Source organism: Delphinus delphis, chromosome 17, assembly GCF_949987515.2.
Source record: "Delphinus delphis chromosome 17, mDelDel1.2, whole genome shotgun sequence".
Lineage (NCBI taxonomy): Eukaryota > Metazoa > Chordata > Mammalia > Artiodactyla > Delphinidae > Delphinus > Delphinus delphis.
This window is the reverse complement of record NC_082699.1, coordinates 38,801,444-38,945,622: the sequence shown is the minus strand read 5'-3', so window position 1 is coordinate 38,945,622 and position 144,179 is coordinate 38,801,444. Positions and strand designations below refer to the sequence as shown.

The 144,179-nt window shown below is 42.0% G+C and overlaps 1 protein-coding gene and 1 pseudogene across 1 annotated transcript; one reads left to right on the top strand and one right to left on the bottom strand.

Annotated features, from left to right (window-relative positions):
- Nucleotides 1-25,223: 25,223 nt before the first annotated feature.
- Nucleotides 25,224-26,402, bottom strand: LOC132440334 (uncharacterized; annotated as a pseudogene).
- An 11,282-nt stretch (nt 26,403-37,684) lies between these two features.
- On the top strand, nt 37,685-92,341 carry CDH17 (cadherin 17). The gene is given in 12 exon segments (XM_060035214.1): nt 37,685-37,741; nt 42,040-42,171; nt 42,486-42,636; nt 47,832-48,047; nt 51,708-51,784; nt 53,906-54,097; nt 76,629-76,873; nt 80,162-80,292; nt 82,451-82,690; nt 88,875-88,991; nt 89,126-89,239; nt 92,241-92,341. Coding segments are annotated over 12 exon segments (1,773 nt in total).
- The last annotated feature ends 51,838 nt before the right edge of the window (nt 92,342-144,179 follow it).

Sequence of the window (144,179 nt, the reverse complement as noted above, 5' to 3'; positions counted from 1 at the left end):
AAGCAATAGAAATTTATTGTGTCATATTTCTGGAGGCTCAAAGTCCAAAATGAAGGTGTCTGCAGGGCTGGTTCCTTCTGAGGACCATAAGAATTGGTCTGAGGCCTTTCTCCTGGGCTCTCAGACGGCTGTCTTCCCCATGTGTCTTCATGTTGTCTTTCCTCTATGTGTGTCTCCACATCCAAGTTTTCCCTTTTGATGAGGACACCAGTTATATGGGATTAGGGCCCACCCTAATGACTTAGTTCTAACTTCATTACCTCTGTAAAGACCCTGTCTCCAAATAAAATCACATTCCGAGGTACTTGGGGGTTAGGCTCCAACATGAATTTTGAGGCAGGGGACACCATTCGACCCATAACACTTGGCTTGGTTGAAAAATGAGAGACTGCTGAGGTGAAGGTCAGAAGGAAATGAGGAGAGAGGGTACAAATCAGAAATAGATGTGCTGTAGGAGCCAAATCTCCTAGACCGACGGCCCTCTGAGAAGGCAGACTCATGTCAGCGTCTGAAGAAGAAGGGCAGCTATGGAGTGAAAAAAAACCTTTTTGAATTTTTGGAAAGATGTGTAATAGGTTCAGTGCCGCTAGATGTCTTCTTTATCAGGATGCTTGTGCTTTCATAGAGAGAATAATATAGGAATAGAGTACAGGTGTGAAATTAGCCAGGCAGTGTGATCTTGGACAAGTCTGGTAACTGTTTTGACCCTCACCTCTTGATTTTTGATCTTTGAGAGAGAAATTTTAACAGTACCTGCTTCATAGGGTTCTTATGAAAAATCAGTAAGGTAATTCATATAAATCTCTCCGCATGTGCTGAGACAAAGGGCTTCTAGTAGATGTTAGCTGCCTTTGTGTTGTTATCCTGGCTGGACACAGATTCAGGATGTGGAGGGTTTCAGTGTTTTCTGGGCTACGGTGAATTAAACGAAGGCTTCAGCCCTAATCTGCAAGTCCAGCAGCCCTGATTCTGCATTTGTGAGTGGTCCAAGATTAAAGCAAGTGGTGGTGGCTTTTTAAAACTCCCCCTAAACCTTTGACCTCTGTTGCTAAGGATGTACTTGCCATCTCAGATAGTTGCCATAGAAACTGTCTGAATTTAGTCTTTGTACCTGAGGAAACCCTGACGAATAGCAAAAATTCCCAACAGATGGTTGGATCAACTATTTCAGGTAGTTCAGAAGAAATGTCACTGAATTATCTGGAAATCTACTCCAATCCTTTGCCGGGTAGGGTTTGTGAAATAATCTATCAAGTGTGTATGGCTTGGTGATCTTAGGCCATTTGAGTTATAAACCATGGTTTCCCTCCAGCATCATTATGATCCAGGACGTGGTATTCATTAGTGAAATGATGTCTGTAAAAAGAGGAAATATAGGCAAGACTTGTTTGAGAGGCTGAAGTCCTCTTCTGGAATCATCCTAGCAGTGGTGTAGTTTGCCTTGGATCGCTCAGACGAAGGCTTTGCCTGGCCACTTCATTTGGCTGTGAGAGTGTTGCTGTGAAGGATGCTTCTTGAGTATCCTTATGGCCAGGGCCGTTGAAAGCTGGGAATTGTGATAGGAGCTGTCCTGTGGGACAATATTTAATTTCTGACTAAGCAAACTTGGGTGGCAGAAGGAATTTTTATTTGACAAACACTGTTCAAAATATTAACTTATTGAGTCCCATAACTCTCAAAAGTAGATACTATTATTATCCTTGCTTTACAGTTGAGTAGACATTAGTCAGTGAAGGAGCCAGGATCCAAACCAGACAAACTAACAACCACATGGTATGATAGATTTGTCCACAAAGAAATCACGAGACCCTAGGCGTGGGAGCAGAAAGCAATTACTTCTGTTTCCCACCAGAAACCCTTCCGTGAAGGATGAAACTGAATGTAAATGACAAAAGAAAGGATGAGTGTAATGCTATGTTTACTTTTTAGGTTCCATTAAAACACCCCGGACGGTGGCCTGTTTGAGCATCTGACTAAAATAAGGCATTTAATTTATTTTTATTTGCTTTTTATCATTCAACTTACATGTCTTTGGGAGATTGAAAGTGCTAAAAAAATCATTTCAAGTGGAGATGGTATATATATCAACCAGCTCTTAACCTATTTACTGAACAGAAATCTGTTCATGTATTTAAAAGAGAAATAATCCTCTTTGTTAACAATAAAAATGTATTACTTTGCATCAAAATAAATCTTTAGATTTCAAATTCGTTTCCTTTAACATTTTCTGTTTATTCTGAAAGCTCTTATAGATTGGACAAATTCATAGAATACCAATGTTAGACAATCACAAGTGTTTTAGAAGTTAAGAAACATCTGTTGAGAGCTTAGTATGTGCAAGCCATACTATGAAGAGCCATGAGAGGTTAAAAAATATAATTTTAAAATGAGGCCCCTGTCTTGAAGGACTTTGTATTCTAGTAGTGGCAGCAACACAGACATGTAAATACGTGATAAAAAATAAAATGCAGGCAGGAGGGGCCTTGAGAGGAAGATGCTTCTGGCTGGAAATCAGGGAGATTTCATGAAGGATGTAGGTTCCAGCTCCATGAAGCAGACCTTGTACCCCTTAGTTTGTCATCCCCGTTCTTAGCACAGTATCTGGCACATAATAGAATGATGAAATTCAGTGATTTTAAAATAAATGAATAAGTTGGTCTTAGATGGTAGGGTATGAGAAGTAAAAGTAGAAGTGAGAAAGGATAATCTCAATCCAGCTTGATTCAGAAAATATCAATTGTCATTTACTCCAGGTGGGGCCCTGTGCCGGGTGGGGAGAACAGCCAGTGGCAAATTGTGGAGACAGGGAAGCTCGGTGCAAAGTCCGTGGGGTGCTCAGCATTACTGGGTGTGGTGGGTGTGGGAGATAAGGCCAGACGAGTAAAGTGGAAGCAGCATTTAAAGGATCTTGAGGGACTTCCCTGGTGGCTCAGTGGTTGGGAACCTACCTGCCAATGTAGGGGACACGGGTTTGAGCCCTGGTCCGGGAGGATCCCGTGTGCCGCGGAGCAACTAAGCCCTTGCGCCACCACTGCTGAGTCTGCGCTCGAGAGCCCGCGAGCCACAACTGCGGAGGCCTGTGCGCCCGGAGCCCGTGCTCCGCAACGGGGGTGGGGGGGCCACAGCAGTGAGAAGCCTGCGCGCCGCAATGAAGAGTAGCCCCCGCTCACCGCAACTAGAGAAGACCCACGTGCCAGTGAAGACCCAACGCAGCCAAAAAAATAAAAATAAAAGTAAATAAAAGTTCTTGAACGCTGAGGGGTTTGAGGAGAAAGATCCTCCAATGTGTCATTATTGTCTGAATTTTTACTTCTCTTAAGCAAATATTGGTTGATCGCTGATCATGTTTATTTGGCTAATATAAAAAAAGACCAATTAGACTTAAGAATACCAATTTATTCATTTAGATACATTTCATATTGCAATATGCTAGAACCTGCGATTCTTATTGGTTTCTGTGTGTTTCCAAACCCCGTGAGCAGTCTAAAGCAGCAGAAAAATGTCTTGTTTGTGTTTGACAAGGAGCCAATTCTAAAGTGATGTTTGGACACAGCGGCCAGACTAATTCTGTTGCAAAAGCTCATTTCTAAACATTCACAAAATTTACAGCTCTAATTGCACTGAAGGGTTGTAGTCCTAGCTCTTCCTTAACATAGCTGTAGATCCTTGGGACAAGTTGCTTCATTTATATAGCATATACAAGCAATATGTACATTTTATACGTCTCTACATCTCTACACCTACAGCTACGTCTGTCCAGCTATCACACTGTGTAGGGTGTAGCAGAAAGACTCGAAAGGCTCTTTGGACTTTGGCATCTGACAGATCTGGTTGGAAGCATGGCAATGTCACTTCCTAGCTATGTGTCTTTAGGTGAATGGCTTAACTTTGAACCTCAATTTCCTCATGTACAAAATAAGAGTAACATTTCCTAACTCATGTCTGTGAGAAACTCATAAGAGCACTCATTTATTACTGAGCAATTGCTATGTATTTTCCATTTGAGGAAACTGAGGCACAGAGAGATTAAGTAATACACCCACGGCCACACAGCTAATGAAAGGCCAAGCTGGGTTTCTGGTCCAGGCTGACGCAGAGTTTACCTTCTGTACCTCTGACATCCTGTTTGTAAAGGTCCCTCCACTAATCTACCCTATAGAATGATGCTTAATAAATGCTCATTTCTATCTTTATCTCCCAGGGCATTTATGAAGCTAAAACGTGATAGTACTTTGACCTCTATAAAGTTCAAATATAAGCTATCCAAGAGTAAGGAATTAAACAATTTCAGGGTCTAAATTTTTAGAGTAGTTAGAATTTTATAACCATTTTCCCATGCTGATTATATTGATGATATAAGTTCAATGCAGAAAACTTTAAAAAATAAAGAAAAAATAAAGAAATAAACCAAGATCATCCACAATCCCTAGAGGCAATAAAATAATTGGAATTTTAGTGCAGTGAGTGCATTCTTCACTTCCCTGGTTTTTTGTTTTGTTTTGTTTTAGCAGTCCAATATTATGATAGGCAGCAACCCTGCTTTACAGGACATGTGGAAAATTTATCTCAGATCTTAAAATCAGTTAGTCATGATGTGTCTTAGGGTGAAAATTATAATTTCTGTGAAATGCAAAGGCACGAGGAAAAAGGAAAAATAACATTGAACAGAATAGAAGAGGGGCAGAGTTTGGATTTTTACTGGGTTGCTTTTGAAGTAATAAGAAGTACATTTTTTCCTTAGATGTATGGCATAGTTAACAGGAAGGTTTAGAAGAGCAAAGAGGCAGCTGGTGTGGTCTTTGAATGAAGGGTTGTGAACATTCTTGGGTTCTTCCTGCTTGAAGAAGCTCATCTATTTGCAGGTTTGAGTCAGCACCACTAACATTTTAGTATCTACTTATTGTGGCATTTGCCAAAACATATATCCCCCACGCATATAATGAGTGAAAATTATACTTATTGCCTATCATTTAAGACTCTTAAATGAAGAAGACTAATAAAGTGAAGCGGTTAGTAAAGATGGAATTAGCACACGCTTGTTTCCGGATGTTGACTTGTAGTTGCTGTGGAGGACAAGCTATCAGGAAGCTTCTGGAAGGCCAGGCTGTTCCACAGAGCAGAGGCTGAACTTCAGGGATGCCTTCTACTAGGTTTATAAATGAATATGATCCAATGATCCTTTATGCTTGGAGAAACATGGTTTTAACAGGATTGGCAACTAATCAACTTATCTCCGGTTTATTCACAGGAGCTTGAATAAAGAAAACCATGACGATGCAAGCCCAACTGCACTGCTTGTGTCTCTTTACACTTTACTTGGTAAGAGAAGAGAATGTTCTTTATTTATTTAGTAGAATATCCCCAGTCATCCTTCTACCCCGTACCAGGGAAGCAACGGCTATCATGATGTAAAAACTAGTCTATCAAAATTAACTCATTGTGAGCAAAGGGCACTTTGCCCCGATGGACTATTTTTGTTGAAATAGCTACAAGTCATATGTCCAACCTTTAACCAGAGGTGTGCTTTCTCCTCAGCTCTTAAAAGCCAATGCCACTTCACGGGCAAGGTTTAAGCAAATCCGTCTACTTAGCTTTAGACCATTGCATACAGCTCAGGGAATCTGTAAAGAAAAGTATACTGATACCTGTGTTAGTCTATGTCCCTTAATCTTGACTTTTTTTTTTTTTTTAACTTTGACCATGAGAAATTACCACCGAAATTAAGAAAAGCATTTTCTCCATTTTGACCCTGCTCTGCTCTGTACTTTTCTTCCCGTATATGGCTTGGAGTTTTCTGACCAAATTTGTGCTTAGTCACTTGTTGAGCTAACCCTATCGACTCGGGCTTCTAGAAGCTGGAGCTGGATGGAACCTGGGGAGACCAGACCTTAACCTCGGGTAGAGACAGGGGTGCTGTCTTCACTTTCCTTATGAAGCTCATAAAGGTTATACACTTGCCAAATCTGTTGTATTATGAAGCAAGATTATGGGGAAGCTTTTGCTTTCTCCTTAGAAGGAAGCTACTAGATCCTCATACCTCTAATCTTGGTTCCTTTCTTCTAAAACCCAAATATACCATATTGAATTTCAAGTTCCAGAGAGCCCCTGAGAGCCCACACAGTTCAAAATATTTAGAGTGAAATACAGCCAAACTTGTAAACCTACCAGAGCTCTCCCCTTGGGGAGAAAATCTGCAGTTCAAACCTTACGAGCAAGGTGCATCCTCACAGACCAGGGCTTGAAGCGTGTAGCTAAGACTGCCTAAGGACTGGGTCTAACATCCCCACTTGACTTCTCTCCTCTTCCTACCCTCTCAGGTGTCCTTTGCTATCTGTATTATCTCAGAATGGTGGTGAAGTCAGTGCCTAGTTCAAACTCGGCACTGCTATTGATTGGTGATGAGAACTTGGGTGAGTTACGAAGCTCTGAACCTCAGTTTTCTGCCCTGTGAAATGGGTCTAATAATAGTACTTGCCTTATGTGGCAATTAAATGAGATAATGCATTTATCAAGCCCTTGAATCAATGACTCGCACGGTCTAAGGACTTGATAAATATTAGCTATTATTATTACTACCATGTTTTAAATATCCAGCGTGTACACTCAGATGGACTCTGACCTCCATGAGGAGAACTGTGTTTTAGTCATCTTTGCAGCCTCAGCACATAGCACAGCGCCCGGAACAAGTTAGAACTTAAATACATAACTACGGATTTATATTAGGAAACGTTAGGAAACAACAGTGAGACCTAAGGGAGAGAGAAGATTCTGTCGTGATAATTTGACATTAGCAGGCTCATCAGCTTCTTGTCTGAGAAGGGGACATGCATTTTTCTTCCTAGATAAAGGATGAAAGTAAGTTTTCCTTTTTCCCTACTCTCACCCCAGTGGGATTTTTACCTGGAGTAAGAAGTACTGCCCAAACTACTGCTGGCAGCAAGAGCCTTGCCCAGGAGACAGCCACGTGCACAGCTGTCTCTGGGTGAAGGAGGGAGGCTGAGGCCTGTGTGCTGGGATTTCAGGGGCATTGGGATGGAGCCATTTCTCTTCTGCCTTCACCGACCCCTATGCCCAGACCCTCTCCTGTGAAGGCTGGAAGTTCAGTTGGAGCGTCTTTCCTTCAGCATAAGGCTTTATTCAGCAGAGGTAGCCATTTAAAGTGATTGCCAGTCATTTATTCTATACTATGAGTGGCTCTCCTGTTCTTTCCTGAGAACTGGTTCTCATAGGGAGTTAGAAACACTGCACGAATATATTGTAAGGGCACTGATGAGAGGGTTTGGGAAAGAGTGCTGAGTAGGGAGGCAGGGAAATCAAGGAGAAGCCAACTGTTTTGGAGTTTTGCCTGGGACTATGCTTCTTCTGGAAGGAAGAAGAGCTGACATACATACTATATAAACAGAGAACTCTTGCTGGAAAGTACAATGACGGTGGCTACTAGGCAGGTAGATCTGATAACAGCATGCGTCCTTTGCTGGCCCGGAAGGCAGTGGAGCAATGTGGTGCAGAGTTGGGGCTTGGTGGTCCAACAGAGCTGGTACCATCCCACAGCAGCACCAGTTATATGTGCCTCTGCTGTGGGACTCCTCCAGAGCTTTCCTGATATTGTTGAGGATCAGAAGAAATGACATGTGTGGAGGTTCTAGTTCCATAGCTGTCACACAGGAAACACTCAATAATATCAGTTCCATTCTCTTCCTACGTTTCACCTCTTTATGCAAGATGGTGGGTTTTATTCTTCCAACTCTTTTCACAAATTTCCACCACAGCATTCTTCCCAGTTATGGATGTATGGCTTGATGACTCATGACGTGCCCATGCATTTTGAAATCTTTATAGCTCAGATAGCCAGGTTAATGGGCAGGAAGAGAGATTTGTTGCCCTGATACGAGAACCCAACCCAACTTTGAACATTGCAACTGAGACTTATCCTTTATTTCTCATAGGTGAGCCAGCTCGTCTACCTGGGAAAAATGCAGGCTTATTTGTGAGGTTTGCCTGACTAATGTAGTTTTCCTATAGATGCCGTCACTGGTGTGATCAGCTGAAAGATGGGCTGCTTGCTGATGCGAGCAGAAAGTTGATGAAGACATTTGCTGTTAAGCAGTAGCCCCTCAAAAAGCACTGCCCTCGTCCTGTACCAACCATGGCACCTACTTCTTGTGTCCTGCCTTGCAGAGGAACTGCTGGAGCTGGAGAAGATGTGGAAAGGAGTGGAAGGGAGGAAGAGCCCCCAGAGGAAAATACACTTTGAGAGGAACTGATGAGCTAGAAGTCTGTATAGTTATTGTGTCAGTTAAGAATGCTTTTAGCTACAAGCAACTTTAGAGTGTTTCCAGTCAATAGGGATTTATTTTTCTCAGACAACGAGAAGGCTGTCGTGGGCAGTCCCGGGCAGGTTTAGCAGTTCTGTGATGTTATCAGAGATTTGGGCTTCTTTCTCTTTGCTCCACCGTTGTTTGAGCTGATTTATCCCCTTGTGGTTTCATGATGGCTGCCACAGCTACAGACATGAAGTCCATTGCTTGAGCAAGACGAACAAGGCAGAGGCCAGCCACATGTGTCTTTCTTAATCAGGAATACAAAATCTTGACCAGAACCATTCCCTCACCTCCACCCAGGCACAGCAGACTCCACCTTTTGTTTAACAAACCAGAACTAGGTCACTTGGTCACCCTCCTAGCTGCAAGGGAGTCTGAGAAAGAGACCACTTGTATTCCCAAGGGAGAGAGGCTGGCAATGGCTGGGGACAGCTAACCCAAGGGCCTGACACAACTCTGAGGGAGAGGAGACCAAATTCCAAAGTCCTCAGTGTTCTTTTTGTTTGTTTGTTTGTTTTTTACATCTTTATTGGAGTATAATTGCTTTACAATGGTGTGTTAGTTTCTGCTTTATAACAAAGTGAATCAGTTATACATATACATATGTTCCCATATCTCTTCCCTCTTGCGTCTCCCTCCCTCCCACCCTCCCTATCCCAACCCTCTAGGTGGTCACAAAGCACCGAGCTGATCTCCCTGTGCTATGCGGCTGCTTCCCACTAGCTATCTATTTTACGTTTGGTAGTGTATATATGTCCATGCCACTCTCTCACTTTGTCACAGCTTATCCTTCCCCCTCCCCATATCCTCAAGTCCATTCTCTAGTAGGTCTGTGTCTTTATTCCTGTCTTACCCCTAGGTTCTTCATGACACTTTTTTTCTTAAATTCCATATATATATGTTAGCATATGTTATATGTCTTTCTCTTTCTGACTTACTTCACTCTGTATGACAGAATCTAGGTCCATCCACCTCATTACAAATAGCTCAATTTCATTTCTTTTTATGGCTGAGTAATATTCCATTGTATATATGTGCCACATCTTCTTTATCCATTCAACTGATGATGAACACTTAGGTTGTTTCCATCTCCAGGCTATTGTAAATAGAGCTGCAATGAACATTTTGGTACATGACTCTTTTTGCATTATGGTTTTCTCAGGGTATATGCCCAGTAGTGGGATTGCTGGGTCATATGGCAATTCTATTTGTAGTTTTTTAAGGAACCTCCATACTGTTCTCCATAGTGGCTGTGCCAGTTCACATTCCCACCAGCAGTGCAAGAGTGTTCCCTTTTATCCATACCCTCTCCAGCATTTATTGTTTCTAGATTTTTTGATAATGGCCATTCTGACTGGTGTGAGATGATATCTCATTGTAGTTTTGATTTGCATTTCTCTAATGATTTGTTATGTTGAGCATTCTTTCATGCGTTTGTTGGCAATCTGTATATCTTCTTTGGAGAAATGTCTATTTAGCTCTTCTGCCCATTTTTGGATTGAGTTTTTTGCTTTTTTGTTATTGAGCCGCATGAGCTGCTTATAAATTTTGGAGATTAATCCTTTGTCATTTGCTTCATTTGCAAATATTTTCTCCCATTCTGAGGGCTGTCTTCTGGTCTTGTTTATGATTTCCTTTGCTGTGCAAAAGCTTTGAAGTTTCATTAGGTCCCATTTGTTTATTTTTATTTTTATTTCCATTTCTCTAGGAGGTGGGTCAAAAAGGACCTTGCTGTGATTTATGTCATAGAGTGTTCTGCCTATGTTTTCCTCTAAGAGTTTCATAGTTTCTGCCCTTACATTTAGGTCTTTAATCCATTTTGAGCTTATTTTTGTGTATGGTGTTAGGGAGTGATCTAATCTCATACTTTCACATGTACCTGTCCAGTTTTCCCAGCAGCACTTATTGAAGAGGCTTTCCTTTTTCCACTGTACATTCCTGCCTCTTTTATCAAAGATAAGGTGACCATGTGTGTGGGGGTTTATCTCTGGGCTTTCTACACTTTTCCATTGATCTATCTTTCTGTTTTTGTGCCAGTACCATACTGTCTAGATTACTGTAGCTTTGTAGTATAGTATGAAGTCAGGGAGCCTGATTCCTCCAGCTCCATTTTTCGTTCTCAAGATTGCTTTGGCTATTTGGGGTCTTTTGTGTTTCAATACAAATTGTGAATTTTTTCATTCTAGTTCTGTGAAAAAGGTCAGTGGTAGTTTGATAGGGATTGCATTGAATCTGTAGATTGCTTTGGGTAGTAGAGTCATTTTCACAATGTTGATTCTTCCAATCCAAGAACATGGTATATCTCTCCATCTATTTGTATCATCTTTAATTTCTTTCATCAATGTCTTATAATTTTCTGCACACAGGCCTTTTGTCTCCTTAGGTAGGTTTATTCCTAGATATTTTATTCTTTTTGTTGCAGTGGTAAATGGGAGTGTTTTCTTGATTTCACTTTCAGATTTTTCATCATTAGTGTGTAGGAATGCCACAGATTTCTGTGCATTAATTTTGTATCCTGCTACTTTACCAGATTCATTGATTAGCTCTAGTAGTTTTCTGGTAGCATCTTTAGGATTCTCTACGTATAGTTTCATGTCATCTGCAAAGAGTGACAGCTTTACTTCTTCTTTTCCAATTTGGATTCCTTTTATTTCCTTTTCTTCTCTGATTTCTGTGGCATAAAACTTCCAAAACTATGTTGAATAAGAGTGGTGAGAGTGGGCAACCTCGTCTTTTTCCTGATCTTAGTGGAAATGCTTTCAGTTTTTCACCATTGAGGACGATGTTTGCTGTGGGTTTGTCATATATGGCCTTTATTATGTTGAGGGAGTTCCCTCTATGCCTACTTTCTGCAGGGTTTTTATTATAAATGGGTGTTGAATTTTGTCAAAAGCTTTCTCTGCATCTATTGAGATAATCATATGGTTTTTCTCCTTCAGTTGGGTAATATGGTTTATCACATTGATTGATTTGCGTATATTGAAGAATCCTTGCATTCCTGGGATAAACCCCAGTGATCATGGTGTATGATCCTTTTAATGTGCTGTTGGATTCTGTTTGCTAGTATTTTGTTGAGGATATTTGCATCTATGATCATCAGTGATATTGGCCTGTAGTTTTCTTTCTTTGTGACATCCTTGTCTGGTTTTGGAATCAAGGTGATGGTGGCCTCGTAGAATGAGTTTGGGAGTGTTCCTACCTCTGCTATATTTTGGAAGAGTTTGAGAAGGACAGGTGTTATCTCTTCTCTAAATGTTTGATAGAATTCGCCTGTGAAGCCATCTGGTCCTGGGCTTTTGTTTGTTGGAAGATTTTTAATCACAGTTTCAATTTCAGTGCTTGTGATTGGTCTGTTCATATTTTCTATTTCTTCCTGATTCAGTCTTGGCTGGTTGTGCATTTCTAAGAATTTGTCCGTTTCTTCCAGGTTGACCATTTTATTGTCATAGAATTGTTTGTAGTAATCTCTCATGACCTTTTGTATTTCTGCAGTGTCAGTTGTTACTTCTCCTTTTTCATTTCTAATTCTATGGATTTGAGTCTTCTCCCTTTTTTTTTGATGAGCCTGGCTAGTGGTTTATCAATTTTGTTTATCTTCTCAAAGAACCAGCTTTTAGTTTTATTGATCTTTGCTATCGTTTCCTTCATTTCTTTTTCATTTATTTCTGATCTGATTTTTATGATTTCTTTCCTTCTGCTAACTTTGAGTTTTTTGTTCTTCTTTCTCTAATTGCTTTAGGTGCAAGGTTAGGTTGTTTATTCGAGATGTTTCCTGTTTCTTTAGGTAAGATTGTATTGCTATAAACTTCCCTCTTAGAACTGCTTTTGCTGCATCCCATAGGTTTTGGGTCGTTGTGTCTCCATTGTAATTTGTTTCTAGGTATTTTTTGATTTCCTCTTTGATTTCTTCAGTGATCACTTCGTTATTAAGTAGTGTAGTGTTTAGCCTCCATGAGTTTGTATTTTTTACAGATCTTTTCCTGTAATTGATATCTGGTCTCATAGCGTTGTGGTTGGAAAAGATACTTGATACAATTTCAATTTTCTTAAATTTACCAAGGCTTGATTTGTGACCCAGGATATGATCTATCCTGGAGAATGTTCCATGAGCACTTGAGAAAAATGTGTATTCTGTTGTTTTTGGATGGAATGTCCTATAAATATCAATTAAGTCCATCTTGTTTAATGTATCATTTAAAGCTTGTATTTCCTTATTAATTTTCATTTTGGATGATCTGTCCATTGGTGAAAGCGGGGTGTTAAAGTCTCCTACTATGAATATGTTACTGTTGATTTCCCCTTTTATGGCTGTTAGTATTTGCCTTTTGTATTGAGGTGCTCCTATGTTGGGTGCATAAATATTTACAATTATTATATCTTCTTCTTGGATTGATCCCCTGATCATTATGCAGTGTCCTTCTTTGTCTCTTGTAATAGTCTTTATTTTAAAGTCTATTTTGTCTGATATGAGAATTGCTACTCCAGCTTTCTTTTGGTTTCCATTGCATGGAATATCTTTTTCCATCCCCTTACTTTCAGTCTGTATGTGTCTCTATGTCTGAAGTGGGTCTTTTGTAGACAGCATATATATGGGTCTTGTTTTTGTATCCATTCGGCCAATCTGTGTCTTTTGGTGGGAGCATTTAGTCCATTTACTTTTAAGGTAATTATCGCTATGTATGTTCCTATTCCCATTTTCTTAATTGTTTTGTGTTTGTTATTGTAGGTCTTTTCCTTCTCTTGTGTTTCTTGCCTAGAGAAGTTCCTTTAGTATTTGTTGTAAAGCTGGTTTGGTGGTGCTGAACTCTCCCAGCTTTTGCTTCTCTGTAAAGGTTTTAATTTCTCCATCAAATCTGAATGAGATCCTTGCTGGGTAGAGTAATCTTGGTTGCAGGTTTTTCTCCTTCATCACTTTCAGTATGTCCTGCCAGTCCCTTCTGGCTTGCAGAGTTTCTGCTTAAAGATCAGCTGTTAACCTTATGGTGATTCCCTTGTGTGTTATTTGTTGTTTTTCCCTTGCTGCTTTTAATATGTTTTCTTTGTATTTAATTTTTAACAGTTTGATTAATATGTGTCCTGGTGTGTTTCTCCTTGGATTTATCCTGTATGGGATTCTCTGTGCTTCCTGGACTTGATTAACTATGTCCTTTCCCATATTAGGGAAGTTTTCAACTCTAACCTCTTCAAATATTTTCTCAGTCCCTTTCTTTTTCTCTTCTTCTTCTGGAACCCCTATAATTCGAATGTTGGTGCATTTCATGTTGTCCCAGAGGTCTCTGAGACTGTCCTCAGTTCTTTTCATTCTTTTATCTTTATTCTGCTCTGCAGTAGTTATTTCCACTATTTTATCTTCCAGGTCACTTATCCGTTCTTCTGCCTCAGTTATTCTGCTATTGATCTCATCTAGAGTATTTTTAATTTCATTTTTTGTGTTGTTCATCACTGCTTGTTTCATCTTTAGTTCTTCTAGGTCCTTGTTAAATGTTTCTTGCATTTTGTCTATTCTATTTCCAAGATTTTGGATCATCTTTACTATCATTATTCTGAATTCTTTTTCAGGTAGACTGCCCATTTCCTCTTCATTTGTTAGGTCTGGTGGGTTTTTACCTTGCTCCTTCATCTGCTGTGTGTTTTTCTGTCTTCTCATTTTGCTTATCTTACTGTGTTTGGGGTCTCCTTTTTTGCAGGCTGCAGGTTCATAGTTCCTGTTGTTTTTGGTGTCTGTCCCCAGTGGCTAAGGTTGGTTCAGTGGGTTGTGTAGGCTTCCTGGTGGAGGGGACTGTTGCCCGTGTTCTGGCGGATGAGGCTGGATCTTGTCTTTCTGGTAGGCAGGTCCACGTCTGGTGGTGTGTTTTGGAGAGTCTGTGGATTTATTATGATTTCAGGCAGCCTCTCTGCTAGTGTGTGGGGTTGTGTTCCTGTCTTGCTAGTTGTTTGGCATAGGGTGTCCAGCACTGTAGCTTGCTGGTCATTGAGTGAAGCTGTGTGCTGGTGTTGAGATGGAGATCTCTGGGAGATTTTCGCCATCTGATAATATGTGGAGCTGGGAGGTCTCTTGTGGACCAGTGTCCTGAAGTTGACTCTCCACCTCAGAGGCACAGCACTGACTCCTGGCTGCAGCACCAAGAGCCTTTCATCCACATGGATTCGAATAAAAGCAAGAAAAAGTAGAAAGAAAGAAAGAAAGAAAGAAAGAAAGAAAGAAAGAAAGAATGAAAGAAAGAAAGGAAGAAAGAAGGAAAGAAAGAAAGAAAGAAAGGAGGGAGGAAGGGAGGGAGGGAAGGAGGGAGGGAGGAAGGAAGGAAGGAGGGAAAGAAGGAAAGGAAGAAAGAAAGAAGATAAAATAAAATAAAGTTATTAAAATAATTATTATGAAAAAAAATTTTTTTAAAGAAAAAAAAGACCAAAAACAAAAAACAAGCAAAACCAAAACCAAACCAAAACAAAACAAAAGGACAGACAGAACCCTAGGACAAATGGTGGAAGCAAAGCTATACAGACAAAATCTCACATAGAAGCATACACATACATACTCACAAAAGGAGGAAAAGGGGAAAAAATAATAAATCTTGCTCTCAAAGACCACCTCCTCAAATTGGGATGATTCATTGTCTATTCATGTATTCCACAGATGCAGGTACGTGAAGTTGATTGTGGAGCTTTAATCCGGTGCTTCTGAGGCTGCTGGGAGAGATTTCCCTTTCTCTTCTTTGTTCTCACAGCTCCCAGGGCTCAGCTTTGGATTTGGCCCCGCCTCTGTGTGTAGGTCGCCAGTGGGCGTCTGTTCTCCGCTCAGACAGGACGGGGTTAAAGGAGCAGCTGATTCAGGGGCTTTGGCTCACTCAGGCCGGGGGGAGGGAGGGGCACGGAGTGCGGGGTGAGGCTGTGGTGGCAGAGGCCGGTGTGACTTTGCACCAGCCTGAGGCTCGCCGTGCGTTCTCCCGGGGAAGTTGTCCCTGGATCCCGGGACCCTGGCAGTGGTGGGTTACACAGGCTCCCCGGGAGGTGGGTGTGGATAGTGGCCTGTGCTCGCACACGGGCTTCTTGGTGGCTGCAGCAGCAGCCTTAGCGTCTCATGCCCCTCTCTGGGGTCCGCGCTTTTAGCCACGGCTCGCGCCCATCTCTGGAGTTCCTTTAAGCAGTGCTGTTAATCCCCTCTCCTCGCGCACCAGGAAACAAAGAGGCAAGAAAAAGTCTCTTGCCTCTTCGGGAGGTCCAGAATTTTCCCCGGACTCCCTCCCGGCTAGCCGTGGTGCACTAACCCCTTCAGGCTATGTTCACGCCGCCAACCCCAGTCCTCTCCCTGCGCTCAGACCAAAGCCCGAGCCTCAGCTCGCAGCCCCCGCCCGCCCCGGCGGGTGAGCAGACAAGCCTCTCGGGCTGGTGAGTGCCGGTCGGCACCAATCCTCTGTGCGGGAATCTCTCTGCTTTGCCCTCTGCACCCCTGTGGCTGTGCTCTCCTCCGCGGCTCCGAAGCTCCCCCCTCCGCCACCCACAGTCTCCGCCCGCGAAGGGGCTTCCTAGTGTGTGGAAACGTTTCCTCCTTCACAGCTCTCTCCCACTGGCGCAGGTCCCGTCCCTATCCTTTTGTCTCTGTTTATTCTTTTTTTTCTTTTGCCCTACCCAGGTGCATGGGGAGTTTCTTGCCTTTTGGGAGGTCTGAGGTCTTCTGCCAGCGTTCAGTAGGTGTTCTGTACGAGTTGTTCCACGTGTAGATCGTCCTCTGTGTTCTTGTTTGTTACTATTTTTTTGTTGGACAACCCAGATCAACTTAATCAAGATTCAATTAACCAAGGGATATAGTACAAGACCTTTTCCCCCATGATTTCATCCTAATTGTTTTTGGGTTATTCCCAGTGTTTCTATACGATAAGAGCACACTAGCTCCTCATAAAGAAATGGAAAATAAATTCTCTTCTCACTAGTTCTTCTTTCTTTTTTGGTTTTACCTGTCCAGTTCCCCAAACCATTAACTTTCCATATCGTACTTCTAATTCTAACCTATCCCAGCCCTGATTCCCATAACAAGTAGGAGACCTGAAGAACCACTTGGGAAGGAGGGGGCACTGGCATCAGTGTGGGTGTCAGATCCTTCGTTCCAGAGGGTGCTCTCTGTGGTGGGTTTATGGCTGGCTGCCCCTTCCTGCGTTCCGCCTGCTCCGCTCTGCCTCACGACTCCCGTTAGTGACCATTCCTGGTGGGAGACGAAGGGATGGCAGGAACTACTGCTGAATACACCCTCCTGCGCATCCCCATGCTGCCAGCTTCCCACCCCTCCCCCCCCCACCCCAGGCTGTCTCGGCTGCTTCTGCTGTTGTGTAGTGGGGGTAGTGGCTAAGAGGGCCGGGTCTGGAGTTGCAGGTTCGAATCCTGCTTCCTGCACTACCTGGGCAAATTATTTAACCTCTCTGCGTCTCAGCCTAATCACCAGTGAAACAGAGCTGGCAATAATAATCCACCCTGTAGGGTTGTTGTCGGGATTCAATGTGTTTAGGACAAAGCTCAGCATATACTAATTTAGCAAGTGTGAGCTCTTCTTGTTGGGTGCCAGGCAAGCATTGTACTCAACACGTCTACATATTTTTTCCCCTTAAAAATTCAATTGTCTTTGAGGTGCCTGAACTCTAACGTGCTGGGAATCTGCCATGGATTTCCTTATAAACTAAAAGGATTGGAATAGAGGGGTTTTAAGAAGCTGGTGTAGGGGTTTCCCTGGTGGTGCAGTGGTTAAGAATCCACCAGCCAATGCAGGGGATAGGGGTTCGAGCCCTGGTCCGGGAAGATCCCACATGTTGCGGAGCAGCTAAGCCCGTGTGCCACAACTACTGAGCCTGCTCTCTAGAGCCCGCGAGCCACAACTACTGAGCCCATGTGCTGCAACTACTGAAGCCCATGTGCCTAGAGCCTGTGCTCCGCAACAAGAGAGCCACTGCAGTGAGAAGCCCTGGCACCACAACAAAGAATAGCCACTGCTCACTGCAACTAGAGAAAGCCTGTGTGCAGCAACGAAGACTCAATGCAGCCAAAAATAAAAAAAGTTAAAAAAAAAAGAAGCTTATGTAAAACCATGTAGAATTTAACAGCATAGTGGCATTGTGGGAAGATCATGAACTTTCCTTCAGCTAGAACCCAGTGTGTGTGCCATGTCCACTGCTTATGGGTTTTACTCTGGGCAAGTAGCTAACCTGTGTGAGCCTCATGTATAAAACGGGAGTGTTAATTTCTCCCCACAGGGTGATTGCTTGAATGGTTAAATGAGAAAAGCCGTGTTAGGCTCTAAGCAAACCATTTTGACATAGTAGAGCCTCAACAACTATTAGACCCCTTCCTGCCTGTTTTGACTAGATTTCACATTGTTTTGAGCCAGGTTAGAATCTTAGGTTTCATATATCAGTCCTGGAACCATAAGAAAATCAGCAAGTGACGCGTATACATTCATAGTAGATGGTGATGCTAATTTTTTTTTTTTTGCTAATTTTCTTTTTCTTTCTTTTTTTAACAGACAACTGGATATAGCCAAGAGGGAAAGTTTAGTGGACCCCTGGAGCCCATGACCTTTTCTATTTTTGAAGGCCAAGGACCGAGTCAAATCATATTCCAGGTAACGGCTACTCTTGATCACTGTCATCTTGATTTTGCAGGCTCTCTCTTTTACTCCTTTATCTACTGTACACCCAGAAATAAAATATAGGCATAGTAGATCTCATTATCAAGAATGATTTCAGAAGCTAAGTTAAACACAGAGATGAGTGGCTTCAGTGCTATAAGACGTTGTACCTAACTTCCTCATTCGGACTTCCTCAGTGGTGTCTGGGGCAAGTACTCCCATCTCTGGGGCGGGGATCTTGGTGCCTGTAGACTCTGCCTCTTCCCCCAGGGTGGGAAGGGAACCTGTCTCTGGAGTGACAGGGCCATCTGAGGATCTGTCTGTTCAATGAGCTGGCTGCTTGAAGCATTTGAAGATGCGGGTTCTCTGGATTACTGCTGGAATGGCCTGCTTTCCTCACCGCCTCCTCTGAGCCCATCCCTGGGCCCTCACCCATGGGTTAGACAAGGCACAGTGGGAAGCAGTCATCTCATTTAGTTAGTTAACTGAGAAAGCATCGGGTTGAGGAGTGGACTGCAAGAGACTTCAGCTTTAAGGGCCCTGAGATAATCCCGGAAATGTAATGGAGAGAGGGAGAAAAACATACTACTGCATTGACCAGAAATCCCCTGGCGAAGCCTGCTTGGCCTTGGAGTGGCTGAGGGTGCTTTGATGAGCCTCTGGGTGGGCCCATGATCTCCCGTCCCATGCACTGGGGGAGCGACAGAGGGTTGCTAAACTACCATCTAAGGTGGATGCCTTCTGTTAACTGTCCAAGCATTTGTTTCGGCAGTTCCCGTCCACAGAGGAGAGACTGAAAGCTGCCTCATGCCACTTTCTGCCATTTGGTACCAAATTAGAGCAAAGGGGCTCCATAGTATGAGCTGTTGGGGGTGCATGTGTATCTCTGTGCCCTGCTGTGGGTATTTTAGAGGCTTTGACCTCTCCAGTCAGGGAAGCCGGCACTGAGCGACGAGCAAATGCTTTGAGAGCTGGAGGCTAATAAGAGAAGAGTGTTCCAGCAAAGGCACAGCTTGGACACCTGCCCTGTGCTGGGAGAGGACAGGGCATGCCCCGAGTTTCAGCAGAAGGCCAGCAGAGAGCCTAAAGAAGAAGGTAGGAGAGGAGGCTGCAGAGACAGGAGGGCCCTGACTTCTAAGGCTCTTAGATTTTCTCCTCAAAGCAGCGGGCCTGAAGCAAGTTTCCATTCAGGGCTACAAACTGGAGGGGGGCGGGAAACGGAAGAGGTTGCAAAGGAACTGGTTGGGAGTCTATGGCAGGGCTCACACAAGAGGTGATCTCGTTAACTAACTTTCCCTCCCTTGCCAGGGAGCACTTAGTTATGGATATCTTGTTTACATTTAAAAAATTCTGTTCAAGATGTAGAGAACAAACATATGGGCACCAAGGGGGGAAAGGGGGGGTGGGATGAATTGAGAGATTGGGATTGACATATATACACAGATATGTATAAAATAGATAACTGATGAGAACCTACTGTATAGCATAGGGAACTCCACTTCGCTGTACAGTAGAAACTAACACAACATTGTAGAACAACTATACTCCAATAAAAAAACATTCTGTTCATTTGTGTATTTTTATGCTTCATAAGCTGGTAAGAATGCTGTGGGATAGGCACACGTTCATCTCTTTTTTGGAATTTGATATATTTGTATTTATTTATTTATTTTTATTGGGGTATATTTGCTTTACAATATTGCATTAGTTTCTGCTGTACAACAGAGTGAATCAGCTATACGTATACATATATCCCCTCCCTCTTGGACCTCCCCCTCCCATCCCACCCATCTAGGTCACAACAGAGCACCGAGCTGAGCTCCCTGCGCTATATAGCAGGTTCCCACTAGCTATCTGTTTTACACATGGTAGTGTATATTCCCAATCTCCCAATTCATCCCATCCCCTACGCCCCCACCCCGTGTCCACACGTCAGTTCTCTATGTCTGTGTCTCTATTCCTGTGTTGCGAATAGGTTCATCTGTACCGTTTTTCTAAGTTCCACATATATGCGTTAAGATACAATCTTTATTTTTCTCCTTCCGATTTACTTCACTCTGTATGACAGACTCTAGGTCCATCCACGTCTCTACAAATGACCCAATTTCGTTCCTGATGGTGCCTATTGTTATAAGGCACTATGCTGGGTACTGAGGATACAAGATGACCCCAACACCGTCCCTGCCCCCGCTGAGCTCATAGGGTAGTAGAAGGAGGCTAACAAGTAAGCAAACAATGTAGTGAAGGGTTCTGATTGGAGTCTGGTGGGCTGCAGAGGGAACCAAGCGCAGATGGAGAAAGAGTGCTTGATTTTAAGTGTGGGCGGTAGTGGTTGAACAGAAAAGGTTTCACTGACCCCTCAGCTGAGTATTTAAAGTTGAACAGGCACTCACACACAGAAAGCAGGCCCTGGATACAGTATGGGAAAAAGCACGGGGGTGTGCAAATCAGCAAGAGAATGAAAGATAACAGGTGGTTTAGGGTATGCAAAGGCGAGGCTGCCGAGGTCGGGTGGCGGGGATGGGTGTCCAGACCGGCCCTTTAACCTGTGGTAGGCTGCAGGGCCCCTGTGGAGGGTTAAAGAAGGTGTGACAGAATTAGACTGTGCTTGCACAGACCTACTCTGTGATCACTGTAAGTGTGGGATGAAGGGGGTGAACCTAGAGGTGGGAAGGCTCTTGGGACAGTTTGCCATAGACCAGTGGCAAGCGGTGGAGGCCTGGTTTAAGTAAGTAAAAGGGGGAGTGGAGGGAAGGAGAGGGGTGGGAGCAATGCAAGGAAGTCACACCTTCTGGGGTTGGTGACTGAATGAGTGCAGTGGGAGAGACGAGGTGTTTAGGGTAACTCCGAGGCCTCTGGCTTGCTTCACTGGCTGGTTAGTGGTGTCATTCAGAGAGAGAGAGAGAGAGAGAGGAAAGGAGAGAGAGAAGGAGGGGAGGGGAGGGAAGATTTATGGGAAAGTCAGTAAATAAGTGTTAGGCCTACTGAATTTAAGGTAATATGTGGGGTTAGCTAGGTGGAGATGTTGAGGAGACAGTGGCCATGTGGGTCTGGAGATACAGACTGGGGAGCCTTCCTCACACAGGTGCTAACCCAGTGCTTGGGTGTGAAAGTCCATCTGTAGTAAGTATCTCAACAGTCCACAAGGGCCAGGTAAGTGATGAATGATGCTATCTTGGGATAAGACAGGCAGTGGCAAAAAAACAGATGTAGAAAAACCTCCAACTGTGCAAACGTGAAATTAACAGTCTTCTGATACTTGGCTCCAGCATGTGGGACACAGGGAATAGTGGGGACTGTGACAAACTGAGGGTACCTCAAAAAGTATAGCCTTAATTCAATTCCAAACGATTTCACAAGTCAGAATTTGTGTACAGTATTACTGGATTCTATAGTTTTTCCACAAAAGTCAGAAATTTTTATATTTATGTAAAATTTCCTGATCTAAGGATATTGGCACAGTAAAAAAAGTCATCTTATAATCTAAGCAAAATGTACTTGTGGGCCAGAGAGTCTGTGGTTACTTCTGCAACCTCTGTTTGAGGAGACTCTTCAGCAGAAGGGAGTAGATGTTCTGTGAGTACAGGTTCACGTGCCACTGAACAGAATCAGAACTGTACCTCGTGGCAATGTCCAGCTAACAAACGTCACACACCTGGAAACTGCTTCATAGGATCCTTCTGCAGTCTCTCAGGAGCCCAGCCAGTAAAATCATTCCTTGGGTTACTCCACTTCTTTTTCTGTTCTTTTTCCATTAGCCACACTACAAAGCTTGTCTCTTCTTAACAGAAAATGATAGCCCAACTGCCATGGCTGAATGCTTCTTGTTTATGGGTGTGTGTGTTGGAGTGGAGGAGTGGAGGCAATGAAGGGGATTTCCTTCTAGAATCTCAGAGTCTTTGTTCTAGAAAAGACCTTAGAGGCTTTTTGTACCAACTGCTTGTTTTACAGACAGGGAAACTGAGGCTTAAATAAGTTAATGGCATAACTGATATTAGAACACTGATATTCTCATTTTCTAGTCAAGCATATCATGCTACTTAACACCATATACAAAAATTAACTCAAGGGCTTCCCTGGTGGCACAGTGGTTGAGAGTCTGCCTGCTGATGCAGGGGACACGGGTTCGTGCCCCTGTCCGGGAAGATCCCACATGCCGTGGAGCGGCTGGGCCCGTGAGCCATGGCCACTGAGCCTGCGCGTCCGGAGACTGTGCTCTGCAATGGGAGAGGCCACAACAGTGAGAGGCCCACGTATGGCAAAAACAAACAAACAAACAAACAAAAAAAAAAACTCAAAATGGATTAAAGACCCAAATGTAAGACCGAAACCATAAAACTCCTAGAAGAACACATAAAGAGAACACTCTTTGATATAAATCGTAGGAATATTTTTTGGATCTGTCTCCTAAAGCAAAGGAAATAAAAGGAAAAATAAACAAATGGAAACTAATTAAACTCAAAAGCTTTTGCACAGCAAAGGAAACCATTGACAGAATGATAAGAAAAACTACTGAATGGGGGAAAATGTTTGCAAATGATATGACTGATAAGAGGTTAATATCAAAAATATAGAAACAGCTCATACAACTCAACATCAAGAAGCGAACAACCCAATTAAAAAATGGGTAGAGGGCTTCCCTGGTGGCGCAGTGGTTGAGAGTCCACCTGCCGATGCAGGGGACACGGGTTTGTGCCCCGGTCTGGGAAGATCCCACATGCCGCGGAGCGGCTGGGCCCGTGTGCCATGGCCGCTGAGCCTGCGCGTCCGGAGCCTGTGCTCCGCAACGGGAGAGACCACAACAGTGAGAGGCCCGTGTACCGCAAAAAAAAAAAAAAAAAAAAAAAGGTAGAAGACCTGAATAGACATTTTTCCAAAGAGGACATGTAAAAGGCCAACGGGCACATGAAAAGATGTTCAACATTGTTAATCATCAGAGAAATGCAAGTTAAAACCACAATGAGATATCACCTCACACCTGTCAAATGGCTATCACTAAAAAGAGCACAAATAATAAATGTTGGTGAGGAGAAAAGGGAACCTTCATGCACTGTTGGTGGGAGTGTAAATTGGTGTAGCCAAGGAAAACAGTGTGGAGCTTTCTCAAAAAACTAGAAATAGAACTACCATATGACCCAGCAATTCCACTCCTGGGGTATATATCTGAAAAAAATGAAAATACTAATTTGAAAAGATACATTCACCCCAATATTCATAGTAGTATTATTTACAGTTGCCAAGATATGGAAGCAACCTAAGTGTCCATTGGATAAAGAAGATGTAATCTGTCTATCTATCATCTATCTATCTATCTATCTATGTGCACACACACACACAATGAAATACTACTCAGCATAAAAAAGAGTGAAATTTTGCCATTTGCAACAACATAGATAGACTTGGAGGGTATTATGCTTAGTGAAATAAGTCAGACAGAGAAAGATAAATACTGTATGATATCACTTACATGTGGAATCTAAAAAATAAAACAAACTAGTGAATATAACAAAAAAGAAAAGACAGATACAGAAAACAAACTGGTTGTTACCAGTGGGGGGAGTGCAGGCGAGAGGGGCAAGTTAGGAGTAGGGGATTAAGAGGTAGAAACCATTATGTATAAAATAAATAAGCTACAAGGATGTCTTGTACAACACAGGGAATACAGCCAGTATTTTGTAGTAACTATTAATGGAATATAACCTTTAAACATTGTGAATCACTATGTTGTACACCTATAATTTATGTAGTATTGTACATCAACTATACTTCAATTTAAAAAAAGGCCAAAATAAAAAGTAGGTTACATAGCAAAAAAATAAAGTAAAACCTGGCATATACAAAAAAAAAAAAAAAATAGAATACTGTGCTCTCTCCATCTTCTTATGTGGAAATGATGTGGAAAACCCAGCCTTGGTAAGATGTACTTTGAGTTCTTTATTACAGTGGTGGGAAGGAGTTGTCCCAGTTCCCTCATCTGTATCACTTGAAATATTCTTACCTGAAGTCAGGGAGGAACAAAGCAAGCTTTCTGCCCCATGAGGTTGATCCTTGGGTTATTAACATGTCCTCCAAAAAACAAAAAAAAAAGAAAGAAAGAAAAAAGAACTAAACACCTATAGACTTGTCTCACTGAGGATTTTCAACTATCCCCAGCTCTGTACTCTCAGGGGCTTCTAGATCTAAGGATAGTATGATACGTATCTCAGATAGGTAATTACTTTTCTTCTTCTTTTTTTTTTTTTTTTTGCTTCAAAGGAGTAATGTTATTTTATAATTCTCCCCATTTATTAGTTGCTTAGTACTTGATTTTTAAAAGTGCACATTAAAAAAATGAGAGTTGAATGACTTTGGAATAAAGAGGTCAGGAATACCAAATAAATGGAGTCCGTTTTTAGTTTTGTTCATGATAATTAAAGATGATTCAGCAACGATGGCCATTTTACGCAGCTCATTCAGGAGGGCTTCTAGTACATGCAAGTGCATGCACTTGATACAGAGGAGGATTTCATGAAGTTTCAGTGACGACTAGAAATATCATAAGGTGACTATGGACAATCTATAAACACCTGTTGTTGTCACTGGACAGAGAAGGCGTCCAGTTTTCCAATTCACAGCTGGAACCAAGCTCTTGGATCTTCCACTCGTCTTCACTGGCCAAAAGAAAACTTTGTAATGGCTGATATTTTTTCCTTACAATTTCAATGAAGCCTTAGATTGGATCACATGAAAATGCCTCTGCGTATCTTCCAGAACTCCCCAATACCTTCCTTAATAGCATATTCAGCACAGTTCTTGCACTCTTGGGGTGTAAATCCAATTAATGCTCTCCTTGTAGTACCAATTCCCCGATCACTTGTCAATTTTTTAATTTGAGCTTCTATGTAATAAGGAGATACATAATAAAAATGGTCCCCAAGGACACTGTAAGCCATGTATTGAGAGCCTTCTGAGGTTTCTGTAACTTCTTGATCTTCAAAACTCTCTACATTGCAAGCTATCTCCATTTTCCCTTCGTGAGGAAAAGCCATCGTTTGGACGCCCTTCAGTCCATTCACATTTGAGCCCCGAATGGCACTAGCGATCTCTTTTCCCAGAGCCAAGTCTTGAGATCATCTTTGGTAACATTGCAGTTCATCACATACGGGCTAGCTACGACGCCTGATGTGAAAGTTTGCTTCTCAGTTTGCGGTTTCGCTCAGCTCCTGCCTCCCGCAGATTGGCTCTCGTCTGCTCTAGCGGCAGCATGAATCTCCTCACTGCAAAGCTGAAATTCCAATTTTGTTCCAACGCAACTGTCACAACACCCTGAAGCAAGCTGTTAAACCACATCTTCGGGCAGGTGCAGCTCCCAGGTTAGGTTTAAGAACACTGAAATCCCTCCTTGTGAACCAGCCCAGTTGCTTCCTTCTCTGGACAAGAGTGTGCTTCTCAGGCAGGTCAGCCTCACCAAAGAGAAACACAGTGCAGCCAGGAACACGTTGGACCAGATTCTCAGCAAGGCTTCTAGCCACAGCTCCACACTCTTCCACTCCAACACCAGAGAGAGGGTAAATGGGAATCGGGTCCACTGCTCCCAGGCAAGGATGGATCCCCTCCTGCACCTCCATATCAATTGACTGGAAGGCCTCCAGGCAGGCAGCCAGAATGGAATTGCGTAACTCAGCAAGAGAAGCTGCTATTGTAATGTCTTATGTGTTGCACCTTTTTTTTTTTTTTTTTTTTTTGCAGTACGCGGGCCTCTCACTGTTGTGGCCTCTCCCATTGCGGAGCACAGGCTCCGGTCGCGCAGGCTCAGCGGCCATGGCTCACGGGCCCAGCCGCTCCGCGGCATGTGGGATCCTCCCGGACTGGGGCACGAACCCGTGTCCCCTGCATCGGCATGCGGACTCTCAACCACTGCGCCACCAGGGAAGCTCTGTTGCACTCTTGATCAGAAAATATATTGAGCACTGATACCTCAGGATGTTTCTGTCCATTTTTTTTTCAAGAAAAGCTGCTTTCGCTGCGTTCTCAACAATGTATTTTCTTCTGGCTTCTGAAATGTTTCATAAACAGGCAGCCAAACGGAGCCCCAGTCTGTGTCCTGCGCACACACCACCGTTAGCACTTTTAGGGCGGCAGAGGCTCTCCGGGGAGGTCGTAGTGCGAGGTCTGGGCAGACACCGGCGCTGGGACCCCCTGTGCGGTCCCGCCCAGGTTCTGGTGTGGAGTGGCCCAGACCCACGTGGGCCGAAGGGTAACCAGAGGGACTCGCTGAGGGCCCCGGGAGACTCCAGCAGGGGGATCAGCGTCCGCGGGCGGCGGGGCCCGGAGCGAGGGGCGGCCGGCGGCGGCGCTGCCCCGGGCCCGCCTCCAGCCTGCGACCACGCCGGCCGCTCCGCGGTTTGGGGGGACGCACCTGCGGGGGCGGAGGACGTCGCTGTAAGATAGCCTCTTTTTTCTATGTAATGTGTGAGATATAGCTTATATATCATAAGATCTACCCTTTTGTTTTTTTGTTTGTTTGTTTTTGTTTTTGCGTACGCGGGCCTCTCACTGTTGTGGCCTCTCCCGTTGTGGAGCACAGGCTCCGGACGCGCAGGCTCAGTGGCCATGGCTCACGGGCCCAGCCGCTCCGCGGCATGTGGGATCTTCCCGGACCAGGGCACGAACCCGTGTCCCCTGCATCGGCAGGTGGACTCTCAACCACTGCGCCACCAAGGAAGCCCTACCGTTTTAAAATGTCCAATTCAGTGGTTTTTAATATGTCACAAAAATGTACAACCACCACCACTATCTGATCCCAGAACACTTTCACCAGCCTCAAAGAAACCCTGTACCAACTAGCGGTCACCCCCTATTCTCCTCTCCTCCCAGCCCCTGGCAAGCACTAATCGACTTGCAGTCTCTAGAGATTTCCTTTACAGACATTTCCTATAAATGGAATCATGTAACATGTGACCTTTTGTGTATAATTTCTTTTACTTAGCATAATGTTTTCAAGGTTCATCCATATTGTAGCAGGTATTAGTACTTTTTTCCTTTTTTATGGCTGATTAATAACCCATTGTATGAATATAATACATTTTGAATATCCAGTTATCATTTAACGGACATTTATGGCTATTATAATGCTATTATGGACATTCATGTACAATTTTTGTGAGGATATGTGTTTTCCATTCTCTTGGATATATACCTAGGAGTAAAATTTCTGGGACATAGTTAATTCACTTTTTAACTTTTTAAATAACTGCAAATCTGTTCTGCAAAACAATTGAACCATTTTACATTCCCACCAGCATTGTATAAGTGTTCTGATTTCTCCACATCCTTGCCAACACTTGTTACTTATCTGTTTCTTTATTGTATTGATAGCTATCCTAGTGGAGTAAAGTGATATTTCTCTGTGGTTTGGGTTTGCATTTCCCTAATGACTAATGTTAATATCTTTTAATGTGCCTATTGGCTATTTGTATATCTTCTTTGGAGAACTGTCTGTTCAAATCCTTTACCTCTTTTTAAATTGAATTATTTGTCTTTTTATTGTTGTAAGAGCTCTTTATATATTCTGCATAAAGTTCCTTATCATACACATGATTTGCAAATATTTTCTCACGTTCTATAGGTTACTTTTCACTTTCTTGATAGTTCATTTGAAGCACAAAACTTTTAATTTTGATGAAGTTCAATTTATTTTCTTTTTTGTTTGTGCTTTTGCTATAACATCTAAAAAACTCTTGCCTCAGCCAGAGTCACAAAGATTTATCTTCTCAGTTTTATAGTATTAACTCTTAACATTTATGCCTTTGGTCTATTTTTAGTTAATTTTTGTGCATGATACGAGAGGTAGGGATCTAACTTCATTCTTTTGCATGTGGATATCCAGTTGTTCCAGCACCATTTGTTGAAAACACTATTTTTCCCCATTGAATTATCTTAGCACCTTTGTCAGAAATTAATTTGACCATAAATACAAAAGTTTATTTCTGTACTCCTGATTTTGAATCCATTGATCTATATGTCTGTCCTTATGCCAGTGCCACACTCTCTAGAATACTGTAGCTTTGTAGAAAATTTTGAAATCAGGCAGTGTTAAGTCTCCCAACTTTGTTCTTCTTTTTCAAGATTGTTTTGGTTATTCTGGGCCTTATACATTTTTATATAAACTTTAGGATCATCGTGTCAATTCTACAAACAAGACAAAATAATTTTGATAGGGATTGTGTTGAATTAGTATCTCAACTTGGAGAATAGTACTATCTTAACAATATTAAGTTTTTCAAGTTTTGAGCACGGGATGTTTTTTCCATTTATTTAGATCTTCTTTAATTTCTTTCAACAATGTTTCATAGTTTTCAGTTTACAAATCTTGTATTTCTTTGGTTAAATTTATTCTGAAGTATGTTATTCCTTTTAATCCTATTGTAAATGGAATTATTTTCTTAACATCATTTTCAGATTTCTTTTTGCTAGTGTATAGAAATACAGTTGATTTTTTTTTTTTTTTTTGGTATATTGATCTTTTATCTTGCAACCTTACTGGACTTGTTTATTTGCTGTAAAACTTTTTTATATTCCTTAGGATTTTCCATATGTAAGATCATGTCATCTGTGAATAGAGATACTTTTACTCATTTCTTTCCAATCTGTATGACTTTTATTTCTTTCTCTTGCCTAGGATTTCAAGTACAATGTTATATAGAAGTGACAAGATTGGGCATCATTATCTTGTTCCTGATCACATAGGGAAAGCTTTCAGTCTTTCACCATTATGTATAATATTAGCTGTGGGTTTTTCTTAGATGCCCTTTATTAGGTTGAGGAAGTTACCTTCTATTCCTACTTCGTTGTGTATTTTTTTATCATGAAAGGATGCTGGATTTTGTCAAATGATTATCTGCCTCTCTAGAGATACTCATCTGGTTTCGTCCTTTATTCTATTAATATGGGGTATTAAATTAATTGATTTTCATATGTTGAACCAGCCTTGTATTCTAAGATAAATTCCACTTGGTCATGATATATAATTCTTTTTATATGTTGCTGGATTCAGTTTGCTAGTATTCTATTGAAAACTTTTGCATCTATATTTATGAGATATTGCTCTGTAGTTTTATTTTGTTATTTTTTTTTTCTGTTTTGCATATAAGGATGACGCTAGCCTCATAGAATAAGTTGGGAAGTATTCCATACTCTTCTACTTTTTGGAAGCATTTGTGAAGGTTTGATGTTAATTCTCCCATACTTGTTAGGTAGAATTCACCAGTGAAGTTACCTGGTCCTGGGCTTTACTTTGTGGGAATTTTTTTGATTACTAACTCAAGCTCTTTAGTTGTTATAGTTCTATTCAGACTTTCTACTTATTCTTTGGTCAGTTTTGGTAGTTTTTAATCTAAGAATTCATCCATTTCACTTAGGTTGTCTGATTTGTGGGAAAACAATTGCTTATAGTATTCTATTTCATCCTTTTTATCTCTGTAAGTTTGGTAGTACTGTCCCCTCTTACATTCCTGATTTTAGTTGTTTGATTCTTGTGTTTTTTAAAAAAAATATTTATTTGTTTATTTTGGCTGTGCTGGGTCTTAGTTTTGGCATTCGGGATCTTTTTTTTTAGTTGCGGTGCGCGGGCTTCTTAGTTGCGGCATGTGGACTTCTTAGTAGTGGTATGCATGCGAGATCTAGTTCTCTGACCAGGGATCAAATCCAGACCCTCTGCATTGGGAGCAGGGAGTCTTACCCACTGGACCACCAGGGAAGTCCCTCTTGTGTCTATTTTTTTCTTGGTAAATCCAATTGAAGATTTGTCCATTTTGTTGATCTTTTCAAAAGACCAACTTTTGGTTTTGCTGATTTTCTCCTTTGCTTTTGTATTCTCCATTTTATTAATTTCCACTCTAATTTTTATTTCCTTCTGCTTGCTTTGGGTTAGTTTATTCATCTTCTTCTAGTCTCTTAAGGTAGAAGATTACTGATTTGACATTTTCTTCTTTTATAGGCATTTACAGCTATAGACTTGCCTCCATGTACTGCTTAATCTGTATCCCATAAAGTTTGGTATGCTGTGTTTTCATTTTCATTCATCTAAAAGTGTGTTCTAATTTCCCTTTTAATTTCCTCTTTGACCTATTGGTTATTAGAGTGTATTGTTATTTCCATATATTTGTGATTTTCCCACATTTCCTGTTATTTGGTTTTAGTTTCTCCATTGTGGTTAGAGAACATATTTTGTATGACTTCAATGATTTAAATTTATTGAAACTTGTTTTGTGATCTATCATATGATCTAGCCTGGAGAATGTTTAATGTATATTTAAGAAGAATGTGTGTTAGGATTTTGTTGGATGGAGTGTTCCATAGATGTCTGTTAGCTTCTGGTTGGTTTACAGTGTTGTTCAAGTCTTCTATTTTCTTGTTGATCGTCTGTCTGTTTGTTATATTCATTATTGAAAGTGAAGTTTTCAAGTCACCAACTATTATTGTTGAATTGTATATTTTATCTTCAATTCTGTCAGTTTTTGCTTCATGTATTTTGGGGTCTGTTGGTAGGTGCATATATGTTTATAATTGTTATAGAATCTTGAGGGATTGACCCTTGTATCAGTATAGAATATCCTTCTTTTCTCTAGTAATAATTTTTATCTTAAAGTTTGTTTGTTTGAATAGTAGTATAGCTTAATTTCACCCTCATTTTGAAGGATAGTTTTGTTGCATATACAATTCTTAGTTGGCAGTCTTTTTCTTTCAGCACTTTGAGTATGTCATTTCACTGTCTTCTGGCCTCCATGAGAAATCAGCTGTTCAGTTTATTGAGGATCCTTTGTATGTGATGAGTCTCTGCACTTCCAAATTCTCTTTTTTTTTTTTGTGGTACACGAGCCTCTCACTGTTGTGGCCTCTCCCATTGCAGAGCACAGGCTCAGGTCTTGCAGGTTCAGTGGCCATGGCTCACAGGCCTAGCCGCTCCACGGCATGGGGGATCTTCCCGGACCGGGACATGAACCTGTGTCCCCTGCATCGGCAGGTGGACTCTCAACCACTGCACCACCAGGGAAGCCCTTTTTGTTTTTTTTTAAATAAATTTATATATTTTTATTTATTTATTTTTGGTTGCATTGGGTCTCCATTGCTGCATGCAGGCTTCTTCTGGTTGCGGCGAGTGGGGGCTACTCTTCATTGCAGTGTGCAGGCTTCTCATTGCAGTGGCTTCTCTTGTTGTGGAGCATGGGATCTAGGTGCATGGGCTTCAGTAATTGTGTCACGCAGCTCAGTAGTTGTGGCTCACAGGTTCTAGAGCACAGGCTCAGTAGTTGTGGCACATGGGCTCCACGGCACATGGGATCTTCCTGGACCAAGGATCGAACCCATGTTCCCTGCATTAGCAGGTGGATTCTTAACCACTGCACCACCAGAAAAGTCCCTGTTTGTTTGTTTTGTGTTTTATTATGATGAGTCTAAGTTTGAGTCTCTTTGAATTTATTGTATTTCAAGTTCAGTGAACTTCTTGGAAGCATAGATTAATGTTTTTCTCAAATTTGGGAAGTTTTTGATTAGTATTTCTTCAAAAAATCTTTCTGCCCCTTTCACTCTTTCCTTTTCTTCTATGCCTCTCATTATGCATGTTTGCTTGATGATGTTCCATTTGTCTCTAGGGTTCTGTTAATATTTCTTCTTTCTTTCTGTCAGGGTGGATAACCTCAATTGATCTATTATCAAATTCACAAATTCTTCTCCTGCTAGCTAAGACTTACTGTTGGGCCTTTTCTAATGAATTTTTCATTTCAGTTATTATGCTTTTCAACTCTAGAATTCTTATTTGTTTTCTTAAAAAATAATTTCCATGTCTTTATTTATATTCTCTATTTGGTGAGACATTGTTATCATACTTTAGTTCTTTAGAGATAGTTTCCTTTTGTTTTTGAACCTGTTTAAAATAGTTAATTTAAAATCCTATTTAGTAAGTCTAACATCTAGACTTCCTTGGGGACAGTTTCTGTTGACTGCGATTTTTCCTTCATATGGGCCTTACTTTTCTTTTATTTGCATGTCTCACAATCATTTGTTGAAAACTGGACTTTATAAATAATATGATGTGGCAACACCAGAAATCATATCCCATTGTCTTCCCAGGATTTGTTGTTGTTGCTGTTTGTTTGTTTAATGACTTTCCTGAATTAATTCTGTAAAGTCTGTATTCTTTGCCATATGTAGCCACTGATGTCTGTTTGGTTAGCTTAGTGTTCAGCTAATGATTGAATTAAGATTTCCTTACAAGCCTAGAATCAATAAGTCTTCCAACCTTTGCCAATAGGCTCTGTGTACTTGTTGGGTACATCTTCAAAGATGTGGCAAACAGTTTACAACTCTGCATTAGCCTTTACTTCCTGCTTGCACAGCACCTCAAGGTCAGTCAGAGGTGAGAGATTAGGGCCTTCTAAGGTTTTTCCTGGGCATGTGCACAGCTCTACTTATGAATGTGGCCTTTTAGACTCCCAGGAATCTATTGGAGATTTTTGATGTTCCCCTGGCCCCTGCAAGGGACATCTCATTCTCAAGCTTTACCTTTTAAGTGTTTTAGTTAAAGTCTTATTTGCATCAACTGCTATCACTGTCTCAGGCAGCTGCAGTGTTAAGCAACTGCTGATGATTATTTTCAACAGATTCCCCAGGAAGAAAATTGTTTGCAGTGAGTGAGCTCTGAGTTGGGTCAAATAAAGACAAGCTGCATGAATAGGTATTTCCAGGGAGCTTCCAGATAGGTTAGATAATATCAGTTCTTTGGGGACAGGACTTCTGGGAAACTCCAAACTCCAAACTCCTTCTACCCCCTACATAGTACCATGGTTGTGAGGCTGTTGGTTTTCAAGGCCACTGCATATCCTGAGAAAGGATGATGGAATTAGGGCAAGTCAAAGCAACTACAAAGCTTGCTTCTAACTGATAGTCAGTAATTTTCTTAAATAAACAATCCTTGGGTTTTGCAAGCCACAGTTCTACCCATGTAACACATCAGCTGTTTGTTTTTTTTTTTAAATTCCATTTCTTGCCAACCGACATGAATACACTTGGTACTGTTACAATCATTATCTAGACTTACTCATGTTCTCCTTTTGTTACTTTACACCATATCATTGTTCTTTTGCTGATTCATAATTTATAGAATGAACATTTTAATGCTTAAAATTCATTAAGTTTATGTGTTATATAATTTTATACCTTTCTTTTTTTGACCATTTAGGAGTTTTCAACTTTGCCAGTATTGTAGGCTACTATACTACAAGCATGCAGTTTATTGTTTAAAAAATATTTCCTTAGAATAAATTCTATTTAGTAATATTTGCTATCAAAGGCTACAAACATTTTATGCCTCAAGTTATTTCCAAAAGGATTATACTAATTTATATTTTCATCAATAATATGTGTGTTTATTTACATCCTTTACAACATTGACTACTAGTTTTTATTTTTTAAATATATAAAAATATATTAGGGGCTTCCCTGGTGGCGCAGTGGTTGAGAGTCCGCTTGCCGATGCAGGGGACACGGGTTCGTGCCCCGGTCTGGGAAGATCCCACATGCCGTGGAGCGGCTAGGCCCGTGAGCCATGGCCACTGAGCCTGCGCGTCCGGAGCCTGTGCTCCGCAACGGGAGAGGCCACAACAGTGAGAAGCTCGCGTACCGCAAAAAAAAAAAAAAAAAATATATATATATATATATATAATTATTAATGAGGTTGAACAACTTTTACATCTGCTTTATTTTATGTGAATTTTCTATTCTTGTGGTCTTAAAAGTATTATAGCTATCCCATGAATAATCATTGGTATTTTCTTTACTTCTGAAAAAGTGAGATTGTCATATAGAACTTTATCAATTAAAGCCACTTTTAAGTTGTTTTCCTTAATATTAAAATGTCTTTTAATCTTTGTCACAATTTGTAGAAGTACTAAATGACATCTTTTTTATCCCAGCAATGAAGCTACCCTTTTTAATGTTACTTAAAAGCTAGTAGTATTATAGCTTTCTGATATTCCCAGAAAAATCTCATCTAACTTTAGCTACAATTTAAAGCATCTATTGGCTTTCGTCAATGTAGTGAATTATGTCACATATTGTTTCTTGAGGAAAATGTATTTTGAATGTACATAGCTAACGTTCAAGCAGACTTTTAGAATGTATCACTTTAAAAGCTTAGAATTTCTTATTTTAGTGATTGTACAAATGAAAACGTTACCTGAAATTGGTGACTTACTACAAATTCTACAACATTGTTTTTCCTTACAACCTAATCTAATGTTTGCTTTTCCCCAGTTTAAGGCCAGTCCTCTTGCTGTGACTTTCAAACTAACTGGGGAGACAGATGACATATTTCAGATACAACCAGATGGACTTCTGTATTACAGCAAAGCCCTGGACAGGGAAACAAGAGCTGTTCACAAACTCCAGGTGAACTGAGACCAGACACTAACTCTAATCTCTCTGAGCACTCTTTGTCCTGGAAATATCACTGGCACCTTCTTTCCTAGCACAGAATCCTGTTTCAGCTCTCCTGACGCTAATGACATGCTTTGCAAATCTCATTTGTCTTTTTAAATTTTATTTTATTTTTTAACCACTAGAGAGGCGTGTGGCAAAGGTATCCTCTTTTTTAGGCTTTATGACCAGAGTAACCCAATTTATATTGCTAAGGCTCTTAGATGGCATTACTCATCAAAATGAGTGGAAACCTGGATGGCACATGGATCAAAACTAGCCAGTACTTCTCTGCTATTACACTGGTGTCTGCCTATGGCTGTTGGGTGGTCTCTGGACCCACAAAGAAGGTGGCAGTGGTACTAGATGGAGCTCCTTTGCGCCTTGCAAGAAGCAGAAGTAATCAATGACCAAAGTCAGAGGCTGCCTAGAGAGACCCTTCTCTCTCTCTTTCCCCCTTAGTTTTCATGGTTTGTATCTCTATCTGAATGATAGAGAGCTAATTGTGGGGAAAAGAGCAAGCCAAAAGCTTTCTGTTTAAATTTTACTACTGGCTCTGCAGATCAACCACTAAAATGCCTCTGTAACAGGACATATTTTCATACCCTCAAGGGTCAAAGTGTTCTTATTTTACTGATTCCAGCTATTTAGAAAAAAAGCATGTCCAGTGTCCAGCCAACCTCACTGCTGGAAAAACACAGTCATGATTAGATTGATTTAACTGATAGGGCCTCTATTTTAGCAGCTCCCAATTTGGGCTCTTATGGGTGTCTTTCTCCCCTGTAGTGACCAGGTTATTGGTTATTTGGGCTCTAATTTCTTTCAAGTGACTTTTGAGTGTGTGATATGAGGTCCAGACTCACCAAGGAGGTTTCCTTTTCCTGTCAACATCAGGTCTCAGCCCTGGATGCTCACGGCAATACAGTGGAGGGCCCGGTCCCCATCACCATAGAAGTGAAGGACATCAACGACAATCGACCTGTGTTTCTCCAGTCAAAGTATGAAGGCTCAGTAAGGCAGAATTCTCGCCCAGGTAATAGGCAGGAGCCTGGAGATATCTGTGGAAAGATGCAAGTGTAACAGGCAGAGGGGCAGATTTGTGTGGCTAACATGTGTAACTAGCATTCATTAAGGACTTACCATCTTATTTAAATTTTATTTATCTTATTTAAACTTCACAGCAATCCTCTGGGAGTTGTTTTATTATCCCCACTGCTCTAGGACGCAACATCTCAACGTTGGCACTATGGACATCTTGGGCCTGATAATTCTTTTTTTGTTAGGGGCTGTTCTGTGCATTATAGGATGTTAGCAGCATCCCTGACATCTATCAATGCAGATGCCAGGAGCAACACTTCCCTTCCAAATTGTGACAGCAAAGATGTCTTCAGACATCGCCAAATGTCCCCTGGGGGGCAAAATCACCCCTAGTTAAGAATCACCATTTTAGGGTGAGAATTTAGAATACCTTACAGCTTTAGAACACTCTAGAACACCTGGAAAGGTAAGCTTACTCTCCCACATCCTCCCAGAAATCCACATTCTCATGGTCACTGCTGGCTTCCAGTTCTTTTTCTTCTCTGACTTCAGCTCCTAGCTATGACTCATCCCTTCACTCTTTTACTTTTCATTTCTACAAAAGCCCCTCATCAAAGCATAGGTGTGTGTGGCAGGCTTTACTGAAGATTTAGAGGAATGAAGGAGCATCATGTCATAACAGTGCACAAAATAAACATGAATATTAGACTGTGAGTTCTCAGAAAGACTTTTGGCCATTTCCATCAACTCACTGTCAAACTTCCCTCTGTGTCACTTAATCACTATCTCTCACTCTTCTATGCCCACTTCCAATAACTCAGGAAGAATATTCCTTCCACTTTATTATGTGGAGCAATTTCACGTGTCTCTGTCCCTGAGGTTACATACCAAAGGCTCACCACTAAACTCTGCCAAGTAATAATCTTCCAGGTCTTATTCTTTACCAATAGGGTTTTCCAGTTCAGTGATTCTCAAACTTTTTGGTCTCAGGCCCCTTGTATTCTCATAAAAACTATTGTGGACTCCAAGAAACTTTTGGTTATATCCAGTGGTGTGCTAGTAAATTTTAATAGCTGTCTCTCTGGGGAGAAAAAACCCTGATTTGTAGAATTTGTCAATTTCTGTGGTATAAGTACTCTCACCATAACCTATTTTAAGCTACCACTGGTGTTAATAATTGGCTCACAAAATTTCTGAAAATTCAACTAGGTCTCACAAGTTGACTCCAATACGTCACTGGTTATATCTATCAATATTTATTGTATTTGAAATTAAAACTGAGAAATTAAAAAATATTTATTTAGTGATTGATTTAAAGTAATAAGCATATTTTAATAAAAACAACTATTTTCAAAGACAAAAGGAATGTTAAGAAGAATGGCATTGTTTTAATCTTTGCACCTCTCTTTAATGTCTGGATTAATTGAGAACAGTTGGATTCTCATTCCTGTTTCTGCATTCATTTTGTTGCCATATGCTGTTTTGGTTGAAACATTTAAAGAAAAACTCTCCTTACACAGTGTTAATAGTGTAATAACGCTTCAGATAATTGTGGATATTCTTTGATACTAGACCAAAACTCAACAAGTGGTGGTTTCTTAAATGTTATTTTCAATGTAGAATCTGAAACCATATTAATGCCTTTTTTTGGATACTCCTTTATGCTAAAATCCATCAAATTATGTTTTTTGTTTTTTTTTTTTTTTTTTTTTTTTGCGGTGCGCGGGCCTCTCATCGCTGTGGCCTCTCCCGTTGCCGAGCACAGGCTCCGGACGCGCAGGCTCAGCAGCCATGGCTCACGGGCCCAGCCGCTCCGCGGCATGTGGGATCTTCCCGGACAGGGGCATGAACCCGCGTCCCCCACATCGGCAGGCGGACTCTCAACCACTGCGCCACCGGGGAAGCCCTTATGTTGTGATTTGAATGGGTCTTTCACACATGTATGACCCTAAAAACAGTCTCGAAGACCTCTAGAAGTCCCTGGACCATACTTTAAGAAACCTCATCCTAGAGGAAACGGGCAGAATAAAGAATTATTTCACCACTGATATGAATTATGACACCTTCCTCCATTCTATTTCTGCCTCTCAGAAGGCAAATGTGTCTGTGGTTGGTTTGGGTTTCAATTAATATCTTTTTTTTCTGGGTACATTTTGTTAAACAGGAAAGCCCTTTATGTATGTCAATGCTACAGACTTGGATGATCCAGCCACACCCAACGGCCAGCTTATTTATAAAATTATCATGCAGCTTCCCAAGGTCAACAATGTCATGTACTTTCAGATCAACAACAAAACGGGGGCAATTTCACTTACTCTAGCAGGTAAGTTAAGTGATGTCCTCATATGACTCTCTGAGGCAGTTAAAAGGACCTAGATCTGTATTACCTTCAGAGACATTTGCTTTTCTTTTCTCTCCTACTTCCCATAGGATCCCAGGACCTGGATCCTTTGAAGAATCCTTCCTACAAGCTGGTGGTCTCAGTGGAGGACATGGGAGGCCAGAATGAGCATTCCTTTAGTGACACCACGTCTGTGGATATTATGGTGAAGGAGAATATTTGGAAAACACCAGAACCAGTGGAGATTGAAGAAAATTCAACTAATCCTTACCCCATTAAAATCACTCAGGTAGTGCCCAAGGAATGCCTAGAGCCTACCCAGTCAATCAGCACTCACATTGTGGGGGCCCACCCTCATGGTCTTCACTGACATTTCTGCATAGCGTCATTATGAAGCAAACTAAATAGACAAGGTCTCTGGCCCCAAGTCTCTGGAGTTTGCCATCATGGGTAAACTCTGGACTTTACAACTTGGATTCAGATATATATATGTGTATATATATATATATATATATATATATATATATATATATGAGTTTTAAAAGAGAACTTCACTCACCTTCACCTTCCAAGTAGATAATACTGTTGTTCCCTGTCAGGAGTGTAGGATATGGCTGCCCTAGAGTGGGCTGTAGATGGTACATGTACATGATTCAAATTTGGGGCTGCAAATTATTTTTGAAAGGCTGTTTCTTATTCCTTTGGGAAAAATCTCTATGCGAAAGACTCAACCCATCACAGGCTGAGGAACAGAGATAAGACTGGTCAAGTGTGAAAGCTGAGTAGATGACCTTTACCTTTGGAGCCCACCCCTGCCAACTCCATCTCCTGTGGGTACCTCTCCCCTCCATTCACCCTCCCCCGGTCCCACCTCTATGGCTGGTGTTCATCCTGAGCCCCCTCCTCTTTCTTTAGCTCCTGGAAATCCACTCTGGGGTTCACCCAGATCTGATCTTTTCTGGAAGATCAGGAAGTTTCTTGATGCAAAAGCTGTGAGTTAGGTGGGAGAGTACTGGATTTGGAAGCAGATAAACTCTTATGAGCCCCAACTTCTCACCAATAAAATGGGGATAATAACAGATCTTTGGGTTGTTGTGGAAATTAATTAGTATCTGTGGAAGTGAATAAAAGGTATTAACGTTATGAAGGAGTTGTAGTCTGTAGTAGCCCTAATTATTTTTAGATGACACTGTTGTTGTTAAGGGGTCCTGGAATGGCCTATCCCACCATATCTATTGTCTAACTTAAAAGGATTTTTATTTATTAAACATTGAATTAATGAATTTCACCTTCAGAGGAAAAAACAAAAAGAATGAAAGCAAGAAATATTCTGCTTTACCAGCTAAGAAACTATGTCAGGACTCTTTACCGTGAGAATTTCAGATTGGGTTCCTTTACTAAAGTCTTCCTGTTTATTGTTTAGGTTACCTTCATAAGGATTTGTAAATGCTAAAAAGAACACATACGCTTGTTTTCACTTAGGGCTGTCAAAGAAAAGAAAATCTAAAGAGCCACACCCAATACCTAGGCCTGGGGAAGGTACTTTGTGTGGCTTGAAACTGAATAAGAGTGGAGGGGGACAGCTCAAGAGAGAACTTAGGCTGAATTTTTAGGACATCAAAGGAGCTCGCTTACAACTAAGAACATGGTTTTTGTCTTGGGCAGAGGGTGTGCTTAAATAACTAGAAAGGGATACCCTTCCCAAGCTGGTTTGAGAGAATAGTTTAGTGTGGAAATTTCAAATGGCTGTAAGACTAGAGGCAAGTCACTTAATTTTTGTGCCCTAGTTTCCCCATTTATAAGGTGGGGATAACAATAGTCTCTACCTCATGGGGCTGTTTGAGGATTTAATGAGATAACATATAAAAGTGTTTAGAATTATGTCTGGAATGGGGTAAAACCCTCAGTACGTGTTGTTATTAGTACTAGACTATCAGATAGGCCAGGCTCTGTCTGTAGCAAGTAGACAGGTCTTAGTATTGAGTTTACTGATTTTTTTTTCAAACACCTTTATTGGAGTATAATTGCTTTACAATGTCGTGTTAGTTTCTGCTGTATAACAAAGTGAATCAGCTATATTCACTTATATCCCCATATCCCCTCCCTCTTACACCTCCCTCCCACCCTCCCTATCCCACCCTTCCACAGTGGTCACAGAGCACCGAGCTGATCTCCCTGTGCTATGCGGCTGCTTCCAACTAGCTATCTATTTTACATTTGGTAGTGTATATATGTCCATGCCACTCTCTCACTTCGTCCCAGCTTACCCTTCCCCCTCTCCGTGTCCTCAAGTCCATTCTCTATGTCTGTGTCTTTCCTGTCCTGCCCCTAGGTTCATCAGAACCATTTTTTTTCTTAGATTCCATATACATGTGTTAGGTATGGAATTTGTTTTTCTCTTTCTGACTTACATCATTCTGTATGACAGTCTCTAGGTCTATCCACCTCGCTACAAATAACTCAATTTCATTTCTTTTTATGGCTGAGTAATATTCCATTGTATATATGTGCCACATCTTCTTTATCCATTCATCTATCAATGGACACTTTGGTTGCTTCCATGTCCTGGCTATTGTAAATAGTGCTTCAATGAATATTGTGGTACATGTCTCTTTTTGAATTATGGTTTTCTCAGGGTATATGCCCAGTAGTGGGATTGCTGGGTTATATGGTAGTTCTATTTTTAGTTTTTTAAGGAACCTCCATACTGTTCTCCATAGTGGCTGTATCAATTTACATTCCCACCAACAATGCAGGAGGGTTCCCTTTTTACCATACCCTTTCCAGCATTTATTGTTTCTAGATATTTTGATGATGGCCATTCTGACCAGTGTGATGTGATACCTCATTGTGGTTTTGATTTGCATTTCTCTAATTATTAGTGATGTTGAGCATTCTTTCACGTGTTTGTTGGCAATCTGTATGTCTTCTTTGGAGAAATGTCTATTTAGGTCTTCTGCCCATTTTCAGATTGGGTTGTTTATTGTTTTGATATTGAGCTGCATGAGCTGCTTGTATATTTTGGAGATTAATCCTTTGTCAGTTGCTTGGTTTGCAATATTTTCTCCCATTCTGAGGGTTGTCTTTTCATCTTGTTTGTGGTTTCCTTTCCCATTTGTTTATTTTTGTTTTTATTTCCATTTCTCTAGGAGGTGGGTCAAAAAGGATCTTGCTGTGATTTATGTCATAGAGTATTCTGCCTATGTTTTCCTCTAAGAGTTTTATAGTGTCTGGCCTTACATTTAGGTCTTTAATCCACTTTGAGTTTATTTTTGTGTATGGTGTTAGGAAGTGTTCTAATTTAATTCTTTTACGTGTAGTAGTCCAGTTTTCCCAGCACCACTTTATTGATTTTTTTTGCCAAGTTGTTTACAAAACAACTCTAGGAGTTGGTAAATATTCTTTGTTTTGAAAAAGTAATTAATGAGTTAATTTATTTCTTTTTGGCTGCATTGGGTCTTCGTTGCTGCACGTGGGCTTTTCTCTAGTTGTGGTGAGTAGGGGCTGCTCTTCGTTGCGGTGCGCGGGCTTCACATTGAGTAGGCTTCTTTTTTTGTGGAGCATGGGTTCTAGGTGCGTGGGCTTCAGTAGTTGTGGCTTGTGGGCTGTAGAGTGCAGGCTCAGTAGTTGTGGTGCGTGGGCTTCGTTGCTCCACAGCATGTGGGATCTTCCCTCATCAGGGATCGAACCCGTGTCACCTGCATTGGCAGGCGGATTCTTAACCATTGTGCACCCAGGGAAGTCTGTTGGCAAATATTCTTATCCCTGAAGTCTTTAAGACTAAAGACTTAAGGGAGGAATGTTCTTTATTTATGTGTCATTTGTCTTGCTTAAATAATAGCATGGTGAAGAACTGAAAGTGTCTCATCATCTTCACTGGTGAGTTCTGGGAGCTTGTTGTCCATCATGGCTTAGTGCTCAGATAACGTCGCTACTAAATACATTTTGTTTCTTAAATTGGTGTTTCATGACATGAAATCTTCACATTCAGACTTCCAAAAGAACAACCCACAAACTCTTTAGAGGGTTCACAAAGAATTGCTTTAGAGAAGAAAAATACCCCTATATGCTTATTTGGAGCAATATAACTTAGTACAAAGGAGAAAAAGGCGGAGGGATTATTTTAAGCTGAAAATGTAATTTAGTAGTTATAAGAAACCACAGACATCTAAACAAGGTTGTCAGAAATTTCAAATCGAGAACCAGAAAATTGTTTATTTCCTTTCCAGTTCTCTCTGTCCGGATGTATCTTTCCTGACAATTCACTTTGGGCCCTGTAGGTGCGGTGGAACGAACCAGGTGCACTATATTCATTAGTGGAAGAGGGGAAGCCATCAAAATTCCCATTTTTAATTGACCAGGAAGGAGATATCTATGTGACTCAGCCCTTGGACCGAGAAGAAAAGGATGCGGTGAGTAAAATTAGTAGGAGTTTCACAGGTGATGAGATCCTGGGCTCATGGATATCTGAGAGCAGAAACAATTTTACTTAACACCCAGCCCCCCACCAATATCCCCCAAACTGTGTTCTGAAGCTCAGTGCATTATTGCTCTCAGAGACATGATAATACCCTCACAAATTCAGCCCATTTTATATTTTCTCATTTCCCAATGCTAAGCGAATTGATGATAAGGGGATAAATGAAATAGCATTGAAATCGTTGTTTTCTCTGCCTTTTAAAGGGGATGATGAAGGACTCATGTCTTAACTCTGATCTCGTTGTAGTATGTTTTTTATGCGGTTGCAAGGGATGAGCATAGCAAACCACTCGCATTGCCACTGAAAATTCAAGTGAAAGTTAAAGACATAAATGATAATCCACCTATATGTCCATCTACAGTGACTGTACTTGAGGTCCAGGAGAATGAACAAATAGGTAAGAAACTGTGTATCTGTCCTCCCTATGTTAACTCTGTAATCCCTTTCTCCTCTTTGTCAAGTAAACGGTGGGCAGGTAAACCTGATTGGGGATCAGTGGTCCATGCCCGGCACAGCATAGAGGTAGACTAGACTTTGGGACTCACATAGTATTTAATTTCAAGCAATATCTGGGAAGAGTTTTTCAAAATTGGACATTTTATAACTACTACTCATACTCCTAGCACCGTTACTGCCACTACTATTACTACTACTACTACCACCCTTACCACTACCACTAGCACTGTAACCATTTACACCAGTATCCTGTATACATGTATAAGGTTATCTCTTTGCAAGGTTTTTTTTTAGATTTTATTTATTTATTTATTTATTTATTGGCTGCGTTGGGTCTTCCATTGCTGTGCGCCGGCTTCCTCTAGTTACAGCGAGCGGGGGCTGGTCTTGGTTGTGGTGTGAGGGCTTTTCATTGCAGTGGCTTTTCTTGTTGTGGAGCACAGGCTCTAGGCACACAGGCTCCAGTAGTTGTGGCACACGGGCCTTAGTAGTTGTGACTCATGGGCTCAAGAGCACAGGCTCAGTAGTTGTGGTGCACGGGCTTAGTTGCTCGGCGGCATGTAGGATCTTCCTGGACCAGGGATCGAACCCGTGTCCCCTGCATTGGCAGGCAGATTCTATTTTTTTTTTTATAATTCATCTATTTTATTTATTTTTGGCTGCAATGGATCTCCGTTGGTGCGCGCGGGCCCTCTCCAGTTGTGGAGAGCATGGGCCACTCTTCATTGCGGTGCACATGCCTATTGTGGTGGCTTCTCTGGTTGCGGAGCACAGGCTCCAGGCTCACGGGCTTCAGTAGTTGTGGCACGCGGGCTCAGCAGTCGTGGCACACAGGCTCAGTAGCTCCGCGGCACATGGGATCCTCCCAGACCAGGGCCCGAACCTGCGTCTCCCGCATTGGCGGGCGGATTCTTAACCACTGCGCCACCAGGGAAGCCCCTGCAAGGTTTCTCCATAGATTCTTATTTGCCTTCAACAAACTCAGTGACAGGTAAAATCCCATCAAACTTGCTAAATAATTTAAACAAACATTCACACCCAATGTCAGATATCCTGCAATTGACCCTTGATTGTCCCTCTCTAGGAAGCTGATAATAGCTCATGAGGCTGGAAGATGAAGTTCAAATCCTATCTGTTTTTGACCTTTTGTTCTTGACCTGTTTTGTTTCCTTGTACTGTGCCAGGATAGCTTTAGTTTTGTACAGGGACGACTACTATTACAGCACTGTGATTTCTGGGAGTTTTATGACTTTGCTGGATTTGGGACACCTATTGTCTATTACCCCTTGGTGTTGAGCCCATTGGCTGAGCGGGCTGGCATTGCTTGAAGTGTTTTTGTCTGTTTCGTGTACGTTTCAGGGCTTACAGGGTTAGCAGGCTCTCATGACTACCATTCCCAGGGCTTGGCTGCCCTTGTAGGCAGATCCTCACCTGCCTTATGGGCATTCTCATCATTTTCTTTTGATCTCTTTACTCTTCTTACCACACACTTTTCACACAGTGGGTGCTGTCTTGGTGGACACTGCTCACATGGCCTGCTTGCTCAATGCTCACTTTTTTTCCTTCTTGCTGTCAAGAGTCATATGTAGGCTATCTATTGTCACTGTGTTCTGCTTAGGTCTTCTGTTTTTCATTTATTCCAGTTATTCTTACAATGGGAAGTATTAAACGACAGTTTGAAGGATTTCAGTTAATTTTAAGGAAGAATCTTCTGAAGTGACAGTGGAGTAACAATGAAATGTGTGACAATAGCCAAGAAACACCTATGGCATCACCCTTTTTGAAAATATGGGATGGTCTGTGATGCTGGATGAAGGCAGAAGATCTTTGAAGACCTTTGTAGATGATACCTCAAGTCTCTTTGCACAGGGCCTAACATTTAGTGTATCAGTCACCCATGTTGCATAACAAATTGTCCCCAAATTTAGCAGCTTAAAACAGCAAACATTTATTATCTCACAGTTTCTGGAAGTCAGGAATCTGGATATGGGGTGCATGCCTTTGATTCAGAATCTGGATGTGAGGTGAGTGCCTTTGATTCAGAGAGAGAGAGAAAGAGAAAGGGAGAGAGCTCAAAAAATGGCAAGTAAGATGGAAGTCAGGGGCTTCCCTGGTGGCGCAGTGGTTGAGAGTCCACCTGCTGATGCAGGGGACATGGGTTTGTGCCCCAGTCGGGGAGGATCCCACATGCCACGGAGCAGCTGGGCCCGTGACCCATGGCCGCTGAGCCTGCACGTCCGGAGCCTGTGCTCCACAATGGGAGAGGACACAGTGAGAGGCCCGTGTACCTCAAAAAAAAAAAAAAAAAAAAAAAAAAAGATGGAAGTCAGTCTTCTTATAACTAATCTTGGAAGTAATATCCCATACTTTTGCTATATTCATTAGAAATGAGTCACTAGGCCCAGTTCGCGCTCAAAAGGAGGAGGTTACACCAAGGCATCAATATCAGGGCTGGGGGGATTGCTGGGAGCCACCATAGAGGCTGCCTACCTTATTTGGGAGGAGGACAGTACTAGTTTTCTGAAGCTGCTGAGGATGTCATTGTTGGTAAAACAAATTGTTCAGGGATGCTGCATGCTCTTTGCATCTCCAAAAGTGAGAATTTATTTTGTAACAATATTTCACAAAGTCTTGAATTATGGACTTAATGGACCAGGAATTCTTATAAATCAACACAGATTGAGTCTATTCTCTATATGTAGCCCAAAGGAGTACAAAAAATGTCTCTGCCTTTTGGGGTCTTACTGTCTAGCTCAATAAAATACTCAATTATTCCTTAGTATATTTATATTCTCCTGTTTGGTGTCTTATATTGGCCAGAATCTTGTGGGACTCATGTCCCCAAGTCTCAGCAATAACAACATTAATTCTGAAATCCCACCTGCTACCAAGACCTTTGTGTTCATACAGGAACTTCATCCTCTCGTAAAAGCCCCACCTCCCTATTTCTGAGTGCCCCAAGAGTTGCTGTATGTACCTCTGAATCAGTTCGGGCTGCCACTTGTTCCTGGCCTTTGTCACTCAGGGACACTTCTTTGACTCCTGGCTCATTCATAAGTTCTCTGCTCCCACTGAGTGGTGTCTCCTACTGGAATTTCCCTGTCACTGACGTCAACAGTCTTCACGGTGCCTCTGACAGCTGGAGGTTTCCTCCGTGGTGAGAGAAGGACGGTGTCCTCTGTGTTATGCTCACTTGCTGGGGGGAAAGGTCCAGAGCAGGGCTGCTCAGACACCAAACAATCACAGAAGTTAGCAAGACACTCTTTCATTCCAACACACAGATGCTTTTCTCACAAGGGCAGATGCATGTTCCAAAGGTGACTCGGTTGTGTGTGAAAGCGGAAATGGCAGCAGCTGCAACACTAGATACGCGTTCTCTTCTGCTACCCATGTTGCCCCGCCTCCCCAGCCCATGAGACACGTCTGCACGTGCCAGCTCCATTATAGACATAACATAGGTACTTCCATTCCTCCCCTCACAAACGCTCTAAATCTCCCTGTAAATCAGTAGATGCAAAGTAACATGGGAAAGGGGATGAAACCGACCTCCGCAAGTGGGGAATACATATTCAAGTTTTAGGCCTCACATGGGATTCTGGCTGTGTGTAGAGAAACCCACAATTCCCATTTCACAGAGCAAGATGACCCAGCACCTATCAGAACTCAGCCAGACCTGGGTGGAGCACTGAGTCAGAGCCGGACTTCTGGAACTCCCTGGACTGAGACGTCAACAGAAATAAAACTCAGGACCATAAACTGCAGCAAGGCAGAGACGATTCCTGCTCTCCGTCCCGTGCCCGTCTTTATCTTTGGGGTGGAGTCAGTCTCTGCCATTTTTCCAGGAAGTTACTTAGAAGTAACCACGGTTGGCTTGTCCTTGTTAAGTTTTACCATTTGCCTTGTGTATTAGTGTCTGAGGGTGGCCGTAACAAATTACCACAGACTTGGTGACTTAAAACAACAGAAATTTATTTGCTAGGAGTTCTGGAGACTAGAAGTCTGAAATCAAGGTGCCAGCTAGGGGAGAATTCTTCCTTGCCTCTTCTGGCTCCTTGTGGCTCCTTGGCTGCTGTGGCAGCATCGCTGCGGTCTCTGCGCTCTCTTCACATGGCCTCCTCCTCCGCGGGCATCTCTGTGTCTTCTCTTCCTCTTACAAGAACGCCCATCACTGGATTTAAGGCCCACTCCAAATCCAGGATGAGGGACTTCCCTGGTGGTGTAGTGGTTAAGAATCCGCCTGCCAATGCAGGGGACATAGGTTCGATCCCTGGTCCGGGGAGATCCCACATGTTGCGGAGCCATTAAGCCATGTGCCACAACTACTGAGCTTGTGCTCTAGAGCCTGCGAACCACAACTACTGAGCCTATGTGCCATAATTATTGAAGCCCGTGTGCCTAGAACCTGTGCTCTGCAACAAGAGAAGCCACTGCAATGAGAAGCCCACACACTGCAATGAAGAGTAGCCCCCTCTTGCCACAACTAGAGAAAGCCCGTGCACAGCAAGAAGACCTAACATAGCCAAAAGTAAATTAAAAAGAAAAAAGCAAATCCAGGATGATTTCATCTCAAGATCCTGAACTGTGTCCTCCCAAAATTCATATGGTGAAGTCCTAACCTCCAGCAACTTAAAGGGTGACTATTATTTAGAGATAGGGTCTTTAAAGAGGTAATTAAGTTAAAATGATGTCATTAGTGTGGGTCTTAAGCCAATATGACTGGTGTCCTTCTAAGAAGAAAAAATCTGGATAGATACAAGTACGGGGGAAGACCATGTGAAAACACATGCACCAGACAGCTATCTACAAGCCAAGGAGAAAGGTCTCAGAAGAAATCAACCCTGCTGACACCTTGATCTCAGACCTCTAGTGTCCAGAAACTGTGAGAAAATAAGTTCCTGTTGTTAAAGCCATCCAGTTTTTGGTACTTAGTTATGGTGCCCCTAGCAGACAAAGACACTTCTCCACACACTGTACTACTGAAAGGGTTAGAAGAACCAACATCGATCTAAGAACTTTAGTCTGCTACTCAAAGTTACTTCCAGTGCTTTCTAGGAACCTGATTCTTTGGTGAAATCATTTTTTAACAGAGTAAAAAGAGCCTATAATGGATGGGTTTCCTTCTTTTCTTCTCTTCAGGGAACAGTATTGGAACACTTATTGCTCATGACATGGATGAAGAAAACACTATCAACAGTGTTTTAGGATACAGAATTGTGGATCAAACCCCCAAAGTTCCTAGAGATGGACTCTTCCTGGTCCAAGCCTACTCAGGAATGTTCCAGTTAGCCTTGCAGTCCTTGCGGAAGCGAGACACTCCGCAGTACAACTTGACAGTAGAGGTGTCTGACAAAGGTTAGTATCACCTTCCCTGTGTCAAGAGTGATAACACTTGTTTTCTTTCTAGTTGTGATTTGCTAGGCTGCTCTGATGCCTGGGTGTATTACAGAAGGATGCTGTTTAAGGGTTCTTGCTTCCTATGTAAAACACAGCACAGAGGCAGCAGGTCCAACATGGTATGGCCAGAGTGGCAGCTTAGGCAACATTATTACGTTGGTTCCCTGAGAAGAAGATGCCCAAGAGGGAATTAAATATATAAGGATTTTATTAGGGGAATTGCCTATGAGAAAAAACGGGGAGGGATACAGAGAAGGCTGGGAGAGCCATCAGACCTCAATACAAGCCGGACGCTGAGTGAAGGAGAGAAGGAAGGACAGTGGTGGGAGCACCATAGACCACTAAGCAGTCAAAGGGAAGCTCAGCAAGGTCATTAGGGGTCCAAAGTTGGCCGTGGAAGGAGTCTGTGATCTCCAAAACAGGCCTACCTTAACCTGCCGGCCTTGCTCTGTCACTGGCTTGGGCCAGCCAATGGGAAGCAAGGCCTTGGTGCAAATGTGGTGATGGGTTTCAGAGCAAGGTGGCATGTTGTCAATTAAGATCCCTGGTGTTAGGGGTTGGCAAGGCACGTTGTCATGGCCACCATGGTCACAAACAATAAAATTAGTTGTATTTCCCAAGTCTCCCTTTCAGACTCAAAGGATTCTACTGTATGACAGTGAAGGAAAAATGTATCGTTTGGGAAGTTTTGTCTTCTTATATTAGCTTCTAGGCTGCCATTTGACAGTATCTGGAGACATTCTTCCTTAACGCCTTATACAATTTCAAAACAAATGGTTTTTAATCTTTGTTAAGTCGTGAGACCCTTTGAGGATCTGATGGAAACTATGAATTCCTCAACAAATGTACACATTATCAACAAATTACACAGACACACAAACTTACATGAACTCAGGGACAGGCTTATTTTAAGATCATTAATACTCCTAGGCTAAGAATCGTTCTTTAACTGGCACTGAATCTTAGATTACCAAATAGTTCAGTAATTGTTATGCTACGAGAGAGAGATTATACAGGTGTGCTGAAGTAAAGAGCACCATCTCATACTGTGCTTCACATTTTTTTGTTCATTCCACAGTTGCTTAGATACTGAAGAGAGCTGGGGTTTAGCAGGCCCCCGAAGCAGAATGTTTGAGACGTAGTGATTAGGCAAATATTGAGGGCCTAACATAATGTCTAGCATTATGTTAAGAGGTACAACAGAAGTGGGTATAATAAATCATCCCTGCCCATGATGAGCTGACAACCTCACACCATTAGCCAGCCATTCTTTCAGCAGTTATTGAGCAGTTACCGTGATTGAGGCACCATTCAAGGTACTGGGGATACACAAATGAATAAGACCCCGTGTCTGTCCTCAAGGAGCATTTGTGGTAGAGGAGATGGACATGGGAATAAATAAATTGTAAGAAATATGTACAAGGTAGCCCATGAAGGCAATGAGGGACTCATTGGAGAGGTAGAGAGCTGATAAAGCTTTCTGGAAGAGGTGTCATTGCTCTGAACTTTGATGGATGAATATGACAAGTTACGAAATAGTGTAAAGGCTTACAGAGGAGAAGAAAGCCCATGTGAAAATGCACGGGGACCTGAAGCAGTTTGAGGCTGCAAGAGCATCAGATTACAAATTGTCTATGTACCTGAGTACATCTATAGACTATATGGACCAGATTATACAGTATATTTATATATAACTATATATGTGTATTGATGGAGTTAAACATCCAGTTGCGTACTGTAGAAAATTAGACTGGTAGGCGGTAATTAACATAGTTTTACCTAAAATCAGGGAAGGTCTGTTAGCCAGGAGGTCCACTGCTGGCCCAAATAAGGTTTGTGCAGAGCAGGGAGCCAGTGAGTTCAGGCCCTGGGACCTCCTGAAATCTTCAGCCATTCTTGCTGTCTACAAATGTTCTGGGGACTGGACCCAACTTGAGTTAACATCCACTTATTTGTAATACTGTTATTATTAGATTACATGCCTGGCTTTGTGTCCAGTGCGTCGAGCACAAGCTTTAGAGCTAGGCTGTGTGAGTATATTTGTCAGGATCCCAGCAGGAAACAGACAGCCCCCTCGAAAGAAGTAACCAAAAAGTGTTTAGAGAGGGGATTATTTGTAAAGGCTGGGGGTAGGGGTTATGGGAAACCAACAGGGGGTGTGAAGCACAATGGCAGCCTTCCTTACCTGAAGGTGAGAAGGGATGAGGGAAGGTAACATCCCCCTGAAGGAACAAAGCCTGTTCCTGTGACTATAGAAGAGGCTGCTGGCAGTGGGGAACTAGACCCTGACCCTGTTCCTCCTGCCCTTCCTTAGATCTCCTGCCAGTGCTACCACTGGTGGAACCCAACTTCTACCCAGAGGGCCAGGATGCCCACTGATGCAGTTCCTAAGGTCAGCCTCCAGGGCACAAAGCAGGGTGAAGGGCGGAGAGTGGACAGAGAGGGAAAAGGAATACATGGATTTGAATTCTGGCTTGAACACTAGTTAGTTGTATGACCTTGGTCAGGTCACCAACTTCTCTGTCCTTTGGCTTCCTCATTTGTGAACTCAAATGATGTGTGTGAACTCATCATGTGTGTGAACTCATTTGAGTGTGAACTCAAACTCAAATGAGAATGATAATTGTACCTACGTCATGGAGTTAGAATGAAGATGAAATTAGTCATGGAAGCAAAGCATTTAATATGGTGCCTGGTACATAAAGAGTGCTAACAATGTCAGTTAGGACGAGAACCTTGGCTCTGTTACAATCTACATTTTCTAGATAAACTGACTACTGCACAGAGATTTTGAGTGACATTCCCAAGCTCTCACACGTCTGATAAGTAGCAGAGAAAGAATTTGAACAGTGGGGTTCCAAAGCCCAGAGTCTTAGCCTTTGTATAATATACTACTTCATAGATAGAACAATGGAAACCCCAACAAAAAACCTATCATGTTGGTTCTCACTGTGGATATTTCCCTGGGGATCCCATCCCCACCTGTACTCCATGCTCATCTTGGACCTAGGTTGAACCTGCTGTCTCTCACTAGGTCTCTGAATTGTCAAACCCACCCCTCAAAGCCTATGCCATCTCCTAGAGTTCTATGAGCTACCTCTGCCTCTGTAGGCTGGGCAGCCAGGCCTTTTGAAGGGGCCTAATTGTACCTTTCCTCCCTCACTTGGGCCTTCCCTTTAGGGGGGGCAGAAGGGATACAGGACGGTAAGTGCTGGAAGTGTTCAGAGTAGGAAAGACAACCCTCTGGGATGCTCAAAGAAGTCTTTCTAGAAGGATAGTTTTGTACTGGGCTTTGAAGGAAGTTTCACTAGCCAGAAAAGAGAGGCTGCTTCACAGAAAAGAAGGCATCTTGCTCGGGGACAAGCCTTACTGAGGAGGGGGCAGGTAGAGGGAGTGGGAAGCCCAGGGGAGCCTCTCGTGGGGTTTTCTTCAGCCCTTGGTGACCTGCTTATGGGTGCAGGTGGGGAGCAGAGAATCCTCTCACCACACAAATCGCATGTCAATAGTAAAATTGTGGCTATGGCCGTCACTTTACTTGCCAACTGTTTTTCTTGCAGATTTCTGATTCTTATGCATAATTTTCAATGAAAATTTCTGTGATGTGACTTTGATTTTCAGATTTCAAGACCCTCTGCTTTGTGCAGATCAACGTTATTGATATCAATGATCAGATCCCCATCTTTGAAAAATCAGATGTGAGTAGTTATCACCTTGCTTTTTCTTTACTTTGTTCATATTTACCTGACCCCTACTTCTGGAATAAAGACACAAACAGTAGTTCAGGAAAATGCCAGACTTAATATCTTAGTCGATGCACTGGTACCAAACTCGAACACCATCTTCAGTGGAACTCTTCAGGGAACAGTAACATTCACGGTTATAGTATCTGGAAGCATCTGGGTTTTTTATTAAAAACTTTTGCCAACAGCTCATTTATTTCAAGGACTGCTTGGAAGCTACAACCAGTGTGTAGCAGGACAATAAATAGATTACTGCTAGGTCTCAAACAAGCATGTGTAGTCAGAGTTTAAAATTTTGAATATTGCCAATTTAAACTCATTTTGTAATTATTGGATAAGAGAAAAGGGGAAGAAAAAACGAATCTCTGGTTTATGCCAAAAACTGTGCCCAAGACATCTGCAGGAATTAGAATTGGGAAAAAAGAGCAGGAGAAAAATGATCAGTTGAGTATATCAAGAAGAATTCAAGTTAACTTATTATTAATGTGGGGGTAGTTTGATCGATGCTTCCCTTAAAATGGACGCCTCTATTTATTTATTCTGGAGAAGAGAGAAGCCCTTTTGGCTATATTGTTACGTTTGAAGTCAGTTTATGAGGCGGCCCAGAGCCTTGTGACGATGTTCGTAAGTCACAATAGGGATAAGGCAGTGACAAAGAACGGGAATTGATTTATGGGAGGGTTTGAGGAGGTAAAAAGTGTGACAATATAACTTGTAGAGTAGGCACTGAGGTTAAGCAAGCGTGAGAGTAAGAGCCTGTTTCTACTCTGCCTCCATTCTCTTGGGCATTTGATCCTTTCTGTGTGTTGTAGTTTCCTTGCATTACATCTAGACGGTGTTTTTAGATTGAGGGTAAGGGTCTTGCATTGGGAATCTCAGAGCTTGGAAAGGCAAACTGGGCCTTAGAAAGGTGAGTCCACTTCTTTCATTGCCGTGGTCCTTTCCTGGACCCTGCCTGTTACCATCTTCATGATCATCATGCCAAGAGACATGATCTGGGGGATTTTCAGCGGAGGAGTGGAAGATGGTCTAGATCAGTGTTAATTAAGAGCACCTGCTTTGGAGTTGGACAGACATTGGTTTGAATCCCAATTCTGTGACCAGCGAGCTGTGTGGTCTTGGGTGGGTTTTACCTCTTCAGTCTTTTGCTCCTCTGTCAAATGGAGATGATAATATAGCTACTCAGTAGGGTGCTTTTTTTTTTTTTTTTTTTTTTTGTGGTACGTGGGCCTCTCACTGTTGTGGCCTCTCCCGTTGCGGAGCACAGGCTCCGGATGCGCAGGCTCAGCGGCCATGGCCCACGGGCCCAGCTGCTCCGTGGCATGTGGGATCTTCCCGGACCGGGGCACGAACCCGCGTCCCCTGCATCGGCAGGCGGACTCTCAACCACTGCGCCATCAGGGAAGCCCAGGTGCTTTGTTTTGTTGCTTATCTTTATTGACCACTTATTATGTGCCAGGCATTCAGGGGTTTTATATGCATCGTCTCTGTAAATCACCACAGCACACATGAAGTAGGTTCTGTTATTATTATTATCATCATTATCATCTCCAAGGACAGATGATGAACCTGAGACTTTAAAAAATTAGATAACTTATTTCAGTTCACCCAGGTCATAAGTGACAAGCCTAGGATTCATACCCAGGCCATTTAACTCTGAAGTTCAGGCTCTTAACCACTATTCCCTGATTGATTTAAGAATTAATTAAAATAATGTAAAGTGCCTGACACATTGTAGGTACGCAATACATAGTAGCTATCTATTTGTCTCAACTATAATGATAATTACAGTTATTAAACATATTGGATGTGAGTGGAGGGATATGTTTTAGAATCCTATCAGTAGATCTCTGAGACGTTGTGTTTCCTGGTACAATGGATATCAGTCTACAAGTATGACTGATGTCAAAATCAACTGTAACCCACTCGTTAATAGAAAAAAACATGCTTGGTAAGTATTGATGCAAACTGTGACTTGTGTCCATTCTGAAACCAAGGAGACAAGTTTGCCCTTTGACAATTGTACTCGATGACAATGGACATTCTCATTGTTTCCTTCCCCTGTTTCCTTCCTAGTATGGAAACCTAACTCTCCCTGAAGATACAGCCATTGGAACTGTCATCTTAACCATCCAGGCCACCGACGCTGATGAACCGTATACGGGAAGTTCTAAAATCTTGTACCGAATTACACAGGGAGACAGTGAGGGACATTTGGAGATTGAAACAGATCCCGAAACCAATACTGGATATGTCAAGGTTAAAAAGGTAAATAGCACGTGGAATGGAATTTGTCTTTTTCAAAGGTTAATTTACTTAGGACCATTCAAGGACCTAGAAGCAGAGGTGACATATTAGCAGTGACCTCTCAGGTGTGTGATGGACTCCTGGAACACTCTCAGTCATTCCTGTCCTCCCAAAAGACAGAAGGCAGGATTCTTGTTCTGGGTCTGTCACTAACTGACCAAGTAGCCTTTGCAGAGTGAGGTAGGATTGACAACTAAAATATATAAACTACAAGATAGAAAATTTTTTAGTATAAGTATGTCCCATGAAATACTTGACATACTTATACTAAAAAACTGCTTGTTGTTTACCTGCAATTCCAATATAACCAGTTGTTCTATATTTTTATTTGCTAAATCTTGGGCAAGGTGGTGCTCCGGGCTTTATTTCTCTCTTTGCAAATGTGGGGTATTAGACTAGATGAACCCTGTGAGCCCTTTAGGCTGTTAGACTCTTTATTCTAATGGGCCAGCCATTGGCTCCTCTTTAATAATGACTGGAAATTGGTAGGTCTCCTTTAATAGACAAGTTTTAATAAACAACTTTATTCTTTCACGGCTTCTTCCCTGCCTAACCCTTACTTTCACTTTTATGGTATTGCTGCGTCCACTGGCTCTTGCTTCGTCTCTCCCTTTGTAAGGACTGGGTAGTCTAGAGCCAAAATCTTGATTACCATGATACTTGCTTTTTAATAGAGGGTCTTCCCATCCTTCCCTCAGTCTAATCCCATCCCCTACTGTGTACAGCTGAAGTTTGACCCTTTCCTCCATGGCTGCCTCATTTGTGCTTTAGAGCATGTAAACCGTTTACCAGATGACTCAATAGGAAGCAGCGCTTGTCATCCAATGTAGTTAGAATTAAAAGGGGTCAGAGTTACAGCAATTGAGACTTTGCAGACATGGTTGGATGCTGAAGGTTTGTAGGGCAGTGTGTTGGAGGCTGCAAAAGAAAGCTCTGGAGGAAAGTTTTGACCCAGAATAAAGGAAAGCTGAAGTAGAGGCTAAAAATGAAGACAGAATAATTTCACAGAAAATAGATAGAAGCACAGGGAGAAAAGTGCTAATGCTGAAGGAAGCCCTGGGGCAGAATCTCAGAATTCTGATACCATTATGACTATATAACCTACTTCTGACAAAGGGCCTCGTTGAGTTGTAGCTGTGAGGTTTTTGTGTGGACCTACTCAAGACATTAGTATTTTGTGTGAGTCTGACATTTGGAAAAGGTGCCATAACATCTTCCCCCTCTATTCATGGCTGCCTACATGGAGACAAAGAACCCAGAAGGAAAGGCCAATCTTCAGAGTTCGCAGTGGGTGGTCCAGGCAACATACGTGATCTTTTTGCAGGAGGTAGGGGCAGATAGCTTCTATCCTCCCACAGGCCCAGAGCTCTCTAGGCATCTAAGAGAAGATAAAGCCCTGTCCATCTCAGTATGAATGAGTCCCACATGTCAGTAATTTTTCATGGTGGCTTGTTGTGAATCAAGTTAATTGGACCATTTGTGGCTAAAGGGCACCTATAGGGAAAAATTGGTAACCTTGATGGTTAGCAGTAGGTAAGGGCTGTAAGTATCCTCCCACGTGCTCTTGACACGAGGAGGTATGTTACAGTACAGCAGGCCTCTGGCCAAAATCTTTGTCACATCCTTATTTTGTTTGTGGTTATATTCCAAGTGTCCAGAATATCGCCTGGCACATGGTAGAGGTTCAATAAACATTGGTTGAGTTGAATAAATAATTGAATTCTGTGCCATGTACAATTAATAACAAGCTGGGACAAAAAACATCATCCAACTTGTGCTTTAGGCTTGTGACGTCCCAGCTCTCTGTCCCTCAGGCACTGTGGGCACAGTACTCTATTGAGGGGATTCATCTGACTGTCCACAGAAAAGATGTTGATACACACAACAGAACTGGCGCCCTGGAACTATGAAGGCTATAAGCTGCTGGACTAGCCAGATGCCACACTCTTGTTCATTTAATGACCAAGAGATATACTATATTGTTAACCAAGCTGCATGTCTTGAATACCACTAATATCACAAAACCTCTTTGTAGGATCACTTTGCTAATTAACAAACCTTCTAGTGCAGCTTGAGATAGTGTGAGCTCAAAAACTGTAGAAGCTGCCTCTGGAGTGTGGATCTCTGATTAGGATCTGTCAAATGCTAAGTGACAGCCAGCCCAGAGGTGTGGATTCTTGATGAGGATACACTAGATGTTAGCCAACTGCCCCTAGGATGTGTGTACTCACACTGACAGATGTATGTATTCATAGAGTTTTCAGTATTTTAAATAAATTAGACTCTATTATGTGGTTTTTCGCGTGTAACTTAGCCTTACTTCTAATTCCCGCCCCATTAAGCTATCCATTGCTTCAGGACCATTGTGTTGATCATTTTTAAAAAATTTAAAATCCCAATGTAGACTACTTTTTTTTTTTTTTTTGCCGTACGCGGGCCTCTCACTGTTGTGGCCTCTCCCGTTGCGGAGCACAGGCTCCGGACGCGCAGGCTCAGCGGCCATGGCACACGGGCCCAGCCGCTCCACAGCATGTGGAAACTTCCCGGACCAGGGCACGAACTCATGTCCCCTGCATCAGTAGGTGGACTCTCAACCACTGCGCCACCAGGGAAGCCCCAGACTACTTTTATTTCCTAATATTTTCTTCATTTTTTTTAACGTCTTTATTGGAGTATAATTGCTTTACATTGTTGTATTATTTGCTGCTGTATAACAAAGTGAATCAGCTCTACATATACATACATCCCCATATCTCCTCCCTCTTGCGACTCCCTCCCACCCTCCCTATCCCACCCCTCTAGGTGGTCACAGGGCACCAAACTGATCTCCCTGTGCTATGTGGTTGCTTCCCACTAGCTATCTATTTTACAATTGGTAGTGTATATATGTCCATGCCACTCTCTCACTTTGTCCCAGCTTACCCTACCGCTCCCCATGTCCTCAAGCCCATTCTCTACTTCTACGTCTTTATTCCTGTCCTGCCCCTAGGTTCTTCAGAACTACTGGATTTTTTTCTTTAGATTCCATATATATGTGTTAGCATATGGTATTTGTCTTTCTCTTTCTGACTTACTTCACTCTGTATGACAGATTCTAGGTCCATCCACCTCACTACAAATAACTCAATTTTGTTTCTTTTCATGGCTGAGTAATATTCCATTGTATATATGTGCCACATCTTCTTTATCCATTCATCTGCTGATGGACACTTAGGTGGCTTCCATGTCCTGGCTATTGTAAATAATGCTGCAATGAATATTGTGGTACATGTCTCTTTTAGAATTACGGTTTTCTCAGGGTATATGCCCAGTAGTGGGATTGCTGGGTCGTATGGTAGTTCTATTTTTAGTTTTTTAAGGAACCTCCATACTGTTCTCCATAGTGGTTATATCAATTTACATTCCCACCAACAGTGCAAGAGGGTTCTCTTTTCTCCACACCCTCTCCAGCATTTATTGTTTGTAGATTTTTTGATGATGGCCATTCTGAACAGGGTGAGGTGATACCTCATTATAGTTTTGATTTGCATTTGTCTAATGATTAGTGATGTTGAGCATCTTTTCATGTGTTTGTTGGCAATCTGCATATCTTCTTTGGAGAAATGTCTATTTAGATCTTCTGCTCATTTTGGGATTGGGTTGTTTGTTTTTTTGATATTGAGCTGCATGAACTGCTTGTATATTTTGGAGATTAATCCTTTGTCTGTTGATTCATTTGCAAATACATTCTCCCATTCTGAGGGTTGTCTTTTTGTCTTGTTTATGGTTTCCTTTGCTGTGCAAAAGCTTTTAAGTTTCATTAGGTCCCATTTCTTTCTTTAGTTTTTAAATTTCCATTTCTCTAGGAGGTGGGTCAGAAAGGATCTTACTGTGATTTATGTCATAGAGTGTTCTGCCTATGTTTTTCTATAAGAGTTTTATAGTGTCTGGCCTTACATTTAGGTCTTTAATCCATTTTGAGTTTATTTTTGTGTATGGTGTTAGGGAGTGTTTTAATTTCATTCTTTTACATGTACCTGTGCAGTTTTCCCAGCACCACTTATTGAAGAGGCTCTCTTTTCTCCATTGTATATTCTTGCATCCTTTATCAAAATAAGGAGACTATATGTGCGTGGGTTTATCTCTGGGCTTTCTATCCTGTTTCATTGATCTGTATTTCTGTTTTTGTGCCAGTACCATATTGTCTAGATTACTGTAGCTTTGTAGTATAGTCTGTAGTTGGGGAACCTGGTTCCTCCAGCTCCATTTTTCTTTCTTAAGATTGCTTTTGCTACTTGGGGTCTTTTGTGTTTCCATACAAATTGTGAAATTTTTTGTTCTAGTTCTGTGAAAAATGCCATTGGTAATTTGATAGGGATTGCATTGAATCTGTAGATTGCTTTGGGTAGTAGAGTCATTTTCACAATGTTGATTCTTCCAATCCAAGAACATGGTATATCTCTCCACCTGTTTGTGTTGTCTTTAATTTCTTTCATCAGTGTCTTATAGCTTTCTGCATACAGGTCTTTTGACTCCTTAGGTAGGTTTATTCCTAGATATTTTATTCTTTTTGCTGAAATGGTAAATGGAAGTGTTTCCTTCATTTCTCTTTCAGATTTTTCATCATTAGTGTATAAGAATGCCAGAGATTTCTGTGTATTAATTTTGTACCTGCTACTTTACCAAATTCATTGATTAGCTCTAGTAGTTTTCTGGTAGCATCTTTCGGATTCTCTATGTATAGTATCATGTCATCTGCAAACAGTGACAGTCTTATTCCTTCTTTTACAGTTTGGATTCCTTTTATTTCTTTTTCTTCTCTGATTGCTATGGCTAAAACTTCCAAAACTATGTTGAATAATAATGGTGAGAGTGGGCAACCTTGTCTTGTTCCTGATCTTAGTGGAAATGGTTTCAGTTTTTCACCATTGAGAATGATGTTGGCTGTGGGTTTGTCATATATGGCCTTTATTATGTTGAGGGAGTTCCCTCTATGCCTACTTTCTGCAGGGTTTTTATTATAAATGGGTGTTGAATTTTGTCAAAAGCTTTCTCTGCATCTATTGAGATAATCATATGGTTTTTCTCCTTCAGTTGGGTAATATGGTTTATCACATTGATTGATTTGCGTATATTGAAGAATCCTTGCATTCCTGGGATAAACCCCAGTGATCATGGTGTATGATCCTTTTAATGTGCTGTTGGATTCTGTTTGCTAGTATTTTGTTGAGGATATTTGCATCTATGATCATCAGTGATATTGGCCTGTAGTTTTCTTTCTTTGTGACATCCTTGTCTGGTTTTGGAATCAAGGTGATGGTGGCCTCGTAGAATGAGTTTGGGAGTGTTCCTACCTCTGCTATATTTTGGAAGAGTTTGAGAAGGATAGATGTTAGCTCTGCTCTAAATGTTTGTGAATGTTCTAAATGTTTCGCCTGTGAATCATTCGGGTCCCGGGATTTTGTTTGATGAAGATTTTTAATCACAGTTTCAATTTCAGTGCTTGTGATGTGTCTGTTTGTATTTTTAATTTCTTCCAGTCTCAGTCTTGGAAGGTTGTACTTTTCTAAGAATTTGTCCATTTTATTGGCATATAGTTGTTTGTAGTAATCTCTCATGATCCTTTGTATTTCTGCAGTATCAGTTATTACTTCTCCTTTTTCATTTCTAAGTCTGTTGATTTGAGTCTTCTCCCTTTTCTTCTTGATGAGTCTGGCTAATGGTTTATCAATTTTGTTTATCTTCTCAAAGAACCAGCTTTTAGTTTTATTGATCTTTACTATCATTTCCTTCATTTCTTTTTCATGTATTTTTGATCTGATCATTATGATTTATTTCTTTCTGCTAACTTAGGGTTTTTTTGTTATTCTTTCTCTAATTGCTATAGATGTAAGGTTACATGGTTTTTTGAGATTTTTCTTGTTTCTTGAGGTAGAATTGTAGTGCTATAAACTTCCCTCTTAGAAATGCTTTTGCTATATCCCACAGGTTTTGGGCCATCGAGTATTCATTGTCATTTGTTTGTAGGTATTTTTTAATTTCCTCTTTGATTTCTTGAGTGATCTCTTGGTTATTTAGTAGCGTGTTGTTGAGCTTCCTTGTGTTTGTATTTTTTACAGTTTTTTTTCCTGTAATTGATATCTAGTCTCATAGCATTGTGGTCAGAAAAGATAATTGATACGATTTCAATTTTCTTAAATTTACCAAGGCTTGATTTGTGACCCAAGATGTGATCTATCCTGGAGAATGTTCCATGAGTACTTGAGAAGAAAGTGTATTCTGTTGTTTTTGGATGGAATATCCTATAAATATCAATTAAGTCCATCTTGTTTAATGTATCATTTAAAGCTTGTGTTTCCTTATTTATTTTCATTTTGGATTATCTGTCCATTGGTGAAAGTGTGGTGTTAAATTCTCCTACTATTATTGTGTTACTGTCACTTTCCCCTTTTATGGCTGTTAGCATTTGCCTTATGTATTGAGGTGCTCCTATGTTGGGTGCATAAATATTTACAATTGTTATATCTTCTTCTTGGATTGATCCCTTGATCATTATGTAGTGTTCTTCTTTGTCTCTTGTAATAGTCTTTATTTTAAAGTCTGTTTTGTCTGATATGAGAATTGCTACTCCAGCTTTCTTTTGATTTCCATTTGCATGGAATATCTTTTTCCATCCCCTTACTTTCAGTCTGTGTGTCCCTAGGTCTGAAGTGAGTCTCCTGTAGACAGCATATATATGGGTATTTTTTCATATCCACTCAGCCAGTCTATGTCTTTTGGTTGGAGCTTTTAATCCATATAAATTTAAGGTAATTATTGATATGTATGTTCCTATTACCATTTTCTTAATTGTTTTGTGTTTGTTATTGTAGGTCTTTTCCTTCTCTTGTGTTTCCTGCCTAGAGAAGTTTCTTTAGCATTTGTTGTAAGGCTGGTTTGGTGGTGCTGAATTCTCTTAGCTTTTGCTTGTCTGTAAATGTTTTAATTTCTCAGTGAATCTGAATGAGATTCTTGCTGGGTAGAGTAATCTTGGTTGTAGGTTTTTCCCTCTCATCACTTTAAATATGTCCTGTCACTCCCTTCTGGCTGCAGAGTTTCTGCTGAAAGATCAGGTATTAACCTTATGGGGATTCCCTTGTATGTTATTTGTTGCTTTACCCTTGCTGCTTTTAATATTTTTTCTTTGTATTTAATTGTTGATAGTTTGATTAATATGTCTCTTGGCCTGTTTCTCCTTGGATTTATCCTGTATGGGACTCTTTGTGCTTCCTGGACTTGATTAACTATTTCCTTTCCCATATTAGGGAATTTTTCAACTATAATCTCTTTAAATATTTTCTCACTCCCTTTCTTTTTCTCTTCTTCTTTTGGGTCCCCTATAATTCGAATGTTGGTGCATTTAATGTTGTCCCAGTGGTCTCTGCGATTGTCCTCCACTCTTTTCATTCTTTTTTCTTTATTCTGCTCTGCAGTAGTTATTTCCACTATTTTATCTTCCAGGTCACTTATCCATTCTTCTGCCTCAGTTATTCTGCTATTTTTTTCCTTCTAGAGAATTTTTAACTTCATTTATTGTGGTGTTTATCATTGTTTGCTCTTTAGTTCTTCTAGGTCCTTGTTAAAGGTTTCTTTATTTTCTCCATTCTGTTTCCATGGTTTTGGATCATCTTTGCTATCATTACTCTGAATTCTTTTTCAGGTAGACTGCCTATTTCCTATTCATTTGTTTGGTCTGGTGGGTTTTTACCTTGCTCCATCATTTGCTGCATATATCTCTGTCTTCTCATTTTGCTTAACTTACTGTGTTTGGGGTCTCCTTTTCACAGCCCGCAGGTTTGTAGTTCCTGTTGTTTTTGGTGTCTGCCCCCAGTGGGTAAGATTAGTTCAGTGGGCTGTGTAAGCTTCCTGGTGGAGGGGACTGGTGCCTGTGTTCTGGTGGATGAGGCTGGATCTTGTCTTTCTGTTGGGCAGGACCACGTCCAGTGGTGTATTTTGGGGTGTCTGTGGACTTATTATGATTTTAGGCAAACTCTCTGGTAATGGGTGGAGTTGTGTTCCTGTCTTGCTAGTTGTTCTGCAGGAGGTATCCAGCACTGGGGCTTGCTGGTCATTGAGTGGAGCTGGGTCTTAGCGTTGAGATGGAGATTTCTGGGAGAGCTCTTGCTGATTGATATTATGTGGGGCCAGGAGGTCTCTGGTGGCCCAATGTCCTGAACTCAGCTCTCCCACCTCAGAGGCTCAGGCCTGGCACCTGGTTAGAGCACCAAGACCCTGTCAGCCACACAGCTCAGAAGAAAAGGGAGAAAAAATAGAAAGAAAGAAAAATAAATAAAATTAATAAACTAAAAAAAAATTTTAGTTATTAAAATAAAAAAATTTAAAAAAGAAGAGAGCAGCCAAACCAATAAACAAATCCACCCATGATAACAAGTGCTAAAAACTGAACTAAGATAACCATATAAATCAGAAACTAGTCAGTTGCATACAACAAACCCAAAGTCTACAGTTGCTCCCAAAGGCCACCACCTCAATTTTGGGATGATTCATTGTCTATTCAGGTATTCCACAGATGCAGGGTACATCAAGTTGATTGTGGAGATTTAATCTGCTGCTCCTGAGGCTGCACAGAGAAATTTCCCTTTCTCTTCTTTGTTTGCACAGCTCCTGGGGTTCAGCTTTGGATTTAGACCCGCCTCTGCGTGTAGGTCATCCTCTGGTGTCTGTTCTTCGCCCAGACAGGAGGGGGTTAAAGGAGCTGCTGAATAGGGGGCTGTGGCTCACTCAGGCCGGGGGGGAGGGAGAGGTATGAAATGCAGGGAGAGCCTGTGGCGGCAGAGGCCAGTGTGACGTAGCAACAGCCCAAGGCACGCTGTGTGTTCTACCGGGGAAGTTGTCCCTGGATCACAGGACCCCGGCAGTGGCGGACTGCATAGGGTCCTGGTAGGGGAGGTGTGGATAGGAACCTGTGCTTGCACACAGGCTTCTTGGTGGCGGCAGCAGCAACCTTAGCGTCTCATGCCGGTCTCTGGGGTCCGCACTGATAGCCGTGGCTCGCACCCTTCTCTGAAGCTTGTTTAGACGGTGCTGTGAATCCCCTCTCCTTGTGCACCCCGAAACAATGGTCTCTTGCCTCTTAGGCAGGCCCAGATTTTTTCCTGAACTCCCTCCCGGCTAGGCATGGCGCACTAACCCCTTCAGGTTGTGTTTACGTCACCAACCCCAGTCCTCTCCCTGGGATCCGACCTCCAAAGCCCGAGCCTCAGCTCCCAGCCCTGCCCGCCCTGGGCGGGTGAGCAGACAAACCTCTCGGGCTGGTGAGTGCTGGTCGGCATGGATCCTCTGTGCAGGAATGTCTCCACTTTGCCCTCTGCACCCCCGTTGCTGTGCTCTCCTCCGTGGCTCTGAAGCTTCCCCGCTCCGCCAACCGCAGTCTCCGCCTGCGAAGTGACTTCCTAGTGTGTGGAAACTTTTCCCCTTTCACAGCTCCCTCCCAGAGGTGCGGGTCCCGTCCCTATTCTTTTGCCTTTGTTTTTTCTTTCTTTTTTTTTTTTTTTTTGCCCTACCCAGGTACGTGGGGAGTTTCTTGCCTTTTGGGAAGTCTGGGGTCTTCTGCCAGTGTTCAGTAGGTGTTCTGTAGGAGTTGTTCCACGTGTAGATGTATTTCTGATGTATCTGTGGGGAGGAAGGTGATCTCCACGTCTTACTCCTCTGCCATCTTGAAGCTCCTCTCCCTGATATTTTCTTAACCACAATTCTATCAGCACCTGTTCATATGAATTACAAATGTGCTAACGCAGGTAAAATTCACCGAGGAGCACACACTCCACAACTGAAGCCCCTTGTGCTTCATGAAGCACTTCTGCACAGGCTCCTTTTCTTCTCACACTGACTCTGAGGGAGGCGGAAATAGCCCCGCTGTACAGATGAGGTTCAGGCCCACAGCAAGATACAGTCAGTCCCCCAGGGATGACAGAGTTGGGAACTTGACCCCAGGCTTCTGACTCCCTTCAGGAAATGATTTCTGTTGGGGCCTGGCATTGCCATTTACTAGCTCTGCGACCTTGACCGAATGTTGTAACCTCAGACCTCAGTTTTCTGATCTGAAACATTGGTGAAATGGCAGCACCTTCTTGATAAGGACATTGGAGGATTCAGTGTGAAAATACGTATATAGCTCTTAACACAGCCCCCGGCAGGTAGCAGTCAATTTAATGAATGTCCAGCATTATCTTAATTCTAATTAATTAGAGTGAGGGGAGAAGCCAGGATTCTGCCTGTGGATAGATGTGTTTTCACTTCTTGCCAAGGGGACCAAACTTGTCTAATCCAAGAGTCAAATGGTGCCCACTGGGGACTGCTGACTCAGCCTCTCTATGGGAGGACCTGGAAATCAGTAATTTTAGTGCCTGCAAAGTGTTTCTCCTTTACTCTTGCATTACTACCACACTTCACTTTTGACACCAGGTTTGTGGGTTTTCCACACATCAAGCCATTATCCAACACCAGGCTGATGTCCTACAATTTAACTCAGTTCTGACACTGTCTACCTGGAGATAGCATCAGACCCCACAGGTTAAGGGCTCGGTCCCACAAGACTCCCCCGCACCCCACTTCAAAAGTCAATTGCAAGTCCTAGGTTTTCACCCGTACTTCTGACTGACTGGCTATAAATCAGAGGTTCCCATGACTCTCTCCTTGGGTTGGATCATTTGCTAGAACAGCTCACAGAGCTCAGGGAAACATATTTACCAATTTTTATTTAATAAAAGATATGATAAGGGATATAGATGAGCAGCCAGATGAGGAGATAAATAGGGCGAGGTCTGGGAAGGCCCCAAGAGTAGGAGCTTCTGTCCCATGGAGTTAGGGTGTGTATCCACTTTCCCAGCACATGGATGTGTTCACTAACCCACAAGCTCTCTAAAGGCCTTACTTTGGGGATTTTTACTGAGGCTTCATCATGTAGACATGATTGATCATTAACTCAATCTCCAGCCCCTCTCCCCTTCCAGGGGCGGGGGGCGGGGTGGGTGTGGGGCTGAAAGTTCCAAGCTTCTAATCATGGCTTGGTCTTTCTGGTAACCAGCCCCTATCCTGAAACCATCCAAGGAGCCACCAAGAGTCACCTCATTAGAATAAAAGGCACTCCTATCATCCGGGAAATTCCAAGGGATTTAGGAGCTCAGTGTCAGGAGCCAGGGGCAGAGACCAATATATACATTTTTTATTGTTTCACTTGCCCCAAGTGATGCTTAGGATTAAGCAAGTTTTAGAAGCGCTGTCCTCTCTCTGTTTACTGCTGCCCCAAGCTCTCGCCTGTTGTGTGGTAGATCATCATACCCTTGGGACCAAGCAGGTGTCAGGAGCCAGGAAGCCTATTTCTTTGAGCCCTGCCTGGCTCATCAATAACTCTCCTGGCACCCCCTTTCTTGAAATTCAGGGGTTTGTTCTGGCTTTAATTTTTTTTTTTATACAAATTTTGTCACTTCTTCACTATGGCTGATTCTTTTTCATTCTTAGTACGTGACTTATTTTTGACCAGCAAGGGTATCATCTGGAAAACTAATGTGCACTTTTTCCTCATCACTGATGATTGGTGTAAATGTTAAATATCCCCCGTCTCAATTCCTTTCCTTCGGCACTTTATCTCTGCTTCCAGGTTGAATCTAAATCATGGGGTTTGACCCTTTGAGCAGTTGTATGCAGAAGAGTGATTGTGGCATGAGCATGTGTTTTCAGCTTACCTGAGGAGTAAGTTGCCCAGATGGGCCTGAGGTAATCCCAAGAGGCCGTGAGGGTCTCTTGACCTGGCTTTGCAGACCTGCCGTGTCATGAAAGACAGTATACGTGGTTTGACAAGGCTCGTCCTTGATTCCACTCTGCTGATTATCATTTGCAAATTTAGCATCTTTCATTTCTAATTTTATCCCTGGAAAACTTGGTTCAGTGTTTTTCCTGGTGTGAAAGTTAAGCAGACTGATTGATGGCAGGCTGATTCTTCCATTCAGTAAGTGTTTCAGGAGCACTGACACCCTCTCCTAGGAGGGTGACTCCCAAGAGACTGACACTGGTCTCCCTGCCCAGGTCAGATGAATTCAAATCCACCCCTCCCATGGCTGCTCCCAGAGTTAACTTTCTACAACACAAATCCCCGCCCCTTGTCAGTCTTGTGCTCACCACCTCTCTCTGCTCATCAAGGATAAAGTCCCAACTTCTTAGCTTGATGTGTATCTTCTCTGTCATCTCTCTCTTCTCTCAGCTTCACATGTTCTGTTCTGGTAACACAGGCTGCTCCACCTCTGCAGATATACCATCTCATTTCTTTGCCCCTCACCTCTGGTGACCACATGAAGGGATGGAAAAGCCAGGGAGGGGACTTAGGACCCGATGGTAAGAATGGGGGGTGTGCATCCTCTGCCTGAGCACATAGAATGCTCTGCTGCCTGTCTGAGCTTGGGTGTGGCTGGACCCACAAGGAACAGAGTGCTGTGTCCTTTATCCACACGGCAGGCTTGCTCTGGGGGCCGCTGCCTTCCTGCTCCATCAACCAGACCTTCTCAGTTTGACACCCCTGCCCTTATCCCCTGAGATGATGAATGGGTCCCTGGGAGTCAGATGCTCCAGCTTGCACACACCTCCTCACACCCCCCCAGGTGAGTGGCCCTTTCAGACCATGTGGTGGTGATCAAGAGGTCATCATGGGGTTGTGCCCTGAGGGCAGTTGGTGCTTATCTCTATGAAAAACCTCATTTTTACATCGTAGCTAGCTTGCAAAATTTTATATCCTGTATTTTAACAAAGGTCAATTGATTCTTATTTTCTATCTCAAATGACCTTGAGTCTTCATACTTAATTCTTTCTCTTCCATATGGGCAAACTTTCTATTATACTTTCTTTTGAACTAGAAGTTGGGTTGTGATGTTGTGTGTGTTTGTGTGTACGTGGAGGAGAGGGTTTCTAGAGAGTGGGGACTTTCTCCAGGATCTCTTTCCCACTGGAGTCTGCGAGGGCTTGAGAAGGACCAAGGCCTTCTCATTTTTACCTATCCTAATGGATATACTATGGCACTGCATGTCAGGGAAGTGATGAGAAGCGAAGAAGAATATAACACAGTTCCTCTCCTCAGAGAGCTCATGGTCAATAAGGATCTAGAATACATAACCAAACAATTAGAATCCTGAGTTAAGTATGATGAGATTACAGAGGACATGGAGCTCACCCATTTGGGGATAGAGAGGAAGGTCCAGGGAAGCCAATATAGAGAGGACAGCATTGAGCCAATTTTTGACTGAGTGGGAGAATTTTTTCAGATGTTGGGGAAGGGCAGGCCAAGCTAATGCAATCATATGTCAATTTTTCTCTTCATGAAAGGATACTACCATTTTTGTTTAACTGATGAGAAACTGATACAAACTCAAGTTAAAGAGCTGACAGCTCACCAGGAGATCCTGGGTCCTCCAGGCCTGGAAGAGTGAATAAAACAGTGCAGTTCCCATAATCTATAATGTGCCTTTTGGGCTTTACTTTGGTTCCTTCATCTTTTTTGAGGTCATGGGTACCTTTGAGACTCTGACAAAAGCTACATATCCTCCCCCTACCAAAAGATTCACATATGAACATATGTATTGTTAAACAACAAAAATTCCATTGAGTAAACTTAAGGATCAAATTGGCTTTATTAAATACTTCATAAATCAAGTGTCATCCCATTTAGCAATTAGAAAGAAGCTCCACCAAGCTGTAGAAAAGAAAAGATTTTTTAAAGGTAGAAAGGGGGCGGACAAAGGGAATTATTAGCAAAGAATGCATTGCTTCAGACAAGGCTGCCCCCCTAAGGGGAACAAAAGGGCCTATGAGGTGGATTACCTCACTAGTGCTGACCAGATAATTCAAGACTGACTGGTTAAAGGTTGCATTCCTGGAGCAGGGATTGAAACTGCAATAGGTTAGTTATTAAGTTTTGATTTGCTTACATGGGGTTTAGCACAAGTGACTCCATTTTGGGCCTGCTGTTTCTTTTTAACAATTTTCCCCTTTTGATCAGACTCTCAGCTTATCTGAGAGATGTGATCAAAATGTAAGGCATTAAATGCCACTATCACATACCTTTCTGTAGTTCTGTCAGCTTCTGTTGATCCTCTGTGTGGTACTCACAAGTCATAATGTTTTTTTGCTTAATCTCTGTGATAGTCACAGGCATCAGCTTCAGGTTCACAATTTTTAAGTTGGTCATTCTCTTTGTCTCTTTTCTGATGTTCTAGTCTTAGGGAGACTTTGTAGTTAGCAGTTGTGAGCATGCATTTAATGCTTTTTTTTTTTTTGCGGTACACGGGTCTCTCACTGTTATGGCCTCTCCCGTTGTGGAGCACAGGCTCCGGACGTGCAGGCTCAGCAGCCATGGCTCACGGGTCCAGCCGCTATGTGGCATGTGGAATCTTCCTGGACTGGGGGCACGAACCCGTGTCCCCTGCATCGGCAGGTGAACTCTCAACCACTGCGCCACCAGGGAAGCCCTGCATTTAATGCTTTTGAGAGAATACAGCACATGAGGGCGAGTACTCTGATACTAACAAGCAGGATAATTCCCAATGTTTGGAGAGCACTTTGGAGCCATGGTCCCCAAGACCCAAACCAATCAAATCAAATAAGTCAAAGAAAGACTCCATGGCAGAAGTAACCCTTTTAAGCCAAGAGGAGTGGCTTGCTCAGTGATCTTATGGAACTGAATTTCAGCTTCCCCAGAAATGTTACTCCAGGTGCAGCAGGTGGTGTTGGCCACAGTGCAGATACCTCCTTGCTCAGCTAAAAGAGAATCAAGGGCTATATTATTATCAAGAACAACTTGGGCCAGAAAGTCTAAAGATTTTTTTGTTGGACAGCTATTGCTCTAACAGAGGATTTTTCAATATGTTTCAATATTTTCAAGAGTTAAGGAAAGGTTCCTGATCTAGTCTCATTTACATATACTCTTTTTTTCTCTCTCATTTACATATACTCTTAACTGGGGAAGTATGGCCCTGCTAAAGGAAGTGAATCCTGAGTCATGAATACCTCTTGATAATTCCTTTCTAACTCAATGATGTAAATCCAGGGGAGTCAACCAATGAGGTGTCTCAGTTTGTTTGTGAACATTTAGGGGAGCAGTTAGATAACCTAAGAGACATTGCCTGATATGTACCAGCCGTCTAGGTACATAAGAAGAATGACAACCACCACAGACAAAGATAAATCCTGTCGGGACACAAATCACTTCCACCAAGGTGGCACTGTTAATAGATTCACTTGCAGGGATAGTTGCATTTGCCTGTTCAAGCTAGATGTCAGTTAGGTTTTCTCCTAGCCTGAAATAGTAGTTGTTTTAAACTTCAGAGGTTACATCCCTTAGCAATGGCCTGGAAGATACAGATGATGGTGTTACCTTTCCAGGCCAATGCCAGAGTAAAAGAAAGGGAAAGAAAAAAAAAGTTTCTTGTTCAGTTGAAGTGTGAAGTCTTGATGTGGTGTCTTGGAAGGAAGCATCTACCTCAGGGTCAGCTACTTCTCTTCCCAGTCAATTTGATTTGGAGATTTCCAGCATTTATATAAGACCAGATGTCAGGTGGAGTCTTCTTCAGCTGTGAGATGTGTATCCAAGGTTTAAGACCCTGAAGTTTGGCTGCCATCAGGGTAGTGAGGAGGACCTGGTATAGTCCCTTCCAAGGAGATTCAAGGGCAGTCTTTGTTCTTAGTGATTCTAATTCAGAAGGGTGGGAGAAAACTGGAAACATTAGTTTGGAAAGTTGTAGCCAGATATTTGAGGAAAGTAGAAAAATTCAGGATCCAATCCAGTTTTCATGTATATAACAAATCCTTAAAGATAATTAGCAGAATTAGAATCTAATATAGATAAAGGTGCAAACATAATTTATTAAGCAGTTAATAAATTTAAGCAGTTATTCCTGCGTTTTAAAAAAATTCTTTTTTAGGATAATCCTACTAAAACTTAATTTGTTTGCATTAAATTTGCCTTGATTATTTACATAAGTGCAGCAAGAATAGTGATTGACTATATAAGCTCTTTTTAAGATTGCTTTGCTGGAACCTTGGAAGCAAGGTACTCTCTGAGTCTATGTACATCTCTCTCAAATGTGACAATTCAGTCCAAGCCTTGGTAATATGGTCAATGTTTCCAGTTGTGTTCCGTTACGGGAGAACAGATTCTTATTGAACTTATGTGAATGACTACCTATATTGCCATGAAAAGAATACATTAAGAGTTTCTAAATTCTGGAAAGATCATGTAGAAAAAAATGTCATTTTTGTTTACAAAGGTATAGTGTATCAATTGCTGTAAGTCATAGATTGCTTAAGTGAAAAGATTTCTTTAAATCTGGAAAACCAAAGCATTAAGGAACCAGCAGTGTTTTAAAAGTCATACAAATTATAATCAATCATCCTCCTCATTTTATTTAATCCAATGTAATTAATACTTGCTGTTTGAATCGAGTTTTTCCACTAGTTCTGGAAATTCTTACTCAGTTTAGTTTTATGATCTTAAAATGATCAGAGGGCTTCCCTGGTGGCGCAGTGGTTGGGAGTCCGCCTGCCGATGCAGGGGACGCGGGTTCGTGCCCCGGTCCGGGAAGATCCCACATGTCACGGAGTGGCTGGGCCCGTGAGCCATGGCCGCTGAGCCTGCGCGTCCGGAGCCTGTGCTCCACAACGGAAGAGGCCACAACAGTGAGAGGCCCGCGTACCGCAAAACAACAACAACAACAAAATGATCAGAAACCTGTATTCTAGAATACCTGTCAGAGTCCTTTTTATGGATTTCTCTGAAGATGAAGCAATTTTGTAGGAACGTTTTTGCAAAAGCATTAGAATAAAAATTTAACTATCTGTAAATGACAAAATCCTTAAAATGCCCATTATTAAAGATCTGATGAGAATTCATTATAATGGAATTGACAAGGAAATTTGGTTATTTTTGTAATATGTAATGTTTAAGATAATAATTACAATTATGACTGATAACATCATACCAGGAAATAATAGATTTCCAGGAATTTTATCCTATTTCTGTAACACTTATAACATGTATCTATACAAATATAACATAAAGAAGGCTCAGTATTACTTGTTTGACGATTTTTCCCATGTAATTTAACATATCAAATAAGCCTAATTAGTGTCACATCTCTCTTTTCATAAGGAGAAAGAAGAAATCTTTTCTGATTTTTCCAAAGGCCCTATGGAAAATCCCAAAGTTATTTCCAGGTCAAAAAGACTTCACTTAGAATTTGATTTGGGGAAGTTTGCCAAAAAATTCAAAAGGTTTTGGACACTTGACTAAAAAGGATCACAGATCATTATAAAACAATACTTAATTATCCACTTAATTATCCAAAGTGACAATAAAAGATTTCAAGAGCAAATGCAGTAAGTTACATACTTCTGAGCCAAACTTTGCTCTTTTAATATTGAGAAGACTCAGTTTACTTAAGTAATCAAAGACCTGATAATAAAGATATAAAACACAAAACATTATTTTGATAAAACACAAAATCTTTGCTTTCCAGGCAGGTTATTTTAAAGATAAAGAAAAAACTTTGTTTAAATTTCTTATTAAGAGTAGATCTCATTTATTAGTAAATCTAATAAAACTTTGTCCTTTTAACAGAGGAAAGAAAATTAAGTTTTAGTTTTACATAAGTATACTACTGGTGTTAAAGCTTATTTTAAAACCCTTATAATAACAATTTAATTTTTAGCCAACTTGACCACACAAGATTTCCTCATTTTCCCTCTCTTTTTCTGTTTCTCTCTTTCATTCTTCTTAACTTCCTATATCCATAGTTTGTCCTTTTTTTTTCTTCCCACTTTGAAATAACTAGTTTTACTTTAGAGCAAAATCACTTTTATTTCCCTCAACAAAATGTATCTCCATACTTTATACCCTTTTAACCAAAAAAAAAAAACCTCCAAAACAAAAAACATATCCAATTTTCCTTGCATACAGAGTTGTTTCTTATTATTTTTATATATTGCATATTATATTATATATATATTATATATAATATATAATATATATTATATATTGCATATATTAGAATTCTTAACCCTTAGAAACCTTAATTTATAGTGAAAACTTAGTAAGCAGTTGTGAACTGTTCCACTAGCATTCTTTAGATTAGCAAATTTGTGAATACATTTCATAATTTTTAGAAATACATGCTTCTTCATAGTAAAATTTTTAATGTGGCAAAAACCATATATACTAATAGAGCCAAATGTCTTTAGTTCCTCTGCAAAAGGAAACCAAAAGTAGGTAAAAATCTACGTTCAATAATTAATGTTTTAGTATTTTATATTATTTAGAAGTGATATAGATATTCAATGAACTTCTATCATTTAATTTAGCAAAATGCTAAGGGTGTAAGTTATTAAAGAGAGACTAAGTACACATACCATAAAATATAATTATTGCAGAAAGAAGTTTACCTAAAAACTCTTATCCCACTTACATCTATCTAAATCACTTGCTCCCAACTATTATGTTTAGATTACCCATGAAAACTTCATGAGACATTAGACAAAGTCAACCATCACCATAAGCTTTTTTTTTTTAAATTTTTTGCTGACAAACTTTGTAACAGAGATAACATGGACTTATTTGACTAATAAACCCGTGTAGAATAAAATTTGTGTGCCTGTATTGTATTCAGTGTCATTCTAGACACATTCTATTTTAATCAAACCAGCAACTTTAAATTAACTTTGATATAAAATATTTTCCCAGAATATATAAAACTGAAAAACATTTGGATTAGCCTCTATTATATTTTTGAGACTTTCTATGAAGACTACATTTATATAAATGCTTGTTTGTTTAAGCCAGCTAAATAGAACTCTTTTGTAAATGAGTCTTAGCAATACCATACATCTGCAACACGTGTATATGTAGACACACACGAACATACAGACGGATGCAGAGACCTTATCACATCTGTTTTACTAGTTATTAAAAGAGTTGAATTTAAGTTGCTTTTTTTGGTCCTAAATTTCAAATGACCTTTCCCCTTTTTGTTTTTCTTCTGATAAAACTTACCTCCCTGAAGTTTGTACTTTAACATTTACATCTCAGAGGCACAGGGAAAGAATGCAAGTTATAAGCCTTTTAAGATAAAATAGGGGCGGTTTGGAGATTGGTAAAAGGAATAGGTGAACTTTGAATCGCCTCTAGAGCTGCATATCTAGTTTTGCAAAGATTTGTAAGATGAAAAGAATTGCTCTTGATTCCTCAAGGGATTGGTTTGAAACCTAAATGACATCATCAATAGCTTGTCAGTTTTCAGCCTGTTTAAATGGTAAATGTTTCTGGCAGTATTAAAGAACTCCATGGACCCAAGAGGTATCCTCAAAGAGGGTGCAAAGGTTACTACCTTTCTAGGATCCAGAGTTACTCCCAAAGATAGCGAAAGGAAAAAACTGACAGCCTGCTTGCCCTAGGTAGGCAGAAAGCCAAGCTAAGCTCTTATTTTATTAATAAAAGGTAACTAATTAATAGTTTCTTCAGAGTGGAGAGGCAATTCAGACAGAAGATTACCAGAATGAATATTCAAATAAAGGAGGATGGAGGGGAGCAGTAGGAATTATGTCAGTCCTATAGTCTTTTTTGGGCACCTTTTATATCTCTAATCTTTTATTAGCCTTTTGCAACGAAATTTTCAATGACACTATTTTGGAAATTTTAAGTCTTTTGGAGGCTTCTGCATGCCCATTAAAATAGATATACCTTGATTTTAAGTGCAATTCTTTTTTTTTTTTTTTTTTTTCGGTACGCGGGCCTCTCACTGTTGTGACCTCTCCCGTTGCGGGCACAGGCTCCAGACGTGCAGGCTCAGCGGCCATGGCTCATGTGCCCAGCCGCTCCGCGGCACGTGGGATCTGCCCGGACCAGGCATGAACCCGTGTCCCCTGCATCGGCAGGCGGACTCTCAACCACTGTGCCACCAGGGAAGCCCTAAGTGCAATTCTTAAATGCTTTTATCTCATTGGAACGTTTGCTAGGATCCTTAGCAGCAAATGGAGTTCAACTTCCATTACTTTCTGTTCAGCCATATTTGGGACCTCAGTCTGATGGTTACCAAGCCAAGTTCTTATGCACAAAATTCTAGGTTGTCTTTAGTAAAATTTTGGCCATTTTTTTGTAGGTATTTATAGCTCCTGAGACATAGTTTTTAGACATAAAATAAGCAGGTATGCTGGAAGGTGGCGCACTTAACTCTTTAGCGTTTATGGATCCCATTAGCTATGCTGAACTAATACCTAAAAGGGCTGTGCCACTGACTTGGGGATTGTGCATTGTTTTACCATGTATTGTACCTTGTTGCACAGAAATTTTCTTTAGGTTGGCAGGTGGTCTGTATCAATCTAACCTGTTCTATGACCAACTTATCCTAATACAGGAGTCTTTGAGTTAGGTGGTGAGCATTCTAATAGCCCTTAAATGCTCCATCTCTACCCACCAAATTTTGCAGCTTTTTTTTTTTTTTTTGGCTTCTGAGATCTCTGCTAGCAATAGCCCTTATCTACACAAAATAAGACAAACAAACATGTACACCTTAACACACCAGAGGTAATCAAGGGATGTTACTGCAGACTGACCAATAGAAGGTTGTGCACACCATCAGCAATTCCCAGCATGGATTAAGTCAACAGATTCCAGTAAATGGGGACTGTGGACTGGAACTAGGGAAAGGGATGCTATACAACCGAGGGGAACTTCAGACAGAACCAAGGCCTAGGGACTCAGATTCTGCATGGAACCATCAGCCAGCTCAAGCTGATCCACTGAGCCCTGGACTGGAAAGCCAAGTGGATCAGGATCTAAACACAAAGAGAGTGGAGCTCAGAGGGGTTTACCCCCAGCTCTTGGAAATGGCAAGAAGGACAGTGAACTTAGAGTTTTTGAGGGGTACCACACCTGTGTTTCTCGTTGTCCTCAAAGCTGTTGTAAGTCTTCTCCAATCCCACTACTGCCACCAAATTTGTTAACAAAAATTCAACTGAGGAAATTTAAGGATCCAATTGACTTTAAATGGATTGGGCATTAGGAATCTAGCACATAGAAGGAACCTCCGCCAAGCTGTAGAAAAGGAGAGGTTATTAAAGCAGAAAGCAGGCGGAAAAAGGAAATTATTAGCAAAGAATACATTGTTTCAGGCAAGGTTGCCCTCCTAAAGGGAACAAAAGGGCCTATTGGGCAGATTACCTCAGTAGTCCTGATGAGGTAATTCCAGGTTGATTGGTTAAAGGTTGCATTTCTGGGCAGGGGTTGAGACTGTAATTAGGTTAGGTATTAAGATTGGGTTTGTTGACATGGGGTTTAGCACAAGTGACCCCATTTTGGGCCTCCTGTTTCTTTTTAACAATGCAATATTTAGATTTTGGTTTCTAGGAGTTCATGGATCCCAGGAAACCCTTTCTTCCCCCTTTAGAAGCCCTACTTTAGGGTCTGTCTCACTCCTCAGCAGGTCTCTAGGATTAGGACTTTTTCCCCATAGAATTATGGATTCTGCCTTGAGAGGAACCTTAAAAGAATGTAAACCAATTGTTTGGGTGATATTTAAAAAAAAAACAATTGCTTAAATGATACTTAAGTCCTTTTATGCTAGCCTGATGTATTGTTTAAGCCTATTCTTTTTTTTTTTTTTTGCGGTACGCGGGCCTCTCACTGCTGTGGCCTCCCCCGTCGCGGAGCACAGGCTCCGGACGCGCAGGCTCAGCGGCCATGGCTCACGGGCCCAGCCGCTCCGCGGCATGTGGGATCTTCGCAGACCGGGGCACGAACCTGTGTCCTCTGCATCGGCAGGTGGACTCTCAACCACTGCGCCACCAGGGAAGCCCTGTTTAAGCCTATTCTTGAAAGCTTCCAGAGTTAGGAACTTGCTTTTTGAAGCAACTCTTTCTATCTTGGGTAGCCCTAACTGTTAAATTCTTCCTCAAACTAAACCAAAATTAGTTTCTTGATTTTCATTCCTGGTCCTGTCCGACATGGCTTGAACCAGAACAGACCATCGATCTCTTGATTGTGTCTGCTAAACTCTCCCACCCTCCATGAGTTTAAAGTCTTTTATTTTGAGGTTTAAGTCCTGAGGTTTCTGGGAAATCATCCTCCACCAATGTGAAAATCTCTGCATAAGCACTTCCCAATGACTTCTGAGAACCATCTTGAGAGAATCAGTAAGTTTCTGCTGAATGAATGAATTACTCAAGGGTTAATAAATTTGAGGAGTGCTGCATTGATTTCCTCTTCTAGGAGAGTCCGAACACACATTAGCATATTAAAAGTCCTGAGAAGTCCTGCAGCAAAAACTTTTCCATGGCTCTATTATCCTGAAAAGTAAGTTTTTGCTGACACTAGATTAAGAACTGCTGCTCTGTACGAGTTTTTTCAAGGAACATAGGGAATGAATCTTAAGAGAGCTAAGTATCCCCCAATTAATTTTCCTTCTTTTTTTTCCCTACACAGCCTCTTGATTTTGAAGCAGCAGATGTTTACAATATTGTGTTCCAAGCAGAAAACCCAGAGCCTCTGGTGTTTGGTGTACAGTACAATGCCAGCTCTTCTGCTACATTCAGACTTACTGTGACAGATGTGAATGAGGCACCGCAATTTTCCCAACAACTATACCAAGCAAAAGTCAGAGAGGATGTGGCTAAAGGCACCAAAGTGGGCAACGTGACTGCCAAGGATCCGGAAGGTCTGGACATAAGGTAGAGGAGAGCAGTGCTGGGCAGGCCTAGCTGTGCGCTGTGACCACAGATGGTGGGGAGGAGGAAGGGCTGGGAAGGGCAGAGAAGCTGGCCTGACTCCAGGACTCTCCCCTAAGGGAGCAGCCAGCAATCTGAGGCCATGTCCCAGTGCACTTGGTGAATCTGCCCTTGGCTCTGGCAGGTGCCAGTACCCTGGGGGGCATCAGTGAGAATCCAGGCTCGGGCAAGCGGGAAGCGGGTCAGATTCCACCCCAACCTGCCTACTGCAGGTCCCGGCTGAGAGCTGGTGAGTTCAGGAGGTGGGGTCTAGAGACTGGGCTGTCCAAAGCTAGGTCCTCTGTCTGGACCAGTCGTGGGACCAGGGTCTGGGGAAGAGTTCCAGCCCCTAAGGCGGACTGGAGTTCTAAACAGAAGAATAAAGCAAAAACCTGACTCGGCAGACTCAGCCACCTGATAGGGTGAAGGGAATCTTCTCAAAGGGGGTCGTATAGGATCCTCAGCTTTGCAGAGAGCAAGTCTGGGGCAACAAGACTCATTCCAGAACTCAGCCCTGGAGAGATGAGTGCATGGGATGAGAAGGTTAAACAAGATGTGTAACTCTTTCTACCTTAGCAATTCTCAATCTTTTTTTTTTTTTTTCAGTGCAATAGAACCCACACAGATTTGCCTTAAATATGTGCAATGATAATTAATTTTTCTAAGATAACATATGTATGTGTATGTATCCATATCTGTATCAATATCTGTAACCTTTTTAAGATCATCTAGTTAATAAGCACACAGATAGGACTTGAACCCGGATCTTTTGCTTCTATTGTAGAACATCAGTCCTACTGTCCATGGCATGACAGATATTTTAGCATGACTTAAAACCCATGCATGTGGTTATGAATGACAATTCCTTAAGTGCCTGTAAACATTTAAGGGGAGTTTTCCCTCCCACTGAGCGATCATTTAGGCAATTGGAATCAGTTCCAAGACCTTTTTCTTATTGTCTGTCTAAGATCCCACCTACTCTTTTGCTCTGCAAGCACTTGTCAACTTTCATAAAGACAAATATGAGGGCTTCCCTGGTGGCGCAGTGGTTGAGAGTCCGCCTGCCGATGCAGGGCACACGGGTTCGTGCCCCGGTCCGGGAAGATCCCACATGCCGCAGAGCGGCTGGGCCTGTGAGCCATGGCCGCTGAGCCTGCGCGTCCGGAGCCTGTGCCCCGCAGCGGGAGAGGCCACAACAGTGAGAGGCCCGCGTACCGCAAAAAAAAAAAAAAAAAAAGAAAGACAAATATGAGAAAGGAAAGAAGACTTGGGTTGTACTGTATGGATAGTGTAGATACTGCTCTGTACATCAGTCACTAATTATGATGGGGCACAAAATGTTCCTAATTTAACAACCATTTATTGTTTAACAAATGCTTCTATCTCCCTTATGAGAATGCTATGAAAGTTATTAGTCAGAGACAAGTGAGTAAAAATTTGAGTTTATGAGTGGAGAAAACAATGGCATTTAAGATCATTCCTCGATGGGTCCAGGAAAAGATATAACGTATGTACTATTAAGTTATAATCAGGAAGATGAGAAAGAAGACTGAGAAAGGGAGTGTCCTGTAAGAGACACATGAAAAAAGTACTTCATGAATGAGGAATAATCAATAGATCGAATGCTAGTAATGAGTCAGTTAAGAATTAAGGATGACTCAAAAGCTGCCAAAGCCTGAGCAATTTAATTCTTTTCTTTCTTTCAGGTCCACACACTTAGAATCCATTAGCACCCAGTGGCTCCTAATCCAATGTATCAGTAAATATTAGAGATTCTTTCATTGAAATATATCCAGAATCCACCTGCTTCTCACCACTTCTGCAATGGTCCAGGTCACCATAATCATCTCCTCCACCCCTCCCTGAGTCCATTCACTGCAATCAGAGTGTGGGTCTTTAACAAAGTAAATCAGATCATGTGACTCCTCTGAAAACCTTCCAACGGGTGTCTTTCTCACTCAGAAATCCCGACTACATAGGAATTTTTAATTCACCGACCATACACATAACCTAACACAGTGCTTGGCATATAGAATATTCTAACACTGGGGAAAAATTAATTTGAACTAACGCATTATAACTTCTTAATCGTTCTCCTACTACTGGACATGTAGGTTGCTTCCAGTATTTTTTTTTAAATTCTAGAAAAGTTTTGAATGTGTGTATATAATTCTTTTTCTTAACTTCGATTCAATTGTTTTTTTATTTGGAGAACATTTCCAGAGGTGGGATTCTTTGACCTAAAGATATAGACATCCTTATGGCTCTGAAGTGTTGCTCCCAAAAGGCTATAGAAATTGGTTTTCCTGTGGTTCTAGGCTTGTCTCTCTCAAATTCACCTTTCATACACCTACCAATGAGTTCCATTGAAGACACAAACATGACTAGGTCACCATCCTGCTTACCACCATTCCCTGGCTGCCCACTGCTTCTCATGTTTCAGCTCTTTCCAGTCCCTCTGGCTTCATCTTTTGCCATCCACTGCGTCCTGTTGATATGTTATCCCACCACTGCTGGAACGTCTGATGCCTCCACACCCTAAGCTACTCCTTGGCCTCTCAGCCTTAGTTCATACAATTCCTTCTGCTTAAAGCATCCTTCTTTGTCTTGCTTTAGTTAACATCTACTCTTTCAGAAAGACTTCTCTGATTCCCTTTCATTTATTTGGGATTCCACATGGCCTCTTTGTATTCACCACATTTTGCTGGAATTATCTGTCTCTGTGTCTGTCTCCTCCACCGGCCTAGAACCCCTTTGTGTAATCTCCTCTCTTGGTCCACAGCATGATGTTTGCTAAGCCCTCAATAGATGTCTGCTGAATGAGGAATTCACTGCGCCACCCACCAGTAGCCTCTGAGTATCCACCCATTCACACATTTCCACCAATGAGTGTTCAAGTTTTCTGAGAGGGGGCGGTTTGCTAATCAATTTTAGAAGATAATTCCAGGTTGTTTTAATTGAAATTCTTTGATTGCCAGAAAAGTTTAACTTTTTTTCTGCTAGAGTTTGTGATGATACCTTTTCTTTTAAAACAAGTACAAAAACCACTTTGTAAGGATGAACAAATCCTCCCTTTGAAGGCCGATGGTTTGCAAATAAAGCAGTAATAATATTAGATCACGTTTCTTTAAATATGTTGTCAGTAATATGCAAGGGATAGTGCGGATATAATAGCATAGTGATGCATAAACTATCTTTACATTTTCCTGCAGAGTAATGTGGGCTTCCTTTTGCTCTTTTCTCTTACTAAAGTTATTCACTAAGAGGTGACAAGAGAGGTTGGCTAAAAATTGACCCCGTCACCGGAGAGATCTTTAGTGTGGCTCCGCTGGACAGGGAAGCTGAAAGTCTGTATCGGGTACAAGTGGTGGCAACAGAAGTAGGTGAGCCGAAATAGATACATAAATTAAAAATAATAATAAATAAAAGGTAACACAAATGATTAGGGGCTACATCAGTAGAAATGGGAAGGAGGGTGAGGTGGGTGGGAAACTGGGTCAAATTGTCAGAATATCTTACTTACAGTGGAAAAATGAGAAGGGTACAAAAGTGGAGAGGAGTGCTCACACCTTCTCGGTTTTGTTCAAGATGAGAACCCCCGTGCCCGGTAGCAGGGCTCTTTCAGGCAGGGATGCACCCGGAGGCTGGCTAGGCTTCAGGGCTGCTGCTCACTCTGTGGTGTCCTGAAGGGACCACAGCTTCTAGGAAGGTTCCTGTGTCCCCACTGAACTACCTCCCTTCCTCCAAAGTGGCTGTGGGTTTCTCCAGGGAGCAGGGTCAAACCACTGACCTGCCTACCTAGACTATTACTTGCTCCTTCAGGCTTAAGTTGCAGTGACCGAGGTCTCATCCTTTTGAAGCATAAAATGTTTTGTTCAATGTTCTCAACTTTATATATGCCAGAATCACCCGGGAGCTTATTCAATACAGATAGGAATTCACCTTGCAGATTCTGATTTGATAGATTTGGGTGACCCTGGATATCTGTTTTGATGAAACCAGGTGAACTTTTGAAAGGAAAGATTTATTATGAAGATAAGCTAAGGATGTTTGAATCTTAGATAGCTATAAAAATAAACTCACAGGAATATTAAGCTTACCAGTGATAAGGCTCGTGATTAAAACACTGAGTTTCTTTACGTTTAAATGGAATTTTCCAACTTGGAGTCGGGATTCTGTTGATCTTATGCTGGTCAGAGCCTCGAATTAGACAATAAATATATCTGCCTGGCTTACCAAAAAATTAGAATTGAACAGATTATGACTAAATAAATACAGTTTTATACCAAAGAAGGAAACTTTCAAAACGTGAAGCCCAGGGTTGGGAGCTGGAATGCGGAACATTCCAATAGGTGGGAACCATGAAAATGGTCCCTGTGTGTGAAAAGATGAAGAAAAACAAAAGTACTGCAGGCACGTTAAACCAGTGAGGGTAGACATGCAGAAGCGTGTGTCGAACTTGGAATGGTGGTGTGTGAGTGGACGGGCCTCGCTGAGGCAGGTCGGGGACTGGCTCTCTCTCTTACTTCTAGTTGATGTGCTTCTTTCTAGCACATACCACTATCACACTCCATAAATTTAACTCTCAATTTAAAAGTTCCTGATTTAATCAGCAGGAAGTTTCTGGCTAAGCCTTTGTGCTGTGCCTTCCGCTAAAATGTACTGTGGGGTCAGCACTTCGCTTTGGATGTGTCCTAAAGGCCTCTCACATTTTAGAAGTTTCATGAATCGAAACCAGGGTTCAAAACCCTGCTCTGTTTGCCGTTGTTGGCCCTGAAATGACACACATTGATGAAATGACGTCCTCCTTTGGTTAGGGAGACAGCCGACAAGAAAAGCAGGCAAGTAGTGTTTACTGGAATTGAAGCAGGTCTGAGTCAGAAATTGTAGAAACATCAGGGAGAATGAGAACAGTAAGTGTTTACGTTGTACTGACCGTCCTGTTCTAAGCACTTACCCCTCATACAACACTATGGGGTAGGTACTATTATTGACCGTATTTGATGTATGAAGAAACCAAGGTACTGAGAAGTAACTTGCCCATGATCACACAGTTACCAATTGTTCAGGCTACAGAGGTCAAAATTTTCTCCAGGACACCACAGCAAATAACATTTGTACAGCTCTGTACAATTTTCTAAGAATACATGTCAGATCCTCATAAAGTCACGTTTTACAGCTGAAGAAATGAGCCTTAGAAAACTTAACGAACATGCCTAAGTCAGTGTTGAGCGATTAAAGGTGTGGGCTCTAGAGTCAGATCCCCTGGGTTGGAAGCCTCTCTACCGCTATGTGACCTTGGGCAAGTCACACAACTTCTCTGAACCTCAGTCTTCTCATCTGTAAATGTACACCAGTGTTGTTTTGAAGTAATGTATATAAAATGTTAGCACATAATCCTTATTATTATCAAGACTTTCTAAGCAGAAAATGAAACTAGGTCTGAATTGTAAACTTTTTTTTAAAGAAAAGGAAATATCCTTTCTTATTGAGAGGAGAATGAGAAAGCAGATACCATATTTCAATGATTCAATTCCTTAGGTGGATCCTCCTTGAGCTCCGTGGCGCAATTCCACCTGACCCTCATGGACGTGAACGACAACCCCCCGCGGCTGGTCAAGGAGTACACAGGCTTGTTCTTCTGCTATCCCCTGAAAGCACCCGGAAGTCTCATTTTCGAGGCCACCGATGATGATCAGCAGTTATTTCGGGGTCGACACTTTACATTTTCTCTTGGCAGTGAAAGCTTACAAAAAGACTGGGAAGTTTCCAAAATCAATGGTGAGTTGTCAAAAGAACATCGAGAAAAACACTGATGGGCGATGGAATGAGTTTTTATTTGCCTTGGTAGGCATGCAGCACTCAACACAGAGCTTTCTTCCACGCTCCAGGAAGGAAGTTCATGCTGTGGAAACTTGCACAGGCAAGGTCTCCAGAGGGTTGAAAGCCCCCGGGGTTTGGAGGAAAGAAAGATTGTTAATACACAACATCTCTCTTAGTGTACATGAATAGTTGGACAATCAGAGCAACATTGCAAAATTTCCAATGGCAGCTGAGAAACAGGTTTCATCATGATTATTTTTAAAATAAATTTATTTATTTTATTTATTTTAATTTTTGGCTGTGTTGGGTCTTCCTTGCTGCGCGGGCTTTCTCTAGTTGCGGCGAGGGGGGGCTACTCTTGGGTACGGTGCGTTGACTTCTCATTGCGGTGGCTTCTCTTGTTGCTGAGCATGGGCTCTAGGCACGAGGGCTTCCGTAGTTGTGGCGCACGGGCTCAGTAGTTGTGGCACGCGGGCTCTAGAGTGCAGGCTTAGTAGTGTGGCACATGGGCTTAGTTGCTCCACGGCATGTGGGATATTCCCGGACCAGGGCTTGAACCCGTGTCCCCTGCATTGGCAGGTGGATTCTTAACCACTGCGCGATAGGGAAACCCGCTCATCATGATTTTTAAAAAGAGCTTTATTGAAATATAATTGACTTACAATTAACAGCACATATTTAAAGCATACAATTTTATAAAAATCAATATATGTATATACCATTGAAGCCATCAGCACAATCAGATAAGAAGAGTTCCACCCCCCCCCAAAGTTTTATTCATGCTCTGTTGCAATCCCTATTTTCCACCCCACACTGTCCATCCCTCACCCCAGGTAATCACTGATCTGCTTCCCGTCACTATAGATTCGTTTGCATTTTCAAGAATTTTATCTAAATTAAATAACAGCATGTACTCTTTTTTTGTTTGGTGAATATCACTTAGTATACATATTTGGGGATTTCACCATGTTGTTACATATATCAACACTTCACTCCTTTATACTGTAGAATAGTATTCCATTGTATGACTATATCATGATTTATTATTCATTAACATATTGATTATTACTTAAATTGCTTCCAAATTTTGCTATTTCAAATAAAATTGCTATGAACATTTGTGAACAAGTGCTTTGTAGGAGCTATGCTTTCATTTTTCTTGGTTAAATACCTACAAGTCATCATATGGTAGCTATACAGTCAAATTTTTAAGAGAATATCAAATTGCTTCCCGAATAGTCTGTAACATTTTACATTCCCACCAGTGAATGAGAATTCTAGTTGCTTAATATTCTTCCCAATGCTTGCTATGCTCAGTCTTTTTAATTTTAGCCACTGTAGTGGGAGTGTAGTATTTCATTGTTTTTTTTAATATGGTTATATGAGTTGTTAACATATTTATTAACTTGTTTTTTTTTAACGTCTTTATTGGAGTATAATTGCTTTACAATGGTGTGTTAGGTTCTGCTTTATAACAAAGTGAATCAGTTATACATATACATATGTCCCCATATCTCTTCCCTCTTGGGTCTCCCTCCCTCCCACCCTCCCTATCTCACCCCTCCAGGCGGTCACAAAGCACGAGCTGATCTCCCTGTGCTATGTGGCTGCTTCCCACTAGCTATCTATTTTACGTTTGGTAGTGTATATATGTCCATGCCACTCTCTCACTTTGTCCCAGCTTCCCCTTCCCCTTCCCCGTATCCTCAAGTCCATTCTCTAGTAGGTCTGTGTCTTTATTCCTGTCTTACCCCTAGGTTCTTCATGACCTTTTTTTTTTCTTAGATTCCATATATATGTGTTAGCATACGGTATTTGTTTTTCTCTTTCTGACTTACTTCACTCTGTATGACAGACTCTAGGTCCATCCACCTCACTACAAATAACTCAATTTCGTTTCTTTTAATGGCTGAGTAGTATTCCATTGTATATATGTGCCACATCTTCTTTACCCATTCATCTATCGATGGACACTTAGGTTGATTCCATGTCCTGGCTATTGTAAATAGTGCTGCAAGGAACATTGTGGTACATGACTCTTTTTGAATTATGGTTTTCTCAGGGTATATATGCCCAGGAGTGGGATTGCTGGGTCGTTATGGTTTTAATTTATATTTTCTTAATGACTAATGGTGTTGAACATCTTTTCATATGCTTATGTGCCATCCGTATATCTTCACTGGTGTAGTGTCTGGTCAAATATTGTGCCTGCTTAAAATTTTTAGCAGTTTGGCTTCTGTTGTTGAGTCATAAACATTCTTTATATAGTCTAGATTCAAGTTCTTTGTCAGATATATGTTTATAAATATTTTTTCCCAGGCCATGGCTTACATTTTTATTTTGTAACAGTGCCTTTTGAAGAGCAAATTAAATTTCTTTTTTTTTTTTTTGCGGTACGCAGGCTTCTCACTGTTGTGGCCTCTCCTGTTGCGGAGCACAGGCTCCGGACGCGCAGGCTCAGCCGCCATGGCTCACGGGCCCAGCCGCTCTGCGGCATGTGGGATCTTCCCGGCCCGGGGCACGAACCCGTGTCCCCTGCATCGGCAGGCGGACTCTCAACCACTGCGCCACCAGGGAAGCCCGCCCCTAAATTTTTTTGATGACATCTGATTTACTGACTTTTTTCTTCTATAATTTGTGACTATTTTGTGTATTGTTTAAGAAAGTTTTGCCAAGGTCACTAAATTTTTCTATTTTTTTTTCTCCCAGAGGTCTTATAATTTTAGCTTTTACAGTTACGGCTATCTAATTGTTTAAACACTATTTATTGAAAATATCATTTTCACATTGAATTGTCTTGGCATCTTTGTCAAAAATCAAGTGACCACATATATATGAGTCTATTTCTGGACTTTCTTTTCTGTTTCATTGATCTCTTTGTCTTTATAGCAATACTCTAATGTTTTGATTACCACAGCTCAATAATAAGACTTGAAATCAGGTAGTGTAAATGTCCTTGCTTTGTTCTTTTTCAAAACATTTATTTTGCATTTCTACATAAATTTTAGAATTGAACTTGTCTATTTCTACCCAAAAAACCTATGCAGATTGTGATTGAGATTGTGTGAATCTATAGCTGAATTTGGGGGAGAATTTACATCTTAACAAAGTTGAATTTTCCAATCCATGAATATGATTATGTCTCCACTTATTTAGGTCTTCTTTACTTTCTCTGAGCAATGTGTTCTAATTTTCAATGTATAGTTCTTATAGAATTTCCCCTAAGCATTTCATACGTTTGTGCTATTTTAGATGTTTAAAAATTTTAAATTTTTAAGTAATTCCAGGATATGGAGATATAATTGATGATTTTTGTATATTGATCTTGTAGCCTTGTAACATTGCTGACCTCACTTGTAAGTTCTCTCTCCCTCTTTTTCTTACGTTTTCATAGATTTTCTACATAGACAGTCATGTTGTCTGTGAATTATAGGTTTTATTTCCTTTCCAGTCTGGATGGCTTTTATATATTTAGCTTGCTTTCTTAGCGGCTAAAATCTTCAGGACAATGTTGAATGAAGGTAGTGAGAGCAGAAACAACTTGGCTTGTTCCTAATCTTAGGGAGATGGCATTCATAGTCTTTCACCATTAAGTATAAAGTTAGCTATAGGTTTTTTGTAGATACCCTTTATCAGACTAAGGACTCTATCTTCTATTCTTAACTTGCTGAGAGGTGTTTTTGGGTTTTTTTAAATTAGGAATGGGTGCTAAAAATTTCAGGTGTATTTTTCTGCATCTATTGAGATGATTGTATGGTTGATTTGGGGTTATGGTTGTTGTTGTTGTTGTCGTTGTTTTGGGGGGGTACGTGGGCCTCTCACTGTTGTGGCCTCTCCCGTTGCGGAGCACAGGCTCCGGACGCACAGGCTCAGCGGCCATGGCTCATGGGCCCAGCCGCTCTGCGGCATGTGGGATCTTCCCAGCCCGGGGCACAAACCCATGTCCCCTGCATTGGCAGGCGGACTCTCAACCACTGAGCCACGAGGGAAGCCCTGGTTGTTGTTGTTTTTGTCTGTTAATTGGAGAAGTATATCAATCAACTTTTGGATGTTAATTCAGTCTTCTCTTCCTGGGATAAAGCTTACTTGGTGGTGAAATATTAGCATTTTTATATGCGGTTGGATTTGATCTGCTAAAATTTTAAGGTTATTTCTATCTATATTCCTAAGGGATATTAGTCTGTATTTTTCTCTTCTTGTAGTGTCTTCGTCTGATTTTGGTATCAGAGTAATGCTGGCTTCATAGAATGAGTTAGGAAGGGTTCTACCTCTTCAATTACCTGGAAGTTTGTGTAAAATTGTTTTTTATTTCTTCCTTAATGTTTGATAGAATTCACCAGTGAAGGCTTCTGGCCCAAAGTTTTCTACAGTAGGACTCAGTGCCTACTGTAGTCCTTACCCTCTTTCAACTGGTGTCCTTACCATGAGTTAACTACAAATTCAATTTCTTTAATAGATATAGGGCTATTCAAGTTATAGATTTATTTTTGGTTGAGCTTGTTAGTTTGTATCTTTCAAATAATTTCTCTATTTCATTTGATTTGTCTAATTTATTGGCACAAAGTTATTCATAACATTATTTTATTATTCTTTTAATATCTGCAGAATATGTAGTGATATCACCTCATTCTGATATTGGAAAAATTTGCCTCTATTTTGGTCCTGATCAAGCTGGCTAGAGGTTATTAATTTTGTTGATATATTCTCAATGAACCAGCTTTTGGTTTCATTGATTTTGCTCTATTTTTTTGTTTTGTATTTCATTGTTCAGATCTTTGTTATTTCCTTTATTCTTCTTATGCTGTATTTAGCTTGTTCTTCTTTTTCTATTTTTATTTAGATGGAAGCTGAGGCAATTGAGAACTTTTTCTTTGTTAACATAGGCATTTGGTGCTATAAATTTATCTCTTAGTGTCATGTTAGCTGTATTCTATAAAGTTTGATATGTTTTCATTTTCATTCAGTTCAAAATACTTTCTAATTTCCCTTTAGATTTCTCCTGTGACACATGGGTTATTTAGAAGTGGGCTATTTAGTTCTCATATATGTGGAGATTTCCCACATATTCCTGGTTACTGATTTCTAATTTAATTCTGGGGCTTCCCTGGTGGCGCAGTGGTTGAGAGTCCGCCTGCCGATGCAGGGGGCACGGGTTCGTGCCCCAGTCTGGGAGGATCCCACATGCCGCGGAGCGGCTGGGCCCGTGAGCCATGGCCGCTGGGCCTGCATATCCGGAGACTGTGCTCCACAACGGGAGAGGCCACAACAGTGAGAGGCCCGCCTACCGTAAAAAATTTTAAAAATACTTTAATTCTGTAGTGACCAGAGAACATTTGACTGGAATACTTTTCACTGTTGTGGCCTCTCCCGTTGCGGAGCACAGGCTCCGGACGTGTAGGCTCAGTGGCCATGGCTCACGGGCCCAGCCACTCTGCAGCATGTGGGATCCTCCCGGACTGGGGCACGAACCCGTGTCCCCTGCATCGGCAGGCGGACTCTCAACCACTGCACCACCAGGGAAGCCCTGACTGGAATACTTTTAAACTTATTGAGACTTTTTTCTTTCAGTACTTTAAAGATATTTCTCCTTTGTGTTCTGGATTGTATTGTTTCTTCTTCGTTTCTTTGAATGTCATGTGTCTTTTTTCTCTGGATGTCTTTACGATTTTTTCTTTCACTAGTTTTAAGTAACCTGAGTATTATGTGCCTTGGTGTAATTTTGTTCGTTTTTCTTTTTCCTAAGATTTGTTTGTCTTCTTGGATCTGAGGATTTAGACTTTTCATCAAATTTGGAAAAAAGTTAGCAGTTATTTCTTCAAATATGTTTTCTCTTTCTAATTCAGTGTTTGCGGCCAGTATATGGAAGATAACTACCACGAGTAATGACAACCTGCTATGTTTAGTATTCATTTCTAAAGAGAAGTCATGAATTGAGAACTTGAAGGATGTTTTAGCATCCTTTTTGACATTTTGGAGGGTACCTGTGGAGTGGTAATACTTTTGGTAGTTTAACTCATACTTATATCTAACCATTTCCTAGTCAACTTTAGTATTATATGATACAGAGATGAACTTTATTCCTGCTCATCCAGGGGCCTGCAGTTGTGTTCTCACATCAGTCATTTTTTCCATATTCTGACAGGAACTCATGCCAGGCTCTCCACCAAGCACACGGGCTTTGAGGAGAGAGTTTACCACATCCCAGTCCGCATCAATGATGGCGGTCGGCCACCCTTGGAAGGAATTGTCTCTTTACCAGGTAGATATTTTGCTGCAGGCAACTTGGGATAATGTCTGTCAATATGGTAGTTTGTAGGAATTCTTGTCTTTGAGATGGGATTCTGCAATTGTTCGCTCAAAAATTTATCTACAAAATATGGTTCTGTTTTTCAGTTACTTTCTGCAAGTGTGTGGAAGATAGGTGTTTCCAGCCAGCAGATCACATGCCTGGGATACCTACTGTGGGCATGACAGTTGGTATACTCCTTACCACCTTTTTGGTCATCGGTGAGTATAATTTCTCAGATTCAAGGATTTCTGTTCTGGGCCTTGGAAACATAAGCTCACATCAGGATCTGACTTCATGGACTGGTGTGGGGCTGCTCAAATGGCAATCTAGGCAATAACCAAGAATATAGATCACCAGTAAACCATGTCCAACTTTCCTGATTGGGAGCTACTGCTTTAGTACCACCCTCTACCTATCACTGCCTTGCTGGTTAGGTTGGGAAATACAACATAAGAGGCTTTAAAGAATAAATTATTGTATTTTATGCTTAGTTGCCAAGCTTTCATGATGAAGGAGAAAGAAATGCAGTAGCTGTGCCTCTGCTATGTGTCAGGCACAGTGCTTGGTGGGGAACACAGTGACAGATATACACAGATCCATCAGTCACAGAGCTTATGGTCTAGTCTGCCATTGTTGGAATAGGTAGAAGCTAGCCTTCCCGTGGAGATGCTGGCATACCTGAAATGTTGCAGAACTCCCCTTTTTATGTTTTGTGACTGTGGGCCTTGATTCTTTATTATTTCAGAATAATTCCACTGCATCACAGGGCTCACTCTGCCATGGCCCCTGGCCTGGCTAGATAGCAGAGTTCCCTGTCTTCTTTTTTGTAAACAGCTCAGTACCTACTGTAGTCCTTACCCTCTTTCAACTGGTGTCTTCACCACAAGTTAAGTATTAGAAGTAGATACTTCTGCCCATTTTTTAATTGTTTGTTTTTTTGCTGTTGAGCTCCATAAGCTACTTGTATTTCACCAAAGAAGACATATAGGTGGCCAAGAGGCACATGAAAAGATGCTCAAAATCACTAATTATTAGAGAAATGCAAATCAAAACTACAATGAGGTATCACCTCACATGGGTCAAAATGGCCATCATCAAAAAATCTAGAAACAATAAATGCTGGAGAGGGTGTGGAGAAAAGGGAACCCTCTTGCACTGTTGGTGGAAATGTAAATTGATACAACCACTATGGAGAGCAGTATGGACGTTCCTTAAAAAACTAAAAGTAGAACTACCATATGACCCAGCAATCCCACTACTGGGCATATACCCTGAAAAAATCATAATTCAAAAAGAGACATGTACCACAATGTTCATTGCAGCACTATTTACAATAGCCAGGACATGGAAGCAACCTAAGTGTCCATCAACAGATGAATGGATAAAGAAGATGTGGCACATATATATAGTGGAATATTACTCAGCCATTAAAAGAAACAAAATTGAGTTATTCGTAGTGAGGTAGATGGACCTAGAGTCTGTTATACAGATTGAAGTAAGTCAGAAAGAGAAAAACAAATACTGTATGCTAACGTATATATATATATGGAATCTAAAAAAAAAAAAATGGTACCAATGAACCTAGTGGCAGGGCAGGAATAAAGACGTAGACACAGAAGATGGACTTGAGGACACAGGGTGGGGAGGGGGAAGCTGGGGTGAAGTGAGGGTAGCATCGACATATGTACACTACCAAATGTAAAATAGATAGCTAGTGGGATGCAGCAGCATAGCACAAGGAGATCAGCTCGGTGCTTTGCGATGACCTAGAGGGATGGGATAGGGAGGGTGGGAGGGAGGCTCAAGAGGGAGGGGATATGGGGATATATGTATGCATATGGCTGATTCATTTTGTTGTACAACAGAAACTAACACAGCATTGAGAAGCAATTATACTCCAAAAAAGATGTACTAAAAATAAAAAGTAGATACTTCATCAATTCACCTGTGTAAAGGGGTTTATACAGTTCCACATCCTTTCTCTTTTAAAGGAAGAGCTGGGATTATTCTAAGTCTTCTTAATTGCTCTCTTGGCATCTGGTCTTTTCTGCCACCATCCAGTCTACCACATTGGACTCTGATTCACAGCTCTAAAAGGGATCTCATTTCCTTATACCCTTCCATTCGAATTCCTCATTATTATGGCATAGAAGGGCCTTTGTGACATGACCATTACGCATCCTAATATTGCATGGTGACCATCATTTCTCTATGAGAACCACAGTTTGGTGCACACGTTTTATACTAATTGAGCTGGCTTTTGAGGTTTACTCACTTATCAAACTCCCCTCTACTTCTATGCCTTTTCTTATTCTATTTGTCCTCTCATCTTGAAAGGATTTTTGAGTTTTTATGCCATGGTTTTCTAACATGACCATTTACTCTCATAATTTTACAACAAGTTAAAGATTGGATGAGTTTGGTGATCTAAAGATAGAAGTAATAGGATCTTGTAGTTTCATATCCTTACTTTTTTCAAAATAGGAGGGTTGGGATTATTGCAAGATTCTTAATGGGCTTCTGAGTATCCAGTCTTTTTTGCCATGATTCCTCTTGTAAACTTACTGCCAGGTTAATTTCTTAAAAACAACTTACTTTTCCAGATAAGTCTCTGATTTATAGTATACATAGTGCTAAAATGCACAATGTAATTTTGTAGTAGGTCAGAGATGGGGGAAACCAGAGAGGTTAGGTAGTCTACTCAAGCTGGAGCGACAAGGAAGACGGCAAAGAAAATGTAATACTTGATGTGGACATGGTGAAAGTAGGCTTTAGGTAGGTGAATTGGTCTAAGAACAGCTTTCTGGTTTTTCTCATTGGACTACTTCCTCTAGGGAAGAGGAAGAAGAACTGGAATCAACATTTATTGACTGTGTCTGAAGTTCAGGAATTCTGTCTAATGCTCACGCACTTAGTCTTCAGGGTAGTGTAGGCATTAAGTCCTATATTCCTTGATAGAGACCCAGCGATAGCCACCAGCTTCGATATGACTTGGGACTTGTTACATATTTACTGACAACAAGATAAGTGGTAAGCTTACTTATCCAAGAAAGCCCATGCCTAGAATCTCTTAATCACCAGGTCAATGAAACTTTGTTGAACCACAAACAAAAATGAAATTACATGAGTCATTTTTTCCTATGCAGGTGCTACTTTATAAATGAATGTGACAGTACATTTTAAGACTCCATCTCTTTGACTCTGAATTTTCTCTTTTAGGTATAATTTTAGCTGTCGTGTTTTTCCAGATAAAGAAGAATAAAGGCCAACATAATGTTGAAAGTGCTCAGGCATCTGAAGTCAAGCCTCTGAGAAACTGAATGTGAAAAGGAATGTTTGAGTCTATGTACCAAGTGCTATTTCAGTAACACAACCATTTAATCCCATAATTTTGCTTTTCATCCAACATGTGCACTATAATTTTTTACGATATACCTTCTTGCCCTTTACTATTTTATTACTCTTAGATATTTCATGTGCTGTAGACATTAGAGATATTTTCCATTTTCTCATGACACTTTTCCACTCTGCAAAAGCCTTAGCTATTCATCCAAACACAAAAATGTATGTGCTTTTCCCTCTTAGGGAAAGAGGGGCTGATGAAATACTCTGTGCAGTTTTTCTTCATTAAGAGATCGATCAGTCATCCATCACAGCACATCCCGGATTCCATTTATGCTTTTGCTAATTCCATCCCGTGTCTCCTTCCTCCATATCTCCTTTGGTATTTCACTAATTTTAAAACATTTGTTGGAGGAAAGAACAAAGCTAAGTCTCAGGAAAAAAAGTTAAAGCGCAGACCTGTCCCTTAGTTTGAACAGAAACTTTTTGTTGTTATTCGCCTCCTTTAGCCCCACGTGGCTTATGTTGCTTTTCTTTTCGTTGGAGGATTTTGCACTTGGGAACAGCATGAGACCACTGCAGACCATGCAGAGTCCTGCTTCATAAACCCTGGTGCCAACACCGGCCACTACCTACCACGCTCACATGCTGCGCATGTTTTCTTTATGTGTATATTAATAAAGTTCCGGTTATTATATATTTAACAGTAGAGGAAGATAAGGAAGCACAAAAGATGTAGTGACAAAAATCAAGAATAAACATTGGCTTTGGTTTTGTTTCTTGGATCTCTTTGTCTCTGCTTCCTGGTTCTCTGCATTTGTTGAGGGAAGGACTAGATAACAATGGTTATCTATCATTTATCAAAATTGCCTCCCATGTAGAATTAACCCATAGAGAGTGGGTCCACAATGAAATAAAAATTCCCTGTGCTCACGACTGTGGATTGGGGTGTTCGAGGCAGATACACTAGGAATTTTAAAATCTTAAATAAGAAAACCTTAGAGATTTGGAAGCATTTCGAGGCCCTGGAGCTGTTTTCTGGCTTCTGATTTGAGGCTTGAAAGCATTCAACATTACACAGCCTCTCAGAATTTTCAAGAATGTTTGGGAAAACAACTTGTATCTGAAAAGGTGCTCCTACAATGACGGCTGAGGCAGGCCATGGAGTTCTGTTTTTCATAAATAATCCTCTTTGAGGGCTTTTATTATCTTTTTTTAAGGCAAAAAAGTAAAACAAAAGAAAATATCCGAACTCTATTTCTAAGACCTCAGTATTACTTTCTTGTATTGATATGTTATCCTGTGCTTCAGGATAATATTGAGCTCTCTTAGCTGTTTTTTTTCCACACAAGGCTCATTGGAAAACTCATAACGGGCGAGGTTCTCTCTTGTCTCACCATAAGCTGAAAGACAAAACAAGAAAACAAAAATCTAAGAGCACCAACAGCAAATTATATCCCAACCTAAGGAATGGTTTAACTTTCTCAGCAACTTCTGTAGGTATTTTCTTGTGTGTTTTTGACCAAGAGTGGCTGTGATATGACATTTAGTTCACTTAAAATTGCATCATTGCTAGCCCTGCTTATTTTCCGGAAAGCACTTTATCATTCCTGAAAGACTGAGGCAGTCCCAAGGCAGGTCTGCTCAGAGGGCTTAGGGATGCCTCCTGCCTCAGTTCAGGGTTGTTCTCTCTGGACCAACTTGTATCATCGAATAATAGACTGATTACACATAACCTTCTCGTCTAAAACCACTGATTAGTATTCACATTTCTTGTGCTGCTCTTCCTCTGGGTGGGCCTTCCCTCTAAACCTTCTCTTCCTTCCATGACCAGATCCCACCCATTCCTAAAGGCTTAAAGACCAATTTATATACTGGTCCCTTTGGGAAGCCTTCTCTTAGGAAACTACAGGGTACCAGGCCACTACCTCATCTAAACTACTATACTGTGGTGAGGAAAATTCTAGGATCTATTCCCTCTTCTGGTAAAGATGGTTCCATTTCCACTGGAAAACATCTTCCCCTCCCCTTCACCTGGTTCTTCTACACCTAGTCTGTATAGTTTGAGTAGAGTCAACTTCCTGTTTTCCCCCATTTCCCATCTCCCACTTCTAGAACTGTGTTGAAGCTCTTAGAAAATAGCTCTCTTTAAGTGGAATTTGCTAAACTAGTAGAAAATAAACTCAGAGCATTCTAGTTACCACAAAAGGTAAGCCTACCCCAGAACAAGGACCACACAGAGTTGAGAGAAGATTCTGAAGATGTTGAGTGCCTGGATCCAGCTGTGCCTGAAGGCAACCTTGCCCTGGACTTTCCTATCCTGTGAGCCTGTACATTCCTTATTACTTAAAGCTCAATATATTTCTGCCCTTGCAACCAAGAGTGCATATTTGTGCCTTGCTTATGGACCTTATGTTCTACAGTTAGGGCCCATTTGATCTCCTTAACTAGTATGGGACTTCTTGGAATCCTCTCAATGTCTCTATGACAAGTCTTGGCTCATAGTACCTCCTCTATAAGTTTTTGAAGAATGAATACATGAAATAGCTGATTCATGTAGGCCACTTATGCTACTGTCATCTTAGAGCCACCCACCTGACAAAATTGAAACTAATCCACTCTCTGTTTTTAGTTACAGTATCCTCAAAGAGGCGTTAAACTCCCACTTCACTACACTCCGTTTCCCTACATACAAACTCTGACGCTCCGTTCAAACATCCTGAGAGCTGAATGCAATGGTGAATGAGGCTGTGAGTGACAAAGCCCTCAAGAATTTCTGGATGGTTAAGAAATAGCAGGGAGAGTGAGGGGGTCTCAGGGTGGGGGTGGGAAGTATAGGGGCAACTCCTGTGAGTAGCTACGTAGAAAGTCTCAGGGGTTTCTGGAGAGCAGTAAATTAAGAGTAGAGATCTCAGGGTGCTGGTCCATGGTCTAGACAACTCACAAGCAGGAAGCTGAGATTACCTCTGAAGCATCTAGGGCAAGAAGGAAATAATTTGTTTCCAAGATTCTGTATAATGCCATATGCATCATGGGAACTTGTTAAACTTGGAACCTTAAAAGTTACCTGAAAAGGTACAATATCTTACAATTTGATTTTAAAATCTCATTTCAACTGTCTTGAAATGTACAGTTCAGTTGCATTAAGTCCATTCACGTTGTTGGGCAATCACCACCATCATCGACCTCCAGAACCTTTTCATCTTCCTAAATGAAACTCTACTCATTAAATAAGAACTCCCCCGGGCTTCCCTGGTGGCGCAGTGGTTGACAGTCCGCCTGCCGATGCAGGGGACGCGGGTTCGTGCCCCGGTCCGGGAAGATCCCACATGCCGCAGAGCGGCTGGGCCTGTGAGCCATGGCCGCTGAGCCTGCGCATCCGGAGCCTGTGCTCCGCAACGGGAGAGGCCACAACAGTGAGAGGCCCGCGTACCACAAAAAAAAAAAAAAAAAGAACTCCCCATTCCTTCCTACCTCCAGTCCCTGGTAACCACTATTCTAACTTTCTGTCTCCATAAATTTGAGTGTGCTAGGTATAAATGGAATCATACAATATTTGTTCATAATATCAATGTTTTAAAACAGGTTTCACAATAGTAAGAGAGAAAAAAATAGCATTCAAACCTAAAAGTTATCTTATGAGGAGACTCTCTCAAGACTAATGCTATTTTTGATTTTGTTGCATTCAAATGTGTCACATATTGTATATACTTAAATATACATTTTGCACACCTGTGAAGATATCCATACAATGTATACACCATGCAGGTGTGTTCTCCAAACACCACTCATTGCTCCTAAATTTCTTCTCACCAAAGCCTGTCTCATTCTGACTGAGTCCCAGGACTGTGGTCAGGTGTCATGCCCAGCTCTCTACCACAGGAGTGCTCAATGGGTGCAGGTTAAAAACACCTGGGGGAGTTTTTCAAAAATACTCATTCCAGAGCCTTACCCCCAACTGAGTCAGCATCTCTGGGCAGGGGGCCCTAGCTTTAATATTCTGAAAAAATATCCCCATGTGAGTCCAATGTGCAACCACAGCTGAGCTCCCTTATTCCAGACAATCCCTAGAGGGGTTAGTACCAGTCTGGTGTGGAATATGATCTTTTGTAGGGTCTGAATCAGCGTCTTTCTTCAGAACATCACCTTCCCAATCCTCTCAACTTTCTGGGCACCTTTAATCCTAACCAGGCCTGCTTAGACCCTTTCCCAGATGCAAACATGGGCCATGCCCCAGAGTTCAGGGAAGGTAGGAAGGGCTGCTGTCAAGAGAGCCATTGCTTGGCCCATAGAGATCCTTCAGCTAAGAGCAGCCTGGTGGGTCCAGCCCCAGGTCACTCTTGCCAGCACATCGGAGCCTATGAACTCCAGCCACGAAGCTGAGAAGAAAGAAGCTGGTTTCACCTGCAGGAGAGTAGCCCCTTTGTAGACCAGAGCAAAAATTACTGTGAAAACACACATTTCTGTAAAGTGATCTTCTTGTGATTGTGCTTGGAGAACTGGCTATTTAAAGGGAAATTCCTGACAGTGTTAACAAAAATAAATAACATTTTTTATAACACAATTATTTCCCATTTTATTGGTTTTCCACTTTTACCTCCTAGCATAGTTCAGGCTCCATTCGACATTTCAGAGTGACTATACGCTATGTGTTAGTCGTGTGTCAGCCATCTGGGCCCTTAAGACAAGGAGGACGGCCTCCTGAGATGGTAGATAATTCTAAAGGGTAAGGGGCTGCCCTGGAATCCAGGGCTAAGAATGTCGATGGCTAAAGCACAAGTCCCACTTTAGGCCTCCACAAGTTACTTGCCACGAACAGTCATTGGTTTCTTTGGACGGAAATCAAAACTCCCCTTTTTTTCATGTGATCCTTATCCTGGAAGGGCCGACTGAGTGCACAGTGGGACAGGAAAGGGTGTGACGAATGGCCGGTTATGGAAACAAGTGTTCATCTGATTGAGAGAAAGAGTTCTCATTTTTTCCATTGCAGCACTTGGGCTGAGGAGAAGTCCAGGATTTGGAGGGCTGCATTTGGAAGGGGAGGAGGGTACGCAGAAGGAGGTGGGAATAAAAATAGGCCCCGTGTGTACCCAGCATTTCAGTTAGTCTCTTGAATTAAGCACAGGACAGGGGGAAACAATATATTTTTAGTAACAGAAGTTAAACTGAGCCTCTTTGGCTCCTGGCCAAGAAGAGATCCCGGAGGCAGAGTTTCCGGGGGCTCTGCTCTGGGACAACCAGAGTCAGCTGTGGCCTCGGTTGGCGGTGGACGCAAAGAACCAGGGAAAGGTCCACTGTGGGGCAGGAGGGGAGAGGCCCCAGCTGAAGTTCCCTGCTGCGTCTTGCCTTTTGTGGTGGGGTCTCAGACAGCCTTCCTGGGGCCTACGAGGGGGAGGGATTCCCCTGAGTAAGCAAACGTGGCTTGGTGTACGCTCGCAGAAATCCCAGCACGGGGATTTTGACCCTGAGCCGTGATGGAAGGTTGATGGGTGTTAAAGAAGAGAAGGGACTCAGGCCCATTATACAGCTCTGAGAGAGCCTGGGCCAGGCGGGAGCCGAGCCCCGAAGCAAAGCCTGATGGAGGAGCCCCTGTTCGGCAGAAACCACTGAACTTAGAACCCCTACTCTGCCAGGTCGCTGACCAGGGGTGTGATCCTGAAGGTGAAGATGGCCATCAGCCAGCGGGGGCCTCTTGAGGGAAGGTCTGAGCCTGCCCCCCCATGGCTGTCATAGTTAGTTTGCTGTTTTAGTCTTTTGCTTATTTGTCAGATCTTTATCGAACCCCCATCATGGCCAGATACTGAGTTGGTCACTAGGAACACAAACAGCAGTAGCTAATAATTCTACATTTATAATGTGCCCTGAACTATTCTAAACGCCTTACAAAATGTTGTCATTGAATCCTTACAACAACTGTATGAGTGAGATATAATTATTATGTCTATTGTACAGATCAGAAACTGATAGAGAAAGCTTAAGCATGTAACTCGCTCAAGGTCACAAATAAACTATCTCAGAAGTCTTACTCTGAAGGTCACGCCCAAAGCTACCATATTTCATCTAATCTATGGAACCGAATATTGTAAGATGTGTTATTTTATGTGACACTAAGAAAGAAAAGAGCACGATCAGTTAGCTTTGCCGTACCATTATAGGATTGCATCCTCAACTTCAGAGATGTTAAAATGTGAAAAAATGTGAGTCTTGAATTGACAGCTGTTACACAGAGGCACTGTCTCTCTTCTCATGGGCTGCACAATTGCACAGGAGAGACCACCTAAACAGTCATCATGCAATGAGGTGAGCATCAGGTGTCACCAAGGTGGAGCACACAGATTGCTGCGGAGATGAGAGAAGCGAGACCTTCACTTTTTTTTTTTTTTTGCGGTACGCGGGCCTCCCACTGTTGTTGCCTCTCCCGTTGTGGAGCACAGGCTCCGGACGCGCAGGCTCAGCGGCCATGGCTCATGGGCCCAGCCGCTCCGCATCATGTGGGATCTTCCAGGACCGGGACACGAACCTGTGTCCCCTGCATCGGCAGGCGGACTCTCAACCACTGCGCCACCAGGGAAGCCCTAAAGAGACCTTCACTTTTGCCTGAGGGTCTTGGGAACCCATCACAGAAGTGACACCCAGCTGTGCCTTAGCATTTCTCCAAATACAGAAGGGGAGGATGAAATGGGAAATCTGGGGCATTTTAAGGGCCATGGTTGATAACGCTAATGCTAATAATATAGCAATAGCTAACAATAGCTAATCATTAATAGCTAATCACTGTGTGCCAGGAACTGCCTGAGGGCTTTCTATGCATCATCCCATTTAATCCCCACAGAAACTCTGTGAGAAAGCACTCTTGTCAGCCAGAAACCTGAGGCTAAGGAGGTGAAGCAATTCATCCCGCAGGGCACAGCTAGAGGGAAATATACCAGGATAAGGATCTCTGGAAGCCTGACTCCCAAGTTTCAGACTTTAACCACACTGCTGGACCACCTCTCAGAAGTAAATTAGTCTGATAACACTGTACCGTATAACTGAAATTTGGAAGACAGTAGAACTTCAATGTTCTCACACACACACACAAAAGGTAAATATGTGAGGTGATGATTGTGTTAATTTAAATAGTTCAATGGGAGGAATCCTTTCATAATGTGTATGTAACTCAAATCATCACGATGTACACTTTTGAGTACTGGATTGGCCAAAAAGTTCATTTGTAACATCTTACAGAAAAACTCAAACGAACTTTTTGGCCAACCAAATTTTATTTGTCAATTACTATACATCTCAATAAAACTGAAAAAAAGAAAAAGAAGAAGAAGAGAGTTAGTGATGAGACATGTTCACCAAAGTCATTCTCATCCACTGAGCTCTCCATTTCCTGGGATAAGCACGAGTGAGGGCTGGACATTGTCAAACACAAAGATTGAAGAGAGACCTCTGGGAGACCTGACTCTGAAGTTGGGCAGAGAATGACTGATGGGCGGGAGGTTCTGGAAGGGTTGCTTAAGATGGGGACCTCAGTCATTTCAACTATCAAGTATCTGCTGAAATCTCATCCTGAGCAAAGGTCTGTGCCAGGCATTAAGGGGACTGTTGAAGGAAGTCGTGGCCTGAGGGCCAATGCTGAATGAAAGAAGTACAGCGTTGAATCCCTTCTCAGGCCTGCCTGGTGTGGCACTCTGACCTGGTCTCCTGCCTCCTTCCTCTTGCTCACCATGCTTTAGCCACACTGACCATCCAGCACTTCCTTGAGGAGGCTGAATGCCTTCCATTTCGTTCCTTTATGCGTGCCTTGCCTGGAACATCCTCCAAGCTCCAGCCTCTTTTGTATGGTTTGCCTTTTCTCTTGCTTTAGGTCTCTGTAAAGTTGGTCTCCTCCGAGCTGTCCTGCCAGTTATTTTCTTCCTGTTAATTTTCTTCCTAGCACTTTTCAGAGTGTAGAATATGTCCTTTATTAGTTTGCATCTTTGGGGGCAGAAATTTTGTTCACTGTTGTGTCCCAGCACTGAGCATGGTGCTGGCATATCGTAGACACTCCCTATCTGAATGGATGAATGGCTTAGCTTAGAATCTAATCATGGAGCCAAGAGGTACATCTATGATACAGAAAATAGCTGCTGAACTTCTCAAGGAATGGAGAGATTGAGGTGGGTGGAAACTGTCAAGGAAATGCATTGAACAGGGTGGGCAGAATTCAGAGACTTAGGGATGACCTTGGAGAAAAACCAGCTGGGGGAGATAATGCAGTCTGTGGGAGAACAAAAGATAGTTTTCTCTTTCCTTCAGGTTTGAAGCACCTTTATTTTCAGTATCTGGAATCACCCTAGCTTTCCTTACCTCCTGAGCTCTCCTTCAACTTACTGTAACATGGGTGAAAGCCATGGCGGCCAGTTGTCCAGCCTTCTCTCCCAGAGTGCTTTGGTGGACTCCCTTCGGGGACCAAACACAACATTGAGACTGAACTCTCATATGGCTCCTCAGCCTAGGAATGGGGATGTTTGGGGGAAACCTTTATGGATGCCGTTCTCACTTCCAGCATCATGAACAAAGTGATTCCCAATGTCCAGAAAGGACCTCAGATGGCCATATTTTAGAATCCTTTCAAGGATTTTAGAAGCAGAGATATAGCTCAATAATTATAGTGTCTTCAGTCAGCTATTCCTGTCCCCTCGCCACCCACTCACACAAATCTAATAGAGCACATCATGTGATTCACTCTCTTAATAGTTGTACAACTTTGAATTTCATGGATTTCCACACCATAAATTTTGAAGGTCAAGATTTGTTACCATTTCATACATGTTTTGCCTTATTTATCTTACATGTCTAGAAGGATGTCTGTCTACAGAGTATTTAAGTCTTATTTTTATTATTTATTCATGTGTTTACCTCTCCTCACCCCACCTCCTGAGGGCAGGAGACCATGTCTTATTATCATTGTAACTCTGCTGCCAGCAAAGCATCTTTAACAAAAGTTTCTTGGTAAACTTGAATTAAATTGAAGAGTTCCAAGACCTTCCAGAAGTTCAGTTCTCTTTTTAGCGGAGCAAGTTGCCTCAATTCACCTGAGCCCAAGGTTGTTGCCTGTTAACCATATAAACCAAATTCGTGTCCTCCTTGTCAAAGACTATTAAAGAGCAGACATCTCAGTTTAGCTTTGATTGATCTGGGACTTAATTTGGGAAGCCTTGCCTTACCCAAGATTAGACATTATTGAACAAGAAAACAGAGAACGAACTAAAATAACTTTCTGCTATAATGGAACAACAATTTAAAAATTTAAGCAAAACTCTTTGCCATCAACCCTTTAAAAAGCATCTAGTTATTTCAGAATTTGTAGGGCATATTAATCGCCACTTTTCAGCCAAGGACAACACCATGCAATGGAGCTAGGAATGAAGTCATTTTGGTACGTGTTTTCTGGAACGGTGCCCTGAATAGTTTTCTTCTTGACATATGTCCAGCTCTTTAATACAGCTTAACATTAGTAATGCTCATAGTTTGTTTATAAAAATCATGTTTAGAATATGAAGGAAGCATGGAAAAATTCTCAGAGTGAGGGAAAGGAGAGAAAAGTAAGGAAAAAAGCAGTTGTTGAGGATGAGTGAGCATTTACCCTGAGAGTGCGCGATGAGACTGCTCTGTCAATGAGAGCCTTATCCAAAGAGTCATCCCAATGATTGACATGACATTTGCTCCCTAAATTAGGACACTCTGAATTTAGCTAAGGATTATCTTCTTCAGATTCATGCATTATTCACTTAATCCACAAATGACTATTTATTACTTTTTTATTCCTACGAAGCAGGCAGAAGCAGTGGTAACAACCCCCATAGCTTTTGTTCATGCATTTTCCTCTCCATTAATCTTCTCATTCAACAGAACCCTGTCAAGTCTTCAGAAGGAATTGTGGATGTTCCCAGACTCCAGGTTCAAGGACTCTTCCACCAAGTGATTATTAAGTAAATGTTTGCAGTAATATTTACCCACTTTGGACTGTTCCTATCTCTGGTATTTCACCACAATCAGAGCCTGATCCCAAGATCAACTGGGAAACATTTTAAGGAAATAAAAGGTAAAATCCCTTTGTGAGGGCGGAACTACGGAATTACAGAGAGCCTTGGTAAATTCTCCCCAGCAGCTGGGAACAGTCAGCCAGAGAGTGATGCAGAATTCATAAACCATGTTAAAAGTTTTGGTGCCCTGGAAAAAGCTCTGAAATGTTCCAATCATTAAATTACTCAACTGAAATCACTTTCAGATGAGCCAATTCAGAGCAAACATTACCAAGCTTTTAAACTACATCATATGTTCCAAAAGTAAAATGGAAAACAATAAAGCAGAAAGGTCTGTTCCCCCACTGGCTTATGCAGGTGATTTCAGATTTAATACAAAGAAATCTCCAGTATGTCTGCCTTCAGCACCAATAACGTGAATAAGCTTGGACCACTGATTCCAAGGAGTTTAATCTTTAAATGGTTCTGCCAATTAGAGTTAATGTCAGGACACTTCATACGTGGTAGATGTTCAGTAATGTTCATTTCACTGATACGTAAACACATGGATAAATAACATCTGATGAAGAGAATAAGGTGAAAACTCCTAAAGTTTGGCAGAGTAAGATAGCCCTATGAAAGAGGATAAAAACAGAGGTCAGAAAAGTAAGACAAAAAATTGCAGACTAAAGCGCTGACAAAAATCAGAGAAGAAAATTATAAAAAGGAGTAAGTGGTTGACAAGATCAAATGTAGTGAGATGCCTTGGACTGATAAATGTCAAGTGGATTTAATAACAAAGTGGTAATCTGGATGATGATAGTTGCAATTTGCATATAAGACCAATTAAGTAGGCAGCCTTTACCACTACCTCCAACTTCCTGCGTTCACACCCTTGTATAATCCCCTACCAGGAGTGTGGGCTGGATTTAGTGACAGAATCCTAGTGAATAGAATCTGGCATAAGTTATGGATGTTACTTCTTGTGTTAGGTAGCAGAAAGACTGTGGCTTCTCTCTTGGGTTGCCCTCTCTTTCTCACTCTCTGATTCGCTTTTTCTGCCACGTTGTGAGCTGTCCTAAGCAGAGAGTTACATGACAAAACCCCTAATGTTTCTGGCCGGTAGCCAGGGCGAACCTGAGGCCTGCCAGCAGCCATATGTACCCAAGCACATTTCTGCAGTCACTTACTCTGTTAGGAATATGTATTAATAAACATGGATTATTTTCATTGGTCTCAAGAAGTACTGCTATGCTATTGCTGAAGATCACAGGGTAGCCATTCTCTCACCTAACAGCAAAGAGTGGTGGCCCCATGGGCTTAAGGATAACTATGGAAGACATCCCTCCTAAATGACTGAGCTAAGAAGATGTATGTCTTCTCACATTCAATTTACTCTTTAGTCTCCCAATTCATGGTTTCATCTATTGCTTCAATGTCCATTTAGAAAATTCCAAACTGTTTTGACTAAATAGGCAAAATAGATAACTAAGAGCCAAAACAAAATACTTCAGAAATTGTGATCTTTTAAAACGGGATGTGTTTTAAAGTCATTTTCTCTTTTGAAAAAAAATACCTGAAGAAAAGCATTTTAACAGGATTGATTAACACAGCCATTTGGTTGTGGTTATTTTGATATAGGAAGTATTTTGATGTAACTGTTTTGATCACAGTATTCTGTTGCTTCATCAGAATGAGAAATTACAGTTTATTTTTTAAAATTATCAACTGATATACCCAATAAATTAGTGGATATTTCTACTCTGATCCTCCCCCATCCTAGATCACTTTGATCTTAATTTCCAGGTACAAGTTGACGATGGGATGAAACTTGGGGATTAGGTAAGGATGACAACTTCACAGTATTGCAGAATGATATTTAAAATGTAAAATTTTACATTACAAGGAACTAGCAGACAAGGATGGTAAAACAGCTGTATTTGAGTATTTAAAGACAAAATATTGAGATCAGTAGAGCTATAAATAAGAACTCAAATGGAAATTCTAGAGATAAAAACCACAATATCTGAAATTTTAAAAAGTTCACAGGATGATATTAAGAGCCAATGAGCCACTACAGAAGAAAAGATTAGTGAATTTGAAGACATAACAATAGAATCTATACACACTGAAGCAGAGAGAAAAAAGACTGTAAAAAATGAGCAACTCAGTAGAATGAAAAGACAAGTCACAGACTGTGAAAAAATATTTGCAAAAGACATATATGAAAAGGGATTGTTATCCAAAATACACGAATAACCCATAAAACTCAACAATAAGAAAATGAACCTGATTTAAAAATGGGCAAAAGACCTAAACAGAAACCACACTAAAGAAGATAGAAAAAAAAGTACACGAAAATATAGTCAACATCATATGTCATTAGGGAATTGCAAATTAAAAAAACAATGAGACACCACTACAAAAAATTTAGAAAACATTTAGCTTTAAATTAAAATTAAAACACAACATATAAAATGTGTAGGATTCAGCTAAAGCAGTTCCTAAGAGGCAATTTTATAACTCTACAAGCTTATATTATAAAAGAGGAGGGACAAAATCAATGATCTAGAATTTCACCTTAAAATACAAGAAAAAGAAGGGTGAGTTAAACCTAAAGTAACCAGAAGGAAGAAAATAATAGAGCAGAAAACAATAAATTAGAATATGGAAAGAAATAGCAAAACTAAATTTATGTAAAAGCTGATTCTTTGAAAGATCAATGAAATTGATGAACATTTAGCTGGACTGATCAGAGAGAGAGAGAGAAAGACACAAATTACCAATATCAGAAATGAAAGAAGGAACATCACTATAGATCTTATAGACGTGAAAATGATAATAAGGTAATATTATGGGCAACTTTATACCAACAAATTAAAAAATTCAGACAAAATGGACACATTCTTGAAAGACTCAAATTACCAAAACTGACTCAGGAATAAGTAGATGATACTTATGGAGTCAACCTAGCACTGATTCACTGAATGCTATTGAAAATGACTAGTTTTGATCAGATTTTATCTAAATATATCAGTGGACCAAAATTACAGATGATCTGAACAAGATTAGGGTGTCCAAATAAAGCCAAACAACCCATTAAATAATAAAATACACAATGCAGTTGATGGCTGCACCACCAAACAAATGAAATATTTTTCACTGAGCTGCTGAACAACTTGACTCAGTTATTTAGGAGTTTTATAAACCTGACCTTCAAGATTTAGATGCGAAGGCACTGTGGGTTGGCTTACTCAACAGCCTTTCCCCTTCCCTCTTGCTTATTTTCTAAGCCTCCCTTGCAGCTAAATAAAGGTGGCCATATGCACCAATCTGGCAAGAGTTATAAACAAATGTCTGCTAGAGGGTGGGGGAAACACCTTGACAAAAGGAAACAAAGTTCAGCAGCCGTCTTGCAAATGAGACAATTGCAGAGACAGGAGTCCTAACATCTTTTAGCTGTTGAATCATTAATGGAAACAATGGCCTTCTTATTGATTTTTTCTTGTTGTTATGTGAGAAAAATATTTATTTAAACAGTTGATGTTGAGCTTTCATTTACTTGCAACTAAACACAGTCTTAACCAGAGAAGACCAGGGCACATTTACATACCCCCATAACGAAGGAAACAACTAAGGCCAAAAGGGAGCCATCATTCAGCTCTTCCCTTGACTGGCTACAAAATCTTAGAACCATTACTTAGCATCAATGAACCTGAGTTCTGACACCAATAGATTAATAAAAATAATAACAACAACAATAATAACTATCTAGTAAAAACAGTGCCGAGAGTGGGAACAAATAAGAGGCTTCAGAATCCCTTTTGGCCACTGGAAAGAAAGACGGTATGTCAATACAGGAATTTTTTACACATCAGAATTGCTAAATCTAGGCTGTGATTCTCCATGCAGCATAATAAAACTTCACTAGGCATCGGTTTTAGTATGAATATGAAGAGTCTTGAAATTTTTAGAGGCACTGACACTAAGAAGGAGTCAACTCCTAAGAGGAACAGGAAAAGTAAATTAAGCACATTCAGTGTTTCCCCAACAGAAGCCTGTGACAATATTTCATATGAAGGAATCTTTGCCTCTGTGATTCACTGCAAATCCCATGACCCGTGTTTCTTTTCACATGACAAACCACCAGGGTTCCCCCAGAATAACTCCTTGTTTAGCAGATATTTGTGGTCAAGGTTCAGAGATTTTTGCCCATAAATGGCTTGTGCTCTATCCAGCTGGAGGAAAGGAGGGCTCATGGAATTTCAGAAGACTGCAACTGCCCAGGGAAATCCATGCAAACCAACTGGGCATGTAAGCAAACAGAGCAAGCCACAGTCATGTGCCACTTCCAGTTGAAAAGGAAAGGGAATAAGATTGGAATACACACAACCATGGTGCCTTACCTTTCTTTCTTGAAGCATGGAGCTCTGTTAGCTTGCTAGTCTAATTGGTTTCTTGTATAAAAAGGAGGGCTCTGACATCACCCAGCTCCACCACTTACCAGCCGGCTGTGTTGATACTGGGGAAATAAACAAGTTGTGTCTCAGTTTTGTCATATGTAAAATAAGGATAATAATAGCCCCTCAATAATAATAACAATAATATTAAATTTATTGAGCCTTTACTTCATACAGAACATTATTTTAAGCACATTAAGTATGTCAAACTCCTGTAATCGTCACAACTCTATGACGTAGACTCTATTAACATTATTGTATTTTATGTTGAAAAAGATTCAAGAAAGGGTAGGAACCTTCCTGAGGTCACATAGCTGGTAAGTGGCAGAGATTAGATACAGGGTTACTGTCAGGACTGAATGCAATAATGTATGTATGTAAAGCCCTGTCTGGCACATAGTAGGTATGTGCCATGATAAATGCTAGTTGCTATTTCTAAGTCACCTTCTGCCCACGATGTCACCTCAGAAACAATTATAGGAATCTATTGGAGGCCATGTGTAGGGAAAGTACCACAAATAAAAGCACTGAATCTTTTCATTGAAAACCAAGTTAGTGGGATAGGAACATGCTGGGTAAGGCAGTTGTAATAGTTTCCTTGGAAGCCTTTCGGGAGAAGCAGCCAGCACAAACCAGTTACAGAGCCATTGTCAATGGAGAACTAAAGTCAAGCTTAGGAAAGAAACAAATGCTGAATTCTCACAATGGCAGGGGAGCTGTAAGAGAATGTAAAGTGGGTAACCCTGCAACAGACACATTCCCACTTCTTTCCAAAATAATCTACAGGGATCTAATCCTTTTGTTTTTCTATTTCATAATTAAAGAGTCACTGGCTATCTTTCTGCTCCCCAGACAACGCCTTCTATTAATATGGACTCTTAGAACATGTTTTCCATTCCCCAAGATATACTTAATGCTAATCCGCTCTTGAGTTCATCTTTAGCCAAGCTGAATTTTATGCATCTTTACTTGTATCGCCTCCAACCAAGTTTAGAACTATTCACTGAGCTATTTTCTCAAAGATTTTTTCTGCAATCAGTAAGATTTATTCCTTAATGAACTTCATGGAAATAATTTTAAGGTTTTTTCCTTCTTTCTTTTTCACAACTCTCCAACACAGCTTTCTGTTCTGATATATTTTAGAAATGGGACCTTTGGGAACTATCCCGTGATTTGTAAGATTCTCAGAGAGATGACTCCTTCCTTTCCCAGAGGTCTTGCCCTCTGACCAAGGTTAACCTCCTGTGCACACCCTTGACTCCTTCCTCTCCTTCTTGCCCTTTGAGTCCACTCTTACTCTCCTCTTCCACCATCATCCATCGCTCCCTCTCCTGTGTCCCCACTTCCCACAGTCTCATTGATCTCTTGTCCCTTTAGCACACCAGCCCCCTCCGCTGTCTTCTTACTTCCTTCCCACAGTGGTCGGTTCTCTCCAACAAGTGGTATCACTTGTAGTTTCAGCTGTGCCTCAGTCTTATTTCCCTTTAAATATATCCTCTCCTTGATGACCTATGACCTCCTACTTGTCAACGTCAACAACCTTTCCCTGGTTTTTGTCCTCCTTAAGCACTGGGTACTATTTGGTGCTGTTTACTCACCACACCCTTCCTGAAATCCTCTTCCTTCTTCTGGCTCCTCTTCCTGACAGAGGTGCTTCCTTGGGGTAGCTGTCAATCACTGATTTCCCCAAATGAGATGCGACTTCCTCCTTCCTGCAATTGCATGTGTCTATGTCGTATCTGTTCTAGATTATTAATTCCTTGAGTGCAGTGACTTTGTTTTTATCTCTTTCTCCACATACATATATACACATACAACCTAGAACTAATACAGTGCCCTGCTCAAAGCTAGTATTTAGCAACAATGAGCACAGATAGAAACATGGCCTCAGAATGTCAGGATGCGGGCCCAAAGTCTGAATGTGGACCAAAGATTAACTTAATTTGTCCCACTTAGTTACTTTAAAAGATTTAATAATCAGCTTTTTAAAATTGGGATATTTCACATCAAATATTCATATGTTTTGGTCATTTTTTTGACACATCTGATTTAATCTGATCTGGGTCCCTACTCCTATATGGCAACACTTAGAGGATCTGAGCATCCACTGTCACCATGGGGAGGACACATGTCCCCAGTTTTCCACTTCACTCATTGACATTTCCTTCGTGGACCCTCTAGGTACTTTTGTTTAATGAACTCTTGATAAATGAACCAAGACAATTGGATCAAGGAGAGAGAGACTCTTCAATTTCTCCGTCAGTTTTCCTATCAGCTCTGTCCTCTGGCTAACTATTAAGAATTTGGAGTGAATGGCAAATTGTAAGTCTCTCTGAGCTTCCTGTAACTGGCCAGGATCTGGAGCTAATGCTTCCCCCATGAAGTCTTCCATGGTTGTTCCTGCTAATACAGGACCCTCAAACTCAACATACACACACACACACACACACACACACACACACACACACACTTCAGTCAGCTTTGGCTATATATATGGCTTAACTTTGACTGCCTACACCATGATTGCATCTTGGGGTCTATTCCCCTCTGTTCATACGTGTCTGAGCTTCTGGTTGGTGAGCGGTAGAGGAGCGGGAGCCTTGGTGGGGGCAGGGAGAAGAGGAGGAGGAGATTAGAAAGGATGATTTGGTCTCTTCCTCCAGGGCAGGCCCTATGGACTGAGTGTGCCTCATGGTGAAGGGGGAGAGCCTGAAGCCGACACCAATGTCTGGAGGGGCTCTGGGTAGGGCTTCCCAGATGCCCCAGGACACTCAAGGTGGCCAGAGTTGCAAAAGAGTCCCTACTTACCTTTTTTTTTTTGCGGTACGCGGGCCTCTCACTGTTGTGGCCTCTCCCGTTGCGGAGCACAGGCTCCGGACGCGCAGGCTCAGCAGCCATGGCTCACGGGCCTAGCCGCTCCGCGGCATGTGGGATCTTCGCAGACCCGGGACACGAACCTGTGTCCCCTGCATCGGCAGGCGGACTCTCAACCACTGCGCCACCAGGCATAGCCCCCCTACTTACCTTTGTAAAGAACTTTGGCACCGCTCTTTACCCAGAAGGCTGGAGAGGTTGGAAGCGGGGGAAATAGTCTCTTGGCCTGGGTAGTGGCCATCTTGTGATGGGCAGTGAATGTGGCAAGGCAGGCCAGGCTGAAGGCAATGTGGGTGACAGGGAGCAGAAAAGGAAGGATAGAAGAAGTGTGCACATTAACAAACTAGTTGTGGGGTAGTAAAGCACCTTCTGGGGCTCCCAGGAGTAAGTGGGGACACCATTACGCAAACGGGGCTTACCCAGTTATTGGGCACTGATTTACAGGTATTTGTGTTCACATTTCTATTAATTGGTGTCTTTAACAAAGAGACCTAAATAACAGTGATTTAAATGATAAGTTGACTTCTCTCTCAGGTAAAAGTACAGGGAGATGATAGTCCAAGGCTGGTATGGCAGCTACAGAATCGTCACGGTCCTAGCTCCTTCTATGTTGCTGCTCTGCCATCCTGAATATGTGGCTTCCACGTCATGATTCTAGATGGCATCTCCTGCTCCTGCCATCATGTCTGCATTCCAAGCAGCAGGAAGGAAAAGGAGGGGGAAAGAATGGGAGCATTGCTTCTGTTTCTTTTTTTAATTTATTTTTTATATATTTTTTTTTATTGCGGTATAGTTGATGTACAATATTAGGTAAGTTTCAGGTGTACAACATAGTTACTCACAATTTTTAAAGGTTATATTCCGTTTATAGTTATACAATATTGGCTATATTCCCTGTGCTGTACAATATATCCATGCTGTTGCAAATGGCAAAATTTCATTTTTTTTATGGCTGAGTAGTATTCCATTGTGTATACATACCATCTCTTTTTATCCATTTATCTGTTGATGGACACTTAGGTTGCTTCCATGTCCTGACAATTATAAAGAATGCTGCTATGAACATTGGGGTGCATGTATCTTTTTATTTTAATTTTAAAATATTTTATTGCTAAAAATTCCAAAACAATTACAATAGTAACATCAAAGATCACAGATCACCATAATAAGTATAATAATAATAATGAAAATGTTTAAAATATTGCAAGAATTACCAAAATGTGACACAGAGATGTGAAATGATCAAATGCTGTTGGAAAACTTGTGCTGACAGACTTGCTCAATGCAGGGTTGCTAAAAACATTCAATTTGTAAAAAAAAAAAAAAAAAAAGCAATATCTTTGAAGCACAATAAAGCTAAGTGCAATAACACTAGGTGTGCCTGCAGTTGTAGTACTACACTTATGTTACTATTAGCAGTCCTTGGTCACAGTGAAGCCCTCCAAACAAGGTGCTAAACCTTTCCTGGTTCTCAGTCACTTGTCTCAAGATTCCTATTTACTACTCACTCTTAAAGTCAGCATCCCACAGTTTAACATGTTTAAATGTCCTCTAGTTTCTTCAAGTGCTTTAGTCTTCTTAATTGTAAGTATTATAGGGCAGAGACCATGTCTTGAATTCTCAGAGATTCTGATTCAGCTAAAATAGCATGGGGTGCAATGGTTTGTTATAAGCACCTGAAGTGATTCTAATGCAGGTGGTTTATGCAGACCACATTTGAAGAAACAATAAGATAATGGTTTAGAGTGAGCTCTGGAGCCAGGCTGCTATGAGTGGTTGTAGGCGTGGGCAAGTCAACTTGCCTCTCTTACCCTCAGTTTTCTTGTCTGTGAAAAATGAATAATAGTACCTGCCTCACAAAAGTTGCGGTGAGGATTGAATGCCATATATTGATTTAAAGCGTGTCTCATTGGATGTGCCTGACCCACCATAAGTGCTCAATAAACAGTAGCTCTTATTATTCCTATAATGCTATTTATATTAATCACTGCATGTGCACTTTTTGAGTTAGTGTTTTTATTTTTTTCAGATATACACCCAAGAGTGGAATTGTTGGATCTTATGGTAGTTCTCTTTTTAGTTTTTTGAAAAACCTCTGTACTGTTTTCCACAGTGGCTGCACCAATTTACATTCCCATCAACAACAGTGTACGAGTGTTGTACACTCTGCATCCTCACCAGCATTTATTTGTATTCTTTTGTGTGTGTGTGTGGTACACGGGCCTCTCACTGCTGTGGCCTCTCCCGTTGCAGAGCACAGGCACCGGATGCGCAAGCCCAGTGGCCATGGCTCACGCGCCCAGCCGCTCCGTGGCACGCAGGATACTCTAGGACCGGGGCACGAACCCACGTCTCCTGCATTGGCAGGCGGACTCTCAACCACTGCGCCACCAGGGAAGCCTTGTATTCTTTTTGATGATAGTCATTCTGACAGCTGTGAGGTGATAACTCTTTGTGGTTTTAATTTGCATTTTTCTGATGATTAACAATGTTGAGCACCTCTTCATGTGCCTGCTGACCATCTGTATGTCTTCTTTGAAAAAATGTCTATTCAGGTCTTCTGCCCATTTTAAAATTGGTTTGTTTGTTTTCATGATGTTGAGTTGTGTGAACTGTTTATATATGTTGGATATTAACCCTTATCAGTCTTATCATTTGCAAGTAAATATTTTTTCCCATTCAGTAGGTTGTGTTTTTGTTTTGTCTTCTCTGTGTAACAGCTTTTAAGTTTAATTCAGTATCATTTGTTTATTTTTGCTTTTGTTTCCTTTGCCTTAGTAGAGAGATCCAAAAAAAGATTGCTTTGATTTACATCAAATAGTGTTCTGCCTATATTTCCCTCTAGGAGTTTTATGGTTTTGGTCTAACATTTTTGTCTTTAATCCATTTTGGGTTTATTTTTGTATATGGTGTGAGAAAATGTTCTAATTTCATTCTTTTACATGTAGCTGTTCAATTTTCTCAGAACCACTTATTGAAGAGACTGTCTTTTCCATTGTATTTTCTTTCCTCCTTTGTCATAGATTAATTGGCCATAAGTGCCTGGGTTTGTTTCTGGGCTCTCTATTCTATTCCATTGATCTATGTGTCTGTTTTTGTGCCAGTACCATACTGTTTTGATCACTGTAGCTTTGTAGTATAGTCTGAAGTCAGGAAGCCTGATTCCTCCAGCTCCTTTTTTCGTTCTCAAGATTGCTTTGGCTATTTGGGGTCTTTTGTGTTTCCATACAAATTTTAAAACTGTTTGTTGAAAAATGCCACTGGTATTTTGATAGGGACTGCATTGAATCTGTAGATTGCCTTGGGGATTATGGGCATTTTTACAATATTAATTTTTCCAATCCATGAACATGGTATATCTTTCTGTCTGTTTATGTTTTCTTCAATTTCTTTTATGAGCCTCTTATAGTTTTCTGAGTACACATATTTTACTTCGTTAGCCAGGTTTATTCCTAAGTATTTTATTCGTTTTCATGCAACGGTAAGTGGGATTGTTTTCTTAATTTCTCTTTCTGACAGTTCGTTGTTAATGTATAGCAATGCAACAGATTTCTGCATGTTAATTTTGTATCCTGCAACTTTACTGAATTCACTGATGAGCTCTAGTAGTTTTTTGACGGTGTCTTTAGGATTTTCTATGTATAGTATCATGGCATTTGTAAACAGTAACAATTTTACTTCTTCCTTTCCAATTTGGATTACTTTTATTTCTATGTCTTCTCTGATTTCTGGGCTAGGAATTCCAAAAATGTTGCATAATAGTGGTGAGAATGGGGCTTCCTTGGTGGCGCAGTGGTTGAGAGTCTGCCTGCAGATGCAGGGGACACGGGTTTGTGCCCCGGTCCAGGAAGATTCCACATGATGCGGAGTGGCTGGGCCTGTGAGCCACGGCTGCTGAGCCTGTGTGTCCAGAGCCTGTGCTCTGCAACGGGAGAGGCCACAACAGTGAGAAGCCCACGTACCACAAAAAAAAAAAAAACACATAGTGGTTAGAATGGACATCCTTGTCTTGTTCCTGATCTTAGAGGAAATGATTTCAGTTTTTCACATTGAGAATGATGTTTGCTGTGGGTTTGTTGTATATGGCTTTTATCATGTTGAGGTACATCCCCTCTGTGCCCATTTTTTTGGCAAGTTTTTAATCAAAACCTTTTTCTGGATCATTTGAGATGATCATATGGTTTTTATTCTTCAATCTATTCATGTGATTATATCACATTGATTGAGTTTGCAGATATTGAAACATCCTTGCATCCCCAGAGTAAATCCACTTACTCATGGTGTATGATCCTTTTCATATATTATTGCAGGGGTTCCCAACCCCTGAGCTGCAGACCGCTACCAGTCCGCAGCCTGTTAGGCACTGGGCCGCACAGCAGGTGGTGAGCGAGTGTGCGAAGCTTCATCTGGTGCTCCCCATCACTGGCATTACTGCCTGAACCACCCCCCAACCCAGGCCGTGGAAAACTTGTCTTCCATGAAACTGGTCCCTGGGACCAGAAAGGTTGGGGACCTCTGTATTATTGGATTTGGTTTGCTAGTATTTTGTTGAGAATTTTTGCATCTATGTTCATCAGTGATATTGGCCCATAGTTTTCTTTTTTTGTGATATTTTTGTCTGGTTTTGGTAACAGGGTGATGCTGGCCTTGTAGAATGAACATTTGGAAGTGTTCCTTCCTCTGCAATTTTTTGGAATAGTTTGAGAAAGATTGGTGTTAACTCTTCTCTAAATGTTTGGTAGAATTAACCTGTGAAGCCATCTGGTACTGGACTTCTGTGGTTGGGAGGTTTTTTTAAATTACTGCTTCAATATCAGTACTGGTAATTGGTCTGGTCATATTGTGTATTTCTTCCTGATTGTGTTTTGGGAGACTGTACATTTCTAGGACTTTGTTAATTTCTTTTAGTTTGTCCATTTTATTGGCAAATAGTTGTTTGTAGTAGTCTCTTATGATCCTTTGAATTTCTGTAGTGTTAGTTGTAACCAATTTTTCATTTCTGATTTTATTGATTTAGGTCCTCTCTCTTTTTTTCTTGATGATTCTGGCTAAAGGCTTATCAATTTTGTTTATGTTTTCAAAGAACCAGCCCTTAGTTTCATTCATCTTTTCTATTGCTTTTAGTCTCTATTATTTCTGTTCTGCTCTTTATGATATCTTTCCTTCTATTAATTTTGGGTTTTGTTTCTTCTTCTTCTAGCTCCTTTAGGTGTAAGGTTACATTGTTTATTTAATACTTTTCTTAGTTCCTGAGGTAAGCCTATATCACTCTATACTTCCCTCTTAGAAATGCTTTTGCAGGGCTTCCCTGGTGGCGCAGTGGTTGAGAGTCCGCCTGCCAATGCAGGGGACATGGGTTCGTGCCCCAGTCCAGGAGGATCCCACATGCCACGGAGCGGCTGGGCCCGTGAGCCATGGCTGCTGAGCCTGCGTGTCTGGAGCCTGTGCTCTGCAACGGGAGAGGCCACAACAGTGAGAGGCCCGCATACCGCAAAAAAAAAAAAAAAAAAAAAAGAAATGCTTTTGCTGCATCCTATAGATTTTGGATCATTGTGTTTTCATTTGTCTCCTGGTATTTTTTTATTTTCTCTTTGATTTCTTCAGTGATCCATTGGTTATTTAGTAGCATACTTTTTAGATTCCATGTGTTTGTGTTTTTGCAGAGGTTTCTTTGAAGTTGATAGTTTTGCTCTGCTACTGGGCTGGGGCAGGGCCCAGTTGGTCCCAGGGCAGGATCTGGACTGCTAGTGGGTGGGCTGGGTCAGCAGGCTGTGGGATGTTGGGTTTCTTGAAGGTAGTGTCTGTCCACTGGTGGGTAAACCTGGGCCTGAGGCTAGAAGAGGTTCACTAGTGGTTAGGGCTGGGGACCAGCTGGTCCCAGGGCAGGATCTGGCCTGCTGGTTAGTGGGCCAGATCCATAGACTGCAGGGCTGCAGTTTGCTTGTGGCTGGTGTCTGCCCCTTGGTAAGGCTTGTCTCAAGGCTAGAGCAGGTTCCCTGGAGGGAGGGGCCAGGGCCCAGGGGATCTAGGGCTGAGGACTGCCCACTGGTGGGTAGAGCTCAGTACTGGGGTCTCTGGCTGGAAGGCCCTGGTAGGGGGGTTGGTCTCATGTCTGATGCCTGTGCACTGATACATATGGCCAGGTCCTGGCCCCTTTGGTGGTCAGGGTCATGTCCAGTGGAAGCTGTGGGCTCAGAGGGTCTTAAGGCAGCCTGTCTGCTGGGGGGTGGGGTTGTGTCCATGCCCAATTAGTTGCTTGGTCTGAGACATCCCAACACTGGCACCTACAGACCGTTGGGCCAGGGCAGCGCTGGGTCCTGGGACTAATGAGCTAGAGGGAGGATTCCAAAATGACATTTGCCAGCATCATTGTCCACGTGGTAGAGGAGCTCCCCAAAATGACAGCTTCCAGGGTCTATGTCCCCAGGATGAGCTGCAGTTGCCTCCTGCATGTCCAGAAGACTCTCCAAGATCAGCAGATAGGTCTGACCCAGGCTCCTCCCAACCTACTGCTTCTGTCCTGTGTCCCAGAGGGTGTGAGGTTTAGTACGTGCCCTTTAAGAGTGACGTCGCTATTTCCCCCAGCTCTGGGACTCCTGAAAGCAAGCCCAACTGGCCTTCAGAGCCAAACGCTATGGGGGCTCATCTTCCTGGCACAGGACTCCCCAGGCTGTAGAGCCTGACATGGGTCTTGGACCTCTCACTCCTTGGAGAGAATCTCTGCAATTGTAATTATTTTCCCATTTGTGGGTTGCCCACCCAAGGGTATGGGACTTGACTACATAGTGATTCCGCCCTCCTACCCATCTCTTGTGGTTCCTTTAGTTATCTTTAGTTGTAGGAGATATTTTTCTGGTAGGTTATGGTCTTTTTCACCAATGGTTGCTCTGCAAATAGTTGTGATTTTCGTGTACCTGTGAGAGGAGGTGAGCTCAGGGTTTTTCTACTTTGCCATCATCACTTCTTTTTAAAGGCACAACTAAGAAATTGTGAAGACCACTTCTTATATCCCATTGACCAGAACTTTGTTATAGGGCCATTCCTAGCTACAAGGGAGGCTGGGAAATACAGTGTTTAGCTTGGTTATAATGCACCCACATAAACATTCTCTCTCCTAGGAGAAGGGGAGAATGAATTTTGGATTTCATCTGGAAGTCTGTTTTACAACAGCTGTTTCCAATACACTGAAAGCTCATGGAAGACCGGGTCTTTGGCAACACTTATTCCACTAAGTACTAGCATAATATGTATGCATAGTTGGTTCATAAACAAGAACTGCCATGAAATCTGCTCTTGCCATCCTGGTCACTATGGGCTAGTCATGGAGTTAGTGCATGCACCTGCAACGGAAGCTGATCATCACAGAATCAGTGTCTTCTCTACTACTTTCTAGCTGGGGGTCTTTGAACAAGTCAGCATGGAACCGAGTCTCTTCATCTATTCAGTGGGAATAATAATACCTGCCGTCACAGTGTTGTTAGGATTAAATGTATGCCTAGTGTTTGGTACTAGGTCAGTGCTCAATAAGTGTTTTAAGAAACTAGAATCGCAAGTAGATTATCCCATAGCTGATAGGGACAGAGTAAAGGGACTAAGTAGGTGATTAAATAGTTAATCCCACTAAGGGATAGTAAGTAAAAAAAAAAAAAAATGTTGGGAGACCCCTGTAAGTTAATGATCACTCAAGAAAGCAGGCTTGCTTAACAACAAAACCAAGCAGGCTTGCTTAGCAATAAAACCACGCAAAAGAAGCATGAGACATGCCCTGAAACATTTAAACAATGGTGGAATGAGATGCACATTGTGCCCAGTGAGGTCAGTAAGTTAATGATTCCTAGGACATACTCCTCTGTGCACACTAAAAACAAAAATATAAGGAAAAGGTGACATTATAGTGAAGCCTGAGATACTTTACCATATTTTAGTATATGTTACTTGCCTTTTTGCTAATCTCGGTAGCACCATGACAATCTCAGTTTGACCATGTAGGGACAAGAAAACTCCCCCGCCCAATGTGGAGGAGGAACTGATAATGGAAGCTTGTCTACACATGAGAATGAGGAAGAAGGTGGTCTTCTCCGCACCCCCACTTTTCCTCTGATTATAAAACTGGAGCCCACTAAGTTCTGGGGTGGCCCCCTCTTGCCCACCTGCTTATAAACCTCACAAGTGTCCTATTCTAAGAAATCACTTCTTTTCTATCACTTTGCCTCTTGCTGAATTCTTTCTGCCCTGAGACATAAAGAACTGGAGCTCCTTGAAGCCCCTGAGCTGCATTTCTGTGGTTTCACAGCAACATCAGGGAGGGGCCCCACACAGAATCCCCCAGTTCACACAGCTGCTGGTAAGGAAAACAGAATAGTTCTCGGTAGGCGTGTGCTTGCTTGAGGAAACCCAATTTATAATCATCTTTATAAACAACCAAAGAAAATCCTCAGCAAGTAACATTAGGAGGCCAATAGCTTGAATTTCTCCTCTGATTTATGATATAGCTTTTCTCAGCATGACTCTTTTGCCAGGTACCAAGAGAGATACTGGGAATGTCTTCTCTCATGACGGAAGGGTACTAGTGGAAGGCAAAGAACTTTTCATCTAAAGGTTGAGCACTGCAGAATTCTAATCCTGTGGGAGGTTTGTCTATGAGACCTGCCCTAAAGGGCTTCTCCTGTTTCCAGACGATAAGAATTCTTGGCTCCAGGGCTGAATTTTTCCTGTGAACTCTCAAGGCAGTTGGCTCCTTTTGTGCTCTCTAGAGGGGTGAGAGTCTAGACCTCCCTCTAAATCACACAGTCATTGCAAAAACCATGCAAGCTACCATTCCCAAAGTGCTGCCACATTTTTTTAAAAGTAAATGGTCTTGAGTGTGTCACCTGCAGGAACAAGAGTCATATTGACAAACACAGTGACATGGGAAGAGCATGGATTTAGAATCAGATGGACTTTGGATCAGGCCCCAGCTCCACCGCTTGGCTGAAAGAATTTGGGCAAGTCCTGTAACTTCACAAAGCCTCAGTTTCCTCTGGAGGCGAATGTATTGCCTCAATCGTATCCTTAAAAGAATCAAATCAACTAACATCATGTATCAGAAAAGCACTTTGTACACCGAAAACCTCTGAAAACATTATTTCTAATGTTGTGAAATTGGTCAAGGGACCAATTTCATGCTTTTAAAGGGACCTCCGGGGTCCTCTTCTACACAACCCCCCCACCCCCCCCATTAAAAGGCTAGGGTGTTATGCCACTCTGGCCTCTTATCCCTCCCCCATCTGATGAGGAATATTCAAGGAAGAATTACACTCGCTCCCTTATGATGTTTCATCCCCCACGAGGGTCTGGATCATTGTTTCCTTGGCTACCCTCCCCTCCATGAATGGCCCCTTCTCAGACTAGTTAGCAGGTTAGACCTTGGCATCAGAGTCAGCGAAATCCTGTTTTGAACTCTGTTCTCCAACTTTTGAGCTAATTAGTTAGCTGTCTGAGTCCTGATTTTCAAGTGGGGGAAAAATAATAGCAGTGTATCAGCTTTGGGCTGCAAGTAGCAAAACAATCCAACTCAAACTGGCTTAAGCAGTAGGGTTATCTTATATAACAGGACATCCAGAAGAATTCTGGGAAGGAGACAAGATTACTCTCAAATGAAGCCAGCTTATCATTGGTGTGGGAATGCATTTGGCTTTCCTGAGGCTACACTGGGGAAGAACAAAACTGTGATTCAGTTAGAAGAAAGGGAAAAATGGATGCTGGGTGGGCAACCGAGAGTTTCTCCTGCCAGGATGCTACCAGGGATATGTGAGAGTTAGAGAAAGTAAGGTGATGAAAAGGAAAACACTTGTTCCCTTAACTCACTATTCACTGAAGACCTCTGTACTCCAAGTATAGGCAGGGATTTTTCCCTTACCAAGCAATTCTCCAAATTTCAGTGGACATAAACTTGGTGTGCTACAAATTTAACTCAATCCCAACACGATCTCCCTGGAGATAGCATCAGATCCTACAGGTTAAGGGCTCAGTCCCAGAAGGCTGCCCCACTCCCCACTTCAGATGCCGATCTCAAGTCTAGGTTATCATCTGTGCCTCTGACTGAACGGCTATAAATAGGAGGTTCTCATGATCCCTCCTTGGGTTTGATAATTTGCTAGAGTGGCTCACAGAACTCAGAAAAACAGTTTACTTACTATGGATTATTGGTTTATTGTAAATGGATACAACTCAGGAACAGCCAGGTGGAAGAGATGTATAGGGTAATGTATGAGGCAAGGGGTATGGAGTTTCCTTTTTCTCTCAGGCTCACCACCCTTCCTGCACCTCCATGTGTTCAGGAACTGGGAAGCTCTCTGAACCCCATACTTTAGGGATTTTTTATGGAGGCTTCATTACACAGGCATGATTGATGAAATCATTGGCCACTGGTGATTAAACTCCATCTCTAGCCCCTCTCACCTACTGAGAAGTGGAGGGGTGTGAGGCTGAAAACTCCAACCCTCTAATCACTTGCCTGGTTCCCTCAGCAGCCAGCCCCCATCTGTAGGGGCTTTCCAAAAGTCACCTCATTAACATAAACTCAGATGTGGTTAAAGGGGCTTGTTATGCATAACAGATGATGCTCCTGTAGCCTTTAGAGCACTTATCACCTAGGGAATTACAAGGGTTTTAGGAGCTCTGTGCCAGGAATAGGGACAAAGACCAAATACCTACTTATTATATCTCAGTTTCACAGGTACTGAGTGCTTAATAAATGCTACCCATTAGCATTGTTCTTTGTTTTTTTCTTCTCCTGTCAAACCTTCTTTATCCTGGATCTTTCATCCTCATGATCCAGATGTGTGATCAGACAGGCACTTAAAAAATGTAGCACTTTCTGGTATCAAGCAGAACTGTGAGGACAAGACTTTTAAGCAGAGGGGACACAAAACCTGTCAAATCACAACTGTACAGAATTCTCCTTAGGACCAACGTTGGTCACAGGTGTCTTCAAAGCAGCCCCTCAGGCCTCTAGCTGTGGCTGCTGTGTTGGAGGAGCGGAGGGCCTGGCACAGTCCTCACAGGTTATTCTTTTTTTCCTTTTTTCTTTTTTTAACATTTTTATTGGAGTATGATTGTTTTACAGTGGTGTGTTACTTTCTGCTGTATAACAAAGTGAATCAGCTATACGTATACATATATCCCCATATCCCCTCCCTCTTGCGTCTCCCTCCCACCCTCTCTATCCCACCCCTCTAGGTTGTCACAAAACACTGAGCTGATCTCCCTGTGCTATGCGGCTGCTTCCCACTAGCTAGCTATTTTACATTTGGTAGTGTATATATGTCCATGCCACTCTCTCACTTCGTCCCAGCTTACTGTTTCCTCCAGTCCATTCTCTACGTCTGTGTCATTATCCCCTCACAGGTTATTCTGTTATTGCAGGAGCTTGGCCTGGTAGCCTGCGAGCTCATGGCCTCCTTCTCCACCACCCCCGGGGCCCTCCCTCCTCTTTCTTTGCTAGCTCTTTCTAGCAATGGAGCCATGTGCTTGTGATCCTCAATATCATTTTTGGTAGAATTATTCTGAGCAAAAGTGCAAGTACAATAGGGACACTGTTTTGAAAATATGATTCTGATATAGTTTTTCACTTGCCTATAGTCCTTGTGTCATAAGTCTGAGCACTAGGCTTACTACTCAGAGAAAGAGGGTGGTTTGCTCCTAAAAATAGTAAAGATACTGTTTTTCGTAGTTCATTCTTGGATATAAGTTTCCACATTAGAACATTCCAAAGCCTAGAATGGGTTATTGTTTTTACAAGGCCATCTTGCTCAGATGCCTGCTCTCAAGAAGACACATTCTTCTTATTTCCCAGTTGGGGGTAAAGGAAAACAGCATGACAAAATAACATGTAATTATACATGTGGTAAGTAGAAAATGAGGTAGGTGCAACCAACCTTATTAATTGGAAACTTCATTCTAATTAAATGGATGTTATCCTAGTAATTTCATAGAAATACCAGGTGACAGAGACAGAGGTGTTCAGAAATTTGTTGCTGCCTTTTGAAATGTAGCAAAACATACCAACCAACCAACAGAAATCTCATCAAGATATGTTGCTTTCAATGATTCTCCTGTGGGCAGGCCACTTTCGTCTTTGAAGTTGATCAGTGTGGTGATATCACGTCATCATTAGTGTTCTGAACTTGTATAACGCTAGCAAGCAGTATTGGTTGTGGAGGCAAGAGTCCTCTTTCTTAATCTAACTCTGTGATTGAGAGCAAACCCTCACACCTGCAGAAAAATAAAAAGCAGTGTATTATAGTCAAGATACCATCCAGAATGCATCTTTCTTGGTCCCAAAAGTCCATGCCACAGATCCATTAGCTTTCCCTTGGGGTGCCCACTTAATGCCATTAGTGAACACTTGTAATAACAAGTGTTCATATATTACATATATATATATATATGTGTGTGTGTGTGTATGTAACCAAATTTTTTCAATATTCTCAAAAATATACAAGAGATTACACAAAATTTTAAAAGGACACCAACCATTTCCAAAGCTAACACCAAATATATACTGTGATTAATTCACAGGATTTACTCACCAAATCCAAAGGGGCACCTTAGAATAGCTGGGATTAGGAGATACTGAAGTTATCAGATAACAGACTTTTGACTGAGATTCCATAGTGCTTCCACTCCAGACATTATAATCAGAGTAGCATTTTTGAATTGGGTATCTTCTTTCAGACAGATTTCACCTGTCATGCCTACAGGATTTTCCAAATTTTCTCCCATCTGCTGGGACTTTCTATCTGATTTTTTTTTTTTTTTTTTTTTGCAGTACGCGGGCCTCTCACTGTTGTGGCCTCTCCCGCTGCGGAGCACAGGCTCTGGACTCGCAGGCTCAGCAACAATGGCTCATGGGCCCAGCCGCTCCGCGGCATGTGGGATCCTCCCGGACCGGGGCACGAACCCGTGTCCCCTGCATCGGCAGGTGGACTCTCAACCACTGCGCCACCAGGGAAACCCTATCTGATATTTTTAAAGTGTCTTTTTCTTTTAGCCAAACACTTTACAGGGATATGTCCTTCTCTAGCTTTAACATTTTTGTTTCTTTTTCTGTATACATAGTATGAGGAGGTATCCTTTTAAAACTTCAATTATGTAGTGCTTTTTATTTCTTCACCTAAGGATTTAATGTAATTAATAATCTATAACTTCTTGTCAAGTAAGTCAGCGACCATTTCATCCCCTGCAACATGGATACTCTTGGAAGCAGTTAAGTCTTAAGATATTGCTCCATGAATGATTCAATGGAACTTAATCCTTTTGTTGAGTATAGATGAGTATGTTTAACAGGAGCATAATGGAAATAATTTCTTCCAGTTTCCTCCAAAGGCCCATATCATGGCTCTCAGTCAAGTGACCTTTCCCTCTTATCTAACCTCTGCTCAAGGAGAGAAGATGGGCCAGTGACAACTGGTGTGAAATTCTTGTTTGCAAGTTTCTTCAACTTCCTGGAATGAAATGCTGACTCATTGTCAGAAATGATCCTGTATTTTAGATCCAGGATTCCTGGGATCCAATAAACAGGCAGGGGTCAGCTGGATTTCAATAACTTCCTATTATGCCTGCAGATAAGTGACACCATCTGAGATTGCAGTAGAGATCTGAGATAGAAATAGTAACATATGAGTTATTTGGAAAATAATACTCCAGTTCAAATTGTATTCTTCTGTTACTTTCTCAAAGTACATTATTCTTTCCTATCAGAGCATTTATAATTTTAATGATGTTTGAATGCTTATTCATTAATGTTCATCTCCTCAACTCATCAGGAAGCTCCAAGAGGGCAGGAAACTTATCCTTCACTATTATTGTTATTGTTTTTGAGATATTACTTACCTATATAAAAATACACAAATCTTAAGTACACAGGTTGCTGAATTTTTGTGTGCATATACACCCACATATCTACCACCTAGGACATGATATAGACCATTTTCATCACTACAGAAAGTTTTTTAATGTCACTTCAAGTCAGTATTCTGACATATAACTACAGGTTAATTTTGCCTGTTCTTGAACTTCATGTAAATGGAGATATACAGTATATATACTCTTTTATGTCTGGCTTTTTAAAAACTCAATATAAATGTTTTTAAGATTCATCCATATTTTTCTATGTCTCCACAGCTGTTTTTCCCCTATACTAGTATATAATATTCTATTATGTGAATATATCACAATTTATGTACCATTTTCCTGTATATAAACATTTGAGTCATTTCTAGTTTTAGTCACAATGAATAAAGTATCTTATAGGAGTCTTTTGATGACAACACATTCATTTCTTTGGGGTATATACCTAGGGTAGAATTCCTGTGTCACAGGGTAGACATATGCTTAACTTTAGTATACACTGCTAAGCAGTTTTCCAAGATAGTTGAACCATTACAACTTCCCCTAGTAGTGACTGAGAGTTCCCATTGCTCCATATCCTTGACAACACTTAGTGTTGTCAGTCTTTTGGTTTTAGCCATTCTGGCTGGTGTGTAATGGTACTTCATTGGGGTTTTAATTTGTATTTCCCTGATGAGTAATTATGAAATGAAAATCTCCTTCAGGATGATATTTTCTTTCCCACATCTGTAAGTAGACTATTTGTTGGTTGACCAGAGTTAGTTTGACTAAAATAGATGCAGGTATCATTATATTTCCTGCATTCTGCTGGCCCAGTTTATTAAATTTCTTTCTTCACTTAAAGTGAAATTTTAAAAGCATAGAATTTCTATTAGAAATTTTACCTTTACTTTTTGAGACATGAAGAGAAATCATCTCAGTAGAAGGAATTTTCCTGAGGCCATTATTTCTGAAAGTTTGGTTCCAAGAGCTCTTGTAAGATGGTATACTGGGTTGAATATATTGACCCTCCCAATTCATATCCACCTAGAACTTTAGAATGTGACTTTTTGGAAATAGGGTCTTTGAAGATGTAATTAGTAAAGATGAGGTCATACTGGATTAGGGTGGGCCCTAAATCCAATGTGGGTATGCTTATAAGAAGGCCATACAGGGCTTCCCTGGTGGCACAGTGGTTGAGAGTCCGCCTGCCGATGCAGGGGACACGGGTTTGTGCCCCGGTCCGGGAGGATCCCGCATGCCGCGGAGTGGCTGGGCCCGTGAGCCATGGCCGCTGGGCCTGTGCGTCCAGAGCCTGTGCTCCGCAACGGGAGAGGCCACAACAGTGAGAGGCCTGCGTACAGCAAAAAAAAAAAAAAAAAAAAAAAAAAAAGAAGGCCATTCAAAGACACATATACAGAGGAAAGAAGGCCATGCGAAGACAGAGGCAGAGATTGGAGTGATGCAGCTACAGGCCAAGGAACACCAAAGATCCCTGGGAGCTACCAGAGGCTAGGAAGAGGCAAAGAAGGATTCCTCCCTGGAGCCTTCCGAGGGAGCATGGCTCTGCTGACGCCTTGATTTCAGACTTCTAACCCACAGAACTATAAGCAGCTACATTTCTGGTGTCTTAAGTCACTCAGCTTGTGCTAATTTGTTATGGCATTCCTAGGAAACTAATACAGATGGCTTAATGGAGAACTTCATATCCAAGGTAATGGAGCAGAGTCAGCTAAGAATTCTTAAAGGTACCCCAATGTGGTGCAATAGTGTAGAAGCTCTGCAGTGGAAATAGCAATGCTTCAGGTGTGATTTTCTTTTTTGGTAAAACGGAATAGTAAGATGGTGCTGATGAGAAGTACATCCTTAATATTTCAAGATTCACTAAATATTCAAGGATTAGGTCAAACAGTATTTCTGAGTTCCATAGGCTCTTAGGAGCTGACTCATTCCTGTTGAAGACTTTCTGTTTCATTTACCTCAAAGGAGAATGAAAGTCTCTCAAGACAGGGCACAGCTCAGTGCCTGGCACAAAGAAAGAGATCATAAATATTGCTCAGTAAGCTTTCAGTAGATGGGTCTCCTTCAGTTGTCAAGCAACAGAAGCCAATTTAGACTTACTTTCATGGGCTCACAGAACTGTGAAGACTGGGACACAGCTTGTTTCTGGCAGGGCCAGACCCAGGGACTCAGAAGATGCTCGCAGGGGACTGTCTTTCCATTTTTCAGCTCCATGTTAGCTTTATTCGTGGGTACCTTTCTCCCACCTCTCCTTGTAAAGGCAAAGAGAGTCACCAGCAGCTCTAGGCTTACGTGATTCTCGCAGTTAAGGATTCCTAATCAAAAAAGAAAGGAGTGCTTCTTTCTTACTAGCTCCAGAAAAAGCCGAGTGTAAAGCTCTGATTTATCCCGGGTAACAATAACTGTGGTGGGGTGTGGAGAACACTGGACGGGCCCAGGTCACATGTGGGTAAACCACAAGGATGGAGAATGGGCGGGATATTTCTCTCAAGAGACCTCAGCAAACTAAACACATATCCATCTCCTGCCTAAAGCTGTCATTTGGAGTTGTCTTTGGAATGGATTGCCATGCTGGTAATTGCTCAGATTTTTTTTTATAGCTTCCCCTGTTGTCTCTAGAAGTTTCATTCTGTCATTCAGCAGTCAGAAGAAAGCAAACCATTGGCCACAGCTCTTTTCTGGAGCAAACTTCCCTGGGTTAATATGCAAAATCCAGTAGAATACAACTGTAGGCTCTCCAAAGGAATAAAGGACACTAATGGAAATTTAAAAGAATAAAAGCACTAAGAATGAACCTCATTGGGTCCTAGAACACAAAAGATCCATTTTAAGATTGGCAGAGCCAGGTAGCACTGCAAGGAATCTTCAAATTTCTGAACCTGAATGAAATCAAGTGGAGTAATCAGTTTGAAAAAGAAAGGCATCTATGCCTGCAGAACCAAATTAGGCCTGATTGAGATGCGTCATCGTCTTCTCGTTGATGATTGAGAATTCTTTCTCTGTATCTCCAAAAGATAAGAATTAATCAAACTAACGTTTTAGCTATTCAAAATAAATAGGATTTGGGATACAAGCACATTTATTTTATGTTAAAAAAGGGGAAAATTGAGTTAGAAATGATTAGCACCTAGTATTTATTATAAAATACTTACTATATGTCAGGTACTACGCTAAATGCTTTATATGAAATAGTTAATTCTCCCAACATCCTTATAAGGCAGATATACCATCTCTGAGCTACTTCTAGAATTTTCCATTCAGCAGTTTACAAGCTAGTTTTCAATAACGCATTACAATTTTAAAATCCCACCTCTATGGTCTTTAGTATAGAATGGGGGAGCAAAAGCCACACTGGTCCATGTGGATCACAGAGGATGAAGCCCAATAACACATGTAAGAAGAGGACTGGCCCAGGGCCCAATCCAGCACATGAAGGGGGCTCAGTCCACCCTCGGGCGCTCTTGTTCACTCCGGGCCCATTGTGTTGCCACTTCTAGCTCCACATCTGGTGGACTGGTCTCGTTGAAGTCCTAAGAACAATGAGAGTGAACTGCCACAGCGAAGCAGAAACAGACCCAAAGAATGAAACACTGTCTGAGGGCATGTCCCAGGAGTCCAGGCACTGTTTGCTCCGAGAGTGACAGGCAGCAGGCAGGCGGTGCTTCCAGGCTCCCTCCTGTGCCACTTGGCTGGCGTTTCTCTGAGTACGTGCTGCACGTATGAGTTCTCTCAAAACACAGGCTCTCTCTTTCTCAAATGCTTCTCGGAGATCCTTGAGCTTCTGGCTTATCACAAGAAGTATTCCTGCTATTCCAGAAGTAATTTTTTTCATATCTGAATACCTGCTGATAATTGAGACTTGGACCTGTGAAGCAATCCTGGACCTTGTCATGAGTGAAAAATTCTGCTGCAGCAGCCCTCTCCCTGACGCTTTGACTATTTAAAAAATGATTTTTTTTAACTTTACAAAAGGATATATGATCTTTTACAAAAATTAGAAGTCAACAAGTAAAAGGAAGAAAACAAGAAACATAATCTTATCTGTCTAGTTAATACACTAGTTTGTTTCCTTCTAAATCTTTTCATCTCTCTGGGTTCATATAATGCAAACTATTTTGTGATTTGCTTTTTGCATTTAATAATATTCAAGTAAATGTTTTCCTATATCTGCAAATATACTACTATCGCCCATAATTGTATAACAGAGTAGTATTCCACTGTGTGGGTACAACTATTTTTACATTTAAAAGTATGGTAGGTGTCTTTATGTTCTGATGTCATATTAAAGCAGACATTGAAATGATTAGCTGGCAAACGTAAAAAAGAAAACTTTTTAATGGTGGTTTTCCTAGTGGTATATCGAATAATTGGTTTGGTTACTTTTTCCCGAGACCAATACCTTTTTTTTTTTTACTGCATTAACTTAATTGGTCTGTAGCTCTGAGGTTCTGTGCATAGATCTTAAATGCTCCTGAAAAGCTAAACAAAAATATTAGATAAACATTGGATGTAGGTTTTCCTGCCAAGAGTCAGAGCTGTCTGCTTTGCTTTCCCTGGCACGCTGACTGGAATGCTAGCCTTGTTTACATTCTGGGGACCATGAAAAGTCATTAGACGTGGGAGGGAGGGTGCAGGAGGTGAGAGGCACTTATAGCCTGCTGCTCCTCTGGGTGCTTTCTCCTTGAACAGATTTCATCTTGTCACTGAAACGATTCTTTGTCATTTGTGGAGGCTTCCTGGCAGTAATATTTAGGAATAGTGCCTTTCTCGGTTTTCTGTCTTGTTTTATTAGCCAATGTGTAAGACAGTGCTCCCTTGCTTACCGTATTATTCTTAGCCTGTTGAGGAGAATGGAAGAGAAAACAGGAGTGTTTGCTAGAGCTTTTGAATCAAGAAAGAGCATCTTCCCTTTAAGGAGACTCAGGAAGGCTGTGCTGCATACGGCCACACCCCTGAAACTGATGTTTCACAACCTGTCACCCTGCAGCGCAGTGACACATTTACACAGGGGTTATATTTTGTACACTTACCTCCCTAGCCTTCCAAGTATGTGCTGTTAACCACTGCACCACCTTTCTGGGGAGTGCCTCTCCAGCAGCAGAGCTGCAGCTTCTCTGGAGGTCTTTCCCCTAATCTTGACCCTGAGACAGATCCCGTGTTGGTATCACCCTTCTGTCTGGCACTGGCTGGCTGGGAGTAGCCTCTGACACTGGGTTACCTCCATTTCAGATCTGCTAAAGAGCTTTGCATCACTAAGTTCTGAGACTTCTTGTGGTGAAACAGACGAGTTGGCAGTGGGAACACAGCGTATTGTCAGAGAGCAGACTAAGAAAAGGATAAATTCAGAGGCAGAGGTTGTGTGAGGAACTAAGCATGTTCTTAGAGCTGGGTTTCCCCGAGACCCCCCAAGGGCACACAGCCCCTCATCTGGGACAGGAGTTAGCTTGTTATCTCTGGCCCCGGCCTCCCTCTGGCTGACAGGTCTCCTCCTCTCTCTGCATTTCTAACCTTGGTTCCGGCTTCTCTTATCCTGGAGGCTCTTGCTCTGGCCTCTAAAATTTCCCCTGAGTTTAATGGTCTTTCAGCACCAGGCCCCGACTCTTGTGTTTTGATTTGTCAAATTTGACCTCTTGGGCTTCCCTGGTGGCGCAGCGGTTGAGAGTCCGCCTGCCGATGCAGGGGATGCGGGTTCGTGCCCCGGTCTGGAAAGATCCCACATGCCGCGGAGCGGCTGGGCCCGTGAGCCATGGCCGCTGAGCCTGCGCGTCCGGAGCCTGTGCTCCGCAGCGGGAGAGGCCACAACAGTGAGAGGCCCGCGTACCGCAAAGAAAAAAAAAAAAAAAAAGTAAAGGCAGAACTGGGATTAAAATAGAAAACTATCTGGCTCCAGTACTTGTGTTCATCTCACTATGTCAGACACCCATTCATTGACTTACTCAGAGTCAGGTTTTGGGCCAGGTGATATGGCCAGGAAGTCACCAGGGCATGAAACAGCTGGGACTTGACCCCTGATCTCCCATACCAGCCCAATGTTCTTTCTCCCACACCACTGCAATCTTTGTGACCCAAAACTGGGCAAACCGTATGAGAAAGGCTAAGTGGGGCTGGGGGTTTGGTCTACCCTGGTTCAGCGGCACCCACCAAAATGGGAAACTCTTTCCAAGTCTGACTGAGTGCCCGCTGGCCACCTCCCCTCCCCACTGCTGGAAAAGGACACCCACTTTGTACCTCATCCTTTGCTTCTGCTCCTTCCTGGGCTGCCTGCAAGATGCCAGGTACTTAGTGCAGGCTTTATTTATTCTTGTCTCCTTGAGGTTTTGCCTATGTGTACTTTCCACTTTCCAAAGTGCTGAAAGATATATTGTTGTTTTTTTTTTTCTTCCATGCAGTTTATTGCAGAGCCACTCACAGAATAACTCATTTTAGAACGAGATTGCTACAAATGTAGCATGCACTTTAATTTAGGGCTGTCCTTGCTGCACTGTTAGAGCCATCAGTGTTGACCTCTGGGATTTGTCTCAGCTAATGAGGGTTGCAGCAAATATGAATTTTGCCTGAATGTCTACATTTTTAGAAGGAGGTTTAGGATTGTTTAAATACAGGTTAAATCCATTTAATTGAGCAAGCATTTTAAGGTCCATTGAAGTGTAACCATTAATAATGTAATCTCCCAGGCTGGAGGCTGACGGGATAGCAGGGATGAATGAGGCAGTCTGTGTCCCCTGGGAGACTTTTGTTTAATTGAAAGGGAGGCTGATGGAGAGCAGGGGTCAGCAAACATTTTCTGGAAAGAGTCAGATAGTATATATTTTAGGCCCTGTGGGCCATAAGGTCTCTGAAGCAACTACTCAATTCTGCCTCTGCAGCATAAGAACAGCCATAGCCAATAGTAAACAAGTGGGCATGGCTATGTTCCAATAAAACTTTGTTTACAGGGCTTCCCTGGTGGCGCAGTGGTTGAGAGTCCACCTGCCGATGCAGGGGACATGGGTTCGTGCCCTGGTCCGGGAAGATCCCACATGCCGCAGAGCGGCTGGGCCCGTGAGCCATGGCCACTGAGCCTGCGCGTCCGGAGCCTGTGCTCCGCAATGGGAGAGGCCACATCAGTGAGAGGCCCGCGTACAGGAAAAAAAAAAAAAACTTATTTACAAAAACAAGTAAATAAGTGGGACAGATTTGGCCAACCAGCTATAATTTGCTGACTCCTGGTTTAGAGCAAGGTCTCTGCCACAAGACTGCCCATTTTACAGCCCACTGCCTTCAACTGTGGGACTTTGGTCAATTCACTTAATCCCTCCAAGTCTTAGATTTCTTATCTGTAAGTGCGAATAGGGATAAAAGCTGCCCCATGGAATAGTTCTAAAACTGAATGAGATAGGGCTTCCTTAGGGCAGTGGCTGGCTCCTGGTAAGAACTCAATAAATGTTAATTATTACTACTAGGCCAGGAGCCCATTCAGAAGCCTCTCTCTGGTGAGGACATCACTATAGCAGTGATGACAGGGATAGAAGTAGAGAAAGGGGGCTCTAAACCATAAAGTGCTGTAAACGAATTCTCTTAGAAGTGAAAGTCTTACACGAGGACCTTGTGAAGAGGTGTGTGAAGATCAGAGAGCCTTCTGAGGCTTTTTCTGACACCCCCTTCCCCCAGCAAATATGGTTATCTTTGCTCTGCTCTCATCACATCTTGTGCAAACATCTGTTAGGGTGTTGGCGGTTCCTCTGAGGCAACCAATAGTTAATGTCTGTCCCCACTCCACTGCGAGCCTCTCCTGGGATTTCAGGACCTGGAAGAGGGCTGGGCTCAATGTTAGGTGAAGAGTAAGTATTGTTTTTGTATACTTTTCAGTGTTTAGGATTCCATATATGTAAAGAAACAGCTCTGCTGTAACAGCCCTGAGATCTCCATAGCCAGTCAGTCCGGCTTTGAGGGAGGGAGTTTTGGAAGGACCCTCCCATCATGCTGCTAATATCCTCCTCCTTTTCACTGCAGTTCCTAAGCTGGGTCTTCCCCATTCTCTGAACGTCTGTTTTCTTTATTTCTAAAAGTCAAGAACTGATCCTGTAACACTTACAGAATGTTCTTGAATAACCAATTGACCCCTGATTGTTAAATGAATAATCTTTTTCTCATAGAAATGAAAAACAGGTTAAAATGCCAAAGTCAAACAATCCAAGCATGGCAATTCTGTGGCGGATAGAGGCCATGCCACTGTACGGAGACCCAGATAAACAGAGTGAGTACAAGCCAGACAGCCAGCTCGCCATTACACACCCCGGTAGGCATCCTCCAGCGCCTTCCTGGCACAGTCTGGAAGCGTGGTGCCAACTGGGGACACGGCTGACATCCACCTCAGTTCTAACAGATGCAGATCAATAGACCTGGCAGCTGGTTCATCTTCATTTGAGTTGCTTTTGAAAGTCCAGGGTAGGGAAAGCCAAAAGGCTCTGCAGCACAATGTGCTAGATTGGCCTTGGCCAAAGGCACTTCTGCTGTCTGCCTCTCCGCTATGGTGAGTCATTCTCAACAGGGGGAGGCGAGAGGGGGAAAGGGGCCTCTTTGCAAGGATGTGGAGCTGGCCTGCCACATCCCAGTTCTTTGTGCAAACTGGGCATTGTTACTCACTTCTGTCTGAGATACAGAACCAGGAATGCAGCAGAAGGAAGAATGGGGGCCTGGGAGAGGAAGAACAACACAGACACATATCGGTGCCTGGGCAAGCATAGTGCTAGAGGCTGACACACATCCTCATGTGAAATTCCCACAAAAAGTCTGAGTCCTCCATGCCAGAGCACTTCTTTACCCTGGATCCTAGGTATGAAGGCAATTATCCAGCCTGAATCAACCTCCACAAACCTCCAAGAGGTTCTGTCACTGCCCCACGCTCTCCCCAAGACCAGTCAGCACTTGCTATACTTGCTTTTCTCAAACTCAGCATTCTCTCTTTCACCACAGAACCTTTCCAAGTGCTATGCCTTCTATCTGGAACTCTCTTCCCTTCCTGACTCCCCTTCCTCCAGCGTTTTGTCTCAGTAACTCAATATTTATACCTCAGTTCTCCTTCATCAGGAAAGCTTCAACTCACCCTGCAGTGGAGGTCAAGTAGCTTAGGTACAAGCTGCATTTCTCCCTTTCAAACCTCTTACCTCAGTTTGTAATCACCTTTATTAGCAATAAGTCAGTAGTTAATGCAGTGAGTGTTTTATCCCCATTGTTAGCACAGTTCCTGGCTCTACAGTTGAACTATTAGGACTTAAATCTTATCTCCAACATCTACCAGCTGTATAACAAGGGCAAATCACTACATCTGCCTATGCCTCAGTTTCTGCATCTATAAAATGGGCATGAGAATGGTGTTGACATCATAGAGTCATTGGGATGATTAAGCAAGTGAACCCCTGAGGTGCTGATGCTGCCTCTTCTCCTTGGTGTTGACACCTGGCTGGACTTCTGCATTCACAGGTACAGTCAGGACCTCAGCATGAACCACTCCTGACTTCTTGTTTTGACCAACTGTTTTTGCTGTCAGATTGGTTCATTTCTGCCTGGTCAGTCCATGATTTTTCCCTTTGACCTTGACCCTGTTTCTAGCCCCAAAGCTGACATGGACATCACTAGCCCTGGCTCTCATTCAGGTTGTGACCACTGCTCTGGAGGTAGGAGAGACAGTGGTGACAGCAAGGTGGAATTGGATGGACTGAGCTCTGACCTGGAGACAGCACCATCTACAGGCTGGGAGTCAGCAAGGGGCCGAGATGACAAGCAGAACAATTTCAAGACTCCAAAAATCTGCCCTTTTGTCACATTTTCCCACACTCCCCTCCCTGACCTGGGCAGCATCCTGTCCTGTTCCCCTCCCTCTTGACCTGAAAACAGCACTGGGGAGAATATTGTTGGTGATGTTTTCCATTATAATCACTCTTCTACTCTGTTAAGATTACATTTTACATGTTTAGATTTTTTATTTTATCTTAAATTAGTTTTTAATTCTAAAAGTAATACAAATTTACACGGTTTAAAAGTTAAAACTGATCAGAAGCATAGAAAAGTTATGAAAAAGCTCACCTTCACTTACCTATACTTGCATATCCCATCCCCTTCTGAAGGGTAGCCACACTCTATGGTGTGTCCTTCTAGAAAAAGTTTGGCAAATATGCAATTTATACAAAAATATGTATTATACATCCCTTTCTGCACTAATGATATATTATACATATTGCCCTGCACAAGGGTACTTCTTTTAATAAAGCTGTAACTTGCTTTTATTTTAAAAGATAAATAGAGATGGAAGGAGAAACAAAGACATTCAAAATGCCACTTGTCAAGCTGTGCTTCTTCAAACATTATTGATATATGACTCATTCTTCTCAAGGCAATAACATTCTGTTCAGAAAATTCAGAAAAGGTCGTCACCTTAAAACCAAAGGAAAACTTTGGTCTTAAATAGATATTTAACAGTACTTGTTCAGAGTAGGCATTTATCACCAATAGTGACACAACTATTGATATCATTATTAGTATATTCTAGAAGGGAAGACTGCCTAAGAGGAGCTGATTACTCCTTCCTTTCTGCCACTGTTATCCCTTAAATACACACTGTAGTCACATCTATATTTTAGGTTTATAACTGTGTGTTTGTATTTCTTTCCTTTTGAGTCTTATTTATCTTTCAAGCCCCATGGGCTCAACAGTGTCTGGTACATAACATGCAATGAGTCTTTGCACTGTCAATCCCTATGTAAAGACACAGCTTCAACCCTTAAATATAAACAGGCAACCAAGGACCATCAGACTTGAGGAAAGCTAAGTCATGGGATCCAGGAAATAAGGAACCTAACACAAGAAGGAGATGAAGAGAATAACCGGGATGATGGCAGAAGTAAGTTCCAAGACAATAGCTCTGCAGCAGGCCTAGAAAGAAACCAGAGGAGATGGTGCAAAAGAATAGAGGATGTCTCCAAGGAAAAAGTGTATTTAATAGGTTACCTGATGTATTTGACCATACAGAGGGAAACTTTACAGCTTTGTAAGTGAATCTGGCTGTAAGTTGGCGATAAGTACATAAAAAGAACTAAAGGAATAAAAAATAACACAATCCTTAGCTCCAAGAAAAACAAGAAGTTCTACAGGAAAGCAAAATAAATAATGCTTGTATAGTCATAAAAATATAAACACAAAATAGTAATTTAACCGAAACCTGGGATATAAACATACTTGGGATATAAATATACTTGGAAAATGAGATGGAAGAGAAGTATAATAAAGCTTATCTTTCACAGTATGAAGTCAATAGATAACGTCTATAAAACTGAAGAAAGGGCTTCCCTGGTGGCGCAGTGGTTGAGAGTCCACCTGCCGATGCAGGGGACACGGGTTCATGCCTCGGTCCAGGAAGATCCCACATGCCGCGGAGCGGCTGGGCCCGTGAGCCATGGCCGCTGAGCCTGCGCGTCCGGAGCCTGTGCTCCGCAACGGGAGAGGCCACACAGTGAGAGGCCTGTGTACCGCAAAAAAACAAAAAAAAAACAAAAAAATAACTGAAGAAAAACCAGCAAGAAACTTCTATTAAAGCATATTACTTAGACAGTATGGAGGTCCCTTAAAAAATTAAAAATAGAATTACCACACGATTCAGTAATTCCACTTCTAGGTATATATCCAAAAGAAGTGAAAGCAGGATCTCAAAGAGATATTTGTATACCCATGTTCATTACAGCCTTATTGACAATGGCCAAGAGTGAATATCCATCAGTGAATAAATGGATAAAGAAAATGTGGCATATACACACAAGGGATTACTATGTAGCCTTAAAAAAGAAAGCAATTCTGCCATTTATGTTCAAACGGATGAACCTGGAGGATATTGTGTTAAGTGAAATAAAAGTTACAAAAAGACAAATGTTGCGTGATTCCACTTATATATGATATCTAGTCAAACTCATAGAAACAGAAAGTAGAACTGTGATTGTCAGGGGCTGGTTGCGGCAGGGGGGATGGAGGGTGTTGTTCAATGTGTATAGAGTTGCAAGATGAAAAAGTTCTAGAGATCTGTTGCACAGCACTGTAAATATAGTTCACACCACTGAAGTGTACACTTAAAAATGGTTAAGAGGTAAATTTTTTGTTTTTTACCCAATTAAGAAAACTCATTGGGGGAGTTCACTGGTGGCACAGTGGTTAAGAATCTGCCTGCCAATGAAGGTGACACGGGTTCGAGCCCAGGTCCAGGAAGATCACACATGCTGCGAAGTAAATAAGCCCGTGCGCCGCAACTACTGAGCCTGCACTCTAGAGCCCACGAGCCACAACTACTGAGCCCTCGTGCCAGAATTACTGAAGCCCTCTCACCTAGAGTCCTTGCTCTGCAACAAGAGAAGCCACCACAATGAGAAACCCACACACTACAATGAAGAGTAGCCCCCACTCGCTGCAAATAGAGAAAGCCTGCGTGCAGTAACAAAGACCTAATGCAGCCAAAAACAAAACCTCATCGACTGTACAGTTAAAATATATGCATTTTATTGTATGTGAGCTATACCTTAATGAATTTGAAATGAGCAAAAAAGAAGAAAAAACATGTTACTTAGAGAAAACACTAGAAGAAACAGCTCTTTTAAAAAATCTCTTTAAAGAGGTCATCTCTGGTAGTGGGGGGCGGTGGTAGAGCAGGGACTACTAGTTCACACTACGTGTACAATTAACTGTTAAATGTTATATTATGCTCATATAGTGCCCAGAAAAAATAAACAATAAATTTTAAAAATCCATTCAAGGACATGAGTAAACACTGAGGTTTCAATGGAAAAATGGGTCAAGGTTATGATTCAAAAAGAAATACAAAGAGCTAATGAAAATAAGAAAAAAGTGTTCAAAGTTATTAGTAACAAAAGAAATCCAATGATACACTCTTTTTCCTATTAAAATAACAAATAGTAATAAAAATCATATAATTCAATGATGGCATAGATGGAATGAGATGAAGGGTTTCACACATTGTGGTGAAACCTTCCAAGAGGGCAATTTGGGAATGTGTATTGAGGTCCTTCGGGTCATACCTTTTGACCCAATGGCTCTAGTTTAGGAATTCATCATAAACAGAAAATCAAAGGATTAAATCAGAGACATGGACAAAAAATTTCCAATGTTCTATTATGAAAAATTTTAAACACAGAAAAGTTGAAAGTACAATGAACACCCATATACTGTTCACCTAGATTCAACTATTGATAACAATTTGCCACAAGTAAATGGTATGACCTCAATAGTTAACAGTGGTTATGGCTGGTTATTGGGATTATAGGTAATTTTTACTTTTTATATTACATTTTTTAGTTTTGAGCAAAAACAGGAATCAAAAATTCCCAATTAATATCTTAGCAAAAAGAAATTCCAGGTAAGTGATTTCAACAAATACTACATAGTCCTTTCCTGTGTGTAATGCCATATTGCACTCCCACTACTAATAGCATTTCTGAAATCAAAATACCAGTCTTCAGAAGCTTCAGTAAAGTCTGTGGCGAGCTTCTCCAGCTTTTTGTCAACAGCTTGCCCTTGAGAGAAATTTCTAAGATGCACATCGTTTATTTGAAACTAAGAGTGAGTTTCCGTCTGGGTCAATCCGAGACTGTGTTTATTACTATTTTTCCAATTTCTAATGACCCTGGACATCGTCCTGAATTCCAAATGGTCACCTCTCTTAACTGGTCTGAATCGCCTTCCTCCACCCTTGCCTGCCCAGCTCACACATACCCACTGTGGAAGGCCTTGCCCACATCCATGGTACCTGATATTCCAGAGCAATGAGAGAGATGCTCCTCCCACCTCCTGCGTCCCTGAAGCGCTGCGCGCGCTTTCTTCCCGCGCAGGGTCATCACTCAGTCTCCGTACCTGCCTCCGACACTGGGCTTTTAGCCCTTGAGGACAGGGCCTGCCCTACCTCAGTGTCCCAGGACCTAGAAGAGAGTGGGGCTCAGCCACCAGGGCTTTGAATGCCTACTATGTTGCTTAGAAGATACATTGTTTCCGCCGGAAACCGTTCAAAATGGCTCCAGAGCGTCCCCCTTTTGTCTTTTGTATTTCCCCTTAACTGTACTGAGAGAAATGCCTGAAGAAGATGTGGTTTCCCCTCTGGCTACCAAGCAAGAGCTCAGAAGTTTTGTCCTGCCTCTGATTGAGTGCCTCGGTACAGGCAACTTTTTCTCTTCCAGAGGGAAAACAATTTGGGAATGACGTGGATCATCTTCTAGACGGCTACTGTGGGAGGAAGGGTGGCGGGGGAGGAATGGAAAAGGAAAGTTCCTTTTGAGCTCACAGTGAGCTGAATCCACTCAGCAGATTTACCCCCTCTCTGGGCTCGTTTTCTTGTCTCTGAAAGGTTAAGTCTGGACGTGATGGCTTCTCAGGCCCCCTAAACAATGTGAGTCAGAGGCAGTGGCCCTTGCCGGGAGTCCAGGATAGGGGTAGAGAGGATACCATCAACACAAGCCCCTAGAGAACTCCAAGCAAAATCAAGAGAAAGGAAATTCAGAGCATGTCCCCACCCTGGTCAGGTGACCTCTCCACTTTTGGGAAAAAAAAAAAAACCTCCCAAAATGAATGAGCCTCGCTCAGAGGCCTTTTGTGTGTGTGGGGGGGGGGGGGGGGGGGGCGGGGGTGGTGCATCTCTGGCTGGGGTTCCTCCCAAGCAAGCACAAGCTCATCTCGACCTGTAGACTTAGTGCAAGTTCGTGATCGCAGGGATGGCGCAGTAATTCTGGGGCGTTTCCTGCCCAGCCTGATACAAAGTTCTGCACACACCATTGCTTCATGGAGAAGGTTCAGGGACTCTGTTAGCTACGACCTCCTGCTCGCTGGCCTTTGCCCAGGGCCCGGCTACCCTGCCAGGCTGCTCAGTCACCGGTGAAAAGATTGCTTCAGTTCCGTGGCAGCCTGCTTTAGGATTTGGTTAGGTTTGAATCATTTTCAAAAACAGAAAATGGACATCGGATTCCAACTCCCTCACATCCTGTGTGTCTCAGTTGCCTCCACAGAATCGTCACAAACGAACAGACGTAAAATCAGGCAGGAAGTTAGGGCACCGTTTAGAAGAGGGCAGATTTACGCAAAGATCCTCAAAATTTATCTCTTTTGAAACACGGAGGCTGCCTCAGAGCTTGAGAGGATGTTGTGCTGGAATGAGCACTTCCTGTGACAAAATAATTACCCTGTGGCTCCCCAGCCGGCGGCACTATGGAAACCAGCGACCTGCTGTGCATGGCCTGTGACTAATGTGAACTGAATTTTAAAAGGCATTATTTTGCCAAAAAGAAAAAGCAGGACTATAATAAAATTAATGAACTTTTAAATATGACGTTTATGACTTTTTTCCTTACGTGCTTGAAATATTTGTCTTTGCTGAAATCCAGGGCACAGAGACTTAGGATCCCAATTATTCAGAATTACCTCAGACTTTGAGCGATACTGATTTGTGACAAAACAGAAAACTGGGCAAAAGCAGAACTTCTAGCTTCATACTGTCATAAAAAATAAAACAAAAGCGGTAATACAATGTTCTTCCCAGTGCCTTTTAAGACCTGCTTCCCTGGCTGCTCACAGACACGGACTGCCCACACCACCTGATGAGAGCCTGGGTGAGTGGCCAGCCTGAACTGTGGGGTAGACTTAGGTCCCTTGGTGGTGCCTCTCAACGTCTACCACGCGGATATCCTTCGACCTCCAGGGAAATTTGAAAACTGATGATGTTTTGCTATGGAAAGTTCTGCTCTTGGGACTATGCCCAAGCTTTTGATAATGTTTACATCTATTGCTTAATAATTCCCAACACACATCATAAAAAACCCCCACAATTTAGGGTACTTTAGTTCACCCTACCAAAAATAAATCAATTAATTTAAAACAACAAAGGGAATTTATTTCCCACAGTAAGTTGAGGGGGAGAAACCCACAGGGCTGTTGTTCATTCCCTGGGGCCAGTTAGAAGTTTTTACTCCTCTTTCCCCATAGAGGAGGCCTTTGCACTCACTCCCTTCCTTGCTCCCTGAGAGCTGATAATCTGGTTGTTCAGATTCTAGAACACTGATTGGGTCATGTTCGAGGGGACAAGGGTGCTAGGAATGAGTGGTTGTCTCCTCCTCTGCATGTGGCTGAAGCAGTAAACTGATTCAGGGCAGATCGGCCCATCTTCCTTTCTCTTCTCAGTGGGAAAGGAGCTGAGGTCTCGGCCTGTTTGGGAGGGAGCCAGGGAAGCTCTCTCCCCTCCCTGTAGGGGGGCTTCTCTCATTTGCTGCCAACTGGAGGATGGCGAAAGCCTGAGAATCAGATGTGGACCTAGGAGGAAACTGAGGGCTGCCCTTCAGGCCTCAGGCTGCGCCCCTTTCTCCAATTCTTTTCACTGCCATTTTGCACAGAGCAGTGGTTCTCCAACTCTAGCAAGCATCTTAATCACCAGAAGATCTTGTTGAAACACAGACTGCTGGACACCAGCCAGGATGTCTGATTCAGGAAGTCTGAAGTGAGACCTAAGAATCTGCATTTCTAATAAGTTTCCGGGTAATGCTAAAGTCGTTGGTCTGGGGACCACACTGTGAGAATCACTGGCTTAGAGTTTCAGATACAAGCCCAGTTTATGATAAAGTAGTATTTTGCTTTCTTTTACAAACTAGGTGTTTCTGGGTCCCTCGCTGAATACCATCAAAGCCTCACTCTGACTCCTAAAAAGAGTAATAAAATTATTAAATTATCCCAGTAATAGACAAGGGGTTTTATGATGTAACGATAAAGATCTCAAAGGTTTTTACCCTAAAGAGGAAGAAGTCAAAGAATCTCAAGTAGAAAGCTGCCCACATGTCCTCCACAGATGGTTAAAAAGGCGTGAGTGGCCACGAGGGAGGGCCTGGCAGACACAAGGAAGGACTTCTAAGTGGCAAGGATGATTAAGCAGGCATGGAAATACTGTCCCTGGGGGTCTCTAAAAGCAGCATCAATGACCAATCTCACTCGCATGGCTTGAACCTGGATGAAAACACACATTTCTAGAAGAGTTGCAATTAATTTGACCCTCATTCTCTTCCAGGAACTACGCTAAATGCTATATTTTATTTTATTCTTGTAACAACTCTGTAAAGTTGGTACTAATATTATCACCATTTTACAAATAAGGAGGCAGAGACCACAAAGCCCTCTTGCTCATACACCTGGAAAGTAGCAGAACTCGGGTTCAAACCCATGTCTCTATGATTCCCTGTCCCGATTTTAGGTCATACACGAAGCTATAATTAGCTATTGGAGGTTTGTATTTTCAGATTAAAGAGTCATTCCTGTCCCAAGAGGTCGGAAGGAAGAAAGTTCCCTGTAACTGAATGAAAGATACATGATCGGCAAGCTTTGATGGGTTATGGGTGAGCGAGGTGGGGTAGAGGATATTGGAAGCACAAAGGCCCAACCAGTGAGGAGCTGGGGAATGATATGAAGAGCCAGGTGCCTGTGGGGGGATTACGCTGAAGAGGGTGGAGAGAAAGGAAACTCAGCTCACAGTCTGCCTCTTTCACAATTTTGCTTGGGCCAGATATGCGGAGTGTAGCCAATAAAAGAAACCCAGATTCAATAAGGGCTTAACCAGGATGGAAATTTATTTCTCTTTGATGAGACAGTCGAAGCTGGTAGAGCAAGTTTCCTTTGTGAAGATGTCAGGGGCCCAGACTCTTTCCATTTCATTGCTCTGCCATCCTCAATACGTGCATCTGTCTTGTGTTGTGGATGGGCTGCTCCACTTCCACTGCCCTATTCCAGCTACTGGCACCAGATCCAGAAGTTACACGTGCAGCTTTCCTCTGTATATCTTTGGCTAAAACTTAGTCCTGTGGCCACATCTGGCATCAGAAGAGGCTAGGAAGGCTTCCCTGGTGGCGCAGTGGTTGAGAGTCCGCCTGCCGATGCAGGGGACGCGGGTGCGTGCCCCGGTCCTGGAAGATCCCACGTGCCGCGTTGTGGCTGGGTCTGCGAGCCATGGCCACTGAGCCTGCGCGTCCAGAGCCTGTGCTCCGCAACGGGAGAGGCCACAACTGTGAGAGGTCCGCATACCGCAAAAAAAAAAAAAAGAGGCTAGGAAATGTAACTTTTGTTTGTTTGTTCATTTTGTTGTTTTTTGTGGGGAGTTGTGTGCCCAGCTGAAAATAAGGGGTTCTATTATTATGAGAGAAAGGGAAAATGGATAGTGAGAGAAATTCAGCTGTCTGCCTCAGTAGGCCCTTTCAGCGTGGCTTAGGGTCCCTTCCCTTTGTTAAAAGCAGAATATCATTACAAAATACATTTCAAGGGCTTCCCTGGTGGTGCAGTGGTTGGGAGTCTGCCTGCCGATGCAGGGGACACGGGTTCGTGCCCCTGCATCGGTCCGGGAAGATCCCACATGCCGTGGAGCGGCTGGGCCCATGAGCCATGGCCGCTGAGCCTGCGCGTCCAGAGCCTGTGCTCCGCAACGGGAGAGGCCACAGCAGTGAGAGGCCCGCATACAGCAAAAAAAAAAAAAAAACATTTCAAAACCTGCTTTTTTCCACCATAACAGAGGTCACCACCAGCTACCCAGCCACCTGACCAGAAAACCTGGGATTCTCCTTTGCCGCCTTCTTGCCTGTTCTCTGACAGGAAGCAAGTTCCATGAAGGCAGAGAATGTCTGTGCTGTTTGTCATGTTCCAGAGCCCAGCAAGGGGCCAGGAGCGTCACTTTCTGCTCAAACCCTGTCATATCCCCATGTTCTCAGGATGAAGTTAGTGCTCCTTTGGCGGCACTCAGACCCTTTATTGCCTGCCCCTGTCCAATCCTTCACGCCTCCTTTCTACAGCCTGCGGGTCCCTTCCCCGAAGCCATTCTGCGTTTTTCCCGATGCCCCACATGCCGTGTGGCGCGCTGTTACTGTCGCCTGACCCAATCCCATTCCTCAACCAACTATTGAGGCCTCAGCTCCGATGTCACTCTCTCCAGGAAGTTTCTTGGATCCTATTCTCATTCTAAACCTCCAGGCCCCTCTCTTCTGTTCCTGTCTCTGCTGAGCGATCCTCTATTATAGCATTCCTCATTTTTCTTATCTCTGGAGGCCTGAGACCTCCAGGTTTTGTCTCTATCCCCCCAGCACATTACACAATGTCTGATATATCGCTTAATAAGTGTATGTCGAGTCCACTTACAACTCCAAGAATCAAACCGTGCTCAACACTTGTGTATCATGCACCTCACAAACCAGGACCAAGCAGAGTGTGGTCAGGACAAAGCCAAACCCGTTCCACAGACATTTATTGAGCACCTGCTTTGTGACTGGGAATGAGAGCCAGGTGTGGAACAATCCTTTCCCACAGAGAGCTCCTAGACCCATGCGGAGGACAAGCCACACACCCAGCTAAGAGTTCTCACCTAACAGATATGTCGTGGCCACCTTCTTCTCTCCCGTGGGGAATTCGCCCTCCTGGGGCCTGGAGGTGGAGCTTGTACCAGCCTAGAGCGGTCTTCCACCCCAGCTGCCCCAGGCCACGTGGGGAAGTGGGCCAGCGAACCCGCTTCAGAGAACAACTCAGGGCCCTGCGCTTTTCACACTATTTCAGATTTGCAACCTTGTCTCCTGCCTCAGTGCCACTGAGACATCTCAGGGCCTTTTATTCAGTCCCTTAACAACGGCGATTAAAGGCAAGCAAAGTGAGGCACCATCCAGCCACTGCAATGAAAGAAAATATCAGGGGCAATTTAGCTTCAAGTCTGAGAACAACACAGGCAATCAGTTTTTTGCCCCTTAGTATTTTTCAGGCACAGAATCTCAGATCTGGAAAGAGATCCAAATCTGTCCCAACACATCTGGTTTCAAAGAAAAAGGTCACGTTATTTTTTTCCTGGTATTTGCAAACCCAAGGATCAGACACTGAGCGGCCTGGCTGCCTTTGCTTGGGTGAGGAAGAGCTCAGAAGAGAGCTCTGAGCTCTTGGAAGGGGATGAAGGCCAGACGTTGCTCATTGGTTTGTCACCCAGCAGTCACCTGGAGCCTCCTTCCAGACAGCCCCCGTGTCAGGCGCTTCAGAGACAGAGATCCATTCTGCCGTGCTTCCACCAGGCAGGGCATGACACGTGTGCAAGGTCATGTGTTATTGTAACAAAAAACTGTAGACAACTTAAGTGTCCATGGCTAACAAGCCACTTGATAAATTATGGTCCTCCCATATTATGGGATGTCAGGCAGCCATTAAAAAATATATTATCTCTAAGATTTGTTGTTATGAGAAGAAAAGAAGCTTCGGAACAGTGTTAGATATTTGTTGTTATGAGAAGAAAAGAAGCTTCGGAACAGTGTTAGATTTGATTATTACAAAAAAGGGATCTATCTGTCTACACACACATACATGTGGGCATATGCAGTCTTTTTTTTTTTTTTTGGCCGTACCACGTGTGTTCCCTGACCAGGGATCAAACCTGCGCCCACTGCATTGGAAGTGGGGAGTCTTCACCACTGTGCCGTCGGGAAGTCCTGCAAACATGCAGTCTTAGATGCTTACTGGCTTACTGTTGATGCTCTGGGAAGGGAAACTGGAGACTTTAGGGTGAGAAGAAGACTTAATCT